The 141776-nt window shown below is 34.5% G+C and overlaps 15 protein-coding genes and 1 pseudogene across 24 annotated transcripts; 11 read left to right on the forward strand and 5 right to left on the reverse strand.

The window, feature by feature from the left end:
• The first annotated feature begins 13640 nt into the window (after positions 1-13640).
• On the forward strand, positions 13641-15503 carry LOC107628843 (GATA transcription factor 5). Its single transcript, XM_016331452.3, has 3 exons — positions 13641-14043; positions 14164-14519; positions 14643-15503. Exons 2-3 carry the CDS (start codon positions 14169-14171, stop codon positions 15270-15272), a joined length of 981 nt encoding a protein of 326 aa, XP_016186938.1. The 5' UTR covers positions 13641-14043; positions 14164-14168; the 3' UTR covers positions 15273-15503.
• An 11846-nt stretch (positions 15504-27349) lies between these two features.
• LOC148569736 (uncharacterized) lies at positions 27350-28213 on the reverse strand. The gene has a single exon (XM_088506612.1). It carries the CDS (start codon positions 28211-28213, stop codon positions 27350-27352), a length of 864 nt encoding a protein of 287 aa, XP_088362738.1.
• Positions 28214-37222: 9009 nt separating this feature from the next.
• On the forward strand, positions 37223-40462 carry LOC107634074 (cytochrome P450 84A1-like). The gene is made up of 2 exons (XM_016337655.3): positions 37223-38228; positions 39647-40462. The coding sequence occupies exons 1-2, from the start codon at positions 37293-37295 to the stop codon at positions 40268-40270; spliced, it is 1560 nt and encodes a 519-aa protein (XP_016193141.1). The 5' UTR covers positions 37223-37292; the 3' UTR covers positions 40271-40462.
• Positions 40463-41168: 706 nt separating this feature from the next.
• On the forward strand, positions 41169-44184 carry LOC107628842 (altered inheritance of mitochondria protein). The gene is made up of 5 exons (XM_016331451.3): positions 41169-41574; positions 42292-42461; positions 42726-42795; positions 43669-43774; positions 43909-44184. The coding sequence occupies exons 1-5, from the start codon at positions 41319-41321 to the stop codon at positions 44018-44020; spliced, it is 714 nt and encodes a 237-aa protein (XP_016186937.1). The 5' UTR covers positions 41169-41318; the 3' UTR covers positions 44021-44184.
• Positions 44185-46005: 1821 nt separating this feature from the next.
• LOC107632275 (uncharacterized) lies at positions 46006-49004 on the forward strand. The gene is made up of 3 exons (XM_088506613.1): positions 46006-47964; positions 48143-48201; positions 48363-49004. The coding sequence occupies exons 1-3, from the start codon at positions 47163-47165 to the stop codon at positions 49002-49004; spliced, it is 1503 nt and encodes a 500-aa protein (XP_088362739.1). The 5' UTR covers positions 46006-47162.
• Positions 49005-49209: 205 nt separating this feature from the next.
• On the forward strand, positions 49210-49960 carry LOC148569737 (uncharacterized; annotated as a pseudogene).
• A 1444-nt stretch (positions 49961-51404) lies between these two features.
• LOC107628841 (endoglucanase 24-like) lies at positions 51405-55525 on the forward strand. Its single transcript, XM_016331450.3, has 4 exons — positions 51405-52022; positions 53705-54004; positions 54367-54528; positions 54693-55525. Exons 1-4 carry the CDS (start codon positions 51612-51614, stop codon positions 55299-55301), a joined length of 1482 nt encoding a protein of 493 aa, XP_016186936.1. The 5' UTR covers positions 51405-51611; the 3' UTR covers positions 55302-55525.
• Positions 55526-56888: 1363 nt separating this feature from the next.
• On the forward strand, positions 56889-59178 carry LOC107628840 (fructose-bisphosphate aldolase 1, chloroplastic). The gene is made up of 6 exons (XM_016331449.3): positions 56889-57186; positions 57357-57626; positions 57994-58103; positions 58190-58280; positions 58379-58648; positions 58728-59178. Exons 1-6 carry the CDS (start codon positions 57004-57006, stop codon positions 59004-59006), a joined length of 1203 nt encoding a protein of 400 aa, XP_016186935.2. The 5' UTR covers positions 56889-57003; the 3' UTR covers positions 59007-59178.
• Positions 59179-60975: 1797 nt separating this feature from the next.
• Positions 60976-63925, forward strand: LOC107632273 (fructose-bisphosphate aldolase 1, chloroplastic). Its single transcript, XM_088508800.1, has 6 exons — positions 60976-61323; positions 61603-61872; positions 62505-62614; positions 62837-62927; positions 63022-63291; positions 63371-63925. The coding sequence occupies exons 1-6, from the start codon at positions 60991-60993 to the stop codon at positions 63647-63649; spliced, it is 1353 nt and encodes a 450-aa protein (XP_088364926.1). The 5' UTR covers positions 60976-60990; the 3' UTR covers positions 63650-63925.
• Positions 63926-65816: 1891 nt separating this feature from the next.
• On the reverse strand, positions 65817-68287 carry LOC107628839 (B-box zinc finger protein 19). 3 transcript variants are annotated; one of them, XM_016331448.3, is made up of 6 exons: positions 67936-68261; positions 67319-67415; positions 67111-67226; positions 66770-67018; positions 66531-66619; positions 65817-66312 (listed from the first exon to the last, which is right to left on the reverse strand). In XM_016331448.3, exons 1-5 carry the CDS (start codon positions 68026-68028, stop codon positions 66536-66538), a joined length of 639 nt encoding a protein of 212 aa, XP_016186934.1. In that variant the 5' UTR covers positions 68029-68261; the 3' UTR covers positions 65817-66312; positions 66531-66535. The 3 variants fall into 3 exon arrangements, with proteins under 3 accessions (XP_016186934.1, XP_016186933.1, XP_088365338.1); XM_016331447.3 differs by lacking the exon at positions 65817-66312 and having other exon boundaries at positions 66329-66619; positions 67936-68113; positions 68206-68287; XM_088509212.1 differs by lacking the exon at positions 65817-66312 and having other exon boundaries at positions 66329-66619.
• A 19679-nt stretch (positions 68288-87966) lies between these two features.
• LOC107628838 (kinesin-like protein KIN-7E) lies at positions 87967-95237 on the forward strand. Of its 8 annotated transcripts, none has more exons than XM_016331443.3 (15): positions 87967-88752; positions 89740-90034; positions 90619-90708; positions 90796-90896; positions 91009-91122; positions 91205-91286; positions 91352-91419; positions 91521-91586; positions 91679-91803; positions 92020-92356; positions 92716-92817; positions 92910-93051; positions 93186-93739; positions 94032-94345; positions 94614-95237. In XM_016331443.3, the coding sequence occupies exons 2-15, from the start codon at positions 89815-89817 to the stop codon at positions 94927-94929; spliced, it is 2631 nt and encodes an 876-aa protein (XP_016186929.1). In that variant the 5' UTR covers positions 87967-88752; positions 89740-89814; the 3' UTR covers positions 94930-95237. The 8 variants fall into 8 exon arrangements, with proteins under 8 accessions (XP_016186929.1, XP_020973644.1, XP_020973645.1 ...); XM_021117985.2 differs by having other exon boundaries at positions 88223-88739; XM_021117986.2 differs by lacking the exon at positions 87967-88752 and adding an exon at positions 89039-89102.
• A 1255-nt stretch (positions 95238-96492) lies between these two features.
• Positions 96493-98822, forward strand: CIB22 (LYR family of Fe/S cluster biogenesis protein). Its single transcript, XM_016331442.3, has 6 exons — positions 96493-96741; positions 96835-96876; positions 97046-97127; positions 97509-97564; positions 98234-98307; positions 98584-98822. Exons 1-5 carry the CDS (start codon positions 96610-96612, stop codon positions 98273-98275), a joined length of 354 nt encoding a protein of 117 aa, XP_016186928.1. The 5' UTR covers positions 96493-96609; the 3' UTR covers positions 98276-98307; positions 98584-98822.
• Positions 98823-100216: 1394 nt separating this feature from the next.
• Positions 100217-104173, forward strand: SULA (NAD(P)-binding Rossmann-fold superfamily protein). Its single transcript, XM_016331441.3, has 12 exons — positions 100217-100543; positions 101212-101287; positions 101591-101650; positions 101936-102054; positions 102171-102215; positions 102365-102443; positions 102602-102663; positions 102923-103025; positions 103123-103183; positions 103284-103354; positions 103592-103731; positions 103819-104173. The coding sequence occupies exons 1-12, from the start codon at positions 100382-100384 to the stop codon at positions 103918-103920; spliced, it is 1080 nt and encodes a 359-aa protein (XP_016186927.1). The 5' UTR covers positions 100217-100381; the 3' UTR covers positions 103921-104173.
• Positions 104174-104769: 596 nt separating this feature from the next.
• Positions 104770-107308, reverse strand: LOC107628835 (polyol transporter 5). The gene is made up of 3 exons (XM_016331440.3): positions 107012-107308; positions 106580-106926; positions 104770-106052 (listed from the first exon to the last, which is right to left on the reverse strand). The coding sequence occupies exons 1-3, from the start codon at positions 107142-107144 to the stop codon at positions 104940-104942; spliced, it is 1593 nt and encodes a 530-aa protein (XP_016186926.1). The 5' UTR covers positions 107145-107308; the 3' UTR covers positions 104770-104939.
• A 4570-nt stretch (positions 107309-111878) lies between these two features.
• Positions 111879-114883, reverse strand: ADC2 (arginine decarboxylase 2). The gene has a single exon (XM_016331439.3). The coding sequence runs from the start codon at positions 114362-114364 to the stop codon at positions 112199-112201; it is 2166 nt and encodes a 721-aa protein (XP_016186925.1). The 5' UTR covers positions 114365-114883; the 3' UTR covers positions 111879-112198.
• A 9519-nt stretch (positions 114884-124402) lies between these two features.
• On the reverse strand, positions 124403-124861 carry LOC148569738 (uncharacterized). The gene has a single exon (XM_088506614.1). The coding sequence runs from the start codon at positions 124859-124861 to the stop codon at positions 124403-124405; it is 459 nt and encodes a 152-aa protein (XP_088362740.1).
• Positions 124862-141776: the final 16915 nt, after the last annotated feature.

Consider the following 141776-nt stretch of genomic DNA (forward strand, 5'->3'; position numbering starts at 1 on the left):
TCCTCCTTCAGACGATTGGGCCAACCTCACAAGTCCAGCACATTAAGCTCCGGTTACCAATTACTTAACCAAATCCAAAAGGAGAAAATAAATCTAAATTAATTTGAAAGCATTAAAAATAGGATAAAACAATCATAAATTTGAAATACCTCAAATAATATTAAATAGAATATTCAAATCTAACATGGAAGGTTCATAAGCCAATTTGAAAAGATAAATCACAATTAAAGTAATAGAATAAATAAAACTAGAAAATAAATTAAAGGAACATTGAACCTGGAATGAAGAGAAGTAGCCTAATCATAATAGAAATCCTAAATCCTAATCCTAATCCTAAATCCTAAGAGAGAGGAGAGAGCCACTCTCTCTAAAAGCTACATCTAAAACCTAAAATTGTGAATTATGAAAGTATTATCAATTGTTCCCTTTGATTCCCCCATTCTCTGGCTTATATTCTGTGTTTCTGGCTTGGATTTGGGCCAAAAAAGGGCCCAGAAATTGCTGAGGGCGTTTTCTGTAGATTTCTGCACGTGGCGTCCGTCACGCGTGCGCGTGGGTCACATGTACGCGTCGCTGCCATTTTGCACTAGGCACGCGTCCGCGTCGTCCACGCGTGCGCGTCGCTGCCTTTTCTTCAAAACTCCATTTTTATGCTTTCCTTCCATTTTTGTATGTTTTCTTTCTGTCCTCTAAGCCATTCCTGCCCTATGAAACCTGAAAATACTTAACACACAAATCACGGCATCGAATGGTAATAAAAGATAATTAATTTTAATATTTTTAAAGCATAGGAAACATATTTTCACATATCTCATAAAATAAGGAAGGAATAGTAAAACCATGCAATTTACATGAATAAATGGGTGAAGGATTGATAAAAACACTCAATTGACCACAAAATACATCATAAAATAGGGGTTTATCAGGGTACCCCACTCCATCACCACTGATAATGGCACTCGATTCACCGACTCTTCCTTCAAAAACCTGGTAGTCAGCATGCAGATCAAGCATTAGTTCACCTCGGTGAAGCATCCACAAGCAAATGGGCAAGCCGAGGCAGCAAACAAGGTTATACTAGCAGTGTTAAAGAAAAGGTTAGAAGAAGTAAAGGGAGCATGGGCCGAGGAACTCCCTCAAGTATTATGAGCATATCGGACTACACCTCAGTCTGCCACAGGGGAAACACCCTTTTGACTTGCTTATGGCATAGAAGTTATGATATCAGTTGAATTCAATGAGCAAAGTCTAAGGGTGAGCTTCTACAACGAGGTTGGCAACGTACAGGGGCACAAAGAAGAACTTGAGCTACTTCCCGAAGTCCGAGAACAAGCCCAGATAAGAGAAGTAGCACTAAAACAAAGGATGACGAACAGATACAACAAGAAAGTCATTCGAAGAAGCTTCGCCCCAGATGACTTGGTCTTGATCAGAAACGACATTGGAGTTAACAAGTCTGGAGATGGAAAGCTTGCTGCCAACTGGAAAGGACCATATAAAATAAGTAAAGTTTTAGGGAAAGGTTACTACAAGGTGACTGACTTGAACGACATTGAGTTACCTAGGTCGTGGCATGCTTGTAATATGAAAAAGTACTATAGTTAAAAGCGAACTCCACTCCATGGTGTACTCTTTTTCCCAAATTCATGGTTTTTTCCCAAAAAAGGGTTTTCCTGAAGGGGGTTTTAACGAGGCATCAAAGTGGAGGCTAAGGGGCAACAATTTTTAAACTCCTTAGTAGCAAAAAATACCTTCATCAATAAATAAAGATCTTCCTCTACATCTCTTTATAAATTTCATTAATTATTTTTTTCTCTACGAAACGCACTGACTTAACCTCGACAAAACGTAAAAATCCCATGCCCGACCTACGTGGTCAGCAGGATAAAATGACGAGGTACAAGTCGGTGTAAAGAGGTTATAAAAGCATATCATGATAACTCAAAAATATTGCGACCCACAAATCGGAAGAACCGAGAAGAACTGAAATGCATCGCAAAAGTAACCTAAGTTATGAACAATTCAAATAGAAAAATTTGAATTTATGAGGAAAACAAAAAAGAGATAAAAGGAAAACCATAAAAAATAAAAGCAGAAGCTGTCTCAAAGTCTTTGAAAAATTCAAACATAGCCTGCCCAGATAAAAGGGTTTTCCAAAAAAGGTCAAAAGGGGTTTTTTACAAAAAAATCTAACAAAGGAAAAATCGCAAAAAGCATGCACGCGCCAATTAATCTAAAAACCCTTATCAAAAAAAGGGCAAATGTTAAACGTATTTTTGTTTACGGTCATAGAAGTCTAGGAAGAGTCAAGTAACCACCACAAGCAACAAAATAATAAAAGTGTTCATAAAAGGGGCCCACAAGCCGGATCCCAAGTAGCTCAAATCAATTAGGTTGAAGAGGGATTGGAGTCACTAGCGGGAAGAGAAGTCGGATCTGCAGCAGGGGAAGACGGAGCAGCCTCTTCAGTAGCAGGGGTCGGAGCATCTGAAGACGTCAGCTGAGACCCCTCTTGTAAATCCTTACGAGGAGGAGACTCTATAAGTCTTTGTCCACGGATCTTCAGATCGGAGTCTGTCTCAAGACGAGGAGGAGAGACAATGGCACCATTCACTACAATTTTATCAGGTTCAAGAGGAGAAAGGTCCAGATCAGGGGCGATAACTCCGACCTGTTCCTTAAAAATCCTTCAGGCCTCCTCCGAACTCTCAGCCACTGAATCCTCCAGGTCCTGATAGGCCTCCCAACCTCTTGCCAGCTCACGCTTCATATCAATGTTCTCCCCAAAGAGACGGACATAGTTCTGCTCCGCCTTCTCTTTAAGGCCCTCCGCCATAGCGCACTGGCCCATCAACTTCTTCTCCCTCTCTTGAATATGGGTCTTCTCCTCCTTCAGCTCGGCGACTTCTTCCTTAAGCCTCCTCTCTTCCTCCTGATAAAGGACAATCCTCCCCTCTAACTCCTCAACCTTTTGGGTAGAACCCCAAGAGCTAAGGGGAGCTCTGCCCAGAATATCAAGAAGCTTTGTGCACACCCCAACAATCCTAACACTCCTATAAACCATAATGTTAAGATGGTTTCGAACGGAAGCATCGTCCATACTAATTGTTGTATGGGGGAAGATGTGGTTCCAAATAAATTTGGGTCCATCAAAACTAGAGTCCCCAGAAGAAGAACTAGACCCTGAGGTCTTGCGCTTCTTCTTCTCGGGTTCAAGGGGAGGTTGGACTGGGGAAGGGGGAGGAGGAAGAGAAAAGGCAGGGGTAGAAGTTACCATAATTGGGAGAGAGAAGGTCCCTAGATCACGAGGAGGAGGAGGAGGAGGAGGAGGAGGAAGAGGAACGCCGGTAGCCCTGGCAGCATCAACCCAAGCCCGAGACCTCCTCTTGGCCTCTTGGACCTTCTGATAAGAGGCGCTGGATCCTTTCTTTGCCATCTCTGAAAAGTTGAAAACAAAGAGTTAGTCTACAAGTCGGAAGACTGCAAATCGGAAGATTACAAGTCAGAGTTATCAAAAACAACAACAAAGCTACCTAATTGGGTCCACACAAAACTCGAAAACCCTTGAAGAAACTTTTTAGTATCCAAGTAAGGGGCTCTCCCCCAACCTTCACGGAAGAACCCTACTATGGCCTCCTCAACTTCATCCAAATCATCTAGGCTGTACTTATCTACAGGAGAAGCCTTCAGCCGGTACAGAGGAAAGAGGGGGTTGGAATCTTCATCAAGAAAGAAAGGATGGTGACCATCTACTGCTAGGACTTTAGAAAAAAATTCTTGAAATCATGGAAAAACTCGTCAAACAAGGAGAAAACTTTCCAACCTTGAATAGTCCGGAAAGACACCCATTGTTGCTTATTATTTTGCCCACTAAAGGGCTTAGTCAGATGAAAAAGATAGAAAAAGATTTTTAAGGAAGATGGGAAGTCTAACTCTCGGCTTACGAGCTGGTAAATCCTCATAAACCCCCAAGAGTTGGGATGGAGCTGTGTAGGGGCAACTCGGAAGTGATTCAAAACCACCATCTCAAAATCAGAAAAGGGGAAAGAAACCCCCAGGCGAGTAAAAAGGCAGTCGTACATAAAAAGGAAATGGGGGTCAGAATCAGAAATCCTCCCAAAACAAACTCAGTCTTCAGGACCCGGGGCAACCAACTCATACTTAGGTTCATCAGCCTCATCACTACAAAGCCTATGGTGGGTACGGAGGTCGGTAAGATAGTCTGTATCTACTAAAGGACTCTCCTCCAGAACAGTAACATCCACCCATTATGAAAGAGACTCAAGAGAAGACATCTTTTACAATTAAAAAGACGTAGGTAAAAAGACAACGAAACCTACAAAGAAAAACGGAAAGGAGATAAAAAAACAGGGTCTCTAAAAGATCAAAGCAAGAAAACAGAATCACTAGGCCTACAGACAGACTCGTTACGAACACACCAAAACTCCTCTAAAAATGCAAAGTAGAGCATTCAATAATAAAGAGAAGAAAGAAAAAGGCTAACCTTTGTATATAAAAGTAGGGACGAGTAGGTACAGCAGCAAAGCGCTCCAAGAAGGAAGGCAAAAAAGCTTCTCTTTGAAAGGAGTAAGGACGACAGGTAAGTAATTTTCAGAAGACAAAAGAAGATAGAGAAAAGAGAGGGAAGAGTATTTATAAACATGTGAGGGACATAATGGTAAAACGACGCGGCCATTAATGAAACGTGCCGTTACCAATGTAACTGCTCCCCACGTGTAAACACGAAACCTCTAACAGACGCGACGTTTGATTAGACGCGACTGTTGAGAAATTCGAATCACGTCGGTTTCAAAAATCACGTCGGTTTCCACCTCGCGTCGGCTACAAGCCCGAGTTCAAATACTCGAATCCAACTCTTAAGTAAAAAAGATCAGACTCGAGTAGGGACACTGTTCATACCACGGCCCAACACTAGGGCCCAGGACTAAACAAACTAAAAAGGCCCAATCCAAAGATTGGCCTTTGCTGACAACCGATCTCCCTCAAAGAAGTCGAGTTTTACGCACGTTTCACTCCGAAGAAGTCGGGTTTTGAGGATAGCTAGCAGATAACACTTATTCAAATAAGTAACTGCCCTTAAAATCTCTCAACCCACTTTCAGGAGTCATATCTCAACTTTCCTAAGATAAAGGGCCGGTTATCCACCTCAAAAGATGAAACTACTCCAACGGTGATTATTGGATCACCACTATAAATACACTGATACCCTTCAGGTATCTTTAAGTTCCAATACTCTATAAACCTGTAAAACCCTTCGCTGACTTAGGCATCGGAGTGTCCTTACAGTTACCACCCCCTTCTCCTCATACGTACAAGTCGGACGGATGCTCCCAAACGCAAACCAAGTCGGAGGCCTCCTCTTTCAGACGATTGGGCCAACCTCACAAGTCCAGCCCATTAAGCTCCAGTTACCCATCGTAACAACAGTGTTTTCTACTTGTTTACCATTACTATCACACCTTCCTTTGGCTTTGGGTCCACATCTTGTGTCTACAACCTCTGCTCACTTTTGTTCTGACTTCAGCATCTATTCTATCTCTGTTCGGCTCTATTTCTTCTACTTCTACTACGACAGTTCTTCATTCTTAACCGAAAGCACGCTCTATTTGTTATTCTTTTTCAATGGCAGATCTGATGGTTGTATTAATTTTATTCTTTTGTTTTTTATTTTCAAAAAAGAAATGAATAATGTTCTTGTTGTTTATCAATGCCAGATCTAAGTGTGCTAATTCTGTTCTTTTTTGTTTTTTATTTTGAAAAAAAAAAAACAAATTGGACGTTGTTGTTCCTATTAGCTTTCACAACTTTTCTTATGCAACCATTTTGCGGAGCCAATTTCACTTCTAGGACTGGTAAAGAGTCATGGAGGGTTGGTGGAAAAAGCGGCGGCATTGTCGATATGGATGTGGGAGAATATGGTGGAGTCGTAGAGGCGGCGGTTGAGGGTGTCAAGGAGGGAGGGGAGATCGCTCTATGTCTTTAGCTTGCCATGAGGGTGTTGGGGGAGTGCCAGTGTTGGGGCGAGGAAGAGAGCGTGGTGAAGCGTTTGAGAGAGAGAAGGGATATATGAGGATGATGATGTGGGAGTTAGTGATGATGTCGGGGTTAGTAATGATGCCACGTGGTATTAGCTATACCACATTAGTAGCTCGGCTGCTGATGATGACTCACACCAGAAATAGGTTAAGAGACTAGTATGTCGACCGAAGAGAAATTTGGGAATTAAATTAGTGCAATTGAAATCTCACGGATCAAATTGGTGCACGAACCGAATTTGGAGGACTACTTTGGAAAAATTAGTCCACATTAATATTTATATCTCTTACATATCTTTTTAAATAAGAATCTATTTTGAGTTTTTTTTTTCATAAACCTTTTTATTCATATGTTGGCCCATTACAAGAGTCTGACCTAAAATGATTAAAAGTTCAATCAACACCTTATAGAGAGTTCAGATATACACTGCAGCCCATCCAACCTCTGTGAGGTCAGACGCAGCGACATGGGTCTAACTCTACTTGTTTAAATAAATAACCAATTTCTGTAATCTCTTCTAATAATTTAAAAAGGAGATCTCAACAACCTCCCTAACAAAAGAAAGTAATTACCTACCATCAAAGGTGGAACCACCTCATAAGTGATTACTGGCTAACCACCTATAATTATAAATACCCTAACATCTTCAGATATTTTTAGGAGTGGCAATGGGTAGGGTAGGATTTGGATCCAACCCTAATCCTATCCACGGGTTGAGAATATCACAACCCTAACTCTACCTGTTTTTAATCTACGGGTATCTGACTCTATCCGCATGTTACAAAAAAGATGCACATTATTATATAACTTGATAATAATTTAAAAAGAACTGAGTTTTATGTAAAAAAAATATATTAAATTATCAATTAAAGATCTTCTTTTTATAGCTACGGATTTTTCACATTTAGTAAAAGATCTTTAGTTCAACATCAACTTAAAACACATTCAATCCCGTTATGTTAACAACATGGATCCTGCCAATTTTTGCCAATTTTCGTTAGGCTGGACCCCAAAGCCCAATAAAATTCAAAAAGCCATATCCCAAAATAACCTAGGTCAATTCTAGTGTCACTCATTTACCATTGTAAACCTAAATTTGACCACCCCTTTACCGTGCAGTCACATCCACAACTCTCCGCCTTCAGCGCCGCACAACCTCTCCTCCATGCAGTCTTTAACAGTTGCCGCCGTCAACAGTAGTCAACGCCGCCGAACCGACAGCAACCGTCTCGATTTGCTCCGCTCAGTCTCCCGAGCGCCGCCGCCTCTATTGCATGTTGCTATCGCGCCCCCGTTGAAGAGGCATCCTTCTATCCAGCCTCCCCCCTCCCCCAACGGCGCCTCCTATCGTTGTGCCTCAATACACACTGCAGCTGCTGTTCGACCTGTGAATCCCCAGCCAGTGTCGCTCCCTGCCTCGCGTCCTAGTCCTGTAGCGCACTATCGCTCCCTGCTTCACGGCAGAGCCCCGTCGCGCAACGTTTCTTTTCTCTGGTGCTGGCGCTGCAATAAGAAGTAATTGCTATTTTACTATTTTCAAAAACCTAGAAATTTACCGGTTTCATATGTGAGCATTTAATTGGGTGTTACATTCATATAATATGGTTCATTGAAATTTTAGTTACTGTTAGACAAAGAAAAATGGCAAACTAATTCTCTTGTGTTTATATGTCTTGGATGAAACTTATTTTGAATGTGATAAAAATATATTTGGTATTAAAAATATCAACTGTATATTAAGAATGATGTTTTGCACTGTTGATTTAAAAGGAGAATGAAAAGAAAGAAAAATTTTAGTTATAATGACAGCAATTGAATGTTACTACTTGTGTATTTAGAGTGATAATTTGTGCTGAATTATTTATTAATTTTAGTTTTATACTTCTGAATTGTTTATTAGTTGTAACACTTGAATCTTTAATTGTTGTCATTAAGCAAAAATAAATAGTTTAATTTTCTGAAAGTATATGCTAATTGCTAAATCAAAATTTACTTTTACATATTTTTTTTTCACAATTGTATATTGTATATAAGATTTGTTGAGGGATAAACAGAGAATTGAAAAAATAAAACATAGGGAAAGCAAAATAATAGATTATATTAGTGTGTGTCGTCTTTTACTACAAAGTACTATATATATATATATATAAAAGATTTGTTGAGGGATAAACAGAGAATTGAAAAAATAAAACATAGGGAAAGCAAAATAATAGATTATATTAGTGTGTGTCTTTTACTACAAAGTACTATATATATATATATAGCCAGTTCTTTGGTGTGGCACAAAAAATAGTGCCTAATGATGATTAATTATTGACTCACCAATATATGTATGACATCTGACAAAAAGATTATGAAGAAAAGCTTGCTTAGTTAGTACTGAGAATGATAAAACTTGTTTAATTGGGTTCTTTTGCTTTTTTTTTTCTTTAGACGTAGATAGTAGATAACTAAATTTACATTTGATTCTACAATACATGACTTGAAAAAAAAAAAAAAGAAAAAGAAAAACACCTCTTTCTTGTTTGGAATTCTTTCTTCTCTTTAATAGTTTTTTTTTTTTTTTTTGACAAAATTCTATTATTTCTATTCATGAACACTAACATATCTTACAAATTATAGATGTTTAATTTAAATATTGTAACATTAATTCAAAATTATATGAAAATTTTAGATTTTAAAATTGTAAATTTTAATTATGTAATATATTTTTAAATAATTATCCTAAAACGTCTTCAAAAACTTTAATATTGAATATTTGAGTCTTCTAAGTTTTAAAATACACAAAAACAATTCATAATATTTACTTTTTTGTTAGACAATACAATCTCCTTTTAATTTGATTATTGTAATCAAAATGACTATTTTAAAATTTTTAGAAACAATTTTATACTTTACTCTTCGAATCAAAGTGGAGAGAGACTAGATCATCTAATAAAAATAAATGTTAAAGACTGTTTTATCTATTTTAATATTTAAGAGACTAAAGTCTCTTATTATTTTAAAATGTCCAATGATTAATTTTGATAATTATTCTACATCTTTTTATATAAAAGGATTTTTTTTCAAATTATTCATGTTAATTAAATTTAATTATTTTTATTTTTTAAAACCAAATTATTTTTATAAAAGGATTCTTATTTTTTATTTATTTCTTATATGAGTTTAAACTTCTAGTGTTTGTAAATTTTTAAATATAATTTAATTTTTACTTGCTATAATGATCGATCTTCCCAAACTCAAAAAACTTAACTCACACATATTTCAGCATTTATAGATGATGTACTAACATCTATTTTTTTTAAGCATAACAAATTTATTTTTTTCAAATTTCTATTTAAAATGTTTACCTTAACTATTAGTTTTTTTACTATAATGTTTAATACACGCTCAATCAAAGTTTTTTTTTTTTGAAAAATCAGGTTTGGCAACCTCCTTATAATTACCATAGACATAATAAAATAATAGGTACCACAGAACTACAGAACGCATCTATATATATATGTTCCTTGCTCTTGCGTTGTACTGATATTCCAAATACATTTTGCGGGTTGGTTTGATTTAACGGTTGATAAATAATGTGATATTATATTAAATCGTTTAATTAAAGATTTTTTTTTAAGTTAAGAAGAGAGATATGAAAAAGAAAAATAGAAGAAAAATAACAAAATTGACTGAAGAATTAATTAACAAGTTTATGATATTATATTTTATTAATTTAAGAATAATGTGATATTTTATCTTAATAATTATTCTAATAGATAGAATTATCTTAATAGTCACATATGCATATCAAATTTTAGCAAAACTGGACAATAAGAAATATGCATTCTAATGATTAACATTTACTTATGTTTTAAAAATATTACACGTCAACAAAATTGATATAAATTAAATTTTATATGCAATTATGCATGCATGATCAAATAGTTCTTAGTTATGAAATGTTAAGTAGATACTAATTATATTTTGAGTAATTGTTTATGTTCTAAATCATATTATCGTTGTTAATGAATTTATTAAGCTGAGGCATTGCTCATCGTAGATTTTATTATAATTTCCTGTAAACCTTTTTATATTAGATGAACTGAGTTATACGTTATTAGTTGACACATGGAGAAAGAATTAATGTCCCTTCTCGTCTATTATATGCATGTTATACAGAAATTATAGAGGTTCAATAATATTTGACTAATTATTGACAACACATCTTTTTTAAATATTTTATCAGTTATATAGAATTTATATTTATAAAGTATTAAAAATAGGCACTAAATTATTATATTATTCATTCGTTCTATATATTGGTGATCATATATTAACAATATCTAGTTCCAGAGCAAATCAAGATATTTTCTTTTGCATAATAAATCATAACACAAGGACTATAAAGAGTAAATTATTAAAATAATATTTAAAAATTTGTATTACTGACAAAATAAATTTTAAAATATGTTAACGATAATAAATTTTTAAAATATTTAAAAATACAATAAAAAATAGATATTAAGTATATATTTTAGAAAACAAATTTAAAGATTAAATTTTGATTTAAACTTTTGTAATCATTATTAAAAAGATAAAATATTTTTATCTTCAAACTTTAATAATTTTTTGTCAAGTGAATTTTTTTTAAAAATATTGTGAATATTTATAATTTAAAAAAAATAAAAATATAAAAATTAAATTTTGTTCCGAATTTTTATGTACACCTTTTAAATATTTATTCAAATATTGCTACAAAAATTTGATCCAATGAATAAATCATTTGTTGCACATAAAAGTTTGTTTATTACTTAGAAAAAAAATAATATTTATTGATTTTTTTTGTATGTTCAAATTATAAAGGAAATATTTTGTCAATAATACCTTTTAAAATTTTTTTATTAGCGATTGAAATTTTCTAAGTACCAAATTAAAAAGAGTAAATAGTCAAATTGGTCGCTAAAAGATCACCTGATCTTCAAATTGATTTTCGAAAAATTAAATTAATCAAAATTGTCTTCAAAAGATTTAAAATTAATATTGTTAGTCCCTCCGTCCATTCTGTCAATAACGATGTTCAATTTTGCTAGCCTAACCCAAGAACTAGACCTGGTCACATACTCACCAGTTGCAGCCTCCTCAGTGATTCAAACAATACTGTATCTGATTGTTCTTTCATTTCATCATTTAATGCCTCAACTTCACCAAAATTATAATTGCTAAGGACCCTATTTAAATCCATGTCACCATGATCATCAATATCATCCATTGAACTATTCACCTTGCTCACCTTGCTTGTTCCAGCTTCAAATTCAACAACATCATCCTGATTGTGATAAAAATCACTACTTTTGTAGGCACCATCATCATCATCACTACCACGAGCACCACCATCAGCACCATCATTAGGGACAGAAGGATCAACTCTGTCACAATCCATGCACCTTGTTTGCTTGCAAGAGAAGAGGATCTTAGCAATACGGCCCCTTCACAGAACTCTTTGGGGCGTCAATTATCTCGAATATGTTAAAAGAAGATGAATAAGACTTGAAGTAACTTCTCGAGTGATTCAATGACTTCATGATTCTCATTCCCAATCAAATCCTCTGAAAGACTTCAATCCAGATCCAAGTATTACCTAGATTATTTTTTTTTACAAGTTATAATTTTTAAGAGTTGGAGTACATAAGAAGTATATAGTATATAAGGGGTAATAACTCAACAAATATTTTTAAGGAGTTTTTCATTCTTTTCAAAATGAGAAACTTATTCTTCTCCCTCTCTCTATCTCTTCTGATTTATCAAACCATCAACATCACAGCTTGAATAGCTTATAGGACATGAAATTTTCTTTACCTAGCAATAGAAATAATAATATATAGTTCTTTTCAATGCTTTCTAAAAATCACAAGAAAGCTTCTTATTGTTCTTGTTGTTGCTGTTCTTGATCCTGAGTCCCGTAAATGGTGAATTTCATGGTGAGCGAAGATTTTGTTCAACAACAATGAATACTATATTTTTGGGTGCTCTTGATTTGAAAATTTATTAACTTAATGGCAGTGTGCTCTTGATTTGGCAAGATTTGATTGGATTTGATTTTAATTGTTGCGCAAACATAGATAAATACTATATTTTTGGGGAAAGAATTTGGCAATAACAAACAAGATTATCAAAAAGCAGAAACCAACCCACACAGTTATACGCGCGCACAACACACATTGTTATCCGGTAAAAGGTGGAGGTATAGAAATGGTCTTTATTCCAACTTGACGGCGTCCATGGAAGAGTACAGAGGAAGACCGACACAAGCAGAGCAGATCGGTGTAAGTTCCAGTGGAGGAAGAGACCACATTCCACCAAAAGCCAGCGGCGATGACTGAGGAAGAGGATGGACAGGAGTTGGATGGTGCAGCGACGGCGATCTTTGCGGGCAGAGGGTGTTCAGCGAAGCAGTAGCAACCTATTCATGTCAGAAAAGAACTGCGGGCAAGGACTGGCGGCATCGTAGAGGAACGTGCAAGGACAGATGACGACGTGGAACACCTTGCAGGGCGGCGACGTAGTGGAGCATCACGTAGAAGACGAAGAAGCTGTTGAATGTGGGAAGAAGAAAATTCTATTCCTTGCTGGGTTTGAGTTTTGTTTGATGCGAGTAGGATTCATATTCGGGTTGGGTTGTCAAACTAACGTGCCATGTCAGCAAAATTTAATGTCGTTTAGTGATAGAATGAACGAAAGAACTAACGTGATTAATTTTAAATTTTTTTAGGATGATTTTGATTAATTTAATTTTTCGATGATCAATTTAAGAATTAAATGATCTTTTAGATATCAATTTGACTATTTACTCAAATTAATAATTAACCCAAACTATAAATAAATAAATAAATGGCTCCAAACGTGAAAGTTGAGCTTCCAATCAAAACCCTTTCATAATATAACCAGCCTTCAAATTCCTCACGCGCCAAACAGAAAACAGTATCTGAGCTAAGGTGGTCACCACCACTGTACTTTAAAACAAAACAAATTAGCGGGAGGGATCATCCAAAAACTAACCACATCACGAGGCGCAATCAACGCGCCCAAACACTCCTTTAACCATTTTACTATAATTTTTTTTACTTTCCCTCCCTCTTAAACAATACCCTAAACTTTTGTGTCCGAATTTCTCTTTTTCCCATTTAAAAAAAAAGAAAAAAAAAGCTTTTGTGTCCAAATTTCAAACACTGAGAAAGTCCAATGTTAAATTGTTCAATTCAAACGCGGTTACTTACACGAACGTAACAAGGGCGGTTTCTTTCTTGGGTTGTTCGTTATGTCATCCTAATTTTTGAAAAACTGCTAGCGCCATGTAATAATAATAATAGTGTGACTTAATCAATAAGCATTAAGCAACTCACATCACAGTAAATCAATCTCAGCCGTCCGTCTCCTGCAACGGAAAACTCACCGGTGATAAGATTTATAACAGTCAAAACCGGCATGTGATTTTAACGTTTTTGTTTGTAACTGGTTGGAATGTTGAAGTGGACCGGACCTGCTTTCTGACTTTTCTCCTTCGGGTTTGGTCAATAGATAAGAATCATCGCAAAGTTTTTGAATTTACAAAGCCATCATCACACATCTATAAATAAAAGTATAGAGTATCTTCCGATGCCAAAAGATTTTTTAAAATTCAAAATTAAAAATAAAAGACTCCAATAATAGTGAAGACCCCACCATAGTGCTCGTACTACCAAATGTCACGCACTTGGTGCATGAGCATGAGTGCATAGGCCATAGTAGAAAAAGAAGAAATAAAAAGGAAAAGAAAATTGTAGTGACATATTTAAATTGTGAAATTGGTAGAAGAAAGAGTGAAGATAAAGATAAACCAATACCTCAGCGCCTGTTTCGCCCACGAACAAGCCATTCATTCAATTCACTGCTTCCAAACTAAACGAAACTCTTGTGCGGTTTCCCCTCTTTGTCTTCCACCGCTTTTTTATTTTTATTTATCAGGTAAAAATAATTTATTAATTAAAAATTTTAAATAGCGTGTAACCTTCGTGTGTCTTGCATAAGGAGAAAACATAAATTTAGCAATAAGTTTTGATGTTTTTCTTCTTATTGTGTGTGTAGTAATAATGGAAGTTGTGGTGGCCAAAGCGTTGAAACCAAGCTTAAGGGGAGAGCTTATTTTCCAGCCACCACTTGCACTCGGCGACGAGTTTTTGTGCTTCAACGCCGTCAACAACGGCGGCGCCGTTGGCGAAGATTTCTCCGTCGACGACCTCCTTGACTTCTCCGAATTCCAACATGGTTCTGTAGGAAAAGGAATCGATGTCTCCGAAGAAGAAGAAGACGAAGAAGACGAAGAAAAAGACAGCACCTCGGGAAGTTCCTCACAGGACCGTACAGAAAACGACACCAACTCCAATTCCTCCAACGCCGCCGTAGACTCCGACTCCATTTTCGCCGGCGAATTGTCCGTTCCGGTGAGTCCGTGTACAATAATTTTTTTCTCCTCTTTTCTTAGCTTATTTTTTTTAATTATTTCATGTTATAATTAAATTTAAATAATTCAATTAATTCATAACTCGCATGTTTGTTGTTTACAGGACGATGATTTGGCGGACCTGGAATGGGTTTCTCACTTTGTGGATGATTCAATACCGGAGCTCTCTCTCTTGTACCCTGTACGTTCTGAGCAAACAAGGGCCCGGGCTCAACCTGAACCTAAACCGGGCTCAGCTGTAACTTCTCTTCCCCATGGAGTCCCTGTCAAGCCCAGGACCACGAGGACAAGGAAGCCCAACGGCCGCTTATTGTGGTCCTTTGGCAACTTGTTCTCGCCTCCCTCTTCGCCGTCCTCGTGCTCCTCCTCTGTGCTTTCCTCGACGGCGGCGCCTCTCGTTTTGCATGGGGAGCCGCCGGCGAAGAAGCAGAAGAGAAAGCCCGAGGAGCAAGCCTGTGGGCTCCAGTTTCAGCGACGGTGCAGTCATTGCCAAGTTCAGAAAACGCCGCAGTGGAGAACAGGCCCTATGGGCCCCAAAACACTCTGCAACGCTTGCGGAGTCCGGTACAAGTCGGGCCGGCTTTTCCCGGAGTACAGGCCCGCATGCAGCCCGACGTTCTCAGGTGATATTCACTCAAATAGCCACCGTAAGGTGTTAGAGATGAGGCGTAGGAAGGAGATGTCTGGGCCGGAGCCCAGTCCAGACCGGGCCTTCATGCTTCCGAGCTGCTGAATTTTCAGAGTAGGAAAAAAGGCATAGACTAGAAGAATAGGTATACGTCAATGAACCGGTGTGTGAACCCGGTTCGGGTTTTTGTAACATATAGTGGATTTTAATTTTAGTGCTAGTCAGCTGTCTAGGCAGGTAACGGACATTAGGAAGGCATTGATTGTTTTGTATCCCATTTCCTTAGCGCCAGTTGATTAATTGTTTTTAATTAATCTAATTAAATCATTAGTACAATAGTAGTCCTCAGTTTTAACTTTTAAGTTCGAAAATTTAAAATATGAGGCCATCTTGGCCATCTATTTAAGATATTTTATTTGCCTCTCTTTCAAACTCAAGTATATTATGGCTGCTTTGCTTTTGGTTGAATAATTCAACCTAGTTCAGCGGTGGGTGTGTTAGATTCTACGTGTTATTGTGTGTGTGTCGGGTAGAAAGAGATAGAAAGGAAGGAAGAAAGGAAGGTGGGGTAGTGTGTGATTGAAGCATTTAAAGTTGGGTGGCATTGATTTGAGACCACTGAAACTGTGCTAGTGCCAAATGGAGTGGCCAAGTGGGATGAGGTGGATTATTATTATCTTTGCCTTTCTGTTTCTTTTCTTTTGAACAAAGATAATGATGCGTTAACTCATTGTTTTGCTCTTAAAATTTAGAATAATGGTAAAATATTTTTTAGTTCATAAATATTTGAATTAAGTTTTAATTCTGTTTATGAAAATTATTTTTTATTATTAACTTCTTATTTATTCTTTTATCATTTTTATTATCAAAATACTACCGTCATTATTACGGACACCACAGTATAATTATTGTAATTATCTAACAAAAATATATAAATGAAAGGATATTTAAAAAAAAAAGTTATGACAAAACAAAAATTTTGAGACAAAAATAATACATTTTATACGACATTAATGAAATTAGGATTTTATTCAAATATTAGGTATTAAAATAAGATTTTATTTTTATTAGAAGAAATATACACAATTAAAAAAAAAAAAGAGAGATTGAATAAAGACATCCTAATCCAGTGTAGTAATGGAGTGTCACCTCATTATTGTATTTGTTGAATTAGCCTCAGAAATAATAAGAGACTATTATAGTGTTTAGAGCTCAACTTAATTCTTAAAGTACTAATAATTAGTAAAAGCCCTAAATCTAAGGAGCATTATAGAAAATTAGAAATCTAGTCAATTTTTTTTTTTTTTTTGCTTATTTTATATTACATCTTTCATTATAAGTATTTATAAACAAATTGTTGGTGAGAGTTATAGTCTCTATATTTAAATTCATTTTTATAAGTTTGTTATTATTTTTATATATAAACACTGCATTTCAACCATCAATTTTGTGTTATGGTCCGTCCTATATAATATAAGATTAATGATTTGAGATGGTCTGCTGAAATTTAAAAAAAAATTCCCCATTGAGAAGTGACCCATATATATAGACTATTGTTAGTGGATTGACTAGTTGTGAGTCAGTCATGCTTATATAGGTTGGAAAAGCAACTATACTCTTCCAACTGGAATAATGGTAGGTCGTGCAATTGAACAAATTTTTTTGTTGGTTAGTTGTTAGATTTGATCATTAAAAAATGAATTTTTTTTTTCAATTATTGATCGTGTAGAGTATAATTTTATGATACACAAAATTTATGTAGAATCAGAAGAGTATGTGACAAAAATCTTATATGTAATATTACACTTTACAAAATCAATTAAAAGAAATTGAGAAGAATCATTTTACTTTCGATAATAAGTATTTGGGATAAGTATTGTTTTGGTCCCTCACGTTAAGGGTCGGAATCGAAACCGTCCTTGGTGTATATTTTGATTTAAAATCATCCTTAAAGTCGTATTTAAATTTAAAATCGTCTTTTCTAATAAATTTTTTTAATTTATTCCTAAACTACTCCTATAAAAAAATTATAAAATAGAAAAAAAAACAAAAAAAAAACGCGTGGGGTGGGGGGAGGGTATTCGAAGGGGGAGGGGAGGAAAAGGGGGAAGGGGGGAAGGGGAAGGGGGGGAGGGGGGACAGCGCCGGCGTCAAAGAGAGAGAGGAGGGGAAGTGGAAGAAGCTGGAGAAGAAGAAGAAGAAAATGAAGGGGACGCGGGTTCGGGGTGGGGGGAAGGGGAAAGGACGTGGGGTGGGGGTGGGGGGAAGGGGAGATCAGAGGGGGATGGGGAAGGGGAAAAAGGGGAGGGGGACGGCGGCGGTGAAGGGGGAAGGGGGAAAGGACGCGGGGTGGGGTGGGGAGGAGGAGGAGGAAGGGGAAAGGGGGAGGGGGACGGCGGCGCCGAAGCTTGGAGCCGCCGTCGCCGTGGTGGTCCCGTCGCCGTTGGAGATCGCCGCCTCTGCCTCGCTGTCTCTGCTCGTCGCCTCTGCTTCGCCGCCTCGTCGCCTCTGCCTCTGCCTCGCCGCCTCTGCCTCGCCGTCTCTATTTGTCGCCTCTGCTTCGCCGCCTCTTCTTTCTTACTTCTGTTTGGTGTTCTTTCTGTTTCTGTTTGTTGTTTCTGTTTCTGTTTGGTGGTGGTGGTTGTGGTTGTGGTTGTTGTTGTGGTTGAGGTTGTGGTGGTAGTGGTGGTGGTGGTGGTGGTGGTGCTATTGGTGTTGGTGGTGGTGGTGGAGGGGGTAATTGTGTTGGTAGTGGTGAGGGTATTTTTGTCCAAAAAAAATTAAAAGGACGATTTTAATACGAAAAGAAAACGTTAAGGATGATTCTAAATCGAAAATTACGATGGGGACGATTTTGATTCGGACCCTCAACGTTGGGGACCAAAACAATACTTATCCCTAAGTATTTAATCTTTCTCAAATTAATTGTCTCTTTATAATTATATATGCACAATTATTAAGATAATTATTAAATTTTATTGAATATTATAACTTTAAAAGAGAAAGATAAAAGTACTCTTTGTTAATTGCAATATATTTTTCTCTTTATAATTATGATTTTCACTAGAATTTACTTTTCAATATCTGAAGAGTATAATAGATATAAGTTAATTAACAAATTATTGAAATAAAAGACAACAGTTAGTTTGATACAAAATTAAAAACCAAACTAAAAACACTTTTATCAAAAAAGAGAAATATTTTTTAAGGAGTAAAAAAATTATGCATTGGCAGCATTAAAATTTTTGAAAAATCTTTAAAATTTTCCCTGGTATTTTGTCTTCATTCAAATATACCCCCCAAAAAAGTTATATCTTCTATTGAAATTTTCATTTATGAAAGTTTAAGGATTAAATACTTTTTTCGTTCCAAAGATTTTGGGTTAAAATCAAAATCGTCTCTAATATTTTTTTTTATATTAAAATCATCCTCAACGTTACAAAACATTATAAAATCATCTTTTTATTAAGGAACAACATTTTTTAGACGACTTTACCTTTAAACAAAAATTAAATAAAAAGCTTCAAAAGCTGGCTCCACACTTCCACTAGTCATCAGATACCATCTCCTTTTTCACGCCATACTCTCTCACTTCCTTCAGAAGTCACAAATTCTTCCCTTAGCTATGGCACCTCATGCTACGATTACCTTCCATGCCACGACGACAACATAGATTCCAGCTTTGTCGCAGGTTCCAACTCCGCCGCAACTTTGACAGGAAAAACCGATCAGAGCAGAAAACAGAGAAGTTCGCGGATATGCTGAATGAGGTGAAGGCGAAGAAGAAGAAAGAGGTGTTGGTGGAATTGAAGCAAGTGGTGAAGGACCTGCAGTAAGGACCAATTCTCCAACCCGTTTCAGTTCATTGGATGCTCCGAACCCCCCAATCGTTCCTCCTACTTCAACCGTAAACCCCTTTCGAAACGGCACACAGAACGTGGAGGAAGTGTACGAGTGGGTGAAAATTCTTACCTTTGGCGCTTGTTCAAGTGGTGGTGTTTGGCTATTTTAGGGGGTTTTGGGTTCATCTTCGTTCTTCCTTTTTTCGTTCTTCCTTTTCTTTTTTTTTGAAGAACATAAACATCATTTTTTTTAATTCTTTTTAATTTCAGTGATTGCTGATTTTGAATTTGAAATGCGATTGATGGTTGTTGAACTGTTGTCAAATTTAAAATTTTTAGTGATTTATTTTGTAGTTATTATTGCTGATGAATTTGTTATTGTTGAATTTGCTGAATTTGTTGTTGTTGCTGCTGAAGAAGAGAAGAAGAATTGTTGTTGTTGAATTTGGTTGTTACTGTTGCTGAAGGAGAGAAGAATAATTGGGGTTTTTGAGTGGAAGAGAGGGAGGAAGGGGGAGTTGGAAAATAGCATAAGGAATGGGATGGGGAGAAAAGAGACATTGGGGGGGGGGGAAGAGGGGTTTTTTGTTTTTGTTTTTTGTTTTTATTATTTTTATTAATTGTTAAGGGTACTTTGGTCAAAAAATTAAAATTGAGATAGAAAATGATGATTTTTTAATGTTTTGTAACGTTAAAGATGATTTTAATAAATAAATAAAAAGGTTGGGGACGATTTTGATTTTAACCTAAAATCTTAAAGACGAAAAATTATTTTAACATAAAGTTTAATTAATGAATGCTATTTTGATGAGTTGATTTTTGTCCAATTATTTTGAAGCACAAAATTTAAAAATATGGGTTATTTAAGATCAATTATATTACGTGTATATTAAAATTATCCATTAATAAAAAATAAAATACACATTATTGTATTAGAATATAAATACATTAAAAATAAAATAAATTATACATATATTTATTAATAATTAATTTTAATGACTAATTTTAATATAAAAATAGTACTTTTGATCTCGGATAATATCTAGGAGAAGTTTATGAAATATTTGGAGGATGAAGAGGGAGTATTTGTCCATATCGATATGCAATGTGCGTGCATGTGAGTGCTTATGGTTTATGGCGGGACAATGACGACGCATGGAAGCAGTATCCATTCAATGTACAACGTGGATAGGGATGGATGAGGGCCATAAGGAGACTATTTCTTTTTTTTTTTTTATTATTTTTATGAAAAGGTCATTATCATTTTACTATTATTTTAACTTCAATCATACTATATATAAATTAGCCAATGCATATTTTTATGAAATTACTTAAGTTGCGATTTGTGCTCTAAAAAAAGTGGTACATGTATCACGAGTCATGAAATAAGAGAAATTGTATTGAATGAAATTTTTAAGAAAGAGTAAAAATTATATTTAGTACTTTTATAATGTATAAATAACTTTTGACATTGTCAAAATATCATTAACAAAATCCATCGTGCTATGCGTAAAGCATTGCCTCGTCATCGATTCCTAAAAAGTAAAATTCTTTTTAACAAATAATTAAAAGTATAATCTTCTTTTCTATCGTTTATATCTTTCTTCCAATACCATAGATCTAAAAGGTTGCTTTTTAAAAAAGTTGAATCTATGTGCCCAGAAAAAAGGGGGGAGAGAGAGAGAAGGTTAAATTTGATGTCCTGTATCCGCAGGAATTAGGACGTTAATTTTTCTTGTCAATTCACTTTGTAATTTTAATTTCAGTATACGCTTTATCTGCAATTAAATGCTCTTTGATTTGCATGAGATTAATGACATGTACGTCTTCTTGGTGGGGAGGATATGCACCAACATCATACCATTATTTTGAGTTTTTTTTTTTTATTATTATCATATATAAACCCATTCTTATATTTACTTTATCAATATATGTTGGATCAATTAGTAATTTTCTCTCAGCTAGAAGAAGTAGCTCACCCCAAATTAATAGAGCAAAAATAAAATTAAATTTAGAGAGTTTAATATTTCACATACACAAGACTTTGATTTAGTGGTGAAATTTTTTTGTCTTAGGATAGGTTCACTCGAATTTAAGACTTGATTGAGACCAATAATAAGTTGAAATAATACTTAATGTTGTATATGTGAGTGCACATCTAAAATGAACTTAGGAATTTTGTACAGAGAAATATATCTTTGCATCATTTTTTAATATATTTTAAAATATTTTTTATGGTATAAAAGTTAATTTTTTTATTTTTTATTAATCATTTTAATATCAATTATAAAAATATAAAAAAAAATAATACATATAACATTATTATTTTGTATGGCCACCAATATGCGTGGAAAAAGGGTTTTAGAAATGTTTAGTTGGAATCTCATTCTTACAGACAAAGTGGCATGCATTGCATGGTTGAAGAGATAGGACATTTGCCCCCATCCATGTTCTTTTTTCCTTCTTACTATCGGATTAAGGAGATGTTATATCATTCATAAGTGGATCTCACTCATTTATCTGGAAAGCTAGCTAATCAGTTTGCTGAGTTCATGACATTGGGTCATGCTCGTGGCTTTGGTGCTGGATTCTTTTACATTCCAATTTTTATAAATTTATTAAATTTTAATTAAGTCTTTATATATATATATATATATTGAGCTTTTATATCATATCAGATTTTGTAATTAAATTTTTTTCACGATAAAAATATTAGAATTAACAGAATATTAGATTAAACAAAATAAATATATCTAATATTTGACTGAATATTCTGTATACTGTATAGTTTAATAGAATATTCTATTAATTCTAATATTTTTATTACGGTTAGAATTTAATTACAAAATTTGATATAATATAAAAATTCAATTAAAAAAATATATAAAAATTTAATTAAAAATTTAGTAAAATTATAAATACCGAACCGATTCGAAGAGTAATTAAACCTTTTATTCCAATATTCCCTTCATGCATGACTAGCTTATTTCCTTTTTGAGGTCTACCTTATTTGTTGTTTCCGATTTTTTTTTTTTTCGTTTGGTTTTTATTTTAGCCTCATTTATTTACTAAAAATATAAAAAAAATCAAACGGAGACCGAGATGAATGGACCAATAAAGGCAATAATATCTTAAACAATCGTATTTGGACTCAATGTTGCATCTTAAAGGCTTCAATGGCAAGCCCAAAAATAAAAGACTTCAATGGCAAGCCAAAAAACAAAAAAAGGCTTCAATGGATAAGTAGAGAAGCCGCCCCGTCTAGTGAAGCAGTCCTAAAATTTCACTCTAGCTCGTTTAACTACGGGTAGACGGGCTAAATCTGCCAAATTTTTTTCTCTTTTTTTTATTATTAACTATTAAATAATATATATAATTTCACAATTATTTTAATAAATTTATAATTGCTAAAGGCATAAAAAAGTTATAATTTTTACATTCACAAACATTAAAGTCTTTATAATTATAAATATTTAATAAACATAATTATAAACTAAGTTTTTATCCAAAACATAATTATAAATATTGTCTCTAAAAAAAAATAAATATAATCCAAAATATAATTATAAATATTGTCTCCAAAGTAAAATAAACATAATAAAAAATACTCAATTTTCATCTTCATTCTCTTGTAAGTTGGGCTGGGAGAAGTTGGTTTTGGTAAAAAAAATTATAAAAATATCCCCTTCCCAAAAAAATACTAAGCCCGACGAGAAAGTCCGCTCCAAAACCCGCAGTTTAAACAGTACGAGTTAGGCAGACTTTTGTTATTTGGTGGTCCCAATTTTTCAGCCCAACTCACTTTTTTGCCGAGTTATGCGAGTCGGCCAGTAAATTTAGTTGCCACCCCTAAATAAAAGATAGGTATACATGACCAAAAATAGAAAAATATTCTTTTATTGATTAAAATATATTTTCTCTTTTTATAATTATAATCTTTATAACTTAATAAACGTCAGAAAGATATAAAAACTATGAATTATTTAACGAGTATGTAAAAACCAAAAATAAATTTAATTTGACTAAAAAATAAAACTAGAAAGAAAATTTATTATGAGAATAAGGAAATTATATTTTTTTATTTTCCTTTTTGTATTATTCAATACAAGTATAAAATTTCTATTTATGGCTCTTTAATTTTATGTTTGACTATAAATATGTGTTCTGTCAAATAATAACAGAGTTTGATTCTCATAGTTGTCAGAATCGAACCGGTAATTGAACCGGTCAAACTATTGGATCACTGGGTTAATAGTTTAACCGGTGGGTCACTGGTTGAACCGGTTAATCCGATCCTATGTAAATAAAAAACAAAATATAGTACAAAAATTAGAATTAAAAATTTAAAATACATATTTTTACTAATATTTTAAAAACATCTAGCTATTCTAAACAATATGGAACAGAAACAATAAGTATTTTATTTGCCTTCTCTATCATAAATATTTTTATTTTATTTTTATATTAAAATAAGTATTATTTTCAAATTTTAATAATTTATTAATTAGTTTATATCTATTATACTATTATATACTACAAGTATTTATTGAAAAATAATATTAATAGATATTATATAATTATGAAAAAAATAATAAGTGAGTTTATAATTACTGTTAAATAAAAATATAATTAATTTAAAAATGAGTGAGTTTATAATTAAAATTAAAATAAATTAAATAAAAGTAAATTATTTACCGAACCCCAACTGTTTCATTTTGAAAAAATTTTAAACTGTTCTGGTTCATCTTGTACGGTCCAATCATCGGACCGGACCGACATAGAATCCAGTTCATCCGGTCCGGTTCTGCTAACAGTTGTACTTTGTATTCAGGCATTATTACATTATGATTTATGACTCGATTATCAATAAAATTGAAATTTTCATAATGATAATTTATATTCACATAGTAACAGGTCATTTATAACAAAAGGATTATTTGCTCTTCTCACACTTATAACTCGAACTTCAAAATTCAAAAGATATTATGTTTTTAGATATGTATTTTTTTATTATTTAATGTTCTAATTTATAGTTCATTCAGAAAAGATTGAATATGTGTCTTCTTTTTGATATATGAAGTATATTTTGACAATATAGGATACATCATGTGAATACCTACAAAAGATATTTTAACATTTAAGTTAATACAAATATGTTTTTAATAAGTCGCGATAATATCTTTCAATATATTTTTTTGTAATCCGAAACTCTTATAAGGTCGTGTTTAAATTGGTTAGTTATTTTTTTGGTGACTAAACAAGGAAAGAAACAAAGCAAAAACTATTCTAAATCCGAGCGGATGATTCGTTGGAGATCAACACTAGGCTCAGACCAAATAACATGATTAGAGTTACTCTTGGCACCATATTTAGCCATCCAATCCGCAGCTCTATTTGCTTTTCGGGACACCCATTCAACGTGAACAAGCCAAGGACGAGATAAAAGCTCCTGAATCTTGTGAACCAAATCTGTTACTTCAGATGGATACCCACTTGTAAGCTCATGCATGATGGGCAGAATGTCAAGGCAATCTGTTTCACATATAATATTCCTCAAACCGCAATTCCAAGCTAAAACCAGCCCCCTCCAAGCAGCAAATAATTCACATCTGATTATAGACCAAAGGGGAATGCTTCCAGAGCAGCCCGAGATCCAATCTCCCTTAGAATCTCTAATAATACACCCAAATCCCGCTAAATTTGAATCCATATACAAGCTTGCATCACAATTAACTTTAAAACTATTGCCTACCGGTGGTTCCCAACACAGGCAATTTTGGAGAGATCTAAAGGCATTGCTTCGATTCCTGTAAACCTGTAAGTCCTTGGAGGTAATTCTGGCCAAGGCAACAACCTTATGGTCTGTCCAAGGGTTGTCAGTGTTGAATATGTCATTGCACCTATGTCTCCATACCCACCAAAGCCCTGCACCAAAGGACGCCTCATTGTTAGCCAAGGCCTTCCGAAACCACTCTTCAAGAGCAGTACCAGCCGTCGAGTCCAGGATACTAGGATCCAACATATACCAGATTGCCTTTGATCGTTCACAGTCTCTAAGGCAATGCTTCATAGTCTCCTGCGCCTTGTTACATCTCTTACACATATCTGAAGAAGCTAAATGCCGCTTGAATCGAAAGGCCTCAGTTGGTAGAGCATCATGTAAGCTAAGCCACATAGTAAATTTGAACTTCTCTGGAATGTTTGTGTTCCACAACCAGTTCCAATTACTGTTGGCATTCCAATTTAATGTTTTCTTTAATAACCATCTGTAACCCTCCCTTGCACTATACTTTTTTGTTGCTGCAGGCCACCACTCCCACTGTGGCTCCAACTCAGTCAAACTAGGATATCTCAGACCACAAATAAACTGCTTAATCTCATGCGGAATAGGCGTGGTAAGACTATCAACCTCCCAAGACACCCCTTTCCACAAGTCAGCCACCATGAAATCTGATTCAGAAATATGTACATAAGGAACAAGGTTGCAAAGCTTACCAAAAGGAGTCCACTCATCATACCAAACTGATTTGTGGACATCTCCAATATTCCAATGAAGCCCTTCCTTGAGATGCTCATAGGCACTAACAATGTTCTTCCAGGTAGCCGATGAAGAATTTCTACTGTTTCCGTTCATACCAGATTGATTCCTGAGATATTTATGCTTCAGAACCTGCACCCATAACTTCTCACTATTATTTAGACAATCACATACCAACTTTCCCAGAAGCGCCATGTTAGCACAAGAAGTATCCCTAATACCCAATCCTCCTGCCTTTTTAGGAGTTATGGCGACCTCCCACCTGACCAGAGGCAGCCCTTTTCCAGTCTCTTGGCCTTTCCACAAGAATTGTCTCATCAAGGAATCAATTTTATTACATGCATACTTCGGGAGAAGAGAAATTTGCATTTCATAAACTGGGATAGAGGCCATAACCGATTTAACAAGACAAAGCCTCCCTGCCTTATTCAGTAGGTGTCCTTTTCAACTGGAGAGCTTTCTCGAAATTTTTTCAATAATCTCCTGAGCCGTCTTCCTGGAAGCTCTGGCATGACCGATGTTAATTCCCAGGTATTTACCCAAATCATTGCAGAACCGGATGTTAGAGACCCCTGAGAGAACCTCTTTTCTCCTCTCCGACACCCTCTTGGAACACTGGGCCTTTGACTTATGAAGATTTACCTTTAAACCTGACGCTCTAGAAAACAAGTCCAAACAATGCATGACCTCTATTACTTGAGCTTTTGATGCCTTACAGAAAAGTAAAATATCATCTGCAAATATCAAATGAGAGAGTCGTGGTCCATTCCTAGAAACCGCAACTGGGTTCCACAAACCTTGGGAAACTCTATGAGAGATAAAGCAGACAAGCATTTCCATACAGAGTACAAATAGATAAGGAGACATAGGATCTCCTTGCCTCAACCCTCTCTTCGGATTGAAATTTTGGAGCCTGTTCCCATTCCACAAAACTGCCAACGAAGAGGAAGTCACACAATTCAATATAAGATTAATGGTAGCCTTTGGAAACCCAAACCGGACCAAAGTAGCTTCCAGAAAACGCCAGTCTACCCTATCATAAGCTTTTTCCAAATCAATCTTGAATGCCATGGTCCCTTTTCGAGACTTGGTGTTCCTCATGAAGTGCATAATCTCTTGAGCAATGATAATATTCTCTGTGGTTCCTCTTCCTGGAATGAACCCTCCTTGCAAAGGACCAATGATCTCCGACAGGAAAGGTCTGAACCTGTTAACTAGAACCTTTGTGACAATTTTATAAATTACATTACATAAGCTAATAGGCCGAAACTCCCATAAGGAAGAGGGAACTTCCACTTTAGGAATTAGAACAATGAGAGTATCGAAAATAGCCGCATTCAATGGCTCACCCTCAAAGGCTCGCTTGACCAGTCTACACACATCCTTGCTAAGAGAGTCCCAGAACTCTTTGTAGAAAATTGCTTGAAATCCATCTGGCCCTGGGGCTTTAAATGAACTCATGGTCATCACAGCTCTTTTAACCTCTTCAGACGTCACCGGTTCCACTAACTTTTGACAAGTCTCAGTACTAAGAGACGGGCAAGAAAAAGGCCCCATGGCGTCCAGGTCAATATCCTCCCTTGTAGAAAAGAGCTTTTGAAAGAAAGAATTTGCCGCCATTTCTAGAGTCGTAGTCTCCGTGGTCCAAGACCCATCCTCCAAAAATAACCCATGAATTTTGTTCCTCTTTCTCCTGATAACTATCTGTAGATGAAAAAATTTTGTATTTCTGTCTCCACATCTCACCCATTGTTCTCTAGATTTTTGATACCACAACAACTCTTCTTGAAGAAGGACAGCATTCAGTTCCTGATGCAAAACTTGCTCTTTGATCCTAAGCTGTTGATCCTCCCGACTTTCCAGATTATAGTAATCTGAACGTCATTCAAAAGCCTCTCCAACTCCCTTTTCTTAACAAAAATATTGCCAAAAACCTTTTTATTGAAGCTAGTTGCATCTTTTTGAACCTCCAACAAACATTTAACTACATCCGGAGCTCCTCTATTCCAAGCTGTATCAACAACATTCCTAAAAAGAGGATGAGTCATCCACGCAGCCTGGAATCTGAACGGACGATGGCCCTTGGTAGCCCTCTTTGCCATCTTGCACCTAGTGAATAATGGGCAATGATCAGAGTGAAGGCGCGCCAGCACCTCAGTATAAGCCTCTGGAAACATTAGTCGCCAGTCCTGGTTGATGACTGCTCTATCAAGCTTCTTGGCCACCTGCACCCCACCTTTCACCTTCCTGTACCAAGTGAATCTTCTCCCAATAGCCCCCATATCAAACAGCCCACAATCCTCCAATGTTTCTGCAAATTGTTCTGCTCTGGCAAGTCTAAATTGCCCCCCTCTAACTTCACTCTGCAACAAAACATCATTAAAGTCCCCTAACACAATCCAAGGTCCGTGGATCATATTAGCAATCCTTGTCAAGTCACCCCACAGTTCTTTACGCCGATGTATATGCGGATTAGCATACACCGCACTGCAGTAACTAGATGTATTGCCCATAGTGATTTCAAAACTGATACATTGATCAACTACATCCAATACTCTCACAGAAATATTTGAATTAGAACATAGAACCCAGATACCCCCACTATGACCATTAGCCTCAACAATACCAACACCCTGGTAACCTAGATTATTCCAAAAAGATTTCATCCTCTCGAAAGCAATTTGGGTTTCAAACAGAATGAAAAAAGTAGGATGAAATTTATTCGCTAACTCCTTACTATGAACCCGGGCCAATTTATTAGAGGCACCTCTAATATTCCAAAATAGAAAGCTTAAATCTAAATAATCCATAAAACAATTTGTATTGTAAAAAGGACCAACCTCAGCTGAAGTCCCTAACGAGATGATGAAGATCCACCATCATATCCCCCTGAGCCTTGCTTGTCCTTGTCCGGTTGTTGCCCGGTCTGTCTGTGTCCCTCCACTGACAACCCTTTCAATTTGCCGATTTGCTACTTGCTGGTGTCGCCAAGGCAGTCCGGAGTCGACGGCGAATTCTGCAAAGAAGAAGGGCGCAACCTCTTATGTCCGTTTTTGATAATGGCAGTGAAAGTCGGCACCACAACGGAGACAGATTTGCCCTTCACCCCTTGCTGTTTGGAAGATGCCATGCGTGCCTTAGATCCACTAACCGACCCGGTCTTCACCCCTGATTCGGCTCCTCTCATACGTAGCCCAAAGTCACAGTTCTGGTCCAATTTCTGATTTGAGCGCACCGGCATTTTATCTTTAGATGTTTGTTGGGCTTTGTTTGATTGACTCAATTTTCCTTTCCTTTTACTGCTGACTTTGGTCCTGCCAGCCTCATTTTCCAAATGTTGGGACCCCACTTCCTTCCCATGCAACGTATCATCTAATTTCTCCCCAATTTCTGCAACTATCACTGACTCTTTGGGATTGCATCCAAATTCAAAAATTTTCTCTTTTGAAGCTTCCTGTGGCTGCACCACCCGGGCCGCCGTCTCGGTCACTGATGTTTCCTTTCGATCCACCCTTTCCGAATCTATTGGGGTCATTCTGCAGTCAGTTGCTGGATGCCCGAAACAATTGCACTTGTCACAAATAAGGTGTAAGCATTCATACTCCACCTTATATTCAAACTCATCGACAATCACACTCCGGACCACCGGCAAACCAAGATTAATTTGCACGCAAGCCCGAGCAAATTTTCCCCTTTCCGCCAACTTAGTAGCCAGATCCACCTTGACTGGTCTTCCCACAGCAGAAGCGATTCTCATCATGGCTTTATCCTGATAGTACCATATGCTCAAACCAGAGATTCGAATCCAAACCATAGTCTCCTCGAAAGTGTCCTCACAAGGTTTAAAATCCGGTGTCCATGGCTTGACCGCAATATAGTGACCGAAGATCATCCATGGCCCCCCTAGTAAAACCTTCTCTCGATCGTCCATGCGATCAAATTTAACGAGGAAGTACCCAAAACCCACATCCAAGATTTCATATCCACCGGTGATCCTCCATACCCCTTTCAATTTGTGAAACATGGCCGTGTAACTAAGGTTTTTTCCAAGAACCTTAATCACAATTGCTTCCTTGTATGGTTCAGAAAGGATGTTCCTAGCCTCTTCGGAGAAGCAAACTCTTGGAGGCATAGGATCTCCTTGTTTTCCAGTGACCACTGCCATGGAATCCTCATCTAGAGCTTCAGCCCGATTTATCCCTGTGGCTACCGTAGAACCAATAACCTTGTCACGGAACGAAATCTTGGAAGTCACCCTGGAACTAAGGTCGCCCTTACTTGATCCCTCCTTCACACCTGATGCAAACCCTCCCACACTCTCCCCCTTATCTCTTTCGATGGTATGGCCATCTTCTTCACCGTGTTTCACCCTCAAACGTTCTCTCCCGCTCTCTCCTTCTCTCATTCTCTCTGAGTACGGAGTACGTACTCTTTCTCTGCTAGGGTTTTTTATTTCTTAATGATTTAATCATAAATGACTCTGATAATTGGTTAGTTATTTGGTTAGTCACAAATAACCATGATGAGGTGGTTTTTTTTTTAAGAAAAAAGAAGCTCAATATAATAAAGTGGAATGACAAAAAAAATAAAAATAATAAATAATAAATAAACATAAAAAAATATTAATTATATATCCGTTATTACTATCAACAATCAACAATGAAAAAGATTTTTTTAGTCCACTCCGTGTAATTAAAAAAGCGTTTGTTTAGTGTGTGTGTCTGGTCAATACATGAATACGGTGGAACGTATCTTTTATTTGATTTGTGAAACACAAAAATGAGAGTATGGGTGGCAACGGGGCGGGTTTTTGTTCTACCCGATCCAGTTCCGCTTGACAAAAAAACCGGCATAAAACCCGCGGGTAATAAAATGTTAAATCCTAACCCGCCCCTGCGGGTACCCGCCCCTATAATTATTAAATCCAACAAATAAAATAAAATTTTAAAAATTATATAACCACTATTTACAAACATAATATAAATTAAAGTAAAAATTTATATATGATATAATATTATTAATCATTTTACTAATTATTTTATATATATATATATATATATATATATATATATATATATATATATATATATACCGGGGCGGGTTTAACCTAAACCCGACCCCGCCCAAGAACCCGCCCCGATGCGGGGGTGGGGTAGCCCTGAGCGGGTAAGGGTGGGGTGGGTACTCGCGGATTCGAGTAGTGTTGCCACCCCTAAATGAGAGAGATACGCATACCCATAAACATATACAATATATATATATTTTGTGTCTCACTAAATTGATGAGGCAGAGAATTGAAGCCATGGACACTGATCTAAATTTTTTTTGGATTATTTTATTCTTATTGATTTTTTAAAATTTTAAATATCTCCTTTTTTTTACAAACCTTAATTTAATTTATGAGAATATAATAATCATTTTTAGTTATGTAGCGTTCTTGTGTTTTGCAACTAAACATAATATTAGACATTGCATTGATAGGAATAAAACATACAATTTCCTACTTGCAAGAATTAGAGGAGCAACAATATCCACTCCCACCAAGTATTAACACTAGTACAATAATACCCAATAGCAGCGAAAAAATCACATAAATCAGAAATTAGAGACAAGCTAACACACCAAGATTTTTAACGTGAAAAACCTCCTCAATGAGAGAAGTAAAAACCACGAGTCACCAATACCAGGATATAGCTTCACTATGATGAAAAATAGGGTACAAGAGAGATCACAAATTACTGCACAAAACGTGCATACAACAAGCCAAACAACCCAAGCTTCAAAGCTTTCAAAACAAGAACAAGAAGATGAAAATACTACAAAAATAGAGCTACTGTGCGTGGCCAATATCTCCAGCTACAGACATCGATTCGAAGATTCGAACGGTGAAATCAAAGAACCAGATGTGTAGAACACACTGTCCAAATTTGAGCTCGATCCAACAGTTAACGAATCTGCAGTGACCAATTTACAGAGACAGATTTGTGTATGCGAAAATAACTTTCTCTCTTATTTTCTCTCTAGTGTTTGGTGTTCTCCTTTCAAAATGACCTCTCTCTTTCAACCCTAACTCACCTTAGCCACTTCAACTATTCATGGGCTTTGATACTAGCATTTGGGCTTTTTCTCCACAAAGGAAGGGAGCCCCAAAAACCCAACAAATCTCCTCCTCACAACTATGTGGAGGTAACCGCTAATCCGGCGATTAAGCAACAAACTTCAAACTTCCATCTTGGTAATGCCTTGGTCATCATATCAGAACCATTCTCATCAGTATGAACCTTTTCAAGTTTCAACAACTCAGCATCCAAAACATCACGTATCCAATGATACCTCACATCAATATGTGTTGGATCGAGAATGAAAAGTATAATTTTTACCAAGATGTATAGCACTTTGACTATCACAAAATAATACATACCTCTCTTGAGTAAACCCGAGTTCTTTCAAGAATTTCTTCATCCAAAGCATCTCCTTGCACGCTTCGGTGATGGCAATAAACTCGACCTCGATAGTAGACAAAGCAACACATTTTTGCAATCTAGATTGCCAAGACACAGCTCCACCCGCAAAGTTGATCAAGAAGCCTGAAATGGACCTTCTAGAGTCAATATCTCCTGTCATGTCTAAGTCAGTGTAACCAACTAGAATAGGTTTATCACTTCCATAACACAATTTCATGTTAGAAGTACCATGAAGATATCTCATTATCCATTTTACAGCATTCCAATGCTCTCTTCCTGGGTTTGAAACAAAACGGCTAACACAACCAACAGCATGAGCTATATCTAGTCTTGTGCACATTATAGCATACATTAAACTACCCACGGCTAATGCATATGGAACTTTTTCCATGTCTTTCTTCTCTTCATCACTTGATGGACTTTGCTTGCAGCTCAATTTGAAGAGTGTGGCAAGAGGAGTACTGACGGCCTTTGCTTTCTCCATTTGAAACCTGTGCAACATTGTCTCTATGTATTTCTCTTGTGACAACCAAAGTTTCTTCTCCTTTCCATCACGCTCAATTCTTATACCAAGAATCTCCTTTGCCGGCCCAAGGTCCTTCATTGCAAATGACATTGCAAGTTGCTTCTTCAACATATCAATATTAGAAGCATTCTGACCAACAATAAGCATGTCATCAACATATATCAAAAGGATAATAAAATCATTACTAGCAAACTGTTTAACAAATACACAATTATTAGAAGTAGTCTTCTTGTAGCCTTGTTCTACCATAACAGACTCGAACTTCTTGTACCATTGTCTTGGAGCTTGCTTCAAGCCATACAAGCTCTTCTTCAGTTTGCAAACATGATCCTCTTTGCCCTTTACCATGAAACTTTCAGGTTGTTTCTATGTAAATTTCATCCTTAAGATCACCATGAAGGAAAGCAGTTTTCACATCCATCTGCTCTATCTCTAAATCAAGACTTGCAGCCAAACTCAAAATAGTCCTAATAGAAGATCTTCTCACAACCGGTGAAAAGATTTTATTATAGTCAACTCCCTTTTTCTGCCTGTAGCCCTTGACCACCAATCTAGCCTTGTACCTTGGACACTGAGAATTTTCTTCATGCTTCAACCTATAAACCCACCTGTTCTGCAAAGCTTTCTTCCCTTTTGGCAACTTCACAAGTTCAAATGTTTGATTATCATGCAAGGATTTTATTTCATCTTGCATTGCATCAAACCATTTCTTTTTGTCGTCGCCTTCCATAGCTTCCGCATAGCATTCAGGTTCTCCCCCATCAGTCAAGGTCACATATCCATCAGTAAATGTCACATACTCATTAGAAGGATACCTCGTTGAAGGTCGTCACTCTCTAGTAGATGGAAACCTGGTGGATCTTCAGGTAGCTCAGGTTGATTATCAGCATCATCATCAATTGGAGCATCAATCAGATCTCCCATCTCCTGGTCATCAGGAACCAAAGACTCATTTTGCTGCATATGCTCCTGATCTTGATTCTCTGCTAGTTCTGACAAAGGAGGCGGCTGAACTGGATCTACATCAGTCAAGTCACTGCTCTCTTGTGATTGACTCTTCTCTGCCTTATCAATGTCTTCAACGGTCTGGTCGTCAACAAACTCTACATCACAGCTTCTTACAAGATTCTTTTCAACTGGATCATAAAGCCTATAACTAAACTCATCTTGACCATATCCAATAAAAATGCACTGCCTTGTCTTCATATCCAACTTGGACCTCTCATCCTTTGGAACATGAACAAATACTTTGCATCCAAAGACTCTCAAGTGACCATACGAGACATATTTTCCCGACCAAACATGAGCCGGAACATCATTATCTAAAGCAATTGTAGGACTCAGATTAATCACATGAGCCGCTGTAAGTGGCGCTTCACCCCAAAAGACTTTAGGTAGCTTAGCTTCAGTAAGCATACACCTAACTCTTTCAATCAGTGTTCTATTCATCCTTTCTGCCAAACCATTTAACTGAGGTGTTTTAGGTGGTGTCTTTTCATGCCTAATACCTTGCTGCTTGCAATACACATCAAATAGTCTACAATACTCACCACCATTATCAGTGCGAATACATTTAAGATTTTTACCTGGTTGTCTCTCAACCAAAGCTTGGAATTGTTTGAACTTTTTCAAAGCTTGGTTCTTTGTTTTCAAAGCATAAGTCCAAAGCTTTCTTGAATGATCATCAATAAAAGTAATAAAGTAAATAGTTCCGCTAAAAGACCGTACCTTCAAAGGACCACAAATATCGGAGTGCACCAATTCCAATAAGTCTGATTTTCTTGAAGGTTGATGCTTCTTGAATGATAATCTTCTTTGTTTGCTATCCATGCAATGAGAATATTTCTCCAACTCTGCATTCTTCAAACCTGAAAGAGCATCCTTTCGAGCCAAATAATTAAGTTCTTTTTCACTAATATGACCAAGTCGTCTGTGCCACAAGCTACAAACTTCTTTATTTTCAACCGCATTCACATTATCTTTTGCAATCATGGCATGCATCACATACAAACTTGAAGTACCTTTTTCTCGAGCCACCACTAAGTTGCCTTTAGTAAGCTTCCATTGTCCAAAGTCGAAAGTGATTACAGAGCCTTCATTATCAAGCCTTTTAACTGAAACCAAATTCAAGCGAACACCTGAAATGTGTCTAACATCTTTAAGTAGCAGCTTCATTCCCATATTGGTCTCAAGACAAACATCTCCTACACCAACAACCTTGGCCAAGCCATCATTACCCATCTTAAGCACTCCAAAATTACCTGGAGTATAAGAGGTGAAGAACTCCTTCTTCGGTGTAACATGTATTGAGGCGCCACTATCAATTACCCAACTGAACTCATCATCAGAAACAAGATTGATCTTGTACTCATAATCAGCAATATCAACAGTAAGAAGATCATCTGAAATAGATGATACACGATCATTACCACTATCATCCTTTTTTTCTTGCTTACCTTTGTTTTCCTTTTTCCAAATATAGCAATATTTTTTTAATGTGACCCATTTTGTGACAGTAGTGACACTCAACATTCTTGTATCTTCCCTTGGATTTGCTCCTGCTTTTACCTCTACCCTTTTGAACTCTATTATGATTTCTCCCCCTGGTTTCAGTGACTAACATTTCAGAGTGTGACAAAGAATTCTGTGTCTTCCTTCTCATCTCTTCATTTAAAATGCCACCTTTAACAAGTTGCATGCTCACTTTACCATTTGGAGCATAATTAGTAAGAGAGATACGAAATGTCTTCTAAGAATCTGGTAGAGTATTTAGCAACCACAATCCTTGAACCTCATCTTCAAATTTGATTCCCATGCTTGACAACTGATCCAGAACCCCTTGAAATTCATTCAAGTGAGCTAATACTTGTGACTCCTCCTTGTATCTCAAATTCATCAATATATTCAACAAGTACAATTTATTATTGCCATACTTGGAAGCATACAAGGATTCAATTTGATTCCACAAAGCCCTATCATGAGTCTAGTTAGCAATGTGATTGTAAACATTATCATCCACCCATTGCCTAATAAAACCACAACCTTGTTGGTGTTCAAAATCCCATTCTTCATCTGTTTTAGATTCTGGTTTTGGTGTAGAGAATATAGGTAAATGTAGATTTTTGACAAACAACAAATCTTTCATTTTGTCCTTTCATAGATGGTAATTAGTGCCATTCAAACTTATCATTCTAGTAGAATTATTTGCCTCCATCTTTCAAGCAAGTTATAACCAAATACCCAAAACTGAGCTCTGATGCCAATTGATAGGAATAAAACACACAATTTCCTACTTGCAAGAATTAGGGGAGTAACAATATCCACTCACAACAAGTATTAACACCAGCACAATAATATCCAATAGCAGCGAAAAAATCACATAAACCAGAAATTAGAGACAAGCTAGCACACCAAGATTTTTAACGTGGAAAACCTCCTCAATGAGAGAAGTAAAAACCACGAGTCACCAAGACCAGGATATAGCTTCACTATGATGAAAAATAGGGTACAAGAGAGTCACAAATTACTGCACAAAACGTGCATACAACAAGCCAAACAACCCAAGCTTCAAAGCTTTCAAAACAAGAACAAGAAGATGAAAATAACACAAAAATAGAGCTACTGTGCGTAGCTAATATCTCCAGCTACAGACATCGAATCAAAGATCCGAATAGTAAAATCAAAGAACCAGATGTGTAGAACACACTGTCCAAATTTGAGCTCGATCCAACGGTTAACGAATCTGCAGTGACTAATTTACAGAGACAGTTTTGTGTATGTGCGAAAATAACTTTCTCTCTTCTTTTCTCTCTAGTGTTTGGTGTTCTCCTTTCAAAATGGCCTCTCTCTTTCAACCCTAACTCACCTCAGCCACTTCAACTATTCATGGGTTTGGATACTAGCATTTGGACTTTTTCTTCACATAGGAAAGGAGTCTAAAAATCGAACATACACTAGTGTCATGTCTATTATTTTCAAATACTATATATAAATACAAATATTTTATATTTATATCTCAAGTATATATTTTTTAATCTCTATGTCTCAATACATACACTAACTAAACAAACTAAATGGAGCCTAATTGAAGACTTGTTGATAATTTCTTCCAAACAAGTCTTATATTTTTAAAAAATCCTTCTATTTTTTTATCAAGATATAATTTAATTACAGCCGAGTTATAATAGACGGATCAATACCCATAATAAAATAAGATATTCACCTGTATTGATCTCAGCGTTAAAAAAATCTTTATCCACACCTTGTGTTTTCAATAATTTATTGAGGTGAATAATTTAACCATTGAAAAAGAAACGAAATTAACCTCAGTCAAACGAATTATATTCAAAGGAGTTTAATCACGCAGAAAATTACCATCCACAAATCTAATATGTATTTTAAAATTACAAGTTTAGATAAAATAATATTGATTGATCCAAAGATGTTATTAAAAAATATTAGGAGTTCCGTTAAAAAAGGAAAAGATATATATATGTAAGTAAATCTGATCAAACTTTATCTTAAAATTCATCAGGCCTCAGTGATTTACATAAAAAGAAAATGACATATATGTTAAAAAAAAATCTCTTCTAGATAATCAAATAAATCCTTAATTTTACACCTTAGTTTCATATTATAAAATAAAAACTCCATCATCATTTTACTCTCTCTCTCTCTGATATTAATGCATTTATTCGCTCTATATAAATGCTTCCCTTGACCCGTTTCCATCCATCCAAAACATAACAAAACATCATGGAGTTTTTTCTACACTCTACTTTTCAATCTTCAACCAACATTTTTATTTTCTTCTGTGTCTTGGCTTTCACTGTCTTCTTCATCTTTCGACTTCGCCGAAAGCTGCCATACCCACCAGGCCCAAAAGGGCTACCCATCATAGGAAACATGTTGATGATGGACCAACTTACCCATCGGGGCCTGGATAAGCTCGCCAAACAATACGGTGGGCTTGTTCATCTCCAAATGGGCTCCCTCCATATAGTGGCAATATCAACACCACAGATGGCCCGTGAGGTTCTCCAGGCCCAAGATAGCGCTTTCTCAAACCGGCCCGCAAATGTTGCAATTTCTTACTTGACATACGACCGGGCCGACATGGCTTTCGCAAACTACGGCCCGTTTTGGCGGCAGATGCGTAAGATCTGTGTAATGAAGCTTTTTAGTCGCAAGCGGGCCGAGTCATGGGCCTCGGTTCGTGAAGAAGTTGAAGAAACGGTTCGAAGCATATCAGCGAACGTTGGTTCAGCCATGAATTTGGGTGAATTGATTTTTGCTCTAACGAGGAGGGTCACCTATAAGGCCGCGTTTGGTGCGAGTTTAAATAAGGGGGAAGAGGAATTCATGGGAATCTTACAAGAGTTTTCAAAGCTTTTTGGAGCTTTTAACATTGCAGATTTCATTCCGTGGTTGGGTTGGTTGCATGCACAAGATTTTCACAAGAGAATGGTCAATGCACGAAAAGCACTTGATGTGTTTATTGATGAGATCATTGATGATCATATCAAAAAGAGGAACATCAACATGGGGAATGATAATGATGCAGATAAGGATATGGTTGATGAGCTTATGGATTTTCTTAATGAAGGTAGTGTTGGTGATGATGCTGTGAAGCCAAACAATTCACCATCAATCCTTAAGCTTACTAGAGACAATATCAAAGCTCTTATCATGGTAATTAAATACATAATTAATATAATTATTATTATTTCCTTTTGATTTTATCATTTTAAGTTGACTTTCTCTTGAGCAATTAATTTGGCAGATATCACTACTTTTGTCTCCATCAGATATTGCTTTGATGAAATTATAGTATATTCCTTGCTGTTTCTCGTTTATTATTGATTCTTAAATAGCCAACACTTTTCAAAAAGTAAATAATTTCCATTTAGGCAGATATACTGTTGAGATTTTTGTTACAAATTCATTGAATTCTGATCGACCAAATAATTCAATAATGATGTATTATTAGTGTGAGAAATATAGTAATAATGTTTACTAAATTGTTTTTGCTTAAAATGGTTCAGTAATAATGATATAAATTACTTTCTTTGTCTACAAATTGTTATCACCTTGATAAAAGATTCTTTGCCTACTTTAATTTGACAAAAATACTATTTGTACACAAAAATCAGCCACTAATGTATTTGTATATAAATACATGTATGGTTTAATTTATTTTTAATTTATATTTGTATTTTAACATGTATTTTTATACTGATGGCTAACTTTAGTGGCTAATTTTAATGTACATGTAACATTACACTTAATTTAATAGAAATGAACACTCATATAAATCATATACAATTATTTTTTTATGTGAAGTTGAAAGTTAAAAATAGTTAAATATTAATTTAATTAAATATGTTAAATTATTTAACAGTTTTTAACTAACAACTTTACATTAAAACAAATTCATGTGAATTTTCATATTTAGTATATAATTATAAGCGATATATGATAGATACTAAGGACTTTTGAAATTTGATGTGAGGAGGTTAAAAACTAAATCCTTTATTTTGTACTATAACAAAATTAACCACCGAATAAAGAATGAATAACTAATTAAAACAATGAATATTTTGAAATTCCCATTTTTAATATTCAAAAAAATAATTTTACATTAAATCATGTAATCTTTTTGGATAAATATATTATCTCATTAGAAGTACTTTTTTTTTTCGTAAATTCATAAATTTTCAAAAAATGTATTGGTGCAAATTGACTGTAGTAGTGTTAAATATCTTTATTAATAGAATTTAACTAATATGCAGTTTAAGAGTATATGTTAAAGTTATTAGTTAAAATTAATTTATAAAAAATACATAAATTTTTTTTCTTTTAATATATTTATCATGCATTTAAGAAAATAAAAAATAAAAAATTTTTGTTAATAATAATCTTAATATGTTTTGTAAAAATAAATGTTAGTTAAATCTATTTTAATAAGATTAATAAATCTCCTAAGAATACTTTTTAAAAATGCTACAATTAAAGTTTTTAGATAGAAAATTTAAAGCATATATAAATTTTTTAGATTTCTATGCATTAAATTTATTAACAGAATTAAAAGTTTGTGCTTTGGTCATTAGGATGTCATGTTTGGAGGAACTGAGACAGTAGCATCAGTGATTGAATGGATTATGGCAGAGCTTTTGAGAAGCCCAATGGACCTTCACAAGGTCCAACAAGAGCTTGTTGATGTGGTGGGCTTGGACCGAAGGTTCAATGAATCGGATCTCGAAAAGTTGACTTTCCTCAAGTGCGTGGTCAAAGAAGCCTTGCGTCTCCACCCTCCAATTCCAATGGCTCTTCACGAGAGCGCAGAGGACAGCGTAATTGAGGGTTACGCAATCCCAAAGGGGACACGTGTCTGGATCAACGCGTGGTCTATAGGACGCGACAGCAGCGCGTGGGATGAGCCAGAGACATTCAATCCTTCAAGATTCTTGCGAGAAGCGGCACCCGATTTCAAAGGAAGCGATTTCGAGTTCATTCCATTTGGGTCGGGTCGAAGGTCATGCCCAGGGATGCAACTTGGGCTTTATACCGTGGAGTTAACTGTGGCTCATTTGCTTCATTGCTTCAATTGGGAGTTGCCCAATGGAATGAAGCCCGAGGATCTTGATATGAATGATACTTTTGGGCTCACAGCTCCAAGAGCAGTTCAACTTGTTGCGGTACCTACTTATCGTCTCAAGTGCCCCCTTTATTAAGTCCTAGAAATGTGTAGTGAAACTTGAGTATTAAGGGTAGGTATTTGTGTCAATAAAGTCATGTCCATTCCTTTTGTGTTTGCTTCTGTTAGCTTTGTTTGTGAACTTGTCATTGCAATAAATGTTGTGGTTAATTTGCTTGCTACTTAATGCTTGTATAAAGTTGGTGTTATGGTGTGGTGTTGGCAGACCTTGAACGCATTATTAAAATCTTTTCCTCATTATTAGCACTAATTCAAGTAAATTCGAAAAGAAAAAAAAAATTGGAAAATCAACTTTTTCACCTAGCGTTTTCTCTTCTGTTTCTCTTAATTTTTGTCGTCAACCATTTTATTAAATAAAAAAAATTGATTTGCTAATAAAATCGAATTTCGAATTGACCGTTATAGTAAGGTGAAATCAAAGCCAAATTGTTAATTATTGGATGAGTTAATAGGAAGTTAATTTTTTAACCCATTTTTTTACCCTAAATTTTAAGTACTAAATTTTTAAAATGAAACCATAAATCATAATTTTAAATTCTAATTTTTTAAAAAAATGATTAAAAGAATAATTTTACAATAAAAAAATTAATATATACTATTTTTTTTTTTTGGCACCAGGTATCCATCAAGTCGGAAGTCCAATGACTAATTTCGCAGAGGCACACAAAGTGGGCGACCCTCTCAAGCAAGCAAACTCCATTCCCATCCTCCAGTGAGTATTGAATCCGAAAAGATGGTTAAGGGACACAAACCCTCATCATCTGTGCCAACTTGCTGGTAATATTGACTAATTAAAACCTTGTTTTTTATACTTATTTTTTTGGACTCGTTGTGGGCTTGTCTCGTTTTCTTTTGGGCCAGATTCAAAATCAAATTGATACTTCAAGTTCTTTTTCTTAAGCTCAATCCAAAACGCAGTGTCGTCTTATTCATTGTTGCATTTCTTGTTTTGCTTAATACCGAAAGAGAAAAAAAAGGTTGCATTTTGTGGTTATTCATTGTGGTTAAATATATAAATAGCTCGGAAAATGTGAAAATTAAGAAGCAAGTTCCTCCGCGAATCGATGGAGAGTAACAGAGATGAAGCAGCAGCAACAATGGGAGGAGGAGAAGGAGAAGGTCAAGCTCGAATCCCTGCTCCTAACGACAAAGCTAATCCGAATCCAAATCCAAATCCAAACACAAACCCTAATTCTCCTAATAACACCACTCGAGGATCCAAAGCAAGATCGTGTAAAGGATGTGCTTACTACTCTTCGGTTCACAAATCCAAATCAAAGAACCCTACTTGTGTTGGCTTCTCCAGTACGCTCCAACAAGGTTTCTTCCTTTATCCCGTTCCCCGCTTCTTTCTTTTACTAAAGAAAATAGTTTCTGGCATTTATTTATCTATTATTATTGTTTTGATTTCCTGAGAGCTGGTAGGCCGGGGCAAAAGAAAAGAAAAGAAAAAGGAGATTAGAAAATGCATTGGTTGAAAATGTGAAAATTTGTAGCTAAGAAAATGGCAATCTTTGTCGTTTAACATGTTATGTTTGCTACCTGAGCTTAGGAAAGCATGAAAAGCATAGTATCTAATCTTGATGTTCAATTGTATTTTGAAGGCCAAGATTCATTCCCTTTTAATCTGGGGAAGTTGGTATTTGGAGTTGGCTAGCTATGAATTTGTGTATTTGATGATCATTTTACTGGAAAATTGGATTGTTGAACATGTACGTATTCATTGTGGTGTTATAGAATTCAATTGATAGACAAATAACTTGGATTTTTTAATTTATATTACATGTCTTGAACGTAACGGATGCTGAATTGTCTAATGTTCATCAGTGTTGAGTTTGGTTATATACTATTGTTTTATTCTGCAAAGGCAGATTGAAGCATATTCTATGGCCTTGTTTGAGATGTTTATATCACTTGGTTGTTGCTTGCTCAATTTTGCAGCAGCTAGTTGATATCTCGTCATTCATAATATTTTAATTTTAGTAATATTATAAGCTTTCAAGATTTTGATTTTGATGTTCATATGCATTTAAGCAGTACCTCCATATGTTGTTGGAGAGACTGAGTTGGAAGCTTCAAAAGAGGGCCGCAGCCTTGCAAATTTCAAGTATGCTTGCCTTGGATACTCAGTCTACTTAGACAACAAGGATTCTTCTGCTGACTCACAGGACAAAACAGCGAAGTTGCCCTTTTGCACTGGGCTTGAGGTTTGATATCTAAACCTTCTTTATTATTCATGTATAGGTTTATCTCTTTTCAACATATTTAACATGATATTATTGCATGTATCATGGAGCTAGCATCAATTTATTACAGGGGATGAAAATCATTTGAGAGTTCATTGAAGAAGAAAAATAAATAAAATAAATAAGGAGAATGAGGGTGGGGAGGGTGGTGGTGTCAAAGTAAGCATTTCAATTATGTCCAAGGAGATATGGTATTAGTTCTGATGCCACTGGTGCTTGTTTCAGGTGGTGTTGGAGGAGAGGTCTTCAACTTCGCCTGCTGGCCAAGTTCCTGTAAATGCTCATAAAACTGAAGGTATTGAGTTTCTCTTTCTTTTATTTATCTACATGTTTACAGTTCATGGGTTATTTCCTTCCTTTTCATTTGTTCCTCTTTAACATATAAACTGAATATCAATATATTTAAAAGTATCATCATATTGGACAATTCTCTTGGTTCGTGGTGTTTCTCTTTGTAACAGTGATAACTTCTCCTACAATTGTTATATATGTAAAGCTGGAAAATGTTCATGCTATGTCATAGAAGCACTAGAGCATTTTATCTGTTGTGTTCTCTAGCATTTTCAAGTTGCTGCTTTTTGACATTATAAATTATCTTTGAAAGAAAGTAAAATATGACCACTTTTTCTGTCAATCGTAATTAGTTTTCCATTCTTGAATAATTTTATCAATTGAAGATATTCTTTGTTAATAAGTAATTATGCACCAAAGATTTTCGATAGCGCTTGTGTTTGAGCAATTTCCTCTGCCCTATTCTACCAGTAGTCTTCTCTACACTTGTAATGAGGCAAGTGATATTATCCTAATTACTGAAGCATCACTTGAAATGCATGACACAGTTATACTTCCAGCTGTTTTTTAGTATGATCCTTTCTTCTGCACAATAAATCTATGATTTGCAATGGATAAATGTGGTTCTTTATTTTTGAGAACTCACCTCTAGGTAGTCCTGGACAGAGATTATCGCATCGATTAGACTATACGTGTATAGAGTGTAGAGCAGTTGAAATTAAAAAAAAACGTGTCATCAATTTTTATGCTCTTTTTTATTTTGTTGATGATGTATTTTGAGTCTGTTACTTTTTTTTTCCCTTTGTTTTTTATTTGTTTTTCCGTTTGTTTTGTCCCTTTTTATTTATTGCTTTGCTAATCAATGTTGTTTATCCAGGTGCCCATCGACCTCATCCTCAATCACAATCACAACCACAACCACAACCACAACCCCGAAGATATAATAAACCTCCAAATACCACAGCAGAAGAATTCCTTAACAGGCAAGCATTAGTTTTCGGCATAAACTAGCTGTTCTAGCACTTTATATTTGTCTTCTAGATACAGAAATGGTATAGATGATTAGATGTTCTCTGAGTATGCTAAATCTAACCCCCTGAAGGTTCCAAATACGCAGGTTTCGAAGAAATGCAATCCTAGTGGCAGCCGGTGTTGTAAAAAACATGAACAAAGTGGGTAACTACGTAAAGGAGACCTTAGATGACATCTTATATAGGCGACCCAAGTGAAGTTTGTTACATTTCTGCATATTTGGCCATTTTTCTTATCAATGGGGCCAATTTTATTATTTGGATTCTGACGGTGTATGTATCACTTATTGTAATAAAACAAATTTAGAAATTATTAAGAATAAGTAAGGTATCACTAATTTATAATGATTCCTCTTTCTTTTGTTCTTTGCGGTCCATTAAACATGAAAGGATTTTATGATGGCTTCGTTGTACCCATGTTCTATTATGGATTTTGCAGAAGGTATCGGAGTGGGTTGGCTTCTATAGTTTGTCCGCTAATTAATACCTTTGTTTTATCTGCATTTGTTGTCTATTCTAATACGATAGCACCGTAGAATTTTTCTCTGTTTGATTTGAAAATAAAGCTGGACCTTATGACCTTTAAAGTTCATTTTTTTTTCTCTGTTACTAATTGAACATTAATTTGATGCTTGGATGTTAATGAAGCAATGCTTCGCCGTCAACTAAATTTCCATTTTTGTGATTTGTTAAGGTCAAAGATGAAAGGCCTTTGGTACTCGCTCATTTCCTAAACAATTAATGTGATACAAGAAATCATTTAATGGAGATTGACTGATCACTGATAAGTATGTTTATGTGCTCTGTCCTGCACCACTACATTTTTTTCCCTAAGAGATGAATACTCTTAATTATTAAAAAAATGTTACAATTTAGTCCCTTATATTCTTAATTTTTAGAGATACTGAAAGAACTGAATTTTGTGTCTTAAGATTGAAATTTTAGTTCTAATTTTGTCACTAAACACACTAAATTTTATGTTTTGGTGTTCAATAAAATTACTCAAAATCTTGATTAGTTGGATAGTTTTGTTTAATATTTTTGATGCACTGACAGTATAAAATATTTTATATAATTATGCAATTACATCGATTCTTTTGGATGACCATTCACGTAGTGATTGTGAAAAGTAGTTATTTTTTTTATGTGGTGTTACGTAATTTAATGCACATGTTAAATTACTTTACACTGATAATATATCAAAATTAAATTCTAATTTTGACATACCAATACATTTAAATTTTTGACAATAGAAAATGAAAATTATTTTAGAATTTTGCTAACTTATGTTCCAAAAATATATTTTAGAAGTATCATAAAAAATATTTGATTATAATTTTTGAAAATTGATTTTTTTTTTTACACTTTCAATATATTAAATGTATTAAAAATGTAAAAATTTTTATTATTATCTTCTTGACATATGACTTTAAGGCACAAATCTAGACTAAATCCCCATAGTGGTCCCCCAGATTCAGCCCGTGCATCAATTTAGCCCCTGAGATTCCAATTGCACTGTTTATGTCCCCCAGATTGCGATTCGGGCACCATAGTCCTTCGAAAATTTTCCGGCGTGACTCAGCGACGGCGTTGCTTATGTGGCACAGCCACTGCCACGTTGGACATTCAGAACGACGTCGTTTCATTGGGCAAAAAGATTGAAAGCCCACACGTCGCCGTTTTGATCACAGTGAGAATAGTAGTAACTTGGGCAAATGGTTTGGCATTCGTTACGTCTTCTCCTCCATATTTTCACACCTCTCTCAACGCTTGGTCTCCTCCTCCATAATCATTGGGCAAGGGCACTGCTGCCTGGTTTCTTAACGTTGCTGGACTGAACTTGGGGGAAGGTCCGTGGTTCGCCATTGAAGCAACGACTGAAGAACCGTTTAAGCTAGCTTCAAGGTACAAATCTTATTTTATTTTTTTAATTTTGTTGGATCATGTTTCATTCCTGAAATGGCCGATTGTTAAAGTTACTTGAACATGATGCATGTAGTTTGTGTTAGAATCCACTGCTTGTTAGGGTTTTAGTTTTTTCCTTCTTCAAACCACTAATGCATGCTCTGTTTCTTGTGAAAAGAACAAGGGTTAATCTCTGGTGGTGTGTAATATCTAAGTTATTTGTTGTTTTTGTGTTGCATGCGTGATAAATTTTAAGCATTTTCCTTGTTATGTTGCAGATGAACGCCGAATTGTTAGACATAATGTTTCATCATGGGAGAAATTTTGAGAGGGGTAAGGATGGGAGATGGACATACACACCTGACAATAAGCATTGTTTAGGTGATCTGGATGTGGACAGGTTGGATGTATTCTACCTGAGAAATTACTTCAAAGAGCTAGGCTATGAGACCATGAAGGAGGTTTGGTGGCAGGTCCCTGGGATGAGTCTGGAAGTAGGTTTAAGGCGTTTAGACTCTGATAATGAGTTGAGAGAGCTGTGTTCTCATGGTGGAAAGAACAATGGGGTAGTGGATGTCTGCATTGAACATGGCATTTCAGAACCTGAAATAGTACAAGGAGAAGATGTTGTTGTGCATGTTGATGACCAGGTGAGGGATCTTGGAGAGCAAGCCAAGTCAAATTCTAGGATGGTGAAAGACCCCCCTGTCAAACCTACCACCGAGAAGGACCCTCCTATGAGTTTAAGCATGGTAACATACAGGCCCCAAGCTAAAGAGGCGTTACTGAAGAAGAGCAATGTGAATTCTAACATGGAGTCCCAACCTAAGCCTAAGTCAAAGTCTAAGCCTAAGACAGTTCCCAAACCCAAACTCATGCCCAGACAGAACAATGTAACTAGGACTAGGAGATATTGTCTAAGGTCTGTAGGGAAAGGTATTTCAAAAGCAAAGGGAAATGCTGGTGATCATGTTCTTTTATCCTCTGACTCAGACTCTCATGACAGCTATGAGAGTGCTGAGGACGAGGCCTATAAGCCACAAGAGCCGGATGATAGCTCGGATGAATCAGGCATTGGATATACAGTTCCTTCACAGAAGAAGAAAGTCAAGAAACCCAATGCAAGGAAGAAGGTCCAGGCAGATAGTGGAAAGGAAAAAGGGAAGGCCAAGGTCTGTGTTGATGATGATGGATTTGTGGAAGACGTTTCTGATGAAGATGTGGACATCGGATTTGTGGGGGGAGGTCTAAAGGGGGATAATCATGACGCTTTTGATCCGGGGTCAGAATCGGATGGTGGCAATTTGTGGCACTCTTTGGAGATGAAAACACCACCTAATTCAGAGGATGAGCTGATTGGAGAAGAAAGTTTGGAGGAGGTATTTTCGGTGTTTAGACAGGGTGGTAGGTTCGGGAACTACATTTAGAAGTCAGGATGAAATTCAATACTAAGTGGGAGTTCAAGGAGGCAGTGAGGGAGTTCACTATACAAGAAGGGAGACGGATGAGGTTTAGGAAGAACGACGGAAAAAGGGTAAGGGCAATATGTAAGGTGAAGGATTGCAAGTGGGTTGTGTACGCATCAAGGGACCACGAAGACAGTTGCTGGCAAGTTAAGACTTTCTTCAATGACCACACTTGTCCACGAGAGGATAAGAACAGGACAGCAAATAGAAATTGGGTTGCAGGTAAGTTGGTAAAAAAACTAAGGAAATATCCCAATTTCAGGAACTGTGAGGCAACAACATATTTCAAGACGAAATATGACTTGTCGCTCAATAGGAACTCTATATCACGGGCACTGTGTGATGCTATAAATATAGTCTATAGGGATGCGAAGGAGCAATATGCCATGCTTAGGGACTATGGTGAAACACTATTGAAAACCAACCCGGGATCAACTGTTCAGATTTGCACAAAGCCACAGCCTAGTAGTGAGGTCATATTTGAGAGGATGTATGTCTGCTTGAGTGGCTGCAAGTCAGGTTTCAAGGCTGGTTGTCGTCCGTTAATTGGACTTGATGGAGCTTTTCTAAAAACTGTTTTCGGGGGGCAAATTCTATCTGCTGTTGGACAAGATGCTAATCATCATGTCTACGTTATTGCTTGGGCAGTTGTGGAAGTAGAGAACTTTGAGAATTGGAAGTGGTTTCTAGAGTTGCTACATGAGAATCTTGGAGACTACAAGACCCATGGGTGGAACTTCATCTCTGATATGCAAAAGGTAATTTCCTACTGTAACCTTAATCCTTAATCTCACATAAGTTTTAATTTGTAAAACTGTGTTAGCATGATTTAGTGCATAAAGTGCAGTATACTGCCATATTGTGATGATACCTCTGTTGTTGTGCATATTGTGATGATACCTCTGTGGTATACTATTGTTTGATATAATTGTTTGGTATAATTGTTTAGTGCATAAAGTGCAGTTTACTATACCTTTGTGGTGTGCTGTTAGGGTCTACTGCCATACTGTGATTACTGCTCTGATATAAATCTTTCATTACATACTATACCTATATGGTGTGCTGTTAGGGACTATTATGGTGATCGATTTTTAAAGTTAGGGACTATTATGGTGATCGACTTTCAAAGTTAGGGACTATTATGGTAACATATTGTTTGCTATCTTCAGGGATTACTGCCTGCCATGAAAGCCGTGATGCCTAATGTGGGCCACCGATTCTGTGTCTGGCACTTGTGGCGAAATTTCAACAAGCAGTGGAAGGACCTGGAGCTTAGGAGACTGTTATGGGAGTGTGCTAGAGCTACAACATTCCAAGAGTTTAAGGTACATAAAGCTACTTTTTCTGCAACTGCAATTAGCTTACATGGACTTTTTTCCCAACTATTAACTGTTGAAATTCAGGAATACATGGATAGGATAAAGAGGCTGAATGAGAACGCATGGAAGTATCTTGACAAGTGGCCAAGGGAGGCATGGACGAGGTCACAGTTCAGGCACAACCCGAAATTAGACTCGATTTGCAACAACGCTTGTGAGGTTTTCAATTCAAAGATCAAAGAAGCAAGGGGCAAGCCTATACTTACTCTTCTAGAAGAGGTGAGGATGTTTGTCATGAGGACTATGGCTAAGAACAAGGTTAAGTTGGACAATCACCTGGGGTTGTTACCACCCGTAATCAAAAGTAGATTAGAAAAGGTGAGGAAAGAGTCCAGACATTGGCATGCTATATGGTCTGGAGATACTGGATATGAGAAGTTTGAGGTCCATGGGCGCCCTACAAACCATGTGGTGGACTTGGGGAAAAGATAATGTACCTGCCGGTTCTGGATGTTAACAGGTTATTTTCTCCCATCCACTTACCTTTACTCATTGAATTTTACACTAGTGTTATAAATTTTGTTTTAACCTAAGCTGGATGTAAACTGGACTTGTAGGGATTCCATGCGTTCATGCTTGTGCAGCACTGGCCAGAGTCAACAAGCACCCCGAGGATTTCTGCCATAAGTTGATAACCATGGAGTCTTACAAGGAAACATACAAGTACCACATCAATCCTATACCTGGCCAAGCCTTCTGGGAACAAAGTCAGTTTAACAAGCCATTGGCACCACCAATCAAGAGGAAGCCAGGGAATCTTCAAACAAAGAGGAGGAAGGACTCCGATGAAGACACAAGTTCTAGCAAGAAATCTAAGCCAGTAACAGCCTTGAAAAGTCAGCTTCGGCCTTTCACCTGCAAGTACTGCTTGCAAAAAGGTCACACCAAGAGAGGATGTGAAAAGAAAAGAGCAGCTGATGCTGCTCAAGCTGCAGCTGATGCTGCGGCTGCTGCAAAGGCAGCAGAGGCTGTTAAAGACCCTAAAAATGCTAGTGCACAAGCAACTGCAACTGCCTAGGCCACCACAACTAACACTGCAACTGCCACTGCATCTGCCAGTGCCACTGCAACTGCAACTACTACTACTACAGCTACGGCTACTGCTAATGTTACAATCAATTCTGCTCCTATTGGTCAAGCTTCAGAAATTGATATCTCACAGCCAATTTGTTCTGAACCAGAAGACTCTCAAAAGGTACAATATTAATTCTATAATAAGCCTTTCTAATTTGTATAGTTTACTGGGTGACAATGTTTGGTATTTATTTCTGGTTTGAAATTTGTATAGTTCACTGAAGTAACCGGGGAACCAGCCACAAGACCTGCCAAACTGCCTGCTAGAAGAAGGTCACCACCAACAACCCCTTCTACAACACTGGACCCAATGAAGGGTGCGAGTTCTACCACTGCTTTACGATTCACAAATTTTCTGAAGTTCGTGCCGACTCCTGGATTTAAGCACCCCCGGAAGAAGTGAACTTTCGTATTAGGACATTAGGACATTTTGCTTGTCAAGTGTTTGTTTTTTGTTAAAAGATACAGTGACTGCGCTCACTCTAAACAATGGTTCATTTTGTTGATTACTAATCAAGTATGTCATGCTACTTGTTCAATTACTTATGGTTGTAATGTGTTAAAACTATGAATGGTTTGCCATATTTTGGTATAGATCAATTAATACTGTCCATGGTTTGGATCAATCTTTCTGTTACTTATTTACAAGTACTTTTACTTCATCCAACAGGATATTATATTATATCAAACTAAGATCATTTACACAAACCTTGTTATGTTACCACATAACACTTTCATTCATTAATTTGGGAACTACATTACATTGATATGTTCTCAACCCTTTAATAGCACCAATCCTACAAAAACAACAACTACTAAGAACCCAAATCCAAGAACATGAGTTATGAATTTCAGATTCCTAATGTCTGCCTCCATCTTGCCCATCCGCCATGCAAAGTTCATCTTCCTGTCACCATCATTATCTCCTGCAACAGCTCTTTCAGACACCTCCTCTTGCACAGAATCAGCCCAGACGAATAACCCACACTATATTTTTCCACTTGTCTGCAACCAACCAAAATAATCAACCAAAAAAAAAAATTTTCAATCAGCTACAAATTATTTAACTTTACTCACATTATAGTTGGGGCAACCAAAGAAGGGCTTGTTAGGATGCGACTCCGTCCCAGACCACCTTAGCACCAGCCGACAACCACAGCCGCACCAGTCCGGAACCCGTCCCTGCCTGCTTCGCGTCGTGCTTCTTCTCCATTTCTCCGTCGACGATGACCGGTTGGAACTTCCTGCAACATGGCTCCCACTTCCTCTCATGGGGGACAGCTACTGGTGTACAGAAGAGATGCAGAAGAAAACGTTGCTGGAGAGAACCATAATGAGGGAAGGCCAACGAAATTTTAGGGTTTAAATATGAAGACAGGGACTACATTGAAAAATTTTACCAAACAATCCACGTCATCTGTACACTACGGCGTCCAACGTGGCAGTGGCTGTGCCACATAAGCAACGCCGTCGCTGAGTCACGCCGGAAAATCTTCAAAGTACCATTATGGTGCCCGAATCGCAATCTGAGGGACATAAACAATACAATTAGAATCTTAGGGACTAAATTGATGCACGGCCTGAATCTGGAGGACCACTACGAGGATTTAGTTCACAAATTTACTAAGACCTTTACTCTAACAGTCTGAATTCACATTGAAATCAACTAACAAAAAGACATAAATTTTAGAACTTGGAAAGTGGACCCACAAATACCGCACTTTTCTTTTCTTTTCTTTTCTTGAAGAGAACCACTCGCATTTGTGCACTCCGAGGAGATTTAGCAACAGCATGTGATCTCACTCTCTCTCTCTCTCTCTCTCTCTCTCTCTCTCTCTCTCTCTCTCTCTCTCTCCCACGGCCACTAGTAATTCAATTGTCGGCGATCTCAGCTATAAAATACCATAATTGACCTTCGCCATTTCTCTGCACACTCTTAACATTACAACATTCTGCGCTCAAAAGATGAAGGGAGTGTTTGTAGTTGCGCTCATTGCATTTGCATTCTTGATGGCTGCGAAGTTAGCGAGTGGAAGTCACGACTACCAAGACGCGTTGACGAAGGCAGTACTGTTCTTTGAAGGGCAGAGGTCAGGGTTCTTGCCGCAGGACCAGAGGATGAGCTGGCGTAGCAACTCCGGACTCAGCGACGGATGGACCTACAACGCCGATCTCGTCGGCGGTTACTACGACGCCGGCGACAACATCAAGTTTGGGTTTCCGATGGCATTCACCACCACTATGCTCGCTTGGAGCGTCCTTGAGTTCGGTGCCATCATGCCTCCCAATGAACTCAGAAACGCAATGCTTGCAATCCGTTGGGCTACTGATTACTTGCTCAAGACCGTTTCTCAGCCTAATCGAATTTTTGTTCAGGTTTCATTTCTCTACCTAATTCAAGTTGCTCTTTTGTTTTAACTATAATCGAATTTAAGCGACACTAGATTAAGAAGTAAAACGATGAATTGTAATCATGATAATTTATTAACGATGTAGAAAAATAGGTGTAAGGAAAATCATAATTCGCATAAGATCTCTAATGCTTGAATAAAGTTGCCTCAAGTAAGAGAATATATGTCATTTGGATTAGAAAACGAGTATATAATTACGGTAATGCGTAGTTGATTTGGTTTTTCTTTATTTGTAAAGAAAATATGATGAAGATAGTATAAACTTATTGCGTGAACCAAAATTAAATTCTATTTATATTTATTAATTTACAGAAATGGAATGTCAATTTTATTAATTTTCTTTTGCTTAGAAAAATTGAAAAAGGAAACAAATTTGTTGTTAAATGGCCCACTCTAATAATGTTGATTAAAGTTTCATCATTGCACGTGAAAGTGTGGAATACTCAGTGTTTTCTTTTTTTAATTGGATGAGATACATTTACTTTTTATTAATGCTCCGACTAGCGGGAGATCAAATTCTTTAAAAAAATTGATAAAATAAATAAATAAATAAAAATATTTAGTAACAAAAAAATTATTAAAAATAGTTAAAATTTGTCTTATTTAATATTCGTCAATTATTGTTAGAATTATTGAATACTAAATAAAATAAATTTAGATTCTTCTTTTATCTTCCTAACATTAAAAAAATTATTTTATTTTTGCCTTACTAATTTTTAAAAATATATTTTTTTTGGGAAGAAATATACTGCAATTTAATTGAAGTGGTTGAGTTGGTAAATTGGGTTGTTGGGTGAAGGTCGTCTGGGAATTCAAGAGAGGCTTCAACTAATCCGTACAAGTGGCGGGAACATGGTCTCCTTTTGTCTGCTATTGATCCTTTGGACCCACACCACAGGGCCAGCAGCCCAGCACCATGCACCTTTTCAATCATTCATGATTCATCACTCAACCCTCATAGGGCACAGCCTGGATAATCCAAATCTAAACCCACCCCTATTAGTTTCAATTTAATTTCTATTGAATAAAAAAATTATACATACATACATACATACATGATACATACATGCATGTGTACAATAATAGTGTCATATTCTACTATTTGTAGTGTGTTACCTACACTAGTGTCAAGGTTTAATGAGTGATGACTAACAAACTTGAATTGATCAGACACTTTTTTTTTTTTTGAGAAAAGTCTTGCTTAATCCCCATCCTTTAATGTCCACAAATGGGCCACTTTTGCTTTTGTCAAATGCGGTCATAGTTAGTTATAGTTTCTCAACTATGCATGAACGTGGACCACAATTGGGTCTTGAAATTCATAGGCTTAGAAATTTACAAGTTGAGAATTCTTTCCTTTTCAATTCTTAATGACTTAATGTGGAAGCAAGCATACGTCGTTTACACACAAGGGAATAAGCATAAAGATGCCCCACGTTCCCTTGTGCTTTATACCATTCACTTCTCATTTGTTGCTAACTTTGCATGTGTTAGTTTTTGCTATGTCCCCTTTACAAATTTCTCTTGAAAATGATCTTAATACGATTAAACAAAAAGTTGTAATTAAAATATTGCGAGCATTAACAAGAATTCAATGTTTTCTTATAATTATTATGTCTTATGAGGACCTTTAAAATAATTGCATAGGTGGGGGATCCACGCTCAGACCATGATTGTTGGGAGAGGCCTGAGGACATGGACACAGCCAGGACGGTGTACGCTGTTGATGCCCCAAACGCGGCTTCTGATGTTGCCGGTGAAACCGCGGCCGCGCTTGCAGCCTCATCCTTGGTATTCTGGTCAACTGACCCGGGTTATGCAGAAACATTGTTACGGAATGCTATTAGTGCCTTCCAATTTGCAGATAACTACAGGGGTGCTTACAGTGACAATGCCAATGTTAAGTATAGTGCTTGCCCATATTATTGTGATTTTGATGGATATCAGGTAACTAATTTGATTATTGGATAAGTTGCTTTTGCCTTTTGGATATACTAGAGACTAATAGCATTGGTAGGATAGCGATTTAAACTTTTCAATGAAAGAGACAAGGAAAATGATGCATCCAAATGATAAATTTAATAGATTAATTAGCATAAATACAAGTGTAGCCATCATAGCTAAATCCAATTAGCATTCTAATTTCTTTATATTTATGCTCATCATTGACAAAGTTCAAAAGAAATTTGTGTGCAGATATAATGTACACCATTGGTATAACATGTAAAACTATTTTACTCTGCTGATATATAGTAATTGAATTTGAATAGAATATGCATTAACGGAATTTGTGACTTGTGACATGATAGGACGAGTTATTGTGGGGTGCGGCATGGCTAAGAAGGGCCACGAAGGATGATAATTTCCTCAACTACCTTCAAACCAATGGCAAAACGCTTGGTGCTGACGACAACATCAATGAATTTGGTTGGGACAACAAGCATGCTGGCCTCAATGTTCTTGTCTCCAAGGTCAGCCTCTCATTACTCCTCTGCTCCACTAAACCACACACATTAAAATCACAAAAGTTTAATGTGACACCAAAAATGTACACAAATCATACCAACAGAAATTAAAATCAACGTGCATCTTGTTGATAATCAAATTGATCAATCCCTCTCCTTTTCTCTCCCAGGAAGTCCTTGAAGGAAATCTATACTCACTTGAATCCTTCAAGGCGTCAGCCGATAGCTTCATGTGCACGCTCATACCCGAATCTCCTAGCTCACACATAGAGTACACTCCTGGTGGACTTTTGTTTAGGCCCGGAGGGAGTAACTTGCAACATGCTACTTCAATTTCATTCCTTGAGTTGGTTTATGCTAATTACTTGGATCACACGTCACAGTCCCTCAATTGTGGGAATGTTGTGGTTAGCGCTCAAACACTTCGGCAACATGCTAAGAGGCAAGTTGATTACATTCTGGGTGATAATCCAATGGGGTTATCGTACATGGTTGGATATAGCAACTACTATCCGCAGCGCATTCATCACCGTGGCTCCTCTTTACCTTCCATCAAGGATCATCCTCAGTTTATTGCATGCAAGGAAGGTTCAACGTACTACAACTCCACTGATCCAAACCCAAATGTGCTTGTGGGAGCCATCGTTGGAGGACCTGGGGAAGATGATGTGTATGTGGATAATAGGGATGATTTTAGAAAATCCGAGCCAACCACATACATCAATGCACCATTTATTGGTGTTCTAGCATATTTTGCTGCTAATCCTAACTTCAGTTAATTCATGTGTCAACAAATACAAGTTATTTTTTGTAAATTAAAGAAAGATATAGGGCTAAGATTAAGATGTCTCTCATCTTGAGGGAATTCAAGATAGAAGAGGCTTTGCCCGTGTTTTAGAAATGTAACTGAATTGAGTTGAAGTCACAAAAGCTCCTTGTGACTTTTATTTTGTTTTCATTTATAAGGGGGGAATCAAACTTCTAATTACTTATAAACAAAACCGCAGGAACAAACATGTTCTTATTATTTCTCAGTTTAGAATTAGATTTTAACTTTTTTTCAAAAAGGTGTAAACTCTTGAATATCTGTTTGTTTGTTGAGAATAGAAGACTGATCATAAAACCTGCTATATACATGTAGTTCTAAAAAATTGAATTCAGGATATGAAGTTTAAGTAACCCAAGTAACTATCACCAGTGCTAGGCTTTATGAGTTTTTATAAATTCTAAATCTTAAACTTCACATTTTTATTCTCTAATTCAGCTAAATAAAATTTTTTGGATAAAGTATGATTTTTGTCTCTAATATTTGTGACTTTTTTCAAAAATACCTATTTAATTTTGTTCAATATTTGTAACGTTTTCGATTTATTCAATTTTGTCCTTTCAATTTGTGCCAAAACTATCTCCCAAAGTTTTTAATTTTGTCCCTAAAATTTTACATGAACTAATGTACAAGAGTAATTTTGACACAAATCAAAAGATGTTGAGCGTATTTTTTAAAAAATCGCAAACATTAAGGACAAAAAAAACATACTTTACCCCCTTTTTTTTTTGTTCGAACTATATATTCTCTTTTGTGTTTTGGTATTGGAACTACATTTTTCAAAACATAGGGGTTAGTTTTTGGGCTTGACAATGATAGAATCCAGATAGAAACTTCATGGGCCAACGAGATGTAAGGACAAACCAAGGTATTGGGCTTCCTTTGGTGGATTAGATCCATCTCTTGTTCAGTCTAAGCCGGGATGAACCAAGTTTTCTTTTTGAAGTTAATCTTGTCCTGACCAAAAAAAAAAAAAAGTTAATCTTGTATTTTGTTAACCAGAATCTTCTAATGTTTCATAACTATTGATATTGCTGCATTTTAACCAAGGTCATTGAATAATGAATATAATTGCAGTTTGGCATGTGTGGCAGGGGAGGGAGGTCTAAATCCGCAAGTAACTAACTCACATAGCAATATAGCATGGTTTTGAGACCTTAATCTCACAAGATCCTATAACTAAACCAGGACCATAGACCACTAAGAAGAAGACAAATCAAGATAATCATAAGGTAAATTATAACCGCATATACTTGTATTCCCCTAGAAACCACTCTTACTATTTTGTACCCTTTTGGATGAATGCTATACATAACATATGTCGCTACTAGTAACGCAAAGGGAGAAAAAAATATCTCCATTTTCTTAATTTTTCATTTATTTAATTTTTTTGGGGAGGTTTGAAAGGAACCATCCATTCCAAAGAACGTACCTCAGAATGCCAAGTAAGCAGGAATTATCATCCACGTGTCAAATGAGGATAGGTTGGTTGACATGAGCCTCAAATGAGATATCACTTTGTAACTATATAAACTGTGTGAAGAGCATGCATGTGTGGTAAAGAGGCACACTAAAAGAGGTTGCTGTAGGGGATAAGATTCTTGTGTTGTTGCTGCTGGTTTAGGCATATTCATTATTTTTCTTGCATTGAAACAATGGCCTCAGCATCAGCATCAGCAACTCTTCTCAAGTCATCCCCAGTTCTTGACAAGTCTGAGTGGGTTAAAGGCCAAACACTTCGCCAAACTGCAGTGTCTCTTGCAAGAACTAACTCTGCCACCCCTTCACCACTCACCATCAGAGCTGGTTCCTATGCCGACGAGCTCGTAAAGACCGCCGTATGTATCAATCATTAACCAAGGATAGACTCACATGTAGATAACAATTTAAAAGTTTACAACTAACAATTTCACGTGAAGACAACTGCACGAGTTTACAACTAACATATCATTAGTAGTGTTTATTTGTTTTGATGTTGAGTTAGTTCAAATTGTTGATGTGAATGCAGAAAACTATTGCCTCACCGGGGCGTGGTATTCTGGCCATGGATGAGTCGAATGCTACCTGTGGGAAGCGTTTGGCCTCAATTGGGTTAGAGAACACCGAAGCTAACCGCCAAGCATACCGTACCCTGCTTGTGTCAGCACCAGGCCTTGGTCAGTTCATATCTGGCGCCATTCTCTTTGAGGAAACTCTCTACCAATCCACCGTTGATGGCAGGAAGATTGTTGATGTACTTGTTGAGCAAAACATTGTTCCCGGTATCAAAGTTGACAAGGTAAGCCTTTTTTATTTCAATTTCCTTTCAAATTATACTGAACTTATGTGTACAATATAAGAAAAAAAAAAGTTGATATATTGGTCAACTGTTAATCAAAAGTTGTTAGCTTTTCTAGAATTCCTGTACTCTTCTTATGTGAACTTGGTAGTATTTGATTTGATTGATGATAGAGATGTGGGACATGTAACCTCCCATTGGATGGAATAGGCTCTGATACCATATTAGAAACCCAAAAAACTTGCTGATAGGGTGAGAGATGTTTAGCACTTAAAAATTCTTAAGACACCTTATCTTTTAGAGATGTGGTTTAATAATTTATGACATTCTACACTTTAACAAGTGGTTTATGTGGCAATAACAACAGGGTTTGGTGCCATTGGCTGGTTCCAATGATGAGTCATGGTGCCAAGGTTTGGATGGTCTTGCCTCTCGCTCAGCTGCATACTACCAGCAAGGTGCTCGTTTCGCCAAATGGTGAGTTTCTGCCTATTGTTATTGTCCTCTTTTTCTTTGGCAGCAACATCAAACTTATACCAAACTCAATTTCATTCATAAATTAGGCGTACCGTTGTGAGCATCCCCAATGGTCCTTCTGCTCTTGCAGTTAAGGAAGCAGCCTGGGGTCTGGCTCGCTATGCTGCCATTTCTCAGGTGAGAAGTGAGAAACACTAAGTTACATAAAGAGATTTTCATTTTGGTTTCACTTCTATAAATACAGTCTTCTGATGTGCATTCTTTTTAATGCTTAGGACAATGGCTTGGTCCCAATTGTGGAGCCAGAGATCTTGCTTGATGGTGAACATGGCATTGACAGGACTTTTGAGGTAGCGAAAAAGGTTTGGGCTGAGGTTTTCTTCTACCTTGCTGAGAACAATGTCCAGTTTGAGGGTATCCTCCTTAAGCCTAGCATGGTTACTCCTGGAGCCGAGTCCAAGGACAGAGCCTCTCCTCAGAAAGTTGCTGACTACACACTCAAGCTTCTTCACAGCAGAATTCCCCCGGCCGTCCCCGGAATTATGGTAAGTAACACTGCCAAACTCCATCATTACATTGTTCTTTATATGTTGATGTACTAAGAAAATGTCCAATTTTGTGTAGTTCTTGTCTGGTGGACAATCTGAGGTGGAAGCAACTCTCAACTTGAATGCAATGAACCAATCTCCAAACCCATGGCATGTGTCCTTCTCATATGCCAGAGCCCTCCAAAACACTTGCTTGAAGACATGGGGAGGCCGTCCGGAGAATGTCAAGGCTGCTCAAGATGCCCTCCTTTTCCGTGCCAAGTCTAACTCGCTTGCTCAGCTTGGAAAGTACACCGGCGAGGGTGAATCCGAGGAGGCCAAGAAGGAGTTGTTTGTGAAGGGCTACTCCTACTAAGATGTTTGATAGTGGTTATGGATATGATACATGTTAGGCAACAAAAACAAGATGGAATGGAAGGCTAATTTGTGTAAAATTGTGTAATGTTTTTATGTAGTCTTGGAGACTATTTTTGTTTATGAACACTTTCACCTCTACAACTTAATAAACCTTTTGCTATGAGTTAGAAGCTGTGTCCTTGGATATATATGCATCTTCATACAGTGAATTTCTGCACTTGATGAAAGCCCTCCTTCAAAGAACTAACTATGACCTTGAGTATATACCCATCTCCTTTAATTTATTTAGATGCAAGAACCATAATGCAGTTAATCATTAGCTAGAACTAACAGAAGCTGTAAACTGATAACTGAACTTTTTCATTCCCATATTTATTTCCCATGTACTTAATTGTGATCAATCATAAGCTACAAAGAGTCAAGGATCTGTCTTGGGATAACAAATCAACAAAATTGTAACCTCAACTATATTACTCTTCTAACTTGTTAAAAAGGCAAATGGGTTATTAATATTTACCTTTTATCATATATGTTAAGTTGGTTACACATCTCTTTGTTATTAAATATAGTGTAGAATTTATATAAAAGATTTTTCACTTTCATCTATTTAAAAAATTATGTGTCAGATATACGAGACAAAATAAGTACACAAAATATTTCTCTTCTTAATAAAGAATTTTCTCCCAGAAATGAAATTTTTTACTAATGTATATCTAGTGGCCTTCCGACACGACTAACCTCTTAAACTAGACTCAAGCTCAACACAATATCAATTCCAAAAAAACACCTGAGAGCCCCTCTCTTCTTGGCCTTTACATTGTTTACATAGTCTTTTCTTTTTCTCTAGTTTTACTCATGAATCATGATTTTCAACTTTTCACTCAAGAATTACATCAGCAAAGGATGAATGATGATGTGTAAGATTTGATCAAGTTGTGAACTATGCATATCTAGCAAAGGATATTCTTTTAATGCCCCCCCCCCCCCCCCCTTCTCTCCACACCTGTCTTTTCTTTTGTGATAGATATTGAATATGGTTTTGTACTTCATTCCTTGTACTCTTCTATGCTAAGAATACTAGAATAGGAAATAAAACACTCAGTAGATTACTGTAGTAGAATGTTGATTAATCACCAAGAGTGCCCTTACTAGATTGGATTATAATAATAAATAAAATAGTTTTATAGAAGCTATCACTTGGTAATGTGTAGGGTTGAAATCTTGGTTCTGTTTGCACTTTATAATGTTCATTAGTTTGCCAACTTCAAGAACCATGTCAGTTGGATTCTTATTTTATTTTAACCAAAGTTTGCAGATAACTTAAGTACCTTCCCTTCAAATAGGTTTGGTAATTCTGTCTTCTTTATTCTTTTTGCTTCTACCAATCTACATGCGATTGCTTAATAGACTTGATAGTTTCCCTACTACCAAAGAAGGAAAAGTAAATATATTTGTGACTTTGGCCATTGAATATCATAGTTTGGAGACCTCAATCTCTCCAAAATCTGAGACTAAATCAGGACCATAAAATCTTTTAGAAGGAGACAAATTGCATCATCATCAAGCCTAGTTATAACCGCACACTGGTTTTTCCATACAAAAGCCACTAACTTGTACCCTTTTGGATGCATGTTACACCTTTGTCACTAATAGCAGCACAATTGTGGGGAAAAAACTCTACCTTTTATTTCCAAATTCCAAGTCTATTTGTTAACTTTTACAAGGTGAGCAAAGAGCCATCCATTTCAACCACTTAATGCAGGAGATTATTGTAAGAGCACAAGTTTACCATCTTATATTTAAACACACTCGTAATAAAAATAGTATTTTTACTACTTGTTATTAAGAGTGCGTTTAAATATGAGATGGTAAACTTGTGTAATGTATTCACCTAGGAATTTTTTGACAATGGAAAATGCCAAGTAAGCAGGAGTTATCATCCACATGTCAGGTGAGGATAGGTTGGTTGACATGAGCCTCAAATGAGATATCACTTGGTAACTATAAATATAGAGAGAACAGAGTGCATGTGTGGTAAAAAGGCACACAAAGAGGTTGCTGAAGGGGATAAGATTATTGTGTTGCTGCTTGTTAAGGCAGATTCATACCATTTTATTGCATTGAAACAAACAATGGCCTCAGCATCAGCAACTCTTCTCAAGTCATCCCCAGTTCTTGACAAGTCTGAGTGGGTTAAAGGCCAAACACTTCGCCAAACTGCAGTGTCTCTTGCAAGAACCAACTCTGCCGCCCCATCACCATCAGCACTCACCATCAGAGCTGGTTCCTATGCCGAGGAGCTCGTCAAGACCGCGGTATGAACGATAAAACATTGTTTTGAATGCTAGATGATAATGATTCACCCCCATAATTCATTTTGTTCTTTGCACTTTGGATTTCTAGTACTTTAGTTATGAACTTATGTTGCACCAAAGCATGGTTTACTTTACCAACTACGAACCAAGAGTAGCTCCATTTATGAACTTCAGAGGGCGTGTAGTTTTACATCTTACATTAGCATGGTTTTGAAATTGTTGCTTCAATCTTCTTCAACCGTGTAATCTTTTGAATGTGTACGTGTATAATATATTTAGAAAACTATTGCTTCACCTGGGCGTGGGATTTTGGCGATGGATGAGTCAAATGCAACCTGTGGGAAGCGTTTGGCCTCAATTGGGCTAGAGAACACTGAAGCTAACCGCCAAGCATACCGCACCCTCCTTGTGGCAGCACCAGGCCTTGGTCAGTTCATCTCCGGTGCCATTCTCTTTGAAGAAACTCTCTACCAATCCACCGTTGATGGCAAGAAAATTGTTGATTTACTTAAAGAGCAAAGCATTGTTCCTGGTATCAAAGTCGACAAGGTAAGCTCAATGTGTCTTCTTTCTTTGAAATGTTTGACAACAAAAAAATTAGCCAAAAACAACAAAAAATTGTCTTATTTAATATTTATTAATTATTACTAGAATTAATTAATCTTAAATAAGACAAGTTTGGATTTTTTTTTTCTTTCTAACATTAGCGTCTTTTCTGTTTTGGATTACCTTTATGCCTTAACCAGTAGAGTAAAGAATTGAAGGAATGATATAAATATATCTCTAACATCAAATATCCTACTTATACACTAAAAATCAACCATCAAATCAATCACATGTATAAAATACATATTAAAATATAAAATATATATTAAAAATAAGTTAAACAATATATGTATTTACATACAAATATATTTTGGGTGATTTTTAGCATGTACATAACACTTTTGATATACCATAATTGAAGTTAGCTTGTTGTATGATTGTCATTGTCGTTGTCATTGTGTAGTACATGTGTGTGAAACGCACAAGTAGTAAGATGAAAGAGAGAAAGCAAACGATTTTCCCTTGGTGTGTAGTATTTTATTAAGAAAACATGGTTTATGATATACAAGTTTAGAATTTTACTCATGCCATTGTATTTGTTAATACATGGTTTATGCATGCGTTAAAAACAACAGGGTTTGGTGCCCTTGGCTGGTTCCAATGATGAGTCATGGTGCCAAGGTTTGGATGGTCTTGCCTCTCGCTCAGCCGCATACTACCAGCAAGGTGCTCGTTTCGCCAAATGGTGAGTTTCTGCATATTCTACTCTTTCTAGGGTCATCAGAATTTATTGTTTAGCCATTAATGTTTAAAAGTATGGGATAAAATATATTGTTGGATTACTAGATTAAAAAGATTAAGTTGATGGGGAAGTGATGGCCAAAAATAATAGATTTTTAAGGTTCGTATCTCAAATCGAAATTTTAAGATAATTTTTGCATTAATAATGACTTAATTTATAAACCAGGCGCACTGTTGTGAGCATCCCCAATGGTCCCTCTGCTTTGGCTGTCAAGGAAGCAGCATGGGGTTTGGCTCGCTATGCAGCCATTTCTCAGGTAGTAAATTAAAGAAACAATTCAAGTTATTCAAGAATACTTAGTTGTATTTATATAGTCTTCTAAGCTGTTTTTTTTTTGGTTCAATGGTTAGGACAATGGCTTGGTTCCAATTGTGGAGCCAGAGATCTTGCTTGATGGTGAACATGGCATTGACAGGACTTTTGAGGTAGCGAAAAAGGTTTGGGCTGAGGTTTTCTTCTACCTTGCTGAGAACAATGTCCAGTTTGAGGGTATCCTCCTTAAGCCTAGCATGGTTACTCCTGGAGCCGAGTCCAAGGACAGAGCCTCTCCTCAGAAAGTTGCTGACTACACACTCAAGCTTCTTCACAGCAGAATTCCCCCGGCCGTCCCCGGAATTATGGTAAGTAACACTGCCAAACTCCATCATTACATTGTTCTTTATATGTTGATGTACTAAGAAAAAGTACAAATTTGTGTAGTTCTTGTCTGGTGGACAATCTGAGGTGGAAGCAACTCTCAACTTGAATGCAATGAACCAATCTCCAAACCCATGGCATGTGTCCTTCTCATATGCCAGAGCCCTCCAAAACACTTGCTTGAAGACATGGGGAGGCCGTCCGGAGAATGTCAAGGCTGCTCAAGATGCCCTCCTTTTCCGTGCCAAGTCCAACTCGCTTGCTCAGCTCGGAAAGTACACCGGCGACGGCGAATCTGAGGAGGCCAAGAAGGAGTTGTTTGTGAAGGGCTACTCCTACTAAGATGTTGAGTGGTGAATCTGATATATATATATATATATATATATATATATATATACATGTTCAGCAACATAATGTGGAGGGAAAGATTGGAATGGAAGACTGATTTGTGTAAAAGTTGTAATGTTCTAGTCTTGGAGACTATTTTTGTTCATGGAGACTGTTTTGCTCATGGTTAAGTGCAACTCTACAACTTAATAAGCCTTTTGCCATAAGTTAGGAGCCATGTACTTGAATATGCATCATTATATAGTAAAATGTTTGAATTTCAACTTAAAAGAGTAATTAATTAACTAGAAAACATGTCACTTGGTTGAGAGCCAAAATCCTCTCTAGTAGTATGATTTGTTGTTCGATCTTCTTAGAACGGTCAAATAAATTACTAAGTTTGTTCATCAAATACTGTTAATGACACATTATAAGTCTTTAAATACATCAAGAAGTAAACTATATGACTGAAGTTAAAAGACTGATGCAAAAGAATGAAGGTCAAAATACTTCTTTAAGATCAATGCTAAAAAGAATGAAAACTATAGAATTGAACATTTTTTAATCAAAATATCCCTTTCGGTTCTAATGTAAAAGATTTCTAGCTTTCTTTGTTATACATCAAAATTAAAACTTAAAAGGTAGATTTGCAGGTCAACATCATTGTTAATTAAAGGTTATTGAAACAAAGCCTGCCTCATTTTTTATTAAAACAAAAATGTTATTTTTGGTCAGATTTCTTTTTTCTTTTTTTTGGGGGGGGGGGGGGGTGGAGGATGTGGTCAGTTTCATTAGTGGCTAGTGGCTACAAATATGTACTGTTCTTTTTTAAAACTGAATTTTTTATGTGACAGTGGGTTGTGATGTGTAAGCTGGGCCTGTGAAGAACCCTTGCCACAAATTTGTGTATGTTTTAGAACTTAATTTCATCGAACTGTTGGAGGTTTCTAATCAATCTAGTGGTGCCTACCGCTGTAAAACGGATCAGATCGGCCCATTTAGACCTGGTCCACATAAGGCTGTATGTTAAACAGATTGGTTGTTTAAGTTCATTTTGTTTATGGATCGTAATTATTCAATTCAGACCGTTTATAATCAGTTCAATAATTTAAATAAATTGTCCTATTTACTCTGTTATTTTTTAAAAATATATAGACAAAAATATTATTTTTTAAGTCAAAAATCTTAAATAAATATTTTTTAAAAAATTGATGGGTCAACTTTCCAAATATTGGATCATAAAAAATATTGTCTAAAAATGCTAATTTTTTTTATATTACAAAAAACAAAAATTAAATGGACCATCAGCTAACGAGTTGGTCCGTATAACCCAAAAGTTAAAACAAGTTTAATTTGAGAAACAAACCCGCTCGTTTAAATAGGTAAATGAGTTTATCATACGGATTTGGCCCATTTGAAAGAACCTACTGGTGCCTCAGCCTTTTCCTGTTTCTATTCGGGGAAAAAAATATGATATAAATAAAAATTAGAAGGAATAATGGAATATACCAAAAAAAATTTAGAAGGGGAGGGGGGGGGGGGTGAGTTAAAGATGGTCACTGGAGCTCGGCGATAGTGCTAATTGCAGAACTGAGTGGAACGGGGTTTTTCTATTAATTCTATAGGTTTGAACCACTGCGGTATTTTCATTTTCCCAATTGTTTAGGGTGTATGTAATTACAATGTTCTATTGGAATTGTAGTTAAATAACTAGAAAATATAGGCCTAAGTTAATTCTCAGTTTGATAGAGTTGCATGTAATTTGTTTCGGTCTCTTGGGATAAAACTGCAACTTTTAAAAAATTATGGGTCACAATGAAATATCAAATATGTCAAATTTGAGAGAGCCTTGTGTACATAACTGAATTTTATAGTGGAAAGATTGCTTGAGGTTCGTCGGAAAAGGTTGTGATATGGGGCTTGATGACTACTCTTTTTTTCTTTTTGGAACCAAAAGAGCTCAACACAGCTTTAGTTTTCTACTTGTGAGTGAGTCTATATGATAGTTGATAAGTTGAATATGAGTTTCAATTGCTATAGTAATTACCTATTCCATAGGATTTCAACTAACTTGTTTGGTCCCTTTGACAAATTTGTTATGCACTACTACTGTATAGTTAGTTTTATTGTCTCTTGTATCAAAACTTTTGTTTAATGAAATTTTTATTAATAAACTCTTACAATTTTGGTGTATTATTTCTTCCATATATCGGTCCAAGGGCTAACTCAAATTAGTTTTCACTCCAATTCTCGTGTACCTGAATACTAGCTAGACTATAATATAGCTCATGAACCTTCATTAAACTGCAATAAAATTAGATTGATCAACCAACTGTGGCTATGCGTACATGACAGACCATACGTAATTTGTAAATAAAAAATTAGGCCTATAAATTAAGAGGTACAATTATTGGAGGAGGATTTTATGTGCCTATTGTAAAAATCTTTATCCTATCTCAAGTCATGATAAATATCATGAATCATGATTAGCACAAATCCATTTAACGTCAAATAAGCATCTTTTGTTGGTAGTGATAGACTTTTCGAAATTTTTCTTAATCTACCAAACTTTTTACAGGGGTTAATGCAATTTCTATAAACATCAATGGTCTAGATAAATAAATTTGAGTGAGAATTGAAACCCTCAGTAAGCATGGAAGTCAATTCTCTAGTGATATCTACAATAAAAAAAAATGCGAAGAAATAAGTATTAAAAAACAAAGGTCGATATTCTTTTACAAATGAAAACATCTTATGCATGTGCTAGTTTATTACAACTCATTTTTTTATAATAATATTTCTCTTTTTCTTGATTAATTTGGTTAGAACTCAAACACTTAATAGATAATCTTATTACTTCATAAGACATGCAATAAGTTCACTCCATATGTTATACCTTAATTACTTCTCAGCTTCTTGTTTGAACAATTCTACCGGTACAACACCAATAGAATCATGATTATTACTGCCCAATATATCCTTATCCTGCTTCTCAAAAACCAGAATATGTATTAATTCAATTGAACTATCAAAACATTAGTCATCACATGCTCAATAAATTAATCAAATGTCATGAAATGAAATCTAGAAAATATTTTTTGAATCATAAAACTCTAGAGAATGAAAAACAATTACCAGGTTGTTTGATGTTGAACCATTTATCCGTTGTGGCCTGGTATTAAGATCAAACAGTTTTTTGTCCATTTTTCTATGACCATCAATATTATTTTCTAGCATTGTAACTGATATAACCTTGTGATTGTGACTCTGGTGGTTATCTCTTGCATTTAGCTTGATTGATTGACTCTGGTCTCTCCTTGGTTCATTTTGATCCAAAGTTTGCAATCCAAATTCATCCAATCCACCAGTTTTGTCACTTGGAAACTACCACAAAGAACCAAGAAACATTCCTTCAACTTACAAGCTAGAATTTTTTTAAAATTTTATTCTTTGTTCTTCTACAGTTGAAAACATACCTCAATTCTCTGTCTCAACAAGAGATACCTTTCATGAGTTCTTTTACCACCAACATGTACTATCATATCACATTGTAGACACAACGAACTACCGTCTATCTCACAGTAAAAGAAAGCTACATGTACAAATGTTTATGATAAAAAATAGTATTTAGTTATGGTCTTATATATCAAAATGCACAATCTGGTCAGGAATCCATATAAATACCAGGTGCATTTTCACATATATCACATCGAGGAACATCACTAGGATCAGCAAGTCCAACTCGAACATGTCTACTAGCAAGTTTGTTACACATGTGGACCTGAAACTCAAATGTAAATCACAAGTTTATTTTGTCATATAAATCTACAGTTTCCAACCATCTTATTGTTTTATTCTTGAACCAAAAACTAACAATCTAAAAATGAGATGAATGTAGAAAAAAAATTATGAATTATATAATCAACTGCAAACAATATCTAACGAACTTATGACTTCATTAGTCCTTTGATTAAATCCAACTTCACATAACATAACACAATTCAATTCCAATATTCCTACTCAAGATAAAAATAAAATAAAATAAAAGAAAACTCAATTCAGTGGACCAGTAGATTAATAGAGAAAAGCTTTAGATCTTGTTTACCAAGCAATGGCGTGAATTCTATTCATATAAGTGAATCAAGTCAAACGATGCAATATACTTGTCCTAGGCTCCTAGTATACAATAATTTCATCTATTATTTTGACTCCATAACAATTCAATTTGTGTAGTAAAATAATCGAAATGACTAGACATTAATGAACGGAAGAACAATAGCTTGATAAAATTGAAGTCAAACCTTGTCATCGCAAGAGCGGCAAAGAGCGGCCTCGTCGGCGGCGCAGAATAAAATTGCAGCGGCGTTTTCGCATACGTCGCAGAGGGTTCTCATTGTCGCTCTCTTAATAATTATGCCTTTCAAACGTCAATTATTCTTCAGCTGCACTGCTTTCTCGCTCTTTCTTCCTCCGCAATAACTTTGCGATTTGAACAAGTGGTTCAGGTAGTTAGCATCATTAACAGAAGAAGAATAACAAATAGAAGGAATGAGGAAGAAGGAAGTTCAAACTTGGAAAGCAGGGTCAGGGGCTCCTTGCTGCTTCCTATTCGTCGCTCACTATTATTATTATTTTTCAAATACTGGAGGTTCAAATCCGAAATTTTTAGATGAGTACAAAAATATTATACCATTTAAATTATAACTTGTTGATTATTATTATTTATTTATTTATTTTTTTTTTATTAAAGATAGGAGACTCGAACCCGCAACTTCTTAATTGAGTATGAGGAGACTATGCCATTTGAGCTATTACTCATTGGCTATTTATTTAGTTTAGCAAAAAGTGCCAAATAAACTAAAATTTATACTTTGTATATATTAATTCTAAAAAGAATTTAATAATTGTAAATAAATTATATTAAATTAAGATTTTTTTATCTTATTCGCATATATTATCATAAATTTTATTAGTATCTTTTTAAATTAATTTATCCAAAATTTTAATTTCCGGAATTTATTTGTGACTTTATTATTTATTTTGTTATCAATTGCTCTCTTTTATTCTACCTTCCACTATAATCCACTTTTCCCGCAGGGTAAAACCGTAAATATGCCTCCTATTTATAAATCCCATCCTATTTACAAGTGGAATTCACTAAAAAAGAAACAGACTACAAGTGGAATAAAAATTGAAAATAATGGAATTGTCTTTGAGATAATAAATTAATAATCAATGTAACAAATCACTAATCGGTAATCTGTGGTGGAAATAAATCGATTTGTATCAAACTACCAATTGTTGCTTCGGTCAGTTCATGTACCCGTAAAACCCAACATCTTGCCTAGATAAATATAAATATAAATAGAAATACTAGCTACTTTAATACTTTTTTAATCCACTAATTCATCTATTATATAAAAAGTATTAAAAAAGTTTGATCCACATTTTTTTATAAATTTAAACTTTAGTGGTTTTTTTAGTGAGAAAACATGGAAAAAAATCTAACACAAACAAAATGCCAGACCAGTCTTTCTATGAATGAACACGGATCAAATTGGATTCGATTTGGCTAACACTAGAAAAAAAGGAAGCAAAGCTATAAGCCAAGCTAGCGTGCAGTTGTAGAATGATCATAGTTTATTCATCAAGACATGTTTATACTTGAATTTCGATAACTAGGAAAAATGTTATATATTTTATTTAAGTCTAAGATATTGTAATCAATTTATGTTTTCTACTATTAAATACTTTTTTAAAAGAGTAATTTATAATTTTGTTGTCTTTATTAAAAGAAAAATAAAATAAAATGTGCCGCACAAAAGAGTTTTGCTTCATCAACAGTTAGGGGGAAATTACAAATGAAGAAAACTGAGTCACCAAAAAAAAAATGAAGAAAACTGCAATAGAATTCATTGGTGTTGAATATTTTGGTTTATGTCTGATTGGGTTTTATTGGTTGAGTCCAAATTGGTTGTCCTCCCATGACAATGTGGTAGGAGAGTGGCTGATTTTGTGTTGTGTGTAGTGAATTGGTGCTGCTCTAATCTAAAGGCTATATTTGAAAAAGAGATTGACTAGAAATTGAGAAATAGAAATTAAATTAAATTTTTGTATTTTATTTAGTATAAAATATATTAAATTAGGTTATGTCTTTGTATTATATTTAGTTTAAGAAAAATATAAAAAATAATTAGTAAATTTAAAATTTAAAAAATTAAATGATGATATTTTAAAAAAAATTATTAAAATTTGAGTTTTTCTCTCCAAAAATTTTAATTCCTTTTGTCTCTATTTTTTAGAGAAATAACTAAAATTTTGTATCTCGAGACTAAAATTTTAATTTCAGACACACAATATTAAATTTCAGTTTTCAATTTTTGAAAACAAACGTTACTAAATAGATGATATTCTGTCAAATGTTTCTGTAAAAAAACAATAAAATATAAATGACGAAATATTTATTTTAAAAATAAAAAAACAACAGACAATATTATATTTTAAAAAATATAAAATAGAATAAAAATGAGAAAATGGAAAAAGATTATTGAACTATAAATCATTTTAAAAGAGAAGATAATAGAACATGCTGCTGGAACCACAAAAAGATTCAAAGCTGTCTGATGAAAGCAATGGTTCACTCATTCTGGGCCACATGTTCTAAAACTACCATCAGTTTGGTGTTGGTGGTAGCATGCTATTATTATGTTTAATGAGGGAAGAAAAGTGCAGTGTCCATGAGCCAACAGATGGTAAGTAACTTAATAAATAATAACTAACTTTTGAAAATAAGTAATTCTAATAATAAATAACAACAAAAAATCAGAACCACAAAAAACTCGTTCACAAAAAGTCGAATCTCATACATGATACACTGTCCCACTCCCACGCCCTTTTATTTATTCTTTGAAGCCAGTGGCTATTTCTTGCCATATTGATTGATTCTCTTCTCGACACTTGTCTCAGATAAAAATGAACAAGCCTGAAGATGTTTCTCTGAAAATGCACAAGCTAATTTCGTTTCCCTTTGTCTCTAAATTTGTTCAACAAAGTAAAACGATTAAAGCTTTTTTTTTCCCTCGTCAAAAATCAAAGTTTTTTTTTTTTTGTTGTCCACGGTATTCTCTACCTCGACAGGCCAAGGACTAATTCATCGCAAATTGGAGCTTCATTTAAGGGTCTGCCGCTGGCCAATGAGTTGCTGCATGTACAAGGCCGGATTCAAACCACCGACACTTGCTTAAACGGACGAGTGAGCTGACCACTCGACCAACCCAAATTGATTATAAATCAAAGTTATAAATACACGTTAGTGATATTTAAAAATGGGCCAAGCCCAAGGCCCAAGATAAATCAGTACTTGTAAGGCAAAACGCTTAAACACGATACACTTCAAGCCCAAAAAAATAGCCCTTATCGTTCTTAGTAGATTTGGTGGAGATCCCAAAAGAAAAAGTCATATACCAGTACAAGTCCAAGGCAAAATATACGATCCTGGGCTCCGGATTCTGACAAAAAAAAAAACCAGTTTTGTTCTTCAACTAAAAACCATTTAAATATATTTGGCAAAAACATAAATAAATAAATAACAACACAAAAAAAAGAAGAATAAGAAGCACAAGGGTGGAAAACTGGAAACAGATCAGGAGTCTACTGGCTGCTTATCAGAAGTCTATAACTAGGCCAGTATTTGGCTTAATCAGTTACAAAATAGACCCAAGTTTAAATTATTAATATATTAATATGTCAAACTCAAATTTACTAATTAATTTGATTAGATTGTAAAGTTTGTCTGAATCTCTTAAAATATAAATAAATATATAAATATTTTATTATTATTATATTAACAAAGTTAGTAGATATTTTAAATTTATTATATTTTATTATAAATATTTTTGTATATTTTAAAATTTAAAATTTTTTGTAAACATTAAATTCAATATATTGTATATAAGTAATTTTTATTAAAAAATATTTTTAAAATAATATTTTTTAATTTTTGTAAAAAAAAATTCTATCCAACTTTTTAGGCTTTTAGTAGACTTTAAATCATATTAAATTTAAAGGAGCCACTTAGATAAAGATGTCAAAAATGTCTTTTTTTAAAGATTTTTTTTTTACCAAAGATAAGAGATTCGAACCCGCAACCTCTTAATTGAGCATGGAGAGACTATGCCATTTGAGGTATAACTCATTGACTTTTAAAGATGTTTTTAAATAATTAAAATTTAACACATATAATCAATTAAATTGTATTATTTTTATTAAAATTAGATCGGATAAATCAGTTTAGTAAAAAAATTAATAAATTAAATTTTGAACCGATATAAATTAATATTTTTTATAAAAAATTACTACAATATCCCTATTATAAAAACACAACTAAAATATCCCTATTATATATATATATATATATATATATTAAAAACTTTAAATTCTAACTCGATAAAGAAGAAAAGAGTTAGAATTTAGGATTCTCAAAATTAATATATATAATAAAAATATTTTAGTCATTTTATATAATAGAGATATTGTAGTCATTTTTTATAAAAAATAATATTAATTTAGATGGATTCAAAATTTGATTAACTGTTTTTTGGTTAAATTAATTTATCTGACCTAATTTTAACAAAAATAATATAATTTAAGTGATTATATGTGTTAAATTTTAATTATTAAAAAATATCTTTAAAAAAAAAACGTTTTCTGCGTCTTTATGGGAACATCCCCTAAATTTAATAACAAATGAAGCTTAATACTTAAAAAAAAGTTTATAACAAATTGCATGTTAAACTCAAGCCTAATTAATTACAGTACAAACTTAATCTATTAAGAGTTAAGTCTGGTCTCACCTAACCTGTTTTCACCTCTAGCAACAATATATGCATGATTGCATGGTATGCAAAAATTACAAGAAAAAAGAGTTCATATGCAACACTGGAGATTAAAATTTCAAAAATACGATAGCCACCTATCTCAAACCCTCCAGTGGTTGGTTGATTGTCTTTTGAACAGAGTACGTTACAAAGCTGAAATGATGAAAAGAATTGTTAGTTAAAGGAAATGTGCTGCAATTATTATTGAATATTGTTGAGCTGTTATTCCATTCATAGTTTATGACTGTATGCAAGTTATTGCAACATTGATCAAAATAAGTCTCGTGTGTAAGATAAATGATATGAAATTATGAACTCTAGTTTACTAAAATTGTGTTTGTTTACTATTTTAGAATAACAAAGACACAGACAAACAGATGTATATAGGAATATATTTGTCATTAAAAATAAATCTTATGATAAAATTTTGAAAGAAATGAGATTAGAAAATAAAATTTAGAAAATGTTAAATTAAAAATATTATAATAAAAATAATAATAATAATAATAATAATATGTAGGGGCAAAAAGCCTGCAAGACTCTCATGTCTCATGCATGATGGCATCTCTGAGCACAACATAAAAAAAAAGGCATAAATTAAAGACACAGAGAACTTATCCTTTATCAAAGGAAAACTCTTTATTAAATCTTCTATTTTTTTCACTTTTGTTGACCTCTTTAACACTTTTGCATGTGCTATTAATCATGGACATATGAATTGAACAAAGGCTCCGATTTTAACTTATTGATTGGCAAACCTTGTACTCTTCTCATATTGATTGATGATACAACATACATTAATGGCATCCATGACGTTATGATTCTGTTGATGTGTTTTCAATATAATTTTCTAATTCTAATTTATATTTATACTCACAAATTGTGGAATTTTGGGTAGTATTAATTTGGCTGGAAACTGGAATTGTGAGTCAAAATATTATATCGATCTCCTGTAAGTTTTTTTATTAAATAGTCATAAATAGTAAAGGTTAAAAAAAATTAAAGAAAAAGAAAAGGGAACATTTAATGAATAATTTATCAGAAACATACATTATTATTGATTTTTAATTTGGTAAAAAAATTGTTTAATTTACCTAGACACGTTACACGTGAAAATTAGATACTAAATCTAGAATTTGGATCTTCTAAAATAAAAAAATTAATAAAAAAAAAATTAATCATCATTAATTTTATAATTTTTATAAAATATTATTTTATTATCTTAATTTAAAAATAATTAATTTTTTATTTTATCATTTTATCAACTTCTTTATTTAAGAGAATCTTAATTCTTAAATCTAAACTTGGTATAGAAATAAAATGACCTAGCCCAGGCTAATTTATTTTTATTATTTTATTAATTTTTTAATTAAATCATAATCCATATCTTTGGGGAATAGATTCTTTCAATTGTTAAAAAAAATTGAAAGTGTAAAGTGTGATCTCTAATCATTTATTATTTTTTCTCATATTTATTTTTCGTCTCACTTACAAAATTAATAGTGTGAAATCACATTTTACTCTCTCAATTGTTAAAAAAAAATTAAGAAGACCAATTCTCATGTCCTTGTTTAATTAATTTGTCACTGGTTGCACATTTTAGTAGATGGAACGGAAGAAAAAATAAACTCCAAAATTAGTAGCTACGATTGTCGGTTATTTTTTTTAGATAGTAGATAAAAAATTGTGTAATTCTTTAATGTTGCAAATTACGATATTTTGTAAAATTTTGGAATTATAAAATTCGTAGAGTGTAAATTGTCAGATCAATTTTTTTTATTTATAAAGACAATATATAAATTACGTATTGTAAATACACTGTATATTATCAATATAGTACGTATTCTACTTACATAAAACAGTATCTCAAAAAATTATAAAATCCCATTTTTTATAATTACCGTAAAACTCTATTCATTTCTTAATATTAAAATAAAAAATCCACGACTGCCAGCTTTCTTATCTACGTAATATCAACTATATACAGAGAAATTCTCAGGGGCTGTAATGAGAGCAAAAATTAGCGATTTGCTTTTTTCATTCAGCATTTGTCAGATTAACTAGTGAGTTTTATATTATTGTTAAATAAATAATTGTTTTTAATTTAAAAGGTAATTAATGATGGTAAATAATATAAACTATAAAGGCTTGTTATTCTTGTGTGGTAAATACTAGGGGTGTACATGGTCCGACCCGACTCGAAGATCTGGTTCGGTTCCAAATATTTTATGGACTAATTTAGTGTGATTTCATCGGATCTAAAATCGGGTAAGAGTCTTAAAAATAGACCCGGTTATTATTTCGGGTCGGATCCGGGCCATAGTTCGGATCGCCCGAACTCGGTCCGGTGGCCCGGTCATCATACACAATTAATATTTTGTGTTATTAGTGATGGATGATGGCTATTCTTATGTGGAATTTAAATATTGTAAACCTTAATATTTTGTGTTATTAGTCATTATAAGATTATAAGTTAATGTTTTATGTTTAAAATGCATAGGACTTTAGACTAATGCATAATATTGTGTTATTTGTATTGATTTAAATATTTGGTGTTATTAGACAATATTAGTATTGATTATGGTTATGCTTTAATTTTAGAGAATGGTTGGTTCTTGTTATATTTTTTTAAGTGAATTTTACTATGTGAGTTATGAAATAATGGTTGGAGATTAGGTGATTTTTACATGCTAAGAACCCGGTTTTTATCCGGTTTTTATTCGATTTTCACCCGGTCTGAAGATGTATAGGTTTTATCAGGTCTAAAATCGAATTATGGTCTAAAAATTAGGCCCGACCTATATTTTGAATCGGGTCTGGATTAAACCAAACCCGATATAGCTCGGCCCATATAGGCCCTAATAAATACTATATACTAAATGACGAGGGCAAATCACTAATTCTGTTCTCCAAATACCCACTACAAATATACAATTATTATATTTACTAACTTTATATTTGTAACTAATTAAATAATTATTATACATATTCAATTTATAAAAATAATAGATATAGATATGCTTACTAATACACTAGTATTTGATAGACAATTACTCATATGATATGAAAATAACCATCGATAACTATTAAATAATTTGATATATTTGATTAAACTGTTTTACATAATATATATTTACATTTTAATTATGATCTTTGTGTAAGTAGTCATAAGTTAAAAATAATTGACAAATGAATTGTTATTTTAAATAATTTAATTTTAATATATTGTCAGTGTAAAATAATTTTATATATGTATCTAATTACGTAACGTTACATCAGTAAAAATAACTATTTTTTCAAATTAATTGTATAAATGAACATGCAAAAGAACGGATATGACTGTATGACGGTATAAAATATTTTATACTGTCAGTGCATTAAAATTAAACATATTTTTAAATTGGTTAAATTATTAAGTGTTTTAAAAAAATATTACTCTCTTATTAATAAAATCATACCATTTTTTCATGAATGTAATTATACTCCTTGAGGCGTGCATCCCACAACCGAAATAGCAGGGGGTTTTGTGTTTGTTTGACTCTTCTTCCCACAATCTCATCTCAATTTTCTTCTTTTTGTTACCACTTTATGTTGCCAACTATTAACTATAATGCCGTGGCCCATGACTCGTTCAAGCAAGAAGGAAAGACTTCTTTAAATTTTTTCTTCCTCTCCTGAAAAGGCTTGAACCCACAGAAATCTAGCTTACTACATACTAGGTTATTGTTCTTGATGCCTTTAAATAATCATTAATTAGAGCTAATTAAGCTGAAAGTGTTTAAAGTCAATAATGACTTCATTGAGGACTGTTTTCTAAGTTAAATAATGGTTGTGCTATCATTGTCACACTTTGGAATTGGACTAGATCTGCCGACGAAATTGAAAGCTTGACTTTGTTAAAATTCGAAATACAAGACAATTATGATAATGATAGACATTGAGACAAATAATTAAAAGGCAAATTCTATGGTGCCTATAATTTTGAAATTGAATTTGTCGAATTTGTTTTTATGATAAATTTTAAATTTTAAAAAATTATTTATTTTTATATTTTTTAATTTAAATATTTATTTTTATTTTTTTAATAAGTTAGACAAATATATATAGACACCATAACATGCATCATAATTAAAATAAGCAAACATAAATTAAAAATTCTGATAAAGTATAACTTTTAGTCTTTTACATACATACAATAGATCATTTTATCTGAATATTTTGGATTTAGCTCTTCTAAAATTATTTAGTCACCTAAAAAAAAGCGAGTTAATCATTAATCATCCTTAAATTAAGATAGTAGATTCATAAATAATAAATATTATAAATTTAAAAATAATTAAAAATATCACTTTGTCAATGAAATATAGTTTAAATAACATAGTTTTTTTTTCTTATCTAGAGGTCTCGAGTTAGATTCTCACTCATAATTTAAAAATAAAAAAATAAAAACATCACTTTACTACTTTACTAATATTATTATTTAAGAGAAATTTTTTTCGAATTCTTCACCTAGTATATATAGTCGTAATAATCTTATTAATATATGGTCTTTTATTATTATTAATAATTAAAAAGGTAAAACTCATTCTAAATAGAAGAGAATCACTAATAAATAAAAAATTCTCAAATATTTATGTTATATACAATCTCGCAACTACTTTCCTTTTTAACTTAGACCCGCGCGTTAATTTTCTAACTTCTAATGATTCATTTAAAACACTAACACCATTAACAGCGAAGCATCATTGATTAAAAGACAAATTACAATTGCTTCAATCCAAAAGATTAAGACTACAACCAATAAATTAAAAAAATTAAAGAAAAGACGTGCTTTTTTTCCCGAGTGTTTGACAAATGCTAAATTTAGGTAAATTTTATAGTTGGCATCACTCAACTTACCAAAATCATAAATCAGATATCAAATAAACAATAATAATAACAATAAAGAATATGTTAACCTTTTTTTTTTTAATTTGTCCTGAACCTTTACACTTATATTTATCAATAATGCTATGTAAATATTAAATATCAATCATTAAATTAATTACATTATAAATATATATTAAAATATAAAATATATTTTAAAAATAAATTAAATAATATATATACCCAACTACATACATGGTAATTGTTATAATAGTTAATTTTTAATGTACACGTAGTATTCTTTTTATATTTATATAAACTTTTTTATGTGACTTGTTTATTCTTTCTATAAATTTTATATTTTTTGCTAATATATGATATTGAGGAGTTCTAAAGTTAGTAAATTTTATGATTTGTAGTTATTATTAATATTTTTAATAGTATAAAATTTTATTTAATAATGTAACATTATTTATTTTTTTATTAATTAAATACTGGTCAAATTTTAATAAAAGTGCTGTATTACCATATTTAGAAACAAAAATAGATATAGCGTGACAGACAAAAGGAAGCAATTGTCTTTATTTATGATTGAATTGTCTTTCTTACAACTGTCTTCGATCACCACCGTGATTCATGCAACTTTTTATAAGCACCGCCCATTCCTTTGTTTCTTTTGTTTTAATTTCTATATCTCTAAACAGTTTTTTTAGAGGAAGCTTGAAACTTAATGAGTAGTAATCTCCCCAAAAACATTATAATAAAACTTTGTTGGTGTTACATATGGAGTGTGACTGTGTTTAATTAATTTTTTGCTAACTTGTTCTTCTACAATCTTCAGCTCATCGTGTATGTCATTATTATGGAGTAGTATAATCAACTATAAAATCATGCTTATAATTTAGCTACCATTCGTCAGAATATTTAAGAGTTAGGTATGTGATGTTAACATTCTTAATTTATTCGGTCATCGCTTTTTATTTCTCTCTCTCGAGTCTTGATATATAGTTTTACCTCAAAAGATTGTAGTATAAAATAATTGGAATTGTAATTATTTTATCCATAATGTTAAAGAGACAACAAAATACTTTATTTAACATGTATTAATTATGTACCAAATATAATTAATAAATATTAAATTAAACAAATTTTAATTTTTTGATTAATTTTTTTTATTATCAAATATTTTCGTTATTTTATCTATTTTTTTATTAATGTGACATGAGTGTAAACTTAATTTAACGGAAGCATTAATTAAAATCTTAAAAGTTGTGATTTTTATATTTAGATTGGTTACCATAATGAGTTTTGGTTACGATAGAGTTGAACTTTAAGATTGGTTTAGAAGAATTTTGGTTACGATAGAGTTGAACTTTAAGACTGGTTTCTCTCCTTTTCCTTTCTTGCAGACGTTCATTAGGATGACAATTTCTCTATTTTCAGTTAGTGGAAACTGTAAAAGACGTCGTGTCTAAAGGTAGAGAAATGACCACCTTTTATGTGTTATTATCTTTAAATCTAATGCGTCTATCAAACATTAGAATTAACGGATGAGATTAAGTCATTAATTATTTATAAATAATTACAATTAGGCCACAACAGAAGTTTAAATTACAATAACTTCTAACATTCTCCCACTTGACCTAAGTGTAATCATATTTTCACACGTTACATAATTGTTTTAATATGGTAAAATACTTTATGTGAGTTATGGCAGTCATGAATTTAATATGAAACATATTTCCTTATACTACAACCATTAGCATCTTACTACACAAGCTATATAAATAACGTAAAATTTTATATCAGTCCCATAAAATTTCTAGATCATTATGTTATAACTCATAAAATAATATTACTTTAACTAGAAATAACAAACTATCAATGTTCAGAAAACACATAAATAAACATAGTGAGCTCAGAGTGTTAGCATCATTTAGAAGAACCAAGACCCATTCCATGTACATATTCTTTAAATATATTTGGTTGCAATTCTTTAGTCAATGGATCAGCCATCATAAGTTCTGTTCTAACATGTGCTATGGACACTCTTTGTTTCCGAACTTCCTCCTTAACGCCAAAGTACTTTATTTCCATATGCTTGGCACATTTAGAATATCTATTATTTTTGGAGAAAAATACTGCTGTAGAATTATCACAATAAATTTTCAATGACCTAGCAATTGAGTCAACAATGTCAAGTCCTGAAATGAAATTTTGCAGCCATAAACCTTGATTTGTAGCTTCAAAACATGCTACAAATTCAGCCTCTATAGTAGATGTTGCCACAACACTTTGCTTGGAATTTTTTCATGATATGGCAGCTTCTCCAAATAAGAATAAGTAGCCAAATGTAGACTTTCTTGTGTCAGCACATCCACTAAAATCTGAATCTGAATAATTAATTACTTTTAATTGGCTAGACATTTTGTACATGAGCATATAATTCTTTGTACCTTGAAGATATTTTAAAATCTTTTTTGTAGCTTTCCAATGATCCATTTCAGGATTACTTTGATACCTTCTTAGTATTTCTACTGCAAAGCTAATGTCCGGTCTTGTGCTAAGTTTGCACATACATAAGACTTTCCACTACAAAACTATATGGAATTCCTTCCATTCGCTTCCGTTCTATATCATTTTTTGGGTATTGCATAAGACTAAATTTGTCCCCTTTTTGAATTGGTGCAATTCCTGTGAAACACTTTTTTATATTGAACCTCTCTAGAACTTTATTTATATAGGCCTTCTAAGACAATCCTAACAATCTTTGTGATTTATCACGAAAAATTCAATTTCTATCACATAGAATGCCTCCCTCATATCTTTTATTTCAAAGTTTATAGAAAGATATTCTTTAGTCTCACGCAACATTCTCAAATTATTTGTTGCAAGTAAAATATCATCAACATATAAGATCAAAAAGATGAACTTACTCCCACTGACCTTTCGGTATATACATACATCAATGTGTAAAATTTCAAGAAGTTGACTACTTCTTGTGGCACCTTTCTTGTTTTGTTTGGTTTGTTTTTCCTTAATACAATCCACACATAAATCAAGATCAGTAAAATTTAGATTTTGTAAAATCTCATGCTTTACTAATCTTTCCATTCTTTCCTTGGATATGTGACTTAAAGGTTTATGCCACAAGAATGTAGAACTTTCTTTAGACATATTTGGCCTAACTACATTATTCTCGTACTCAATAAGCAATGATTCAGAAAATTGATCAAGAAGTTTTAATCTATATAAGCCATCAATTAAAAAATCATAACCAACAATATTAGAATTTTTTAAATAAATTAAAACAACCATATCCACCATTAAAAGAAAAATCACAATTGTCCAACTTTAAAACAGAAATTAAATTCCTAACCATTGAAGGTAAATAAAAAATCTTGGGTAAATCTAAATAAAAGCTTGTATCCAACACCAAACGATAAGTTCCTATTCCTTCAATTGGTGTGGTTCCCATGTAGAGGAACATCTTACTTTGGCTTGTGGTTTGAATAGTAAGGAATCTTGCATTACATTAGATACATGAGTTGTAGCACCAGAATCAAGTCACCAAGAATGATGAGAAATATCAATTAAATTTGATTAATAAATACATACATATATTTCAAATATATCTTTCTTTTCGAACCATGCCTTACGTTTAGGACAATCCTTTTGGAAATGTCCTTCCTTTATTCTTTAGCACTTTCTGTTTGTGGAAGGTTAGTCTTAATATTTTTTTTTATCAAAGACAGAGAGACTCGAACCCGCGACCTCTTAATTGAGCATAGAAAAACTATGTCATTTGAGTTATAACTCATTGGCAGGGTAGTCTTAATATTGCTTGCAGTAGTCCTTCGCATAAACATAAGGCTTAATCTGTTAGAAGTTAGAACGTTCTCATGTCTTAAGTGCATACTTCTCATCCTCATCATTATCATCCGTAACAATGGGTTTCTCTTCCAAGAGTGACAAGTCAAGATCCAAAAGACCTAAATGGAACTTCACCTGTTCACTCCATTCAGAGAAGTTTAAGCCATTAAACATGGTAACAGATGACATAACAAAGTTTATTATGCTCATATTAATTTTAATTTTATCATATCTACTCATATTACAGAACATAACAAAGCATATTATATAACAAAGCATATTATAGTTCACCTTTGGTAAAATTCTATAATATACTAACATACCAAATAAATGCCATATTTATCATACTTGAAGATTAAAACTCTCTACCAAATACATATACCATCTTTGGACAATACATATATCTGACTCAAGAATAATAAATTTTTTTTCAAGTCTATTAATAATAAAAGAGATTTTTCTTTGGATAAATCTAATTGTAAAATTAATTAACACATTATTCACTATACTGCATTATAACTTGGTCACTTTGGTGTATAAGTAGTAAATAGTCGAAATAAACTTAATACTATAAATAAATATTTATAGATTTTTCATAAAATTAGAGTACATTACATACTCAAAATAATTTCATAATTGTCAGCAACACTAAACTTAAACTAAAGGTTAAATTCATACATGAGTATAATTTATGGTTAAATTAAAATATTTCAGAAGAAGACATGTAGAATATATACAACCCCAAATATGCAGTTTTGATGGCATGAAATTTCAAACCCACTTAATTAAAATCCAATTATAAATAATTAATCAGAAACATCGTAGACATCATAATTAGATCAGAAAAAATCACATACTTTTAAAACATATGCTCTGATACTACATATAAACTTAATTTAGCGAAAGCATTGTTAGGATCTTAAAGATTGTGATTTTCAGATGTGGATTGATTGCCATAATGAATTTTGGTTACGGTAGGGTCAGGGACGGACTTAGAGGGGGGCGAGTAGTGGCCTCAGCCCCCAAAATTTTTTTAAAACTATATTTATATATGAAATATGTATTTAAAAATATAAAAAATATTACATAATTTAGTATTTTTATATGTATTATTTTTTATTATATGATAGTTTTATGTCTTAATTATTTAATTCGCTAATATTTTTCACTTAACTAATTTAATATCATATCCTTAAGTCTTTGTAACTTTCAAATTAGCTTTTATATAATAATCTGTATATTTATTTAAAAAAAATCATTTGTTTATTTTATATTAACATATTTAAAATTTATATTATTATACTAATAATAATTTACGTAGTTATATTTTGGTAATCACATTATGTACTTTAGATATTCTTTTCTTATAAAAAATACTTATTTTTCTTCTAAATTTACGTTGTTAAAAGAAAAATTTTTATAAAAATATCTTATATCTTGTATTCTATAAAGGTATTGTGTCTTTCAAATAATTAATAATTTGTCATTTATTTTCAAATTTTTAAAATTTTTTAAAAGAATTAATTTTAATTAATAAGATATGTGATCATTTTTAACTATACATGCTATAAATTATTAGTACTTTATAATTTTATAATGTACTATTGATATTGTTATATTTTTTTATGTAACTATTATATTAAAAATAAAATTGTGAAAAAAATTTATAATTATATATATATTTTTTGATAAATTTTTTAAAAAATTAACTCTAATAACTATATGTTAATTATTTTTATGAAATAAAAAAATATCTAAAATTCGGCCCTCCATACTAAACTTTGTGGATTCGTCCCTGTGTAGGGTTGAACTTAAAGACTAATTTAGAAGAATTTTAGTTACGGTAGAGTTGAACTTTAAGGTAGCGTTTGGTGGAGAGACAGAGACGAAAAGACTGAGACCGAGAGACAGAGACTAAGAGACAGGGATTGAAATAAATCTCAGTATTCTGTTTGGTGCAAAATGGGAGACAGGAATTGAAACAAGAATGAAACTCTAATTTAATTTGCACAAAGGGTAAAATTGGAATTAATTAATTGAAATGAAAGTATTTTAGGTATAAAAGGTTATTAAAGTTTCAGTCTCCATCTCTAAAAATTTCAGTCTCCTGTGTCCCTACTTTTTGGAGATACTGAAATACTGAAATTTTAGAGACAGAGACAGAAATTTTAGTATCAGTTTCTGAACTAACAAACACGATACTGAGTCTCAGTCTCTCAGTCTCTGTCTCAGTACCTCAAAACAAATGCTACCTAAGATTGGTTTATCTCCCTTTCTTTTCTTGCAGAAGTTCATCAAGATGGCAGTTTCTTAGTATGTTCCGTGAGTGAAAACTGTAAAATCTAATGCGTTCATCAAACATTAGAATTAACGATCATTGATAATTTATAAATAATTACAATTAAGCCCCAATAGAAATTTAAATTAAAATAAACTTCCATCAAATTTTAATTGTTTTTGACTAATTTTTTTTATTATCAAATATTTTCGTTATTTTATCTACTTTTTATTAATGTTAGGGAGGTCACTTACTATATATTTAGAGCAACTCCAATAGTAATAAAGGAAGGCTCTATTTTAACACATGAGAAGAAAAAGGCCATTAGAATAAAAAGTGAAGAGAGTCCCTTCACTAGAACTGAAATTAAGAGTCCCTCTAAAAAGGGACTTTCACTAGCCAATAATTTTTTGCCATGTAGCAAATCATTAAAAAAAATTTTAAAATATATATATTACATTACAATATTACATTACATATATGTTTATATTAAATAATTTTACAATTTCACATATGACAATTTGTTAAATAATTAAATTATAATTAATTTATTAATAATTATAGTAATTAATTATATTAGATCATTATATTTTTATTTAATTAATAATTTATATTAATTAAATATATTAATTATTTATATTAGTTATTTAAATTATAATTAATATAAATAATTATAAAAAATTAATATTAAATATTATTTATATTTTTATATTAAATTATAATTAATTAAATTTATTTATATGAAAAAATAAATTTAAGTTTTACACATTATAAAATAATTTTTGGGACAATTTACGCAAATAAAATAAATGAACAAAATCTTTACACAAATATAATATTGGCAATTTTCAGACGCAAATGCAACAAACGCAACTGTATATAATCCGCTACACCCTGTAGCGGAACTCAATTGCACGTAATCCGATACAAGCTATCGCGGATTATGTTGAGGGCTGCGTTACTCATAAACCGCTACACCCTATAGCGGTTTATGCTCATATGGTGCGAGACTCATAATCCGCTACACCCTCTAGCGGATTATGAAGAGTGTGAAAAATCGGGTTAGCTTATGTTTAAAAAAATTACACTTTCTAAAACCGGGTTTGTTTTACATAGAATAAAGGGCCTTTTAATCCATTTTAAGCCATTTTCTATGCAAAATAATTTAAAAAAAATGACTTAAAAAATGTTAGGAGTATTATAAAAGTTTGTAATATTTTAGTAATTTAGATAAATACTGGTTATAACTATATATTTTATTAAAAAATTAATAATTGATTAAAAAAATTAATAATTTAAAAATTAAAAAAATATATATTTTATTTCATGCATTAAAAAAAGCTAACAAAATATTTAATTATGAGACTTCTTTAAAATATTAATAAGCTATCAATTCGAATTTCATACATACTCTTTTGTCCATTTTTAATAGCTCATAAATATTTTTTTAATATAAGGTCCGAAACTCTGGAAGCAGTAACTCACCTCCATTGATGAAGGACGCTCCTCCTCCAAAAATTCTTTCTTTTTCACTTTACCCTTTTCACGCCTTTTAGTAACGTTCCATACCTTTATGAGGAGTTAATATCTAGCACGTTTGCTTAGTTGAGAAATTTCTATTTTTCTTTTGTTGTAAGTCTAAAATGGGCCTATTATTTTATTGCACCAATAAAATTTATCTTTTGAGAAAAAAATAAATTTATTTAAATTATACTATAAAAAATATTTTATTCTATACAAAATAATTAAAAAAATGGCTTAAAAGATGTTAGAAGTACTATAAAAATTTGTAATGTTCTAATAACTTAGGACATTAAAGAAATACTCTACATAGTCAATAATAATTTAAAAATTAAGAAAAATATAGTTATAACCAGTATTTACCTGTCATTTTTTTTAAAATTATTTTGCATAGAAAATGGTTTAAAATGGCTTAAAATACCCTTTCCATAGTTATCAAACCCGGACCGGACCGGCCAGTTCGATTGGAAAACCGGTGAACCGGACCCTTAGCCGGTCCGAGTTGACAGTCAAGCCGTACAAGCAAGCAAACCAGCCAAACCCGGACCGGACCGGCCAGTTCGATCGGAAAACCAGTGAACCGGACCCTTAGCCGGTCCGAGTTGACAGTCAAGCCGTACAAGCAAGCAAACCAGCCAAACTCGGAAAAATCGATGAAAACCGGATTAAACTGCGAACCGAACCGGACCGATCAGCCCGCGATGACGTTAGCATGTGCAATTTAAAACTTTTTGCACGGACGTCACCTGCTGGGTTCGAACCTGGCACTCTTGGAGAAGAAAAGATACTGTCAACCACCAGGCCAACATGCTTTCTAATTTTATAATTGCCTTTTTATAAATATATTATAACTTCTTAAACATATCCTAATTAATAACTTTATCTTATTAACTCTTTTACTCATGTAAAATTTAAAATCTCCTTACACTTTTGTCTTTTTATTCTAATAAATAATTTTATATTTAATTTAATTAATTTTTTATTTTATATTTACTCACTTAAATTAATTATTTTTTAATTTTATATAATTATTAAAAATATTAAATATTGTTAAATATTCTTTAAATTAAAAAGATAAACAAAAATATTTTTATTAATCATACCATATTTTTGTTATTGATAATTATATAATATTTATTAATATTAACTCTTTTTCAATATATATTTGATTAATATAATTAATTAATAAATTATTAAAATATTAAAATAACTTAATTTTGTATAAAAAATTAAATTTTATATAATTATTTAATTATAACCGAGTCAACCGGTTCAACCTGTGACCCAACGGTTGAACCAGTGACCCGGTGACCCAATAGTCTCACCGGGTTGATTACCGGTTCGATTCTGATAACTATGCTTTATTCTATGCAAAACAAACCCGGTATTAAAAAGTGTAATTTTTTTAAACATAAGCCAACTCAGTTTTCCACACTCTTCATAATCCGCTAGAAGGTGTAGCGGATTATGAGCCTTGCACCATATGAGCATAAATCGCTACAGGGTGTAGCGGTTTATGAGTAACGCAGCCCTCAACGTAATCCGCGATAGCCTGTAGCGGATTACGTGCAATTGAGTTCCGCTACAAGGTGTAGCGGATTATATACAGTTGCGTTTGTTGCATTTGCATCTGGAAATTGTCAATGTTATATTTGCGTGAAGATTTTGTTTATTTATTTTATATGTGTAAATTGTAATTTTTGGTTGGATTATTTATTTTTATTTATAAAATTTAAAATGTTAACTACATTACAAAATTAGATGTTGCAATACTAGCGATTAAATAATTGTAGTATTATTATATATGAAATTATTAATTTTTTTAATCTTAATATTTTTAATAGTGAATTATTTTTAAATTTATAAATTTTAATAATATTATTGTATATAAAATAATAACTACATTAATTTTAATTATTTTAATTAATTAATTAAGTGGGACTATAATAGGGACTAAAATTAGTTCTTTTTAATGAAAAAGAGAGATATTTTGAGTTTTTATTTACTATTTATAACACAAAAATTTATGTGGAGTTACTTTTTATGACACGTAGATCATAAATAAAGATGAGATGAATTTTCTACTTGAGATGGTTTTATGGAATCCTCGTGGATCCAATCCCTCGTTTTTTCAATCTTATGGCTATGGCTGCTTATAATGAAGCATTATTTCTTTAGCTGTAATATATACAACATGCATCAATATATGCATCACTTACCTTGTTGCCGTCAAGACTCAATTTTCATCTCATATTCCTTTTAATTTGCATGAAGAAACTGAAAGATATAAACAATATGCAAATAGAAGCATGGATTAAAGAAACACTGTGCATCTTCTTCTAGGAGATGAGCAGAGGTCCTCTCAAACAAGAATTTTTCCTATATAACATACCATGCATCAAAAGTATCAATAAAAAATGTTTTCGTTTCTAATTTATTTATTTTTTATTAAAAATAAAGAGACTTGAACCCACCATTTTTTAGTTATGCTATTTGAATTATAATTTATTAGTATTTTTAATCTACTTACTATTATCATTCTTTTATAAATTTAACTAAATAATAAAAAAAATTTATTATTTATAAAACACATTAAAATTTATTGAAATTATAAACTTTTGATATATTTTTATTAAAACCTATCAATACGGTTATATTGTCTTATTCTTAAAATTTTAAAAAATGCTATAAAATCTAATAATTAAATATTACACTAAAATTTTACTAATATCTAAAATATATACGTGATCATTTTCCTCAAACGAAAATGCATAAAATTATTATTTCTATTTTTCAAATTTTTTCTCCAATAACAGGTGCCTTAGCCAATGAGTTAGAATTCAAATAGCATAATTTTTCCATACTTAATTAAGAGGTTGCGAATTCGAATCTCCTATCTTTAGTAAAAAAAAAAAAAACCTCAAAATTACAAACACCGAGTGACCGTTAGACCCCAAAAAAAAAAAGAATAATCCAAAACGTGAGGTGGATCCTGATGGTTCGTGCCTTCGTGGATTGGAAACTTCAATGGACGACGGTTTCAGTTTCGCAACAGTACACACCCATTAAAGACGCTAACGTTTTCTAAACGGCGTTTCTCTCTCCACCACGTGCTACCATCATAACAAGTCTCCTCCTCTTTCCCACTTGTTAGTTGTTGCCGCTCCATCACGTGACATCCTTCATATTTTCCACCCTCACAAACACCAATGACCAATGTCAACAGCTCAGGGTCACCGTCGTCATTTCCCTCCGCACTGATGGTAGAAAACAGAAGTTGACAACGGATCAGAACAAACGTGCCTGCTGGTCCATTCTCATTCCTCAACTGTGCTTGTTTGAGAGTGAGAGTGAGACACTGAAAGAAACTAACCGAAACTAACTCACCGGAGCCACTGCCGTGTTTTCTGCCTTCGGTGCTTTTATTTTTTATTTTCTTTCAGATCGTGCCTCCCTCAACTCAACTCATCTTCCTTGCGGTTTTTCCTTTTTCAATTTTCACTGTTTTATCTCCTATTATTCTTCTTCTCTTCTTTTCTTTTCTCGGAATCTGAGATTTAGCGCCACGTCATCATCCAAGCATATTTTGAAGACGACGTCGTTCTGAAAGATCCATCCACTCACTCGGTTATCACAACATGTTTGTCTCGTGTTCTGTTTCTGAAAGAAGCAGCAGCTGAAGAAGCTTCAGGTTCGTAAGAGAAGTAAGTTGATCTGTGAATTACTATTTTCACCGCTAACGTTGTAGTAACGTCTCGTGAAAACGACACTGGAGGTTGAAAAAAAATATGTGATGAGAATGTGAAGTGTGTGTGAGAGGGAGAGTCGCTTTTTTTATTCTGGTTGGGTAGATAGTTGGAATGGGAAAAGAAAAAAGAAATAATTAAAGAGGAGGAAGGTGAAAGGTTGAAAAAGATGGCCCCATGTTAGATGGGGACCATTGCTTTGCTGTGCATAACTACCATAGACTCCATAGTCAGAGGTCGATATCAAATTTATGCTAAAACTATAAACTTTTTTTGCTTCGTTCTCAAGCATTATTATTATTTTTGAGGTGGGTCGCTGCAATGAAAAGCTTTCTATTCTTACATTGGAATTGGCCACTGTTCAAGGAAAGTTTTTATTTAAATTTTTTTTTTTTTAAACAAAAGAAGAACCCCGCTATATCTGTTTAGGAATTAGGCCCCAGCTTGCTTTTCTATTTTTTTTTCTTTTTATCACTAGTGTGTATTATTTATTTTAATTTATTTATTTTTTCATGTTTTCCTCTGGATGAAGCTTGGTACCAAAGAATAATCAACATGGCTAGCATATCCTTTAATTGTACTAAACCTATGATTTATCAATCTGTCTCTTAAAACAGAAGCTTTTTGTGGTCGTGATATTATAATGCCAACTACCGATTAATTTTTTTTTTTGATGATATGATAAAAACGTAATTAGTTAGCATTCTGTTTTTTTGTCATTGCTCTTTTCTTTCTTGTGTTGGTCTGGCACGATCTAAAGTTAGACTCCTTGTTAGTGTTGTTGTTATTTTCTATTTATTTATCAAAGGAAAATTAACCATTCTGTTGTATTGGTGATCTCCCATTTGTGATTTTAGTTTATCTTGAACTCTCAGCTGTATCATGCAGCTTAGAAAATGGAATCGGTTTGTTAGTTAACCACACCACTTTGTCTTGCTCTTATAGGATCCATTATGGGGTTGCTCGGAGTTTTCTGATGAGCTTGTGAATTGGAGAGAATATTGAGGTAAGTGTGAGAAAATGGGGGCTATTGGTGGTGAGGAGCTGCTGAAATGGGAGAAGATGCAAGCGCTAAGTGGTCGCGAAGAGAAGATTTTTGTGTTGATAAGGCTAAGGCCTTTGAATGAGAAGGAAACTGCTGCAAATGAAACCGCAGACTGGGAATGCATTAATGATACTACCGTCTTGTACCGGAACACATTACGGGAGGGTTCAACATTTCCAAGTGCCTATACATTTGGTAAGCAAATGACTGGTCGTTAATATGTTTTTTTATTAAGGACCTGCGGATTTCATAGGAAAAAGCCTACTTTTAATCCGTTTTATTATTAGGAAAGTCCGTGTTGTTTTTAAAACTTCGCAGCTTCGTGTTTAACTTATAATAACAATAATTTGGAACTTGTAATGTATGTTGGATTCAACACATGTGTAGTCTCTAAGGGATCACTTTTCTTACTTGGAGAACATAGATTATTAGCTTTGATAAGTTGAACATTATCAGATCCAGTTACTTTTTTACTTACGGTGATGGAGATGCAGTCTTCCCTAATAAACCTGTGTCAATCTCTATGATTGTTTAACTTTGAAAGATAAAGTTAGTGGCTATTCAACAATTTGTAAAATTATATTTGTATGTTTGTCTTAATTGACATAACTGGTTAATGTGTCAATCTCTATGATTGTTTAACTTTTTTATTTTTGCCCGCAAAAGTTGATATTAAACAATCACATTTGGTGCATTCTCAATTAAGGTACTGTATGCTGTGTTGGTGACTTGGTGTCCACTTATGCACAATGTTTATGAAATTTTGTTATGATTGGTAGACAGAGTATTTCGGGGTGACTGTGATACAAGACAGGTGTATGAGGAAGGAGCAAAAGAAATCGCTCTTTCAGTTGTTAATGGGATTAACTGTAAGTATATTATTATACCCACTAGTTTCTTTAAATCCATCTCCCGTTTTGTTTACTAGGTGTTCATATAATTATATGTCCTTTCAGCCAGTATTTTTGCATATGGGCAAACAAGCAGTGGAAAGACATATACAATGGTTGGAATAACTGAATATGCTGTAGCAGATATTTTTGACTATATAAAAAGGGTAAATAATTAGGCTACCAAAGTTTTCAACTGTCTGTTTGACTCTTCATTATCAGTTCTTTACTATAACATTACCCAGTGCTATTAACACAAGTTTAATGTGACCTTTATAGCATGAGGAAAGAGCATTTGTGATAAAGTTCTCAGCAATTGAAATTTACAATGAAGTTGTTAGAGACCTCCTCAGTACAGACAATACTCCACTTAGGCTGCGTGATGATCCTGAGGTGAATACCTTTCATATATTAGGTTGAAATTTCATAAAATGGATTGCATAACTAATGGTTGTTTTCATTTCTTTTTTCTCAGAGAGGACCCATTTTAGAGAAACTTACAGAGGAGAACTTACGGGACTGGGGGCATTTGCAAGAGCTTCTATCATTTTGTGAAGGTAGCTTGTATAGTTTTTTTTAGGTTGTTTGTACAATCAAGCATTACATTAATTTATCCTTGCAGCTCAGAGACAGGTAGGAGAGACATACCTAAATGAAAAGAGTTCAAGATCTCATCAAATTATCAGATTGGTGTGTGCCTTTCCATTTCTGTAATTAAATTCTTGTACTTTTTATATCTTAAAAAATAATTAAAAAAAAAAGCTCCTAATATTGAAATTGTATTGTTTCAGACAATAGAAAGTTCTGCCAGGGAATTCTTGGGCAAAGGTAACTCAGCCACCCTAGCTGCCAGCGTGGTATGTTTGCATTTTTAAAAGTACTCCTTCTTGTTTAGGCAATAAATCCTTACCAAAAATTTTGAAATTAACTTTGTTTTGTTTCTTTGCAGAATTTTGTTGATTTGGCCGGAAGTGAGCGTGCATCTCAGTTATCATCAGCTGGGGTGAGACTGAAAGAAGGTTGTCATATAAACCGGAGTTTACTTACTCTTGGAACAGTCATCCGCAAGCTGAGGTTGCCTACTTCTTCCATTCGTATTATATATGTCATGTGTGCTTAGTTTTTAATGTAGTTTAGTTCTTTATTTGGCTGCCTATCTCTTAACCTTGGTTTTCTTAATGCTAGATGATGCATTTCAAACTGCCTTTCGCTAATTTTAGTTTCTGCCTCTAGCATCAAATATGAGAAGAAACCCTTGAATTTCCACTGACATAATTTGATTAAATGCAGCAAGGGAAGAAATGGACACATTAATTACAGAGATTCAAAGTTGACACGCATACTTCAGCCTTCCATAGGTGGCAATGCTAGAACAGCCATTATTTGTACATTGAGCCCTGCACGAAGTCATGTTGAGCAAACAAGAAACACGCTTCTTTTTGCTTGTTGTGCAAAAGAAGTGACCACCAAAGCGCAGGTTAATGTGGTGATGTCTGATAAGGCCTTGGTTAAGCAATTGCAAAAAGAGGTAGCTAGGTTGGAAAGTGAGTTAAGAACCCCTAATCCCACTGCCTCCAATTGTGATTACGTATCATTGTTGAGGAAGAAGGATCTCCAGATAGAAAAGGTCAGTTTGAATTCCTATTCCATTGCGTTTATAATTTTATATTGATTGTGGACTAGACCTAGTTGTGGAACTTACAAGATGTTGATTTAGAACAATCTTGTATATCATTATTAACCTCTCTTTCCTAGGTACATGTTTTTTTGAACAATACTTGTGCTTCATGAATTTATGTATCCCAATAGATAAGAAGGGTAGAACTGAGTTTCATAGGTCCCTAATAGTCTGCTTCAATGTCTTCTATTCTATTTATTTATTTTTTTAAGGAAAAGTGTGGGATTTTTTCAAGTTGCATTGGCCAACGTGCATATCACATTCTTATTACTAACTAAATGTTAATAACCTGGTTTCCAATTATTCAGTTGGAGAAGGAAGTTAAGGAGCTAGCTAAGCAACGTGATCTTGCTCAATCAAGGGTTGAGGATTTGCTTCGCATGATCAAAGAGGATCAGAAATCTAAAAAAGTAATTTTCATTTCCTAATAACGGAAAATTATGTCACAAATTAGCGGTTAAGCCTCTAAATTTTGATTCTCGCTTTTTTCCTTAATTTTCAGGACGGGGAAGATAACTGGGATGATGACCATTCAGTATCTGAATCATCAAGTATTTGTGGTCCACACCGTCCAGATAGGCGCATGAGAGAGTTCGACAATCCCCATTTTGATGATGGTGATGACACTGGAAGTAGTCATGAAGGTAACTCTTACTTCTATCATCCATATGCCTGTACTATGTAATTTCACAAAAATGATGCCCTATCATAAATGTGGGTTAGCATCAGATCCTGTAGTTTCAATAGTATATACAGCTCCTTACTTATGCTTGTACAGAATACCCTGATGAAGTTTGCAAAGAAGTTCAATGTATTGAGCTGGAGGAGTCAAGTCGAGACAACTCAGAACATCTTGATCCATCACTAAGTGACAATGGAGAATTAGCATTAACAGTATCTGGAGAGGAAAATGAAACGATGAATGAAGGAAGAGAAGAGAGTCAAATTCAAAACAACTCATCATATAGTTTACTTGATCAATTTTCACAAGACATATCAGGAAGTATGTCAAGTTCTAGAAGTCTTAAATTAACTCGGAGCTGGAGTTGTAGGGAATACCACATGACTGGTTCTCCCGAGAGAGCAGGAGAAATGGATAGGACTCCCGCCAATGGGTTTGAAAGATTCCCTGGAAGACCGGATAGTTGGAGAAGGAAGTTAGCTCCGCTAGATTTTGGGGATTCCACAAGATTTGGAGATGGTTCTCAGTCTTCTATCGGAAGTCCATCTGCAAATGAGTTTGGAGAAGAAGTTACTAGCATTCAAACTTTTGTTGCTGGGATGAAGGAAATGGTCAAACTTGAGTATCAGAAGCAGCTTGTTGATGGTCAGGTAAGAATAAATTTCAGTTGCCTTCTAATAAGTTTCAAGGGGGGGAAAATAAATAGAATCTTCATTTGTTATCTAGGCGAATCTTATACAAAGCTTAATAATTAATTAATTAGGTGAAACCTTACCCTTGTAGCAAACGTGGATGATTAGTATAAATTATCACGTGTACACTTCTATTGGGATCATTGTCCACTTGATGTTTAAAATCTGAATGCCCTTCCCTTTAAAAAAAGCACAGGGTCGTCATTTATCTCGATGCTTGATGACTGAATCCTACATTTCTGACTTTTAGGGTGAAGAGACACAAGGAAAATCATCCGTGAAGAATGTGAAAGATGTAGGGGTTGATCCAATGTTAGAGGCACCTGGAACTCCTCTAAATTGGTCTCTGCAGTTCACAAAGCAACAAAGGGAGATAATTGAACTGTGGAAAGCTTGCTGCGTACCATTGACGCACAGGACCTACTTCTTTCTTTTGTTCAGGGGTGATCCAAAAGACTCGATTTACATGGAGGTAGAGCTGAGAAGACTAACTTTCCTCAAAGAAACATTTTTCAGTGCAAACGGGTCTCTGAAGGATGCTCCAACAATCACGCTTGCTGCAAGGTTCTCTCTGCCTCCATCACTTATGCTTTTATTTCAGTATCTGATATATTTTGGAACATGAATCCAAGTGTGCATTTACCAAAATAATGTGATATATTTCAGTGTCTGATATATAGCCAACATTTTTTTGTAATCGAGAAACCTTGTGCTGCTAAATTAAAAATAATGTGTCAAGAAATATAAGGTTATTTGTGCTCATGACACAAAATCTAGTTGTTACTTGCACTGCAATGGTATTTACTCGTGTGCGTATTTCATGTTGTTGCAGTGTGAAGGCTCTTCGGCGAGAGAGAGAAATGCTGGTCAAGCTTATGCAGAAAAGGCTTTCTGCAGATGAGAGAACAAAGCTGTTCAAGGAATGGGACATTCCGTTGGATTCGAAGCGCAGGAGGATGCAGCTAGCAACCCGTTTATGGAGTAACACTAATGATATGAACCATGTAATGGAGAGTGCCACAGTAGTTGCAAAGTTGGTGAGGTTCTCAGAGCAGGGTATGGCCCTTAAGGAGATGTTTGGTCTAAGCTTCACACCCCAACACACAGTACGTAGATCTTCATGGAGAAGCAGCAGAGCATCTCTCTAAGGTTTGTTTGTGGATAACACACACGTGACACGTGTACAGCATTGTAGACATGATATCGAATAGTTTCTGATCACTGTTCACACTTGACATGCTTAGCATTCTTTCTTCAGTGGAGATGGAAATGTACGAGTTCCTGATGTTTGGCTTTTGGGTGGTTCTGGTTATGATTTTGGTGTACCATTTAACGGATTGGTTTCTTTTTTCTAATTTTATCGAGCACAATTGTTTGATGAGTTGCTTGCTTCTTTGTAAAGATGTTTTGGATAATATTGTAGAGGCAGAGTAGATTAGTGTATTATTGTTTTAAACGAGTTTCTCTTGTATTGTATGTATTAGCTAGGTTTGTTATTCTGATTAGCTTAACTACTTTGGTAGGTTTCAAGTCGAAACACGGATACACTTCTTTTAACTGCTAATGTCAAAATGCTACATATCTAAGGAATAAGCCACAAGACTGGCAACAAAAGTGATTCCAATAGAAAAGAAAGGATCAATTTTTTCTAAAAGAAAAAATATTGGTATAGTGAGAAAGTAAGAATTTAATCACTGATGGATCAATAATTTAATTTCGATGTGAAAATAGTTTTATATATGCATTTAATTACATAACCAACTTGGGTTGGTCGAGTGAGTTGGTCGAGTGGTCAACTCACTCGTCCGCTTAAGCAAGTGTCGGGGGTTTGAATCCTGCCTTGTGCATGCAGCAACCCATTGGTCAGCGGCAGACTCTTAAATGGAGTTTAAATCCGCAACGGATTAGTCCTTGACCTGTCGGGTTGGGAGATACCGTGGGAAACACCACACGTCGGCAAAAAATAACTGATTATAAAATATTTTAAGTTACCAATTTAATGATGTTTAAATCTAAATTTTTTTTTTTCACAAAACCGAAAATGTATTTTGTTAAAGAATGTGTGCAAATCGCTTTTAGGGTGAAGATTTTTTAAATTTATTTTACTAAGCAAATCAAGCATTTCTTACATAGATAATCGCAATGATCAGAAAGGCTAGTCAACTAACCTAGTTCAATTTGTTTCTTAGAGCTTACGCTATACGGTTATACCCATAGAAAAATGCTAAAGAAACTTTTGATAAAAATCATGGAGGTCATTGAATAAAATGAAAATATTTAAAATGAAATTCTATGGCCTACGTATTTCTTTAAAAGTCAATAAACTTAACATGTCGTTTTGAGAACTAAATATTGGTAAAAATCAAACTTGAAATAGGAAAAAAAAGGGGGCAAATTAGTTCTTTTACAGTTTTACAAACTGATTAATCTTTATGAAACATTTTTGAGATAAAATAATCCTTTGTCATTTGACTGTCATATTATTAATTAATTAATATTATTATTTGGTTTATCTATCTCAATATGGGGAAAAAAAAGTTTTTGTCATCAAATTAAACGAATTTGTCCCATAATATTTTTGGACGGTGACATTTTATAATTTTTTTTCAATTTAGGGCTTTTTGATTTGATAAAGGCCCAGCACAGCATGGTCCAGAATGAATTATGATGCGACGTCGTTTACCTTGACAGGTGACACGACGTCGTTTGTGGTAGGCAGTCTCTGGTTTGATCTAGCTTCAGCTTTCAGATGTGAGCTGTGAAATTGTGCCGAAGAGAAGCAAAAGAGAGAGAGAGAGAGAGAGAATCGAAAGGGAAGAAGAAGAAGGATGAGTCTGACATCGACGGCGGCGCACGCTGCTCGGAGGGCGGCGCAAAGAGAGAGGGTCCGGATCCTCTACAGACGCGCCCTCAAAGACACCCTCAATTGGGCCGTCCATCGTCACCTCTTCTACGACGACGTACCATTTCTTCATTTTTCCATTCCCACATACTCTCTCTCTCTCTCTGGTTATGTATAACCGTTTTTGCTTGTTCTTGTTCATCTTTTTCAGGCAGCTAACCTCCGCGAAAGGTTCGAGCAACACAGACACGTGGTTCGTTTCTGATCCAACATTGCATTCTTTTTAATTAGTACTAAATTAAGACTTGAAATATGTTGCATTTGATTAGTGCCTACTACAATACTTGTTATTTGTTAGAGTGCGTATTCTAGATTTGTTATGCGTTGAACTATGAAATTGAAGTGATCAATGTGACTAACAGGAAGACCTTGATACCATCGATCGGATGATAGAAGATGGTGAAGCTACCTACAATAAGTGGCGCCACCCTGATCCTTATATAGGTAACAACATTATCTCACTCAGATTTTGCTACTTACACTGCTTTCTTAAACAATTTGTAGAACAATATTTTAATATCTTGAATGTAAACTTCGGTTTTAGAGCTGATTACTCTATGCATTTCTATGTAATTCAATTACCAATCATGTGAAATATGCAATTTGTCTGAGGTGCGGGTCCTTTTAGAGCGTAGGCGCCAAGACAAGGAACTTCCTTTTAGTTATTAACTTGTTATTGTTTTCGGATCTTCAGATAATCTGTAACTTGTATCTGCAGTTTGTAAAATCCTATGCAGTGGTCCTTTTTCTTTTTCCTGCTCTATTATTCCGTTCAATTTTGATACTAACCTTGTTTATTTACTCGTGTTTGCTAATGTGTAATAGTTCCTTGGGCTCCTGGTGGTTCCAAGTTTACTCGCAACCCAACTCCACCCGAGGGGGTAAGTCTCTATGATTATACACCAAGTTTATCATGTCTATTTTCCCATCTCTCTCAGTTGATACACTCAATCTTGGTGGGCTGAATGCTTATTCTTTTGTATACCTATTATTGGATATGATACTCCCCTTGTTACATGATATCTTACTCTTCTATAGATTAGTGATTTGTTTTTCACTTTTCAATTATTCAATAGTTATGACTATACATATTATGTTGCAAGGGATGGTAATGTGAAGAAATAGTTAGAATTAGAGAGTTAGTTTGGTTAAAGGGTAAGCCAATATTTAGGTAGAGTTTTTATTTATGAAATCATTAAGAAAGAGTTTCTTTAAATGGTTTTTTTTTTTTTTTTTTTTTTTTTTTTGATAAAACACTGGTTTTGTTTGCTGTGTATCCAATTTCACATAATTGGAATAGACTTTGTTGTTGTAATTGTCTTGGTAAATGTAAAGGCATAGGAGAGGAGTAAACCCTCTTTTATTTGAGAGTTAAGGTATCCATGTGTGCCTTTCTCTGATCCTCAATCATTTTCCTCGTTTTTCCTATGAGATCCTCAAGTTACCAGTTATAGGTTGGTGTGAGACTGGGATAGTTATCGTTTGATGTTTTAGTGCCTTGGAGTATGCTTATTTTTTTTACCTAATCTGGAGTTCTGTTCTTGCTGCAGATTGAGATAGTTTATAACTTTGGTCGTGAAGATAATGACTGAAATCATAAGCTTTTTTCTTGTAATGAATAAAGGTAATCAATTAACTTATAATATGCTTACTAGATTGTGGATTATGTTGTGAGTATGCACCATTACAAATAAAACATGCTTGAAATTAAAAGACAGATCACATATTTCTATGCTACATCACCAAATTCCTGATCCTTTTATTTGTATTATGATTAAGATTAATCATGGGATGCGTTGTGGTGTGCACTTTCTTTCTCCCATTGCTGATTGGCACAGTTCTTGCTGCGGAACTTCTTCTATGGCTTTTAATTTTTTGACTGTTTTCAATTTTGATGTAGATTGGTCCAACCATGCTTCTGATGTTGAGGAAAATGAATTCCTGCTGTATTAGTGCGTCTCCGGTGCCCCTCGCTGTTCTTGGAACACTGGATGTACTGAGATTCTGTTTTAACTCATCCTTGTGTGAAGGAGTCTCTTTATGGTCATAAACCTAAAGTAGCATTTTCTACTGCTGGATTTGTATGAATGCATATATCAAACTGCAAATTCAATGCTGACACTTTTCATTTGCATTTCATAGCATTCTTGCAGCGTAAACATTTGAACCTTAACTGCGGTACCATTTTTCTCCTACTATTTCACCATCTAAGATTTGAGGATAAACTCCACGGAAAGCGGCAACTGCTTTAATTGTTACTTAGATAAATGCTTTACGGTGAGTTTGGGAGACAAATGAGTTTTTTCACGTCCGGGAATATGATTTCATAATATACTTATTTTTTTTTTAATTTCAAACACAACCTAGTAGTTTTCTCTTTTCTGTTACCGAGGATGTCTCTTGTATTTCGAATAGTACTAATGTTAGCTTGAATTTCCTTTTTGAACAATCTCGTATCGTCTGTAAGTTGATGATTATTCATGCAGCCACACTCTGTTGTATAATATAAGTTAGGAAACATTTCAAGTGCACCAGGGAATACCGATGCACCAATTGTTTTAACCGTTGATTTCAATTAATATATATTATATATATTTTTTATAATTCAGATCAACGGTTAAAACAACTGGTGCACCGGTACTCCCGGTACACTTGAAATGTTTCCTATAAGTTATAACATTAATTAGTTGCCAAAGATCCCAGGATCCAAGATGTTCTTTCCTTTTCTCAATGCCAGAGTGTGTTCAACATTGCGCATAATGACTTGCGTCATGTCATTGGGGTTGCTCTTAATGACTTTCAATTTCGGATATGGCATGGCAACTGGACCACCAAAGCACCAATGGCTTATTTGGCTTGGAGCTTCCTTGATGGTTGTATGCTTCTACCTTGTAGCTCAGGGGATTCTCATAATCATTGACTTGTTTCTTCACCAATCAGGAAACTCACATTCCTCACTGTAGCACCCTAATATTTGATGTTCCTGCTTAATTCTTTTTCGTTCGTATTCATTTCCTTACGAGGTTTTGTTTTGTTTTTTCAAACTAAACTAGTAGCATTCTTTCTTTGAGAGGAGGCATCAATAAAAGTACATCATATACATGTGAATGATATGAGTTAATCCCAGTGTTAATAAGGGCTTGTGATTTATTTCCGGATCTCAATTTTTTCCAAGTGATATTCCAAACTTTGATTCTTACCTTACTCAAGTATTCATTTTTAAATATTCACTTCAATTAGAGAAAAACAAAAATGTTGTGTACTTTGTATATTTTTAACATGTGGAAAAAAAATAAAAGATTAAATTTTTTTCATTTATTTAAAAATTAGAAAAATAATTAAGAAGCTGTTTTAAGGTATCTTGTCATTTTTATTGTGAATTATTTACTTAGATGTGGTATGTGTAACTGTGTGCACGAACTTTTCTTCTCTTTCTAATGATAAAAAACAAAAGTAAAGTGAAGAAAATAGAGTGAAAAACCAAAGGGGTCGTCCAATTAGAATTACTACTTACTAGTCAAAGTGGAAGGAGTGAGTAACCGAGTGAATGAGTGAACGAGTGATGGATATGGAAAAGGTAGTTGATGTGGCTCCAAATTGAACACGAAACTGAACCATACTAAAACAATCTATTTCACTTGCGCACACACGCACGCACCATCTCGTTCTTCTAAGTTCTAAGTTCTAACTTAATCTTAATGGAGACTCTGAGTTGGTCTCACAATGTCTCTTCTTCTCTTCACCTACCCCTACCCCACTCCGTAAGTAATTCTCCACCTTTTCAATCTTCTCCATTGTTTTACCAGACCTGCCAGGTTAGGAGGTTCAGGATTTGCTGCACCTCTCATCAAACTTCCAAGGTATGCTCTAAACTTAGCTCCTACATGCCATTTTTCCTGTTAGTTTTTATTTTGCATCATCTCTGAAGTTTAGGGAAGTCTATATACATTGAACACTAGTTTGGTAATTCACACATTAATAGCCATAAGGCACTGCTAATTAATCCATCTTTCTATAAATTAAATGTGAGTAAAATTGGAAACTCAAATTGCAGTTGTCTTCACGTGAAATTACTAGTTGAGAATCATGAGATGATAATTTAATTAAACCTGTCAAATCATCTAACTGTTCTTACCTATGAACTTATGTGAAAGACAACTGCTTATGAATCTCTACCAAATTACAAATACTAGATTAGTCAAGATACCAATTACCAAGGGTGTGATTGAATTGCATTTTCATTTCTGTTATTATTTTAAGCGTGTCTGTTTTCAAAATTTTGCCAAAGAAAAAGAAGCAAATACAAAAGAAGATTTTATTGTTTTCACGGTTTCTTTTTTTCCTTTATAAATTATGAGAGAAAACACTTGGAAATGAAAACAGAAAATGAAAATACAAACTAAAGACACCCTAAGTTGTTTACATTTAATGAAGAGGTATTCCCTTCAAGTCTTTAGATTATTATTTCCAATCTTTGGTTTAGGTTCCTTAAATTAAAGATCATTATCACAATGATGTGCTTATGCAGAGGAATCAGATGATCATATCTGTAACTGGGGCAACAGGTTTTATAGGTAGAAGGTTGGTGCAAAGGCTTCACGCAGGTTATCATTCCCTATCTCTGCCTCTAACTTCCTACATCCCATTCGTGATCGATTTTGATATATTTACTGGCAGTAATGACGGATCCAAAAAATTTAGGTAGCGCGAAAAGATAATGATAAATAGTTTTTATCTTAATGTGAGATTAAATTTAATGATTACTAGGGACAAACACGCATACACATGTATACAAGCATAAATTTTTATGCTAGTGGTGAGTTTGCTGATAAATAGTTGCTTCAGTCTATATATTGCTTCCCTATATCTCAATCAAGCTAACTTTCAGCTATCAAAACAATTTGCAGACAAGCATAGTGTTCATGTCTTGACACGCTCTAGATCTAAAGCTGAAGCAATTTTCCCGGGTAAGAAGGTAATAAATCATTGTAATAATTTGATTAGTACTCACAATCTGGAAATCAGTTAATTCACCAGTGCAAACATTGATCAAAATTACACATCAACTGCACTTAATAGTGGCAGAGTTCCTTTAATTTATAAGTACTATTTTTTTTGTTGGTTTAAATTCATACCTAATTCAGATCCCTTCACTATTGAAAGTCTACAATTATCTTCCTTTTAAATAAATAAAAAAGGTAGACATATAATGCACTTTGGATTCATTGGTTAACTTTGCCTTGTCCTTCCAGTGAAAGACTTTCCAGGAATTAAGATTGCGGAGGAGTCGGAATGGAAGAATAGCATTCAGGGCTCAACAGGGGTGGTAAACTTGGCTGGAATGCCCATAAGTACCAGATGGTCTTCGGAGGTTATTGCCTTGTTCCTATCACTGTCATTATTGGATTGTATTGACTTAAAGATTCATAGAGTTTTCGTTATTACGAGATAATAGACATCTTCCCAACACTCATTTTAATTCTGCAGATAAAAACAGAAATCAAGCAGAGCAGGATTAGAGTAACATCAAAAGTAAGCATATGATTCCTGATGATACAAATTGAATATGAACCTTTTTATATGTATATTTTTCTTGACAAATATATGTGCATCAAGTTAAGCAAGTTTTACTTACAAGCAATTGCTTATTCTTCCTCTGACCTATCCATTTAATAGCAAAGGTTGTAGAATTGATAAACAGTGCGCCAGAGGATATTCGACCTAAAGTTTTCGTTAGTGCAACAGCTGTTGGTTACTATGGTATGTTCATATGCCAAATCTTCTTCTCTACTGGTCGATTATTTTCTTGCTTATTGGTTGTTAACTGCTTTGGTGCACTCTTTAGAATCACTTGTATTGATAGAGAAGTATGCATGATTTTACATATAAAATGTCTTTCACTTCTTTTCACTGTTCAGGCACCAGTGAGACACAAGTGTTTGATGAACAAAGTCCATCAGGAAATGATTACTTGGCCGAGGTAAGAACAGATGTTTGTTGATACTATTGCAGAGAATGCAAGATATTAAAATTATAGAATCTCGCAAGAATATTCTGAGTATTACTCAGCAGGTTTTATGAAGATATACAGTCATTTACATTTTCACCTGAAATACTATTAAACTTGAATACTAACTGATTAGCACATCAGTTGTTATTCAAATTAATGGAGCATTTCGCGATATATACCATCTCTTGCATTATAGGTCACATTGACGGATGCTGTCTTATCTTTTCAGGTATGTCGAGAATGGGAATCAACAGCCTTAAAAGTAAACGGGGATGTTAGAGTAGCTCTAATTCGCATTGGTGTTGTTCTTGGTAAAGATGGTGGAGCACTAGGTATTAGCCTGTAACTGCTTGAATTTATGATTCAACATCAAATATTATCTGAAGTTCCTAAAATTCATTATCTTTTTGTGTGTTTAATCTTCTACAGCTAAAATGATACCTCTCTTCAAGATGTTTGCTGGTGGACCTATAGGCTCTGGAAAACAATGGTATGTCCCTCATCTTCTAGCTGTTATTGATTGGTTCCCGGCTGCATCTTAATTTTAGAAAGGCGCCATAGTTAAGTTATTTTTCTTTCTTTTTGTACAGGTTTTCCTGGATTCATTTGGATGACATTGTTAATTTAATATATGAAGCACTGATAAATCCCTCCTATGAAGGTGAACCCTTAACTCTCACATCTCCAAAGTGAAATTTATTGAAATTCTGAACAACCAAAAATTAGTGGATATAGAACATTGGCTAGCATAGATAGTTTGGATGGTGCAATTCTTGATTCTGACTTGTGTGATTTGATTACCATGTTCATATATATCTTTGGTTTTTGGTGCACTATCAAATCAACAGTTATGTTTTCCGTTTAGTAATATAGTTTATGAATGCTTCACATCATTTAGGAGTAATCAATGGAACTGCACCAAATCCTGTCCGATTCGCGGAATTGTGTGACCAACTAGGATATGCCTTGGGTCGCCCGTCGTGGCTGCCGGTACCAGACTTTGCACTCAAGGCTGTCCTTGGCGAAGGTGCTTCTGTGGTGAGTAGTTGGTTAAATTTCGCTCTCTCTGTGCTATTTGTTTAGTGTGAAATTCACCGAAATGCATCTTTGAATCTCTCTTTGCAGGTATTAGAAGGGCAGAGAGTGCTTCCTAATCAGGCTAAGAAATTGGGTTTCCCATTCAAATATTCTTACGTGAAAGATGCCCTTAAATCAATTCTTTCATGAAGCAATATTACCATGTCATCTGCCATATTCTTTATTCTTTGGCCTCATGCTCCACAACTTTTTAGCGGCATTCACCGTTGACTGAGATTTCTGAGATCAATGGATGCTTCATGGCATTACAATATCATATTATTATTATATATATTCCTTCCTAATTGTATCTCCAATCCCACTTCATTATGATACAATTTAGAACAAAGAAGTTTGTATATATATCTATCTATATACTATATAGATCTGTTGTAAACTTAAATCCCAATTGACCATTTCAACATCTGGCAAATCATATGTCAGAAAGGGGTAAAGTACTAAATTGGTCCCCTAGGTTTGGGCGTAATTCTGTTTTGGTCCTTAAGGTTTAAAGTGTTCTATTTGAATCCAAAACGTTTTCATTTAGCATCAATTTAGTCCCACAGTGAGGTCAAAATTAAATAATTAACAAAATGTCCTACATAACAACAGTTCAAGAACAAAATCGATAATTTGGAGATCAAGTACAAGCTCCAGAGGCATAAAATCAACCATTGATACATCAATACATTTATTTATTATTTTTTATAATATAAATAAAATATTTTCTATAAAACTAAAGAAAATGATAAATAAATGTATTGATGCATCAATAGTTGATTTTGTGCCTCTAGAGCTTGTACTTGTTCTCCAGATTATCGATTTTGTTCTTGAACTGTTGTTATGTAGGACATTTTGTTAATTATTTAATTTTGACCTCACTGTAGGACTAAATTGATGCTAAATGAAAACGTTTTGGATTCAAATAGAACACTTTAAACCTTAAGGACCAAAACAGAATTACGCCCAAACCTAGGGGACCAATTTAGTACTTTACCCTATCAGAAAGTGTTGCAGCTCAATTACACTTACACCTTTATAAACAACTGTTACAGCTCAGTTACACACTTGCACCTTTATAAACAAAGCCTAAAATGATTCTAATTTCTTCATCTTGTGATTTTAATTCTCATTATTCGGATATGTTATTTATCACACTCCTAAGTAAATTAATCCACACTTGTCAAAGGCTGGTTCTGGCCGTTGGTCCCCAATTGGATCTGGCCGTTACCAGTGCTATTACGGCTAAGTCCCTCCCCGTTAGCACTATTCTTAGATTTTCTGCAGAAATTACCGAAAGATCCTTCAATTTCTTCAAGAGTTTTACCGCGCGTTTCAGGGAGCAGAGTATAGTGAAATACCCACGCAGCAGCTGCAATTCCAGCAAAGAGAAAGAAAGCCCCACCAGTGGTAATTGCCTTCGTGAGGGACAAAAAGGTCATTGAGATCACTCCACTGGTGACCCTATTCACCACAGCTCCAATAGCTACACCCTGAGCGCGCAGCCTCAACGGAAATATCTCCGAACTATAAACCCACGTAATGGGCCCAGACCCAATCGAGAACGAGCCCACATAGGACAAAACCGAGGCTATGCTAAGCCCAATGGCCCAGTTCAGCGTCGTCTTCGAACGATTCACTACGGTGAGACTCACCGCAAGGGTTAGAAGCGAGATTATCAAACCGCTAACGCTGCTTAACAGCAACTTGCGTCTTCCAACACGATCCAGGAAAAAAGTGGCCACTAAGATGAAAATCGTTTTGACGAATCCAACGGCTACGGTTGCGAGAAGCTTTTTATTATCAGATTTGATCCCAGCCTTCTCAAAGATTCTAGGGCTGTACAAAACGACGGCGTCTATGCCGGTAGCTTGCGCAAAGAAGTGAATCCCTAAGGAAGCGATGAAGATGTGGCGCACCGCGGGTGTAGGATAAAGGAGAAGCTCCTTCCATACACCCTTGCCTTGCTTCTTCTTTGTAATGGGAACGACGTCGTCGTTGCACTCCTGGGGTATTCCTGCTGTGTCTTTGATGTCTGCTAGTCTTTGGTGCGCCTCTTGTTTGGAGTCGGAGATTTTGTTGAGGATCTTTCTGGCTTCGCCTATTCGTCCTTGAGAAACGAGCCACCTTGGTGATTCCGGCATGGCTAAAACCGCCACGGCTAGGAACATTGAAGGAATCGCTCCTACTCCTAGCATCAACCGCCAACCCATTCGAAGTGAAAGCTTTGAAAATGCATAGTTTGAGATGTATCCCAGCAATATTCCTCCGTTCAAAAACACCTGAAGGTATGTATAAATTTTAAATCACATGTGAATCAGTTTAGTGCACCATAATATTATCCCCATGCAAAGTTGTCTAATATAATTTGAATATGAAATGTTATGCACTTGCTCAAAATTAGTAACTAAATTAACTCTTATGTATAGTAACTAAATTAACTATTACGTATTTATCTATAAATATGTGTTATTGATAGTCAATTTAGTGGTTTATGATTGAATTTGAATTATATAAGTTTGTACATCACATCTCAAATGCGTGTCAAAGTACTCTTGGACTCTTGGTCACACACAGAATATCTTCATTGGATTCCAGAATCGTATACGGCACGATGTTAACAGTTAATTAACACTATGGTTTAGACTTTAGAGCCAAACTATAACTAGGTATTTTAATTGCATTGTATTCAGAAAACAAAACCCTAAAAATCAAACGCGATCTAAAATAAAAGTTCAAGTATGATATGAGCCACACGCTAATATAAAAAGATAAGACAAATTGAAAGAGAGTAGAGATGAGATGTGACCTCAGGCAAGGAAGAGAGGAAACCACGGGAAGAAGTAGGAGAGATTTCTGAGGTGTAAACGGGTGCAATGAGGAAAGCAAAACCGATTCCTATGCCGGCGACAAACCGGCCGAACATGAGGAAAGCATAGTTTGGTGAAAATCCCATCAGAATTGCTCCGACGAAGAAAATTACGGCGGCCAATATAATAGTGTAACGGCGACCAATCCAATCAGAGGTTCTTCCAGCTATGTATGAACCTATTGGAGAGTACAAGTTTATTATACCGGCAAGGATTTCAATCTTCACATCCGAAATTCTCAGATCTCGCTTTATGTACATAGCTGCTCCACTCATCACACCAATATCTGTAACAAACATAACATAACATTATAGAAATGAATGGTTATTGTAATGGTGATGGTGATTACTAGTTCTACTACTATTACTGACCGTAACCAAGGAGGATGGAAGTCATGGAAGCAAGCATAGCACAAGCTAAGGCATATTTGTTCCTTGATGGCTTCTTTTGATGAGGCTCAAATTCATTGTGAGTTGGAGCTGCTGCTACTTCGGCCTCAGCCATCTTAGTTCAATGTGAAAGACTAATAGATTTTCACATGTATTCATTCCATTCACATGGACAGAACAGAAAGAGATAAATAAGAAGGGGATGATTGCATTTTTGGTTCATAAGTGGGCAGTAGTCTATTTCTTAGTCAGTGACCTCTTGCTTTGTTTTTTGTTTGTAACTTTTTTTATTTTTTTAGTCAGTCACCTCTGTATGATTGAATACCATGATAACAGCTGGCAGATCACACGTCACCCCAAAGGTCACTCACCTTGACTAACTGGTCGTAGATAGGGGTGGCAATGGATAAGGTAGGGTAGGGTTTGGAGCCAACCCTAACTCTATCCGCGGGTCGAGATTTTTATATAAATTCAACCTTATCCTACCTGCGGATTGAGAATATCTCAACCCTAATGCTACCCGCGGGTTACAAGAAAAGATGCAACATTATTAGATAACTTAAAAGAGCTGACTTTTATGTAAAAAAAATATTAAATTATTAATTAATGATCTTCTTTTAATGACTAAAAATCTTTTGTATTTAGTGAGGGGTATTTGGTTCAACATCTACTTAAAACATATTTTTATATAAGTATATAATATATACATGTATAGAAGGCGAGTTGGTCGATTAGGGTTGAGACACAACTCATACCCTACCCGACTCGTACGAGAACCCTATCCGCATCCTACCTTACCCGCTGCAGATCGGGTTGATAATCTTACCCGACCGAATGAAGTCGGATTGAGTACCCACGGTAGGGTACATGTAGCCAATCCTAGTGGTAGACTTGACTTGACTGATTAACCATCACTCATTAGTCAATTACAAAGTAACATAACTTACTCCTTTATCTCCAACCTCATAAAAGGTCCTCTTAAACTGCAAATTATTGGATCTTTATAAAGAGTTATATTATAATAGTATTCATCCCTGAATACTATTCATTATTTGATGACATACAGACAGAGTTTATACTCCATTTAATATTACACAAAAATATCAAATATAATTTACTTGTAATAATAAAATGAAAATCACATGTTAGATAAAAGTTTCATATTAACAGCCTTATATCAGCAAAATTCACTTTAGATTCTATTAATTATTGTGTTGTGATATTTTTTTTCTTTAGTGCATGTGGTTTGACGGAAGCGTGCAATCATTTTGAGTAAAGTGTTTGATTCGTGTCACCACTTGAGAGAACTATTTCAACATTTCTGCAACAATTATAAGTCCTTCCTAGTTTTTGGTTTTTCTTTTTCACTGGAGTTCTTTATCAATTTTATTTTTTTCAGATGGACTAAATAACCCTCAGTTTTAAGCATTATATTACAAATTCACTCACATTATACATTCACACACCTAATATTTTAGAGTTTTTATTCACTACTTGGTCGTCTTCGAGTTTTAAACTCGAATGCAGCATATCAAAAGACACATTAAGAGACCCATGATTTGCCACTTAATTTAGACCTACTTTGGGTAAATAGCTTAATTAAGCTCTTTTTGACAAAATAGTTTAAACAATAAATGACTATATTAAAAGTAACTTATAAATAAGTTATTTTGTATTTGGGTTTTTAATTCTAAAAATGCTTATTTTATAGAAATGTGATAAAAAATAGTATTATAAGAGAAGTCATTTTTTTTTACTTCTCTATAAGCTCATAAATAATTTTTTAGAAAACTAGAATTTGATTTTAAAAATTACACCAGATATTAATATTACTATTTTTCATGAGTCAAAAACTCAAAAAAAGTTATTTTCGAAGTTTCCAAACAGGCCCTTAAAGCCTCAGCTGCAGGCCTTCCCCAGTTGAAGCTTTGTTTTGGACAGGTGCATGGGCCAGGCATTCTCCAGCTGAGCTTAGTAATTATACTTTGGGTCAACGAATGTAACTAAATTTGGGCCTCTCGTCTTCCAAATTATGAACCCAACATTTATTCGTTTCTTTGCAATGCTACCCAATAACAAATGAGATATTGTATTGAGATTGGATCCCAACATAAAAGACAAGAGATAAACGACATTGGATCTTGACCCCAAAAAACCAAGACATTGGATAAAAAATTTCCGAAAACATTACTAATATACATGCTGACCCAAAAAAAAAAAATTACAAAACTTGCCAGCACATGGAAGACACAAGCAATTGACCCAAAGCAAGAAAAGCCAGAGGAACTGCACCAATGCTCCTGAGTCCTGACCAAAGTACATGATTTCCATACCATCTTGTCCACTTAATCCGGAACCATGTAAATGCAGATATTATCTTCAAAACAATGAGTTTTGTTTTTATACTCATCTATTTATACATTTAGATTACTATTCAAATAGTGGATTTAAAAAGTAGATATATAGCAATATATTATTGACTATACGTATAAAATTATTTTATATCAATAATATATGAAAATTAAATTCGTACCAAAATAATAATAAAATAATTAAAAAATAAAAGATAAGGGGATGGACGTAATTTTCCGTCTTGGGGATCCATGGTTCATTTTTCTTTTTTTGGTCAATTATTTTTCTAGAGATGCGGTAATAAATCTTGTACTACTGTAGCAATAAGGACCTCACAATCTTGTGAGCCCCCTTATGCTTCGACAACTTGTCCTAGTTGCACATTCATCAATAAATGCTTCGTTGTAATGAAGATTTAGGCTCTATCCAAATTATCCCGAAAAATACGAAGCTTACATATTAACAATATTCGGACTAGATATGGAATTTAGCAGAAAGGCATATATAATTTATTTGCATTGATAGAGTAAATATCACATCATGCTTAATCAACTGAATCTGAATAGTCTGAAAATGTGGCACGTCCTACTCGAATTATTCTTTTTTTGGAGTTACCCCCACTAATGCCACAACTTGATAATGGAGTTGGAGTGGTTCCGTATTAATTTTGCATTGGACTTTAGTGACATGAAATTTTTATTTGATGACGAGTCTATGAATATATCAACGTTATATTATATCTTTAAACAAAGTGAAATGTAAAACTAAAAGCCCAATATACATAATTCATATATGATATGCCGAAAGCGAAACGAAGATGCTACATTAATGTCATGAATTGAAGACACGATTATTATGAAGATAGAATCATTACATGAAGATTTGCGCAGAATATCCGAGAGGCGCCGCTCTAGACTTTAATGTATATGATAGATGATAGAGAAAAGAAATTAAAGTGTATTACCACCTTACCATTAACCGCCTAATATCTCGAACTTGCAGAAATTGACATGAACAGCATAATATTTTGGCTTTTATTGATGATTCTCGCTGCTTTAAGTAAAGTTCTTGTTCACCTCCAAAAAGCTTAGGATGCTAGGGAACTCATTCATTCATGGTCATCAATCGATATTCTTATCAATCTGCTATTCTATGCTAAAGCTTAAATAATTTACTATTCATTGGTGTTCGTTTCGAATCTTTGAATATTCTCCCTTCAAACCTTCACAAGTAAACGCAATATCAAATTCAAAGTCGTATAACATTATGAAAATCATGTTCACAATCTTAATTAGGCCCCAACAGGGGGCAACATTTAGAATATGAATTGGAGAGGTTATAGTATTATACCCATAAGCCTATTCTGGATATTCTACTTCCATATAAGCATAAACATAGTAGATTCTTATTTATTCTAATAGCATTACACACTCTCTACCTACTACAAATCTATAATTGTAAAGAGTTGGTGGAAGTTGTATAATCATACAATTTGAATTTCCACTCTTTCAATCAAATGTTATACTAAAGTAGCATTCCTTTGATATTATCCTCGAATTTTCTCCAATAAGCAAAAATTCAGACACATCTCAACTCTTGAGCAAGTAGTAGTTTACAAAAACAGGACGTGTTTCTTTTTTATCCTTATTCCCCACGGCGGTACCTTGGTTGAAGAAGGAAAAAATAAATGTCTTTTTCAAGTGATACTCTAAAACGCAATTAAAAATTAACACAAGATTCCTATGATAGCACTTGGGTGTCTCCAATTGGGCAACGAACACTAGTAGGCATATAATCAAAGACTCAAAATTGTGGTCAAAACTCAAAACCAAACACACTACCCACACCTCTTTTACGCGCATTGAAGAGAATTCAACCTCCCCCAAAATTGTCCGTTTTCCTAGGAATATGACCTCATACCTTTCTCATTATATTATTGTTATTTTGTGCAAAGTCATAGACCTAAACGCCACTCAAAACCGTAACGTTATCAGAATCTAGCTAGATTAATTTAATTTGATATGAAGCGATAAAGGGGAGCCCCCTTGAGAACTTTCAGACTTAGAGACTAGTAAGTTGTAACAACCAACAACGAGGCTAGAGAAAGATGGCCATATACACAGGACCACGTAACAATAATAATAATAATAATATGAAAAGCGAGGCCAGTGCCCTGCCTCCACAGTCACATGCTCCCTCGTTGAATTGAAAATGGTGGGATTCGATCAATCAATCCCAAAAGGATCCAAACACTGCTCTCCCCACTCTCCTTGTCCCCTGGGAGAAAAAGATAATTAAATTATGAAAAAGAATAATTTTAATCATTGAACTTCATATTTATCTACTTAATAAAACAAATATATCTCCAGGGTTATATGATATTATATCTTTTCTGTTGGACCTAACAATTAAGGGTTTTTATTTTAATATATTTATTTATACATCTCAAACTTCAAAAACAGAGTAATGCACTTGGACTGCTGCAACTCAAGATCAATTGTGAATAAGGTGAATTTTTATTCGAATCATAAAATTCAAGGCAACAATAAAAATTTCGTTACACTAGAACTCGAGTCTCTCTACAAGCAAGCAAGGCATCCATCTGCATGAAGCTTAACGATGCCGAAATTGCAAATAACAGGAGCAGAGATAACCCTGCCCTGTTTCTAAAACCCTTTTTGCTAAAGCTTAAATCAAACTACAACGAGAATAGTAACAATATAAAGGATAAAGGATTATTTAGAAAATAAAAATAAAAATCTTAATAGACAACAACCAACAACAAGGACATGGTAATGTTAAAGACCAACACCAAACTCAAGCACAAGTAGAATCAGTCACAACTTCGCTGAACTCATCACTGGAACAATAGTAGAAGCCATTGTTCTCCATTGCATTCAAGGCACAAGATGAAGATGCAACCAGATATGGCATGTTATCAAATGAGAAAGCGAGTCTAGCAGCAAGAGCCGCAGCATTCATCATACTCTTCTCATCAACATCTTCATCATCATCATGGCCATTCTCATCTGCTGCAAACTCTTGCGCCCTGTGCTTGAGTGTCTCGAACATGAGCTCGGGCTCGTGCTGCATCACTCGGAGGACGTCTCCAGAGGAAGGCCCAGGGACCGCGCGCGTCACCGCAAAGCCATGTGGGCCGTCCCTCTGCATCACCCGAACAACGCTCGGGCCACCAAAGAGGTTATGGAGACCTCCAAGCGCCTCCTCATAAGCCCCACCCAAGAACATTCCCAGATAGTAGCCACCATCATTGCCTTCCAATTCATGAAGGGGCAAACTTGATTCTCCCCCAATGAACCTGTCAATCTTCCCATCACTGTCACAAGTCAAATCCGATAGAATCCCCTTCGCCGTCGGCTTCTCATCGAGCCTGTGAACCGGTACAATTGGAAACATCTGATCAATCCCCCAGAAATCAGGAATGGAGGTGAACACAGAGAGGTTCACATGGTAAGTCCGCACCGGATCCTTCGCCCCAATTGCACTGCTCACAAGTTCACACAAGCCATCTACAGAAGCAAGCTGTTCCATTCCCAAAGTACCCTGCTTGAACTGCTCAACACAGCGTTGTTTCAACTGCTCCATGTAAAGCACACAGTTTTCATAGTCACCAATCATGGTTGCCGCCGAGAGGCTATGGTAATCGGCGCGTGCTTCATCGGAAAGCCCCTCAACCAAGTACTGAAGCCCAATTGTGGACAATGTTGGAGCTCCATAAGAGCTAGCTCCAATGGCTTCAAAGATCAAAACAGAGTGATGAGACACAATGGCTCTTCCACTCTCACTGCAAATCACAGGGTGCTTCACGGACCTTCTGTCACAAACAAACTGAACCGCGCTAACCACTGCGGCCGCATATTCTTCCAAACCATACCCAACAGAGATATCAGAGTCACATGACTTTGTGCCATCATAATCAATTCCCAAACCACCACCAATGTCGATGACACGCATCTGGGCACCAAGCCTAACCAATTCACAGTAAATCTGTGCAGCCTCTCCAACACCATCAGCAAGCAACGCAGTGGTTGGAATCTGAGAACCAATGTGGAAATGCAGAAGCTGAAGGCAATCCAGCATGCCCAAATTCTCAAGCTTCTTCACAACACGAAGAACCTGAGTAGTGTTGAGTCCAAATTTCCCTTTCTCGCCAGAAGTAGAACCGAAATGACCAGAATGCTTGGTTCTAAGCTTGGCACGAAGACCAATAACCGGTCGAATGCAAAGCTTTTTGCTGATCTCAACCACCAAATCGAGCTCTTCCTCTTGCTCAAGAACAATAACAGTGTTGAGAGCAAGCTTCCTCGCAACAATTGCAAGAGAGATATACTCTCTGTCCTTGAAACCGTTGCAAACAAGAAGCGCTTCTTGATTCCCCTTGCAGAGGCATGACATGGCTAAAAGAAGCTCCGGTTTGGATCCGGCTTCGAGCCCGAACCGGAACGGTGAACCGAATTTAACTATGTCCTCCACAACGAACCTGTCCTGGTTGCACTTCACGGGGTATACACCTTGGTAATGACCATCGTACCCCTGTTCCTGGATCGCAAACTCGAACGCCGATTGAAGAGACTCGAGGCGGTTCTTGAGTACGTCAGGGAAGCGGACGATGAGCGGCAGCTGGAGGCCGAGGCCGCCGGAGTGTTTGGGATCGGAGACTTTCTTCACGATTTTCAACAGATCGATCTCCTGGTGGGGAAGGGTTCCGAGGCCGTGCGGCATGACGGAGATGTTTCCGGCGGTGTTGACGGCGAAGTAGGGAGCGCCCCAGCCGTCGATCCTGTACAGGGTGGATGACATGGACGGCGTCCAATGGGAGGTGTTGGTGTCAGCGTCGTCGGTTGTTGTCGCCAGCGGAAGTGCGCCGGTGAATGTGACCGGCGGAGGAAGAGATATGTCCCCGGCGAGAGCGTAGCCGGGAGGAGCATGTGCAGCGTCCACGCAGCAAGCCAAGGCCGGCATCTCTTTCCGCTAATTAGAATTCAAGGAAAAATGAAGAAATTGATTAGGAAGAAAAAAGAAAGAGAAAATTAAAATAGGGTTATGACTTATCAAAGTTAGGTAATCGAATTTTTTGTGAGGATGGAAAAGGTGGGGGCTTTAAAACCCGCCGAGGCCGTAGCCCCGGCTACCCCCTCAAAAGAAGACAATAAGGGAGCTATTGAAAATGGAGTAACCCTCTCTCTCCTCTCTCCGGCACACCGAAATCCCCACACCGACCCTTCAGAAGAGAGATTGTAAGACGGTGGCTCTGAGAATGGGAATGGGAACGGCGAGGGAGGGGAAGGAAAGGAAGAGAGGGCTAAATGCAACTGATTTGGAGAGAGAGAAAGAGAACTGAGTCAAGACTCGAGAGGGAAAATGGGAGCAAATATCGGAAAATCAAAAGATGGGGAAGTGATTGAAAGAAGGTGTAAGAGGATGGGTTTGTTCTCAAGAGAAGACGTGTTTGTTGTGGAAGTGAGCGAGATTTGCATGCTACGAGATGTGGCTTTATATAGCGGAGGTGGGATGGAACAAAAGTGTAATAACAAAGGGCTTAGTTGGACTCTGTGGGCCCGCCTCTTTTTACTGGGCCTCCAAACTTACAAACCAAAAATAATAAACAAACAAATTCAAAAAAAAAGATCAATCAGCGCCGAATTGCCGCGTGGCTACGGCGCTACGCCCATCATACGATATTTTGTGCGGGTTAGGTAAAGACTGCAAAATACCACGAGAATTTGAGGAAGGAACTCGGAAGTTTCCTGTAGCGTCTTGGGGATTGCGATGGACGGGTATGATTTTGACACGTCATCATGTGTCAGTTGCTCGCTTGCTTAGTGTTTGCGGCTCCAGAACTGTATTGTTTCGCCTTTCAACTAAGTATAATTTCTTTTATTATATGTTAACCAAATTTAGTGATCCAATGATAGATAAATATTTGTAAGTTTTAACATAAAAATCACATTGTTAAAATATGTATTAAATTTAACTGAGATAATACTCAATTTGGTCCTTGAACTTACATGTGAGTCCCAATTTAATTTCTAAAGTTTCAATTGCTTCTATTTAGTCTCCGAAATTTATAAATGTGTCTCATATTAGTCTCTGAGACCATTTTTAGTATAAAAACGTTAATAGAGCGTTATTGTAGACTATCACATGTCACGTTAAAACTTGTAAAATAATGCAGTTTTGATTTTGACATTTAAATAGCTCAAAAACGGCATTGTATTACTTATTTTGTTAGGTAAAATTTTAATAAACACCAGTTAGGATGTTGTTTTTGGGTTATTTGAGTGCCAAAACCAAAACGACATCATTTTGCAAAGTTTAGTGTGGCATCCGGCTGTTACGACAGTGTTCCATTAACGTTTGTACGTTGAAAATTGTTTCAAGGACTAACATGAGTTATGTTCATAACGTTTAGGAATTAAATAGAGTCAATTAAAAGTTCTTGGACTAAATTGAAACTTGCGTATAAGTTTAGGGATCAAATTGAGTATTATCTCAATTTAATTTCATAAATAAATATGTTGTTTTTACTTTCTAAAACAATATCCTTATGATATTCCATATTCATGTTAAGATTTTACTTTAGCAAAAATTTTATCGTTTCTTTCACTCTCTCGTTATTTAACTACATCATTTTTCGTAACAGTTATTAATGATTTATTGATTTTCTCTCCTTTCTTATATAATTATAATTTACCAAATTCATCATTTGAAAATTAAATATTTAGATTTCACTTTCCATGAATAAGGTTTATATTTAGAAACATATAATCCCTCACTTTTTTTTTTGTCCCTTTTCTTTTTCTGTTTTTAATTTCTTATTTTTGTCTTTTTTTTTAATATTTTTTATTTAAAAATTTGTCATTAACTAATGAGTTATTAGATATATAAAACAAAATTCGAACTTTTAAATTAACTTTTTCTTTGTTAGTTGTCTACGATATCTTTCAACCCAACAAATCAAAAATTAATTTGTCATAAATAGCCATTATTACTGGCTAATAAATTGTTACATGCACAGAATAAGATTTAAATATTTGATAATAACTGAGTTAACCACTCAACCAACTCAAATTAGTTGAGTGTAATTAGCTTTATTCCTTACTATTTTATCTTTTTTTCCTTGTTTTTTGGGGTCTTTGAACCCAACCAAAAAAAAAATCTCAATTAATGTTTTTATGTTTATATCCGAATTAATTAAATATTAAATTAAAATTTGAGCTTTCTCCTTTCAATTCACATTATATATTAAAATTAATTAAATTGTATTATTTTTTGTATAAATTTAATATTTATGCACTATCAATATATACTATTGATATAAATAATCAATTATATATTATCATGTTGATAAAAGTAATTAATTTTTAATTTACTATTAAAAAATTATTTAATCACATAAATTTAATTAAATAACTATAAAATTTTTTACACAATTAATATATTAAAATTAAACTCTTTATATAAAAATATTTATTAACAAAAATCTTCGCATTTTAGCTTCAATTGTTCACATTTTCATAATTTGATCAGTTGATACAAATTTAGTAGATTGAAATAATGTTGGTGGGTAATATATCACGAAACCATTTTTACAACAAATTTAAACTAACAGAATTAAATACATAAATAATTATTAATGTATCTAATATAATGTATTCAGCAGCCTGCTTAAGTCATACGATATGACAGACTAACTAATTAATTAAGCTAATTAACTACAATGACTTCACTTTGATATGCCTTTATTTTATTTTAATTTTTCTGAGATGCTTTCGTTTTAAACTAATAACGTACAAAATACATTTTTTTAGTCTTTTATTTTAAATTTAATTACTCAGTGTCTTTAATTTTGTCGAATTTTTAATTAGATCTCTATATTTTTTTTAATTAGGTTCCTGTACCATATCAAATTTTATAACTAAGTCCATGTCGTGATAAAAATATTGAAATTAACGGAATATTTTCTTAAACTATATAGAATATTCAGTTAAGTATTAAACATATTCGTTTTATTTAACAGAATATTCTGTTAATTTCAACGTTTTTATCATGGTAAGAACTTAATTACAAAATTTTATATAGTACAGAAACTTAATAAAAAAAAATTATAAAAACCTAATTAAAAATTTAATAAAAATATAGGTACTGACAGAATAATTAAATAAATCAACTATTTTATTTGATCCTAGACATATTGTATTTCTCAATTTCGCTTTTTTATATTTTAAATTATAATTAAATTATATATACACTAAAATCAATTATTAAAATTAACTATTAAGATAAAATATATATTAAAATATAAAATATATATTAAAAATAAATTAAACTACATATACATTTATACATAAATGTATTATAACTAATTTTAGTAATTAATTTTAGTGTATAAATATTTTTTTTTTCAAATTGTTATATGCGTGTGTATAAATGTATTCTTTTTTAAATAGTCCCACAAACAAATGAAAAAAGCTAATATGACACAGTTTGAATCTTCATTTATGGGACTAATCAATGAGTCACTAAACAATAATAATATAATTCTTATCCTATAATATTTAATTTTTCAGTACGTCGAAAATATCATATACGTGCGTGCACTTTGTTGATTTTTTATATTGGTTAAATATATGTGTAATACGTTGTTATTGGAAGATTAAAAATTTTTTTTATGTGACTTTTTTTTTTAATTGATATTATTTAAATCGAATGATCCGATTTGTTTTAAGAAAAAAAAATCTACAAATTGAAAAATCTGATTTGTATTTTTTATTTTTTTTATTTTTGAAAACAAAAGTTGAACAATCTAATTTTAATATTAATTTTTTTTTTATTTTTAAAAACACAAATCTGAACCGTTTGATTTGTGATCGTTTATTTAAAAAACAAAACAATATAAAAAAGTCAAAAGCACCAAATTATATAACCCACGTAAATGTAAAACATTTCTTCTTACATTATTTTGTGATACACATCTCTCTGTTATACACGACAATTAACAAGCGCACTTTTTGCTTTGTATGACTTTTTGAAAGTAATTACTCTATTCTTCATTGTGCCAAAAAAAGACAAAATTTAGTTCACCAATGTGTACGGAAATAATGTTAATGTAATAAAATGACGATGCATATTTAAAAAAATAAAAAACGATAATACTACTGACAATAAAATACTAAGATTAGAAGTGAGTCGAATTAAACTGAGCTATATCAAATTTAAGTTTGGCTCACGATTCGATTCATTAACAATTGAGTTTATTTCTTAAACTCAAATTTAGATCACTAAAAGTTCACGAGCTAACTCAAATTCACGAACAGGCTAAAATAATAGGAACATAATTTATAATTTTATATCAATAAATTATAACTTATATATTTTAAAAAATATTTCAAAAGATTAATTTTATATATTGTCTATCTATCAATAAATTATAAATTTTTTCTTTATCTCCTACATCAAAATTATATATAAAAACAAATATAAAATTTTAAATAATTAAGATCATTAATATATATAATATTAAAAATATAAATTAAATATATATAGAATATGGGATTTTTTCTGAAATAAAATAAAAAAATTTAATATTTTCCCAAACACCATTTTTTAACTTTAATTTCCTAAATATAATTTTTTTTTTGTTTAGAGTAAGTTCGCCTTACCCCCGACGAACAAATCCCATATTTTTAATCCATTTTAATCCATTATCATACATCATCTCCAAATAGTATATAAATCTACAAATAATATATAGGAGTACACAAAAATACACAAACAACAAGCATAGCTTCTTCAAAGATTTTTTTTAATTATAAATTAAAAAAATAAACCATATTTAATAATGGCAACTGATCCGTTAGCCTGAAACCGGTCCATTATTAAATATGGCTTATTTTTTTTATTTATAATTTAAAAAATTATTGAAGAAGTCATGCTTGTTGTCTGTGTATTTTTGTGTACTCTTAGGCTGCGTTTGTTTTTAAAGACAGGACAGAACATGACACTGAAACGGGAGACAATAGGATGGAGACACTAAAAAATATTTTTTGTGTATTGTATTTGGATATGATGGACAAGACACTAATGTAATGTCTAGTATTATGTTTGGATACACATGAACAAGACTAAAATATTATATGAAATGACTAAAATAGCCCTGTGATTCCAAATTTTCTACATCAATACAAATTAATTTAATAAAAAATGAGAGTACGTAGAAGTACAAACTTGAAAAAAATATTTGAAGAGGCAAAAAATTTTAATAAAAAATATATTAATATTTATATTAAAATAAAATTTATAAATATAATTATTTTATTTTAAAATTTATTATTAATATATAGGAATACATATGGTTAAGATTAACAAAAAAAAATAAATTTGAGTTTGATTAATAAAAAATTTTATTTAGGTTAATAAGCCAAATTAATTTTAAATAAAAAATTAATTTAAAAAAAATCCATTTTTACATGAAAAAACAATTAGTTTTTGCATATAAAAATCTATTTTTATTTTAAAAAAAACTAATTTTTTTTATCTAAAAACTGATTTTTCTTTATAAAAAACTGATTTTTCTTTAAATTATATAAAATCAATTACAATTTATAAATTATTTTTTAACATTTTAAAAGATTAATTTTACTTTTGTTAATATTTATCTTTCAAAAGTTTAAAGATTAATTATTTTTGTTATTATTTTTATTACAAATCAAATAATATAATATAAGATTAAAATGGTATTGAAGTAAAACGATAAAAAGAAAAGAATTATCTACCCCCAATAAAAAATTCTACAGAAAGGAGAGAGTACCTGGAAAAGAAAGAGATAGAGGAAGAACAGGAAGAAAAAAAAGTATCTTTGAACAACGCAATAGGAAAAATAAGAAGGGGTAATACTGGAAAAAAAGGAAAACAAAATTTATAAAATTGTCCGTGTCCACTCTTCCAAATCCCGTGTCTATCATTGTCCTTCGTGAAAGAGTGGACACAAAAGTATAAAAAATTGTCTCGGAGACAATATGTCCACTGTCCATGTCTCTACTTCCAAACACTTTTTAAACAAGTGTTGTCCATGTCTCCGTGTCCTGCCCCCGAAAACAAACGCTACCTTACATACTATTTGTAAATCTATATACTATTTGGAAATAATGATAATAGATTAAAAACGTGGGATTCAAAAAAGTTGAAGGGAGTTCGCTGGGGTAATGCGAACTCTATCATTTTTATAGAGTTCGTTGGGGTGCGAACTTTCTCTAAACAAAAAATCGTATTTGGGGAATTAAAGTTTAAAAATGGTGTTTGGGGAAATACGAATTTTTTTTTATTTTATTTCTGAAAAAAATCCATAGAATATGTGTATTAATAATTAATTATATATAATCGAGTCAGCTTACGAACTAATGAACTAAGCTTATCAAAGCTCAAGCTCGGGTCATTTAATTTATGAGCTAATACTAGGCTCAAATTCGACTCACTAGCTCACAAGTTCAGCTTATTGAGCTATTAACGAGTCAAATTCAAGCTAGCTCATGAGCTAACTTTGCTCACTTTCAACCCTAAATGTTAATGTAATTTTTTAAAGTTTTTTAACAATTATATTTTTCTCAATGATTATCATGGCTGCTAAATTATGTTCCAACATTGAGTTTAACATCATGTTAAATGTATAGTTTTTTTAAGTTGTTTAATTACATTCCTTTATTTATTTTATTTTATTTTAATTTCTTTACAGGTATGATCTTATTAAAAATATCAAAACAACATTTGAACATAGACTTTAGAAAATTAATGTTAGAATAATTCGATTATAAAGTGTCAAACAATTTAAAACACGTATACAAAATTCTAATAGAAATGGTTCTACTTGATGAAGAGGTAATATAGAATTGTATATTAATTTCAAAATAATATGCTATTTTTATTAGGTTTTTTTTATTGTGATATTATTTTAAAAGGATTTCCGTATAAAATGCACAATAAAAAGTCAGGAGGTATCCCTATTTGGGAAAAGAATATCTGAAAGAAGTGTTTATGTTATGACCAACCTTAACGTAGGTCAAAATAATATTAGGTTCAAACCAATCAGACATGAATATAGGATTTATTTCAAGAATAATACAATTGCATTCGGTTAAAGATTCCTCAATCCCAATAAATTTGTCTTGTTTTAAACCGTACAGAGAAAATATTCCAAAAAAAAAAAGACTCGCACTTGATAAGTAATAGTTGTATAATTCATATAAAGAATTGTTTGTATCAATTTATTTTGATAATTTTTTAAGATAATAACACTTTATATTTTTAAAATTACAGATGTAATAGGTCTTTTAACTAAAAAAGAAAATTTAGAAATCTCAAATAATTTTAGAAGTCCTTTTTTTTTTATTGTTTTAGATTTTGACAAGATGCGATACGTTAAAAATATTGCGATAATGTTTTTAATTTTGTTTTTTAAATTCTTAAAAGTTATTGTGTTTCTAATTATTTTGTGTTTATATAGTATAAGAATGGACCTAAATTGAGATACATATTATGAAAAAATTTTATAAAATCGTTCATTGAGTACATGAAAAATCACCCAAATGAACACTATATTATTTATATAGTTTAGAAATTTATTTTTAGCATATAATGATATTTAAGTAGTTATTTACTAGCAATATATATAATTAATTTGTCATAGCTAATAGTCGTTTGTTATTGTCAAATATGGTATTTTTAATGGTATGGTGTTTTTAATCGTTTTGTAGAGATAAAGGATAATATAATTAATATTCGAATTTGATGATAATATGATTATGATCTAAATAATTTTGTAATCTGTTGAATATGAGGATGATTCTGTGTGTTTTTTGTGTCACTATGATATGCTTCATGCATGATCCTCTATTTCCCACTATTCAAGAGATAGAGACATAAACTATTAAAATTGTATACAATTAAAATAGAAACTAAAACTAATATTATTTAATCTCTACGAGAAATTAAAATTTTAAAATTGATCATCATGATATAATTTATTGTCATAATTCATAGACACAATTAAAAAATCAATATACCTTTATTAACAAATTTAAAATTAATATACCAATATTTTTGTACTCAATATTTAATTATAGACAATTTTTATCACATGTAAATTCAGATAAAATATAAGTATTTATTAAAATTAAGATAGAATAGTATAACTATTTATTTATTTATAACTGAAAAACTAATTTGATATTTAAAATTCAATATTAAAACTTTGAATAAAAAAATTTTCAACGTCAATTCCATTAATTAATTAATTAATGCTAAAATCAAAATCTAAGAGATATGATTATGAGCTACGATTATATATATTGTTATGATGAGTAACCGGAGATTAGTGGGTTTGATTCGTTGGATTGGCCCAATCGTCTAAAGGAGGAAGCCTCTGACTAGGTTTGGGTTTGGAAGCCTTCGTCCGACTTGTGTGTATGAAAGAGTGGGGGGTACCTGCAAAGACACTCCGATACTTAAGTCAGCAAGGGTCTAAGCCAGTTTAGAGAGTATTGGAACTTTTTTTATACCTAACGGGTGTCAGTGTATTTATAGTGGTGAACCAATAACTACCGTTGGAGTAGTTCTACCTTTTTAGGTGGATAACCGTCCCTTTATCTTAGGGAAGTTGAGATATGACTCCTGAAAGTGGGTTGAGAGATTTTAGGGGTAGTACTTATTTGAATGTGTGTTATCTGTCAGCTAATCTGATATCCCGACTTCCTTAGATCAAGTCGTCGTTGGATCCGACTTCTTGAGAGAAGATCGGTGTCGAGTGAGGGCCAACCTTCGGATTGGGCCTTTTATTTGGACTTGAGCCTTAGTGCTGGGCCAGGGTATGAACAGTGTCCCTACTCGAGTACAATCTCTTTTCCTTAAGAGTTGGATTCAAGTATTTTAACTCGGGCTTGTAGCCGACGTGAAATGGGAACCGACGTGACTTTTAAACCGACGTGATTCAAAATATTTTAAACAGTCGTATCTAATCAAACGACACGTCCGTTAGGGCCTTTCGCATTTACACGTGGGGTGGCAGTTTCATTGGTAACGGTGCATTTCTTTAATGATCGCGTCGATTTACCACTATGCCCCTAGCGTGTTTATAAATAATTTTCCCTCTCTTTCTTTGTTTTCTTTCTGAAAAACTTTTCACCTACACACTGTTCTAAAAGAAAGCTTCTTCCTTCTATTTGAGATTTGGCTATTGGGGCCCGGCCTGTAGGCTCCTTGTTTTTTAAATAATTTAATATTCTGTTTGTTGTTGTGGTGGTTTGCTCCTGATATTTTCTGGCCCTTTGTGGTTGTAAACAAAATTTTACTAAAAAGTACATTTTTTTGGATAAGGGTTTAGGATATCTTTGGTGTGTGCATGCTTTTAGGTTGCCTTTTTGATATTTTTGTTTTGGAAAATCTTTTATCTTAGCTGGCTGTCTTTTGTCTAAGTTATTTTGAATTTTTCAAAGACTTTGGGACAGCCTCTGCCTTTGATTTTTGATGGATTTTCTTATCTCTTTTTGTATTCATTGTACTCAATTTTTGTTTTATTGAGCTTCTGTAACTTAGGCTATTTTCGTGATGCATTTTCATTCTTCTCGGTTTGCCGACTTGTAAGTCGATAAATTTCCGAGTTTATCATGATCTACTTTTATAACTTCTTTACACCGACTTGTACCTCGTAGTTTTATCCTAACGACCTTCTAGGTCGGTTCATGGGATTTTCACATTTTGTCGAGCTTAAGTCGACGCGTTTCGTAGAAAAGTGATAATAACGTAAAAGGAATTTAAAAAAAGATGTGGGAGAAGAAGATCTTTATTTATTCACAAAGGTACTTTTTGCTACTAAGAGGTTTGGAAAATTGTCGCCCCTTAGCCCCCATTTTGATGCCTTGTTAAAACCCCCTTCAGGAAAAACCCTTTTATTTTTGGGAAAAACCATGAAGTCGGAAAAAAGAGTACATCAGGGAATGAAGTTTGCTTCTAACTATAATACCTTTTCATGTTACAAGCATGCCATGACCTAGGTAATTCGATGTCGTTCAAGTCAGTCACCTTGTAGTAGCCTTTTCCTAGTACCTTTTTAATTTTGTATGGCCCTTTCCAGTTAGTAGCAAGCTTTCCATCCCCAAATTTGTTAACTCCTATGTCGTTTCTGATTAATATCAAGTCATCCGGAGCGAAGCTTCTTCGAATGACTTTTTTGTTGTATCTATTTGTCATCCTTTGCTTTAGTGCTACTTCTCTTATTTGGGCTTGTTCTTGGACTTCAGAGAGTAGCTCGAGTTCTTCTTTGTGCCTCTGTATGTTTCCAACCTTGTCGTAGAAGCTTACTCTTGGACTTTGCTCGTTGATTTCAACTGGTATCATGACTTCTATGCCATAGGCAAGCCGGAAAGGTGTTTCCCCTGGGCAGACTGAGGCGTAGTCCGATAAGCCCATAGTACTTGAGGGAGCTCTTCAGTCCAAGCTCCCTTTGCATCTTGCAACCTTTTCTTCAACCCTGCCATTATAACTTTGTTGGCTGCCTCGGCTTCTCCATTCGCTTGTGGGTGTTCTACCGAGGTGAACTGATGCTTGATATTCATACTGGCTACTAGGTTTCTGAAGGTAAAGTCGGTGAACTGAGTACCGTTATCAGTGGTGATGGAGTAAGGTACCCCATATCTTGTGATAATGTTCTTGTAGAGAATTTCTGACTTCTCTGAGCGGTGATGGTGGCCAGTGGTTCTGCTTCGATCTATTTTGTGAAGTAGTCTACTCCCACTATTAAGTATTTTACTTGTCTAGGTGCTTGGGGGAAGGGTCCTAATAGGTCCAATCCCCATTTCGCAAAAGGCCATGGAGAAGTTATACTTATGAGTTCCTCGGGGGAGCGACGTGGAAGTTTGCATGCATTTGGCATGGTTGACATTTCTTTACGAACTCGGTGGCATCTTTCTGCAAAGTCGGCCAATAGAACCCGGCTCGGATGACTTTCTTAGCCAGAGACCTCGCTCCGAGATGATTTTCGCAGATACCATTGTGGACTTCTTCTAAGACTTCCGTTGTCCTTGAGGTTGGGACGCACTTTAATAATGGTGTTGATACCCCTCTTTTATAGAGGATATTTTTCACCAAGGTGTAATTTTGTGCATCCTTCCGAATTTTATTGGCCTCTTTTTCCTCTTTTGGTAGGATGTCGAATTTCAGGTATTCGACTAGTGGGTTCATCCATCCGAGGTCCAATCCGGATACTTCAAGGACATCTTGTTTGACTTTTGCCTTTGAGACAGAGGGTTCTTGGAGAGTTTCTTGGATCAGGCTTCTATTATTCCCCCCTGACTTGGTACTTGCTAGATTGGAAAGGGCGTTTGCTCTACTGTTGAGATCCTGAGTTATGTGTTTGATCTCGGTCTCAGCAAATCGTCCAAGGTGCTCCAAGATTTTGTCCAAGTACCTTTTTATATTTGGGTCTTTAGCCTGATACTCTCCATTCATTTGAGAGGTCAACACCTGGGAGTCACTGAACACAACTACCTTTATTGCGCCGACTTCTTCTGCCAGTTTTAACCCTGCAATCAAGGCTTCATACTCTGCCTGATTGTTAGAAGCTGGAAATTCAAATTTGAGGGAGACTTCCACTTAAGTTCCCCCCTGGTTAACTAGGATTATGTCTGCACCACTTTCGACTTTATTGGAGGATCCATCCACGTATAGCTCCTATGTCGTGGAGGCTTCCTCTTGGTCTCCTGCATATTCTGCCACAAAGTCAGTGAGGCATTGGGCTTTTATTGCCATCCGAGTTTCGTACTTGAGGTCAAACTCGGATAGCTCTATAGCCCATTGAACCATTCTTCCCGCAATATCCGTTTTCTGAAGGATTTGCTTCATGGGCTGGTTTGTTCGAACTCTTATTGTATGAGCTTGAAAATAAGGCCGTAGTCTCCAAGAGGCTACTATTAAGGCATATGCAAACTTCTCAAGTTTTTTATACCTTAATTCAGGGCCTTGTAGGACTTTGCTGGTGAAGTATACAGGATGCTGCCCGCCTCGTCTTCCCGTATTAGAGCTGATGCTACAGCTTTGTCTGCTACGGACAAATACAGGACGAGTTCTTCCCCAACTTTAGGTCGGGTCAGAATGGGATGTTGGCTTAAAAACTTTTTGAATTCCTGAAATGCTTCTTCGCACTCAGGAGTCCATTCAAAATAGCATCCTTTTTCTTAGTAGAGAGAAGAGTGGTAGGGATCTTAATGCTGATCCTGCCAAGAACCTGGAGAGTACGGCAAGTCGGCCGTTCAGCTGCTGGACCTCCTTTAAGCAAGTCGGGCTTTTCATTTCTAGGACTGCTTTACACTTGTCGGGATTGACTTCGATTCTCCTTTGTGTAAGCATGAATCCTAGAAACTTTCCTGCCTCCACCGCAAAAGTGTATTTTGCAGGATTTAGTCTCATCCCATGCATTCTTATGGTGCTGAAAACTTGCGAAAGGTCAGCCAGGAGGTCGGCCTCATCCTTGGTTTTTACTAGCATGTCGTCTACGTAGATTTCCATTAATCCCCCAAGGTGAGGTGCGAACACCTTGTTCATCAGCCTTTGATATGTGGCTCCAGTATTTTTCAGTCCAAAGGGCATGACCACATAGCAATAGTTTTCCCTGGGCGTAATGAATGATGTTTTTTCTTGATCCGGCTTGTACATCGAGATTTGATTGTACCCCGAGTATGCATCCATAAACGACAAGTATTGATACCCTGAGCTGGAGTCTACTAGGGTATCAATGCTTGGAAGTGGATATGGGTTTTTGGGACACGCCTTGTTCAGGTCGGTGTAATCAACGCGCATCCTCCACTTGCCGTTTGTTGTTTGACTAGCACCACATTTGCCAGCCACGCCGGATATTTGACATCTTTGATGAACCCAGCTTCTAGAAGGGCTTGTACCTGTTCTTTCACTACTTGGGCTCGTTCAGGTCCGAGCTTCCTTTTTCTTTGCTGAACAGGTTGCGAACCGGGGTATACTGATAGTTTGTGTGACATGAGTTCGGGATCTATCCCTGGCATGTCGGAGGCTTTCCAGGCGAAGAGGTCAGAATTCTCTTGTAGGAGCCTTATAAGCTTCTTTTTCAAATCTTCTTTCAGATTGGCTCAAATGTTGGTGTTTTTTCCTTCATCTTCTCCAACATGTACCTCTTCAGTCTTTCCCCCCGGTTGTGGTCGCAGTTCCTCTTTAGCTCTGACTCTTCCGAGCTCAATTGTGTGTACCTCCTCGCCTTTTCCTCTCAAGTTCAAGCTTTCATTGTAGCATTTCCTTGCCAACTTCTGGTCTCCCCTAAAGGTTTCTATTCCCTCTGATGTTGGAAATTTCATGCAAAGGTGGGGAGTGGATACCACTGCTCCGAGCCGATTTAGGGTAGTTCGACCGATTAGGGCATTGTAGGATGACCCCACATCGACGACTATGTGCTCAGAGTTTTGGATTTTGGCCCTTTTCCGAAAGTTGTATGAAGGGGTATAAATCCTAGTGGTTTTATTGGTGTATCCCCCATCCCATACAGGGTGTTAGGGTAAGCTCTTAATTCCTTTTCATCCAATCCCAGCTTATCAAATGCTGGTTTGAAGAGGATGTCTGCTGAGCTCTCCTGATCTACCAGGGTTCTGTGAAGATGGGCGTTGGCGAGGATCATAGTTATCACAACTGGATCATCATGTCCGGGAATGATTCCTTGCCTATCTTCTTTGGTGAAAGAAATAGTTGAAGCCCCCGACCTAATAAACTTCCTTCAAGTGTCTCTTGTGAGACGACTTTGTGAGGCCACCTCCACCAAATCCTCTCGAGATCATGTGTATATGTCTTTCTGGTGTTTGGGGTGGGGGATCTCTTCAGTCCTCGTTGTTTCGCTTCCTTTTCCCATGATAGTCCGACCTTTCCATGAGATATCTATCGAGCCGACCTTCTCTGGCCAGCTTTTCTATCACATTTTTAAGGTCATAACAATCATTCGTTGAGTGACCATATATCTTATGGTACTCACAGTAGTCGCCACGACTCCCCCCTCCCCTTTTTATTTTTGATGGGCCTAGGGGGTGGTAGCCTTTCAGTATGGAAAATTTTCCTGTAGACATCAACCAGGGAAACTCGTAGAGGAGTATAGGAGTGATATCTCCTAGGCCTTTCAGGGCCAACTTCCTCTTTTTTTCTTGGGCTCTCTTTCCTTCTCTTTTGATGAGTGAGAGTGCCCACGTCGCCATCTCGGCTCTCGAAGTCTAGCGTTTTCCTCCATGTTGATGTACTTCTCAACTCTCTCCTGTACATCACTTAGGGAGGTCGGGTGCCTTTTCGATATGGACTGGGAGAATGGACCTTCTCGAAGTCCATTTACTAGGCCCATAATCACTGCCTCCGTGGGCAGGTCTTGGATCTCCAAGCACGCTTTATTGAACCTCTCCATGTAGTCCCTCAAAGGTTCTCCGACCTCCTGTTTTACTCCCAAGAGGCTTGGTGCGTGCTTTACTTTGTCCTTCTGGATGGAGAATCGCATTAGGAACTTTCGCGAGAGGTCGTCGAAACTGGTGACCGACCTCGGAGGAAGACTATCGAACCACTTCATCGCTGCTTTCGTCAATGTTGTCGGGAAAGCCTTGCAGCGAGTAGCATCAGAAGCGTCGGCTAGGTACATCCGACTTTTAAAATTGTTTAAATGATGCTTTGGATCAGTGGTTCCATCGTAGAGGTCCATGTCAGGGCTTTTAAAGTTCCTTGGAACTTTTGCCCTCATAATGTCCTCGCTGAATGGATCTTCTCCTCCCAAGGGAGAATCTTCTCGGTCGCTGCGGGAGCTTCGATTTTTGAGAGCAGACTCCAACCTTAAGAGCTTTTCTTCTAGCTCTTTTCGTCGCTCTATCTCGTTCCTCAAGTTTCTCTCCGCCTCTCGCTGTCGTTCCAACTCTTACTCCAACTGTTCCAGGCGCCCTTGGTGGCCGTGGAACAATCCCATGAAATCAGCTGCGTGAGGTTGTCCCTCCTTTCCTGATTCGCGCCCTTCAGAGGAGTTTGTCTTCGGGTTTTTCAACCCTGAGGTGCCTTCTCGATGTTGATTGGTCACCCCTTGATAAAGGTCAATATCCTCATTGTTGTTTCCTACGTCCTGATTTTCCTGCTCAGAATCGGACGCTATGTGGCCATCTTCGTGCGAGTCATCCGCCATTACTGGTTGATCTCTCGGGTCCCTGACAACGGCGCCAATGTTACGATGGGTAACCGGAGATTAGTGGGTTGGACTCGTTGGGTTGGCCAATCGTCTGAAGGAGGAAGCCTCTGACTAGGTTTGGGTTTGGAAGCCTCCGTCCGACTTGTATGTATGAAGGAGTGGAGGGTGGTACTTGCAAAGACACTCCGATGCTTAAGTCAGCAAGGGTCTAAGCCAATTTAGAGAGTATTGGAACTTTTTTTTATACCTGAGGGGTGTCATTGTATTTATAGTGGTGAACCAATAACCACCGTTGGAGTAGTTCGACCTTTTTAGGTGGATAACCGTCCCTTTATCTTAGGAAAGTTGAGATATGGCTCCTGGAAGTGGGTTGAGAGATTTTAGGGGCAGTTATTTATTTGAATGTGGGTTATCTGCCAGCTAATCTGATATCCCGACTTCCTTAGATCAAGTCGTCATTGGATCCGACTTCTTGAGAGAAGATCAGTGTCGAGTGAGGGCCAACCTTTAGATTGGACCTTTTATTTGGACTTGGACTTTAGTATTGAATTAGGGTATGAACATATATAATTAATCGTAGCTCTTAAATTAGTATATTAATTCCTTTTCCTTATATATATATATATATATATATATAAAAGAAAATAGAAATCACGGCTACGATAGCATCAAAATATAACAATAAAAATTAAAAATAAATTTATAATTTTAATTGCCATAAATATTAAATTAAATAAATTTTTTAAAATGTTATATAACGCACGTGTTTATCAATAAATCAATAAATAATTTTTATAATTAATTTCATATTAATAACAATTATTTATAGTAATTTTTTTATAATTTATGAGTTAAAGTTTGAGAGCTAAAATATTTTGTTTAAATATTATGTTTTTTTTTAATTCATCTAATTATTTTGTAAATTTTTTTATTATGTACTATTTTTTTTTTTTACTAAAGATAGGAGATTCGAACCCGTAACCTCTTAATTGAGTATGGGAAGACTATACCATTTAAGTTATAACTCATTGGCTATGTATTATTATTTAGTATTTGCATGAATAAAAGAATAAATTAAGCTTAATTTTAAATTAAATATATTAAAAATATTTATTATTAAAAATATTTTAGATATAGATAAAATATTAAATAATTTCTATACATCGCATGAATATATATCTAGTAAAATAAAAATGACATTCTTTTCCCAATAATATTCTCTCTTTTACGAGACTTCAATTAAGTTGAGTTAGTTAAATTTTTTCATCTGTCGAATTTGAATATCGGTGATTTAATCATGTAAAATAATACTACTAACAATAAAAAAACTGATGACAAAAAGTAACTAATGGTAAAACAGTTTAGTAATTGTGAAAAATTGTTTTCAATGGGATAAAAAAATAAAAAATACAATAAATTCTTTCCAGAAAACTAGAAAAATGTTCCTACCAAACTCAAGAAGGAGAAATCAAAGAAAATGATCCTCTCAACTTATTTTAATAATCGAATAAGTAAAGTGTAATTTTTTATTATTAATTTTATAAAAATTTAATTATTTTATTAGTTTCTGTAATTTTGTAAAATTTTTAATTAGATTCTTATTTTTTTTAATTGAATTCTTATACCAATTTTTTTCATTTAGTTTTTATACTTTTTTTTATTTGAGTTTTTGTATCATTTTTTTTAGTTGAGTCCCTATACAATTAAATTAATTATTGTCAAGAAGACTTAATTAAAAAAAAAATTCGTACAGAGACTAAATTAAAAAAAAATATAAGAATCTAATTAAAAATTTTACGAAACTATAGAGACCAACAAAATAATTAAATCTTTCATAAATACAACCAAAAAAATCATAAAAATAAAACAATAAAAAATTAAAAATTACATTTTACTCTCTAAATTTTTTTTAATAATTAAAAAATTCAGTGTCACTTTGTTTTGGAAACATCAAATAAAACTCCAATCTCTCACTCCACGAACCACAAGACAATTTTCAGTAAACTAACATCGAACCACAAGATATTTATAAATGCCCCTCAAATAATATTTTTAATAGAATTTATATATACATCACCTGCTAATTTTGGCATCAAAATTCATTGTACAAAAATATTATCGATACATTAAAATTAGTTACTTAAATTAGTTATTATGTATTTATATATAAATACATATATTATTTAATTTATTTTTAATATATATTTAATCCACCAAACAATTTGGTAAGTAAGTTTTAGTTTCTTATCCAGCTGCTCACTCCTCTAATTTTAAAAATTTTGAGCTATTATTTAAGATTTTGTTAAATTTTGGTGTTTAGAATCAAATTAGTATTGTGGATTTATCGGACATTGTCCTAAATTTCTGTTGGTAAGATGAGAAATCTCTAATTCTTGTGAATCATTAATAATTATGAGTCCTAAATTGATTTTGAGTAATATTGTTTGGTGTTAGATTAAATTATAAGTATTGGAGTCAAATTGGTGACATTGAAAGCTTGAATTTGGATCTTGGGAGCTGAGTTTCTGTTTGGTGAGCATTTGGTGCCTTAGATGGTTGAGGAATGGTGATAGTTGAGGTGTTTCAGGCTTAGCAAGGAATCAGCCAAGATATGGTTTTAGTTTTTCGTAGATAATATGTAATATCATGTAAAAACTTAGGTTAGATGACCATATGATAGGTTGAAATGTGCAAGCATGTTAATGTTTAGTAATTTGATGGAAATATTGAATTATTTTGAGAATGAGTAATGGTTGATGATTTTGTAGAAGGTATCATTTTTGGTGTTTGATGATGATACTAAATTATGATGGTGGCAGTTTAATGAATAATGAATGACGTTGAATTGATTTTTTTGGATTGTTTGGAGTGAAAATAAATATGATTGAGTAAATAGTGTAATGGGGAGAAGATGGTATAGTTGTGTACTTGTTTCATGCACAATGAGGGTTGTTTTGAGGAGTGATACATTGGTTTTTAAATGAAAATTTGGTAAAAATAGAGGTTTGGCATTTCTACGAAGAGATTGATTTTTGACCAAACTTCAGCGGGTCATAACTTGGCTTTCGGACCCTCAATTTTTATCAAACTTGTTCCAAATAAAAATTGAGTTTGTGAGGTTTATGCCATTCGAAGAATAGACTAAATAATTTTTAACGAAAAAGTTATGTACGTCGGAAGTTTAGTCTGTGAAAGTGAATTCTGTAGGATTTAACAGCTTTTTAACACTTGAGGAAGACATGTGTACACGAACATCCACGCGATGCGGACTCTGGGCTCTGCTCAGACATCCCGCGCACGTGAACGTGTGCATGCGTACGCGGAACGGGAGAATTTACAGGCTCGCGTACGCGGGCAGTGCCACGCGACGCGGGATGTTTTTCCTGCCCAAGGGCTCACGTACGCGAACAGTGTCGCGTACGCGAGAATGGCAAATGACACATCCGCATATGCAAAACACGGCATGCGTACGCGAAATCTTTGTTTTTGAAAAAAGTGTATTTTTCGTGATTTCAACATATTTTCTATCTTCTAAACCTCTATAGTTACCTTCTAAAGTCCCAAATTTAGTTCCTAATCATAGGGAGAGGGGTAAATTTAGAGGAGTTAACTTGGCGAAGAAAGATTTTGAAGTAATGATTTATGGTTGAGGAAGTGTGGAGGAGTGACGAGAGTAGTTCCACCGATGATTCAGAGGGTTAGAGGAGAGTGAAACTGAAGTATTAGGTCATATTTGGATTAGAACCTGGGTATCTTAGATAGTTTACCTGATTTATGGTTTAATTTATAACCCTAAGTTTTAAATCTGAGTGTCGGAGTTCTAAGATCACCTCTAGCTTTCTCGGGACCTTATATATTATGTACGTTAGCACCTTTATCATGCTGAGAACCTTTGATTCTCATTCCATACATATGTTACTTTTTTTATCAGATGCAGGTCGAGAGGCACCTCATTAGGCGTTTGGAGTTTCCTGTTGCAAGCAAAGTTGGGATGTTATCTTTTGTATTTTGCTCTGTGTGTGTGTAGACTTTTTCTCTGTATTTGCCTTACTTTTGTTCCACGTAGAGGTTTCATGGAGAAATAGGAGTTTGTGTCATGTATTTTGAATTGTTTTGGAAATGTGTGTGTATGTATAAATATATATATATATTCTTCGGCCGGCCTTGGCTTTACAAGTTGAGCCTGGAGTTTGACATTTTGTACCTTTGATATTCTACTCCTTATATATATATATATATATATATATATATATATATATATATATATATATATATATATATATATATATATATATATATTCCTTTATTTTCTTCCTGTTTAAGTTTCCGTTACGTGAACGTTGCGCTTTTCTTTTCACAATTTTGCTTAAACCTTCCTTTAAAGCTCCTCGTTATAAATTCTTTTCAACTATAATTATATATGTATATTTTATTTTAGAGGTCGTAATACTACAGCACCTCTATTTTACGACTTAAGCGTAAAACTCTATGTAGTAGGATGTTACAGTTATTACCCATTAAAATATTCTTAAAATATCTTCTATCACTTCTCACACCAATCTTCACTTTGTCCGAATTTTGATACTGCACCTCTCCTTGTGTTGGTCTTTGTTGGTTATCTTTCTGGCCGTATTGCATTTTTTCTCTCCCATACCTCGCTTCCAAAATTGTTGGTTGTAGTCCAGTACCTTGTAACTACAAGAAAAGTTGGTAAAAGATCATCATGACGGTGTAAAGCAACAGAAGAGATAACAACAATTAACAAATGTCGTTCTTATTAACAGGTATATCCTCTATTCAATTTCTATAAATAAAAAAAAATTAAAAATTATTAATATTTTTTAATTTTTATACAATAAATTTAGTCAATGTGTATAAAAAATGACAAAAAATAGAAAAAAAATTAAATGACTCTTGACAATTATTGTAAAAGATAACGAGGTTTCTAACAAAAAAAAATATCAATTTTAACTAACACTTAACGTATACATTAATCGATTAATGTAGTACATTGGCACGTTTTGTTAACTCAAAAGATAGATTATTAATAAAAAAAATTAATTAGTCTCACAAAATTAAAAATTAAGAATCAACAAGATTTGTTTTTTTAATTTCACAATCTTTTATAAGTATTGTCAGAAATTGAGATGGGTATTCGCTCAAAAAAAAAAAATGAAAGAGGATCAACTTCACTTAGCACATAAAAAATGGTAAAAGAAATAGCTAGAATCAACAAAGGTGAAAATTCAAGTGTAGTCAACTTTACGTGAAGCTGATAACTGAAAACTGCTAGATAAAAATTTAGTTAAATCATTCAAATCATTTAACGTTTTCATTTATCAACTTCACGTAAAATTGACTGTACCTGAATTTTCACCATAAAAAAATCCATTATGCATGGATACTTTTTTTTAAAAGTTACAAATATCAATTCATACTAAAAATGAATTTAAAAAGAGTAAACTACCATTTGTACCCACGAAAGTTGAAAACGCTAACATATTTACCCATAGAAAAAGGAAATTACCATTTGTACCCATGAAATATGGGTTCCGCACAACAAAAATATCCAAACACTAAAAAATTACCTAAAATCCCTAAATTACCCTTATCTTTACCACCACACCACCTCCTTCATCCAATCACCTTTCTAACCCTAACCTTCTTTACCCTGCCACCACCCCTCTTTTCCTTTCTAATCTCAAATCCCACCACCACCCTCTTCACCCACCACCACCCCTCAAGGTCTTCACTCAATGGTGGCTCCCGCTACCCCCGCAACCGTCACCGGAACCCTCGCCCTCGTTCACGGATTTACCGGCGAATCCAGCTGGTTCCTCCAGCTCACCGCCATCTACTTGCCACCTGCGCCATTGACCATCAGGGCCACGGCTTCTCCGACGACCTCATCGCCCACATCCCTGACATCAACCCCATCGTCAACGACTGCATCGCCTTCTTCGACGAATTCCGCTCTCGCTTCGATCCTTCTCTTCATTCCTTCCTCTACTCCGAATCCCTCAGCGGCGGAATTGCGCTATTAATCACTCTCCACTGCCGCGACTCGCCGAAAAATATCTCATCCGCGAACTGAGCGTGAGCTCTGATTATGGTGTCGTCCTCTTCGGGGGTGAAGGCCTGATGCTCCACTTGCAGGGAGACACCATCGGAGCCTGCAAAAAATGGGTTGGTTCATGAACCTGTAATAAAGAACAAAGCAAAAGGAAATCAGGGGAGAGGTAGATATAACAACGGCAGGGATCAGGCAACGACGGTGGTGGTTCTACGACGCGAAAAGAGGTGAAGAGGGTTGGTTATGACGGCGATAAGGTAGCGTGAAGAGGAGGGTCTCTGACACAGTAGGCTCTAGTTTGAGGCCGATGGTGATGGTGGCGAGGAGAAGCTGGCGCGGTGCTCTTGGGCTCGGCATAGGTCTGCGACGTTACTGGCGGAGAAGGGGGGTGAACAGTGATGAGGAGGGTGATACTGTGGTATGTGGTTGATGTTGGAATTGGGTGGCTTAGAAAATTGAGAGAGAGAGAGAGAGAGAGAGAGAGAAAGGAGGGAGGAGATGATAGCGGTGGAGAGAAGGGTAGTTTAGGAATTTTATTTAATTGTTTAGGGTTTGAATAATTTTACTTGGAAAAACTATTTTTTATAGGTACAAATGGTAATTTTCTTTTTCTATAAATAAATATGTCAGCATTTTTAACTTTTGTAGGTACAAATAGTAGTTTACTCATTTAAAAAAGAAAAAGGAACATTATTAACGTGTCCTAAATGATTGTTTCAAGTGTAGTGAGTATAATATTGGGCCCAATAAGCACATTGGTTTTTGTATCATAGCACACTAATATGCAGGGAAGGTCACGTTATTAACCGGGTAAGGTTCAATTGTTTTGTACCATATCTTGACCCATATGAATATGATAACATCAATCAATGAATCCACATAATTTCACCTTCCTCAGTCATCGCCCCCCTCATCAATCATCATACCTCTATTCATTCATTCTTCACCAAAAAAATCTCACATTCTTGATTCTTGCGGAATCTTCATGTGACTATTCTCCCCCAGTCCCCACTATTCCTTTTATTTTTATTTTTTGGTCTAATGATTATTTTGATCTCTGTAAAACATAAATGCATACATGAATTATTTTAGTATTTGCAAATTTTGATACGTCAAAATAAATTTCCCAAGTAGTAGATATAAGTCAAATTATTTGTAAGATATGAATCAAATTAGTTTCTAAAAAAAAATTGTCGAATAAAAAAACTCATGCTTAGCTTACGTACTTATTCTAAAGACTATTTGAGTCTATTGAAGCTTAAATTAATTTGTTTGTATTCATAGAAACCAAAATAAATTTACAAAAAAAAAAAGTAATTTTGAAAGCCATTAGAATAATTTTTTTAATAAAATATTTTTACAATCACTTTGTCAAAAAATATTGCTAAAAAATAATAACTAAATGTTAATAAAAATATTATCAATAAAAGTTTTTTTTTTTCAATTAAGTGGCTGTTAAAAGTACAATCGAAAGCTTTCTTTTACAATTATTAATCGTCAATAGTACTATATACTTTTTATGATAATTATGGCCATTAAAATACATTTAAATACTTTTCTTTGACACAATTATTGATTGTAAGAGATACTCTATAATATATTTTTTTTCTATACCAATGACCGTCAATTATGCTTTGTTTTGTTCTAGTGCTTTTCTCATTAACTAAGGACTAAGGAGAAATGAAATTCCTCAATTTTTAAATTGATGTTCGGAAATTTAATATTTAACTATAAAATTTTTAGATAAGATAAAAAGAAAAAGAATATGTGAAAAAATATGTTATATAATAAAAATCATACCTATATAATAATATCAATCGATAAAAAAATCATAAAATTAGAACTTCTGTACATATATATGATCCATAACTATTAATTAAATTATAATTTCCATATTTTTTATTTTTTATCTTCTTTACCCTAAAATCAAAAAATTATTTCAATTATACATCTATCTTTTTAATGTGCAATTATTATCTTTTTAAATTATGAGTGAGACTTAGGAGTGGCAATGGAACGGATAGGAGAAGATTTTTGCTCTATCCGACTCTGCCCCACCTAGGAGTGGCAAGCGGGAAAACCCGCCCCGCCCTGCCAGAAGCTCGCCCCGTCCCGTCTAGTGAGGCGGTCCCAAAATCCCAACCCGCCCTGCCTAACGGCGGGTTGGCGGGCCGGCGGACTAAGCCCGCCAAATATCTTTTTTTTTTTTTTAAACTTTTAACTATTAAATAATATATATAATAGCATAAAAAAATCTCTTCTATTTTTTACTTTTAACTATTATAATTTCTAAAAGTATAAACAAATTATAATTTTTATATTCACAAACATTAAAGTCTTTGTAATTATAAATATCTAATAAACATAATTATAAACCAAGTTTTCATCCAAAACATAATTATAAATATTGTTCTCAAAGCAAAATAAACATAATCCAAAATATAATTATAAATAGTCTCTAAAACAAAATAAACATAATCCAAAACACTCAATTTTCATCTTCATTCTCTTGTAAGTTGGGTTGGGGGAAGTTGGGTTTTGACAAAAAAAATTATAAAAATACCCCTTGATAAAAAAATACTAAGCCCGGCGGGGAAGCCCCCCGCCCCGCTAAAGCCCGCGGTTTAAGCGGTGCGGGTTAGGCGGGCTTTTGCTATTTGGCGGTCCTAATTTTCCAGCCCAACCCGCCTTTTTTTGCGGGTTATGCGGGTCGGCCCGCAGGTTTAGGCCCGTTTGCCACCCCTAACCCCACCCTACAGCATCGAACCCACTCCACTTCTACCCGCGATTAGTAAAAAGTTAACCCTAACCCGCTCCTGCGGGTACTTGTCACGTCTTTACTCGCTCTTATAATTATTAAATAATCCAACAAATAAAATTAAATTTTAAAATTTATATAACTATCATTACATACATAACATAAATTAAAGTAAAAATTTAAATATGATACAATATTATTAATTATTTTAGTAATTATTTTGTATATATATATATATATATATATATATATATATATATAAAATACCGGACAAGTTTAAGCTAAATCCGAACCCGCCCTGCCCTGCCTAAGAACCCGTCCTGATGCGGGGGTATGTACTCGTCCCAAGCGGGTAAGAGTAGGGTGGGTACTCACAGATTCAGGTAATTTTGTCACTTCTAGTGAGACTCATTGAATCTGCGACCTCTAGGTAAATATAGAAAGATTATGTCATTTGAATTATAATTAGTTGGCAATGTACAATTATTATTGATACGTACCCTATAACTCGGCTAACAACCCAAAATTAAACTCGGTTAAAAACCCAGAAAAGTCGAGTCAGAGCTCGGCTACGTAATCTGATAACAGCTTCCAACAAGTTAAAAACTATCTCCAAAACCGTTACCACAAAATCCGGACGAGCTTAACAAAGCTCGAACCTTCTCGAACCAAGTCAGACGTTATCAATAAAAGATAACCTCGGCAAATGCAGAGAATCCCTAAACAAACTCCAACTGAACAGTTCCTGACGCCTATATAAACAGATAGGCAACTACGGAGCAGGGCAGGTCACAGAACTCACTCTGATTGATTTCTCTTATTTTCTCATAACTCACATTCTTACTTGAGCGTCGGAGTGCTTTTCGCAGGTGCTCCCGCTGCGGTGTTCTAGCTCAGCCGACGTATACCTCTTCCACCTGAGCACTGTAGCAGACAGAAGGAATCGCTATACCTCGGTTCTATACACACGGAATATTTGGCGGCCACCGTGGGCCCGGATTTAATCTAACCCCACTATTTTTTTTCTACCCAGTTCTATATCCTTTCTTTTTGCAGGACTCCCGATTATCCGACATGGCCGATAATGGAGTTCCTCACCATACTCAAGCTGAACTTCTGGCTCAGATGGCAGAACTCCAGGCTGAGGTCCAAATGATAGCCGAGCTCACCACCCACATTAATGCTGGGAAGAAAGAGGGGAGTAATTCTAAAAGCTCGACATCGGGAAACACAGACCCCCTGAACATCACCCCACCAAAGGAGAAACTGACACTGGACAACCCTTTTTCAGAAGAGATCACGAACTTCTAGATGCCAAAAAATTTTGTGTTGCCGACGTCATTAGAGCCATTAAGGGGATTGGTGACCCCCGAGCTCATGTTAAAAAGTTCCAATCCATGATGTTCTTTAACGACGCTAATATTGAGCCCATACTTTGCAGAGCTTTTCCCACTTACCTCGATGGTGCTGCTTTACTATGGTTCTCTAAATTACCTGCAGGTACCATTTCCTCCTTTGAAGAACTGGCAAGGTCTTTCATCGACTACTTTGCCGCATCAAGGATATATGTACACGGGTCAGATTACCTTGGCACAATCAAACAAGGACAACATGAGAGCCTAAAAGACTACTTGACTCGATTTGCCGAAGCCATTATGGAGATTCCGGACCTAGACCCCGCAGTCCATATACATGCACTCAAGACCGGCCTCCAACTTGGCAAATTCTGAGAAACAATTGCCATAACCAAACCTAAGTCGCTGGAGGAGTTCCGAGAAAGGGCTGCGGGCCAGATGAAAATCGAAGAGCTCCGCGAGGCCCAAAAGGTAGACAAGCAACCAACCAGATGATGACCAGGAGGATCTTTTTGAATCAACAAATTGATCGGCAGGAGACTTATACCCTTCAAGCACTACTAGGCAAAGAACTATGACTCGAAGATGTACTCTTTTTTCTACTCACACGACTTTTTTCTACACCGGATTTTACTTGGAGAGGTTTTAATGAGGCACTTTTATCCTATACCTTCTATATTAAGAGAGTAATCCTCAATAAAGAGTATATTATTTTTAACTTCGTCATTCTTTATTTTTATCCATGCCTTTAGTTTAGCTATTATTTACACTCTACACATATTATGGCAAACTAATATTAAAGTCGGCATACAAAAACAAACCGACAGTTATAAGTCGGAACAATCTAACAAACCGGCAACCATAAGTCGGAATCAATTCAACAAACCAACACCTATAAGTTGGAATTAATCCAACCAAACTGACACCTATAAGTCGGAATCACTTCAAACAAACTGATAATTGTAAGTTTGAATCAATCAAATCAAACCGACACCTATAAGTCGGCGTCAATCCAACAAACAATCACCTATAAGTCGGCAGCATTCCAACAAACAATCACCTATAAGCTTGTTCAAAAATATATTGAAATAAGCAACCCATTTTTCAATGACAAACTTGTCCAATTTTATTTTCAAGATTATCAGGTTGATCTTGGGGGCTAATCCTTATATCTTTGATTTATAACACAACAGCATCTCTTCTACATTCTGCCGAGTTATAACTCAATTTTCATAAAAGCTCAACCTGCTTTTTCTTAAAAATAAACAGATCAAGCTTGGGGGACTGTGATCTGGTCATTATAACTCGGCAGATACAAGCTATAATTCGGAGATTAGGTCTAATCTGTCCTTATGAGTCGGCCGTGTGTGCTATAACTCGGCCACGTGCAGCAAATTCAAAAAGAGAACGGTTACTTGCTGATAACCCTAAAAAGACCTTTTCAAAGAAGCCACCAAATGATTCTCTGCGAGATTCTCGGACCGTACCCATGCCTCATATCTCGGAATGAGGAGAATATACCACAATCAAGTCATATGCAAATCTTATATAAACAGAACCAAGTAAACATAGCAGGATAAGTCCCAACCTCCTCCGGTGTTTCTTAACGACTGAAGTATAGCTCGGCGTCTGTGCTCTTAGGACAAAAAATTCTATACACACGGAAGAAGGAGTTATACTACCTCGGCACCAGAAGGAGTTATACCTCGGCTTAGATCACTGGACAGGAACAAATGCAAGCTCGGGGGCATCATGCCTACAATAGCCAAGGTATACGAAAAAACTAGAAGCTCGCCTATGTTTCCTCTGGAACACAAGGCAAGCTTGGGGGCTATGATACGTACCCTATACCTCGGCTAACAACCCAAAATTAAACTCGGTTAAAAATCCAGAAAAGTCGAGTCAGAGCTCGGCTACGTAATCTGATAACAGCTCCCAACAAGTCAAAAACTATCTTCGAAACCGTTACCACAAAATCC

The sequence above is a fragment of the Arachis ipaensis genome, chromosome B3 (assembly GCF_059453495.1).
Source record: "Arachis ipaensis isolate K30076 ecotype BB chromosome B3, ASM5945349v1, whole genome shotgun sequence".
NCBI classification, from domain to species: Eukaryota; Viridiplantae; Streptophyta; class Magnoliopsida; order Fabales; family Fabaceae; genus Arachis; species Arachis ipaensis.

What these genes read in the sequence shown, in the direction of transcription:
- LOC107628843 (XM_016331452.3), top strand. Translation starts at nt 14,169, where the DNA reads ATGGAAGTTGTGGTGGCCAAAGCGTTGAAACCAAGCTTAAGGGGAGAG. An exon ending in CCGGCGAATTGTCCGTTCCG is followed by an intron (nt 14,520 to 14,642) that starts GTGAGTCCGTGT and finishes TGTTGTTTACAG; the next exon opens with GACGATGATTTGGCGGACCT.
- LOC148569736 (XM_088506612.1), bottom strand. Translation starts at nt 28,213, where the DNA reads ATGAAATCTTTTTGGAATAATCTAGGTTACCAGGGTGTTGGTATTGTT.
- LOC107634074 (XM_016337655.3), top strand. Translation starts at nt 37,293, where the DNA reads ATGGAGTTTTTTCTACACTCTACTTTTCAATCTTCAACCAACATTTTT. An exon ending in ATATCAAAGCTCTTATCATG is followed by an intron (nt 38,229 to 39,646) that starts GTAATTAAATAC and finishes TTTGGTCATTAG; the next exon opens with GATGTCATGTTTGGAGGAAC.
- LOC107628842 (XM_016331451.3), top strand. Translation starts at nt 41,319, where the DNA reads ATGGAGAGTAACAGAGATGAAGCAGCAGCAACAATGGGAGGAGGAGAA. An exon ending in CTCCAGTACGCTCCAACAAG is followed by an intron (nt 41,575 to 42,291) that starts GTTTCTTCCTTT and finishes GCATTTAAGCAG; the next exon opens with TACCTCCATATGTTGTTGGA. An exon ending in GCAGAAGAATTCCTTAACAG is followed by an intron (nt 43,775 to 43,908) that starts GCAAGCATTAGT and finishes CCAAATACGCAG; the next exon opens with GTTTCGAAGAAATGCAATCC.
- LOC107632275 (XM_088506613.1), top strand. Translation starts at nt 47,163, where the DNA reads ATGAAATTCAATACTAAGTGGGAGTTCAAGGAGGCAGTGAGGGAGTTC. An exon ending in GCAAAAGGTAATTTCCTACT is followed by an intron (nt 47,965 to 48,142) that starts GTAACCTTAATC and finishes ATAATTGTTTAG; the next exon opens with TGCATAAAGTGCAGTTTACT. An exon ending in TTAGGGTCTACTGCCATACT is followed by an intron (nt 48,202 to 48,362) that starts GTGATTACTGCT and finishes TGCTATCTTCAG; the next exon opens with GGATTACTGCCTGCCATGAA.
- LOC107628841 (XM_016331450.3), top strand. Translation starts at nt 51,612, where the DNA reads ATGAAGGGAGTGTTTGTAGTTGCGCTCATTGCATTTGCATTCTTGATG. An exon ending in CTAATCGAATTTTTGTTCAG is followed by an intron (nt 52,023 to 53,704) that starts GTTTCATTTCTC and finishes ATAATTGCATAG; the next exon opens with GTGGGGGATCCACGCTCAGA. An exon ending in TCAATGTTCTTGTCTCCAAG is followed by an intron (nt 54,529 to 54,692) that starts GTCAGCCTCTCA and finishes TTTCTCTCCCAG; the next exon opens with GAAGTCCTTGAAGGAAATCT.
- LOC107628840 (XM_016331449.3), top strand. Translation starts at nt 57,004, where the DNA reads ATGGCCTCAGCATCAGCATCAGCAACTCTTCTCAAGTCATCCCCAGTT. An exon ending in ACGAGCTCGTAAAGACCGCC is followed by an intron (nt 57,187 to 57,356) that starts GTATGTATCAAT and finishes ATGTGAATGCAG; the next exon opens with AAAACTATTGCCTCACCGGG. An exon ending in GCTATGCTGCCATTTCTCAG is followed by an intron (nt 58,281 to 58,378) that starts GTGAGAAGTGAG and finishes TTTAATGCTTAG; the next exon opens with GACAATGGCTTGGTCCCAAT.
- LOC107632273 (XM_088508800.1), top strand. Translation starts at nt 60,991, where the DNA reads ATGAGATATCACTTGGTAACTATAAATATAGAGAGAACAGAGTGCATG. An exon ending in GGTGCTCGTTTCGCCAAATG is followed by an intron (nt 62,615 to 62,836) that starts GTGAGTTTCTGC and finishes TTTATAAACCAG; the next exon opens with GCGCACTGTTGTGAGCATCC. An exon ending in CGGCCGTCCCCGGAATTATG is followed by an intron (nt 63,292 to 63,370) that starts GTAAGTAACACT and finishes AAATTTGTGTAG; the next exon opens with TTCTTGTCTGGTGGACAATC.
- LOC107628839 (XM_016331448.3), bottom strand. Translation starts at nt 68,028, where the DNA reads ATGAGAACCCTCTGCGACGTATGCGAAAACGCCGCTGCAATTTTATTC. An exon ending in TATATGTGAAAATGCACCTG is followed by an intron (nt 67,227 to 67,318) that starts GTATTTATATGG and finishes TTGTACATGTAG; the next exon opens with CTTTCTTTTACTGTGAGATA. An exon ending in GTTCAACATCAAACAACCTG is followed by an intron (nt 66,620 to 66,769) that starts GTAATTGTTTTT and finishes TTTGAGAAGCAG; the next exon opens with GATAAGGATATATTGGGCAG.
- LOC107628838 (XM_016331443.3), top strand. Translation starts at nt 89,815, where the DNA reads ATGGGGGCTATTGGTGGTGAGGAGCTGCTGAAATGGGAGAAGATGCAA. An exon ending in GGCTGCGTGATGATCCTGAG is followed by an intron (nt 91,123 to 91,204) that starts GTGAATACCTTT and finishes CTTTTTTCTCAG; the next exon opens with AGAGGACCCATTTTAGAGAA. An exon ending in GCTTCTATCATTTTGTGAAG is followed by an intron (nt 91,287 to 91,351) that starts GTAGCTTGTATA and finishes TTATCCTTGCAG; the next exon opens with CTCAGAGACAGGTAGGAGAG.
- CIB22 (XM_016331442.3), top strand. Translation starts at nt 96,610, where the DNA reads ATGAGTCTGACATCGACGGCGGCGCACGCTGCTCGGAGGGCGGCGCAA. An exon ending in GTCACCTCTTCTACGACGAC is followed by an intron (nt 96,742 to 96,834) that starts GTACCATTTCTT and finishes CATCTTTTTCAG; the next exon opens with GCAGCTAACCTCCGCGAAAG. An exon ending in ACCCAACTCCACCCGAGGGG is followed by an intron (nt 97,565 to 98,233) that starts GTAAGTCTCTAT and finishes TTCTTGCTGCAG; the next exon opens with ATTGAGATAGTTTATAACTT.
- SULA (XM_016331441.3), top strand. Translation starts at nt 100,382, where the DNA reads ATGGAGACTCTGAGTTGGTCTCACAATGTCTCTTCTTCTCTTCACCTA. An exon ending in CCTCTCATCAAACTTCCAAG is followed by an intron (nt 100,544 to 101,211) that starts GTATGCTCTAAA and finishes GTGCTTATGCAG; the next exon opens with AGGAATCAGATGATCATATC. An exon ending in GATAAATCCCTCCTATGAAG is followed by an intron (nt 103,355 to 103,591) that starts GTGAACCCTTAA and finishes CACATCATTTAG; the next exon opens with GAGTAATCAATGGAACTGCA.
- LOC107628835 (XM_016331440.3), bottom strand. Translation starts at nt 107,144, where the DNA reads ATGGCTGAGGCCGAAGTAGCAGCAGCTCCAACTCACAATGAATTTGAG. An exon ending in TTCCATCCTCCTTGGTTACG is followed by an intron (nt 106,927 to 107,011) that starts GTCAGTAATAGT and finishes TGTTTGTTACAG; the next exon opens with ATATTGGTGTGATGAGTGGA. An exon ending in TCCTCTCTTCCTTGCCTGAG is followed by an intron (nt 106,053 to 106,579) that starts GTCACATCTCAT and finishes ACATACCTTCAG; the next exon opens with GTGTTTTTGAACGGAGGAAT.
- ADC2 (XM_016331439.3), bottom strand. Translation starts at nt 114,364, where the DNA reads ATGCCGGCCTTGGCTTGCTGCGTGGACGCTGCACATGCTCCTCCCGGC.
- LOC148569738 (XM_088506614.1), bottom strand. Translation starts at nt 124,861, where the DNA reads ATGGGCTTATCGGACTACGCCTCAGTCTGCCCAGGGGAAACACCTTTC.